Raw genomic sequence first — 123,407 nt, forward strand, 5'->3', positions numbered from 1 at the left:
TCTTATCTTAAAAATTCTTAAATTTTTTTTTTTTTCGCTACGTGGGCCTCTCACTGTTGTGGCCTCTCCCGTTGCGGAGCACAGGCTCCAGACGCGCAGGCTCAGCGGCCATGGCTCACGGGCCCAGCCTCTCCGCGGCATGTGGGATCTTCCCGGACAAGGGCATGAACCCATGTCCCCTGCATTGGCAGGCGGACTCTCAACCACTGCGCCACCAGGGAAGCCCCATAAAAAATTGAGCAGAAGGGAGAGAGGGGAACAGAAGACCAGAGCAAGAGTGACACAGGGGAGGTTCCAAGGGAATGGCTTCTACATGCATGCTCAGAGGATGGGTGAGCCCCAGGTCACTGTTCTCTCTGCTGGCTTCCCAAAGCACCCTGTGACAGGGCATCGAGGAAAGGGCCTGATACAGAACCTAAAGAGCCCTGGGATGTACAGGGGCAGAAAGGAAACTATAATGGGGACTACTGCCTTCGAGGGCATCAGCAATCAGTGTGGGCCACGTTCCTCCATCAGAAGGACTGCCCTGGATCTCCACACACAGTCCACACAAGCAAGAGGAAAGGAAGTTGGCACTTTATCCCAGAACATCTAGCAGGGGCCTCATGCAACGCCACTCTGAACAGTTTGTCTGTCTGAGAGCACTTTTCCCAAACAGCTCCTCGCTTGTTAACTGCACTCGGGTTCAGCGGTGCTGTCCACACGCAACCAGACGGCGACCCGGAACCTTTCTTCTCCTGGTGCTGAAAGCCAGTGGGTAGATAATTATTCAAGGTCAGATTTTTCCGAGGTGGATGCCAGGGGAAAAAGAAGCCAACCTTAAGGGTGAGTCAATACTTTGCAAACACTTGTTTAAGGATTTCCTAATTACTCTAAGTGGTTCCTCCAGCTCTTGCACTTAAAAGGCTGCTGTTTTGTATGATGTCATCCTTTGCCCATTATCTCTGCAGTCAATTTGCAGTATTAGGAGAGGCAGCTAGAAAATATTTGCAAACATCAACATTCTCCGGTCTTAAAAGATAATCCCCCTTTCAACTCCCTATGAGCGTATCAACGGCACAGTTAGGTTTTCAGATGCCTCTAAACGGTAACACCACCAGCTGGATTGTACAGAAAATCTTTCTTCTGAGGAACTCAAAGAAATTTCTAAGTGGTATCACATCAATCACCGAGCAAGTCCTCAGAGGACTGGCCGGCAGGTAGTTAGAGGGTAATTAGAAATGCAAATTGATAAGCCCCTTTAAAATAGCTCCCAGAGGCAGCTCCCACCTGAATAAATCTGGTGTAAGATTTTAGTTTAAGGGTAGCTAGTGCCAGTAGGTTCTGACCCATTGGATGTGGCCTTACTTCACTAATTCTTCACAATAACAATAGTATCATTAGCATCTCCATACTGTAGGTGGGGAAACCGAGGCAGACAGAGGTCAAGCAACTTATGCAAAGCCATGCAGCTGAAATGACAGCCCCAGAGCTGGAACTTAACCAGATCTGTCTGACTTTTAAAGTTGGCCCTCTCACCCACCACCTGGCTACATAATCTCCTTTCCCTTCCGCAGGAGGAGAGGTTGTGGGGGTTTTCACAAACACTGCACAGAGGAGCATTCCTCCATAGGCGGAAACCTTGCTAAAGTAGAGGCTTGCGAGGTGAAGAATGCTTTGAGGCCAGACTGCTTTTAAATCGCCGTTCCTCCACTTATTCGCTGGGTGACCCTGGCCAAATTGCTTAACTTCTCTGAGTCTCTGCTTCTTTATTTGTAAAATGGAGATTGTAGTGGTTCTTACCTTGGAAGGTTGTTTTGGAGATTAAATGAGATAACATGTTAGATACTTAACATAGTGCCTGGACCCAGTAAGTACTCCATAAGTATTTGAATAATAATAATATTATTATTATTACAATATAAATCCTATATATTAGTATAATATATATATTTATTATTATATATTAGTTATATGTAAGTAATAAAGAAAGATTATTATTAAATACTATTACTATTATTAGGAGATGTCTGGCCTGTGAAAAGAAAGAGGTCATTGTCCCTAAACTCACATTATGCTCTCAGAGGTGCCGCCCAATTAACCCCCAAACTGACACAAGAAGGCTTGGTGGGCACACTCCTGTCTGTCTTTGAGATCTGCTCACCTGATCCTTCACCTCTTCAAAGCTGGGAGAGAAACACTTCTGTACCGCACTTCCTTCAGCCTGGTTCTCCCTCTGCAATCTCTGGACAAGTGTTTACTAAGCAAATCCTCAACTGACTCTACTTTTCAAAGCAAGGAAGCTGTGGTTAATTTCATATGCAAAGAAAGAGCCCAGGGCTCCGCATTAGTATCCTAATTTATGAAGAGTGAAATAAACTCCAGACTTGGCCAGCTGGTTCAGGTAAGGGGATAATAGAATAGCAAGCAACACCCAAGCAAAGTAGCTCAAATTGTATAAAGTAAAATTCAGCAATATTTAAAAGCAATTCAGCTCATCTGAAGCTGCTAAACATTCCCAAACTTAGTAATAACTAAAGCACAGAGTGTCATGAATGAAATGAAAATGTGACCCAGGGATCTCACCATTTATTCAGACCTCAGAATCTGAAAATTGCCCTCTAACTGAGAGGCTTAAAGTTATTACTTCATTCACTTAAGCATTTTACATAAGGCAGTTCTCTGATGATAAATCACATTGAAATTGATTTCGGTTTAAAAACGAAAAAATAATTCCACATTAACATGTGAAAGCGTAAAGATCTGCAGATCTGAATTATTGGGGTGCTCGTGCTAAAAATGGATGACAAATTGAAAAATAAGCATGTACTCACTTTTGGAAAATAAATCTGGTCCTCAGAACCACCCATTAAGCAAGGAAAAATAAACTGCCTCTCATTTCATTAAGAAAACTCATTTGCATCAACATTTATACTTACATATGTAATAATGCATGGTCCCAGCCTGAATACAAGGTGGTAATTCAATCAAAAAGCTCCGTTGATATGCTATCATAAACAGCAAAAATGGAAACAGAGCCTTGGGAATAAATCACCCTCTTACTATTCAGCTGGGACCACACTGGCCTATTTTACACTACATGCATTGGTGCAGTATTTCACAAACATAAAAAACTGTCTTTTCCTTTTATTCACTGACATGCGGCTGTTTGAACTGGCAGCTTATGGAACTCCAGCAGGTGCAGGATGGATCCCAGTGGTGGAATCAGACAGCAAACGATGAAGACAATAAGGCAATTAAGATTTTTAAATTCAAATAATCCTAATCAAAATTTAAAACACTTGAAATTTTAATCCGAAGCATAAGGTTTGCACACATACATCTCCGTTTGGACAGAAGAAACCCTACTGAAAATCAGCATCATTTTCAAAGCAGCAATATTTTCAGTTGCTAATTAGACATCTTCTCTTGGCTGATCCGATCATTCAGAAAATGTGTAAGTGGCATTTTCCAAGGCTCTACAAGGTTATTTCTTAGATAGAGTTGAGTAATCTTGGTGATGTACTTGCTGTTCCCTATGCCTGGAATCCCCCTCCCCTCTATCCCCATGTGGCTGGCTCATTGCCATTGAACTTCAGAGAGACTTCCCTGATTTCCCTCTCCATCACTAACCCTGCTCATTCTATTACATTATTCTGTTTATTTTTAAATTTATTATAGAAAATTTCAAGCATATATAGAAGTAGAGAGAATAATCAAATAAGTCTGCTGTTCTCAGCTTTAATGCCTACCAACACCTAGTCATTGTTTCAATCTTCTCTGCCCACTGTCCACCCCTTCTTCACGCCCGGTCACTTCAAAACATATGGAACAACCACAATGCTATGAGATTAGAAATCAATTACAGGAAAAAAACTATAAAAAACACAAACACATGGAGGCTAAACAATATTGCTACTAAATAACCCAGAGATCACTGAAGAAATCAAAGAGGAAACAAAAAAAAATACCTAGAAACAAATGACAATGAACAAAACCTATGGGATGCAGCAAAAGCAGTTCTAAGAGGGAAGTTTATAGCAATACAATCCTACCTCAAGAAACAAGAAAAATCTCAAATAAACAACCTAATCTTATACCTAGAGCAACTAGAGAAAGAAGAACAAACAAAACCCAAAGTTAGTAAAGAAAGCATAAAGATCAGAGCAGAAATAAATGATATAGAAATGAAAAAAAAAAAACAATAGCAAAGATCAATAAAACTAAAAGCTGGTTCTTTGAGAAGATAAACAAAACAGATAAACCTTTAGGCAGACTCATCAAGAAAAAAAGGGAGAGGACTCAAATCAACAAACTTAGAAATGAAAAAGGAGAAGTTACAACTGACACCACAGAAATACAAAGGATCGTAAGAGACTACTACAGACAACTCTATGCCAATAAAATGGACAACCTGGAAGAAATGGACAAATTCTTAGAAGAGTACAAACTTCCAAGACTGAATCAGAAAGAAATAGAAAATATGAACAGACAACTCACAAGTAATGAAACTGAAACTGTGATTAAAAATCTTCCAACAAACAAAAGTCCAGGACCAGATGGCTTCACAGGTGAATTCTATCAAACATTTAGAGAAGAGCTAACACCCATCCTTCTCAAACTCTTCCAAAAAATTGCAGAGGGAGGAACACTCCCAAACTCATTCTATGGGGCCACCATCATCCTGATACCAAAACCAGACAAAGATATCACAAAAAAAGAAAATTACAGACCAATATCACTGATGAACATAGACACAAAAATCCTCAACAAAATACTAGCAAACTCAATCCAACAACACATTAAAAAGATCACACACCTTGATCAAGGGGGATTTATCCCAGGAATGCAAGGATTCTTCAATATATGCAAATCAATCAATGTGATACACCATATTAACAAACTGAAGAATAAAAACCATATGATCATCTTAATAGATGCAGAAAAAGCTTTTGACAAAATTCAACACCCATTTATGATAAAAACTCTCCAGGAAGTGGGCATAGAGGGAACCTACCTTGACATAATAAAGGCAATATCTGACAAACCCACAGCAAACATTATTCTCAATGGTGAAAAACTGAAAGCATTTCCTCTAAAAGCAGGAACAAGACAAGGTTGCCCACTCTCACCACTATTATTCAACATAGTTTTGGAAGTCCTAGCCATAGCAATCAGAGAAGAAAAAGAAATAAAAGGAATCCAAATTGGCAAAGAAGTAAAACTATCACTGTTTGCAGATGACATGATACTATATATAGAAAATCCTAAAGATGTCACCAGAAAACTACTAGAGCTAACTGATGAATTTAGTAAAGTCACAGGATACAAAATTAATACCCAGAAATCTCTTACATTCCTATACTCTAACAACAAAAGATCAGAAAGAGAAATTAATCCCATTTACCATTTCAGCCAAAAGAATAGAATACCTAGGAATAAACCAACCTAAGGAGGCAAAAGACATGTACACAGAAAACTATAAGATACTGATGAAAGAAATCAAAGACAACAAAAACAGATGGAGAGACATACCATGTTCTTGGATTGGAAAAATCAATATTGTGAAAATGGTTATACTACCCAAAGTAAACTACATATTCAATGCAATCCCTATCAAATTACCAATGGCATTTTTCACAGAACTAGAACAAAAAGTTTTACAATTTTTATGGAAACACAAAAGACCTCGAATAGCAAAAGCAATCTTGAGGAAAAATACGGAGCTGGAGGAATCAGGCTCCCTGACTTCAGACTATACTATAAAGCTACAGTAATCAAGACAATATGGTATTGGCACAAAAACAGAAATATAGATCAATGGTACAGGATAGAAAGCCCAGAGATAAACCCATGCACCTATGGTCACCTAATCTATGACAAAGGAGGCCAGAATATATAATAGACTAAAGACAGCTACTTCAATAAGTGGAGCTGGGAAAACTGGACAGCTAAATGTAAAAGAATGAAATTAGAACACTCTCTAACACCATACACAAAAATAAACTCAAAATGGAATAAAGACCTAAATGTAAGGCTAGACACTATAAAACTCTTAGAGGAAAACATAGGCAGAACACTCTTTGAACACATAAATCACAGCAAGATCTTTTTTACCCACCTCCTAGAGTAATGAGAATAAAAACAAAAATAAACAAATGGGACCTAATGAAACTTAAAAGCTTTTGCATAGCAAAGGAAACCATAAACAAGGCAAAAAGACATAAACAAGCCCTCAGAGTGGGAGAAAATATTTGCAAATGAAGCAGCTGATAAAGGATTAATCTCCAAAATATACAAACAGCTCATGCAGCTCAGTATCAAAAAAAGAAACAACCCAATCAAAAAAAGAAACAACCCAATCAAAAAATGGGCGGAAGACCTAAATAAAATGGGCAGAAGACCTAAACATGTCTTCTTTCTCCAAAGAGGACATACAGATGGCCAACAAACTCATGAAAAGATGAGCATTACTAATTATTAGAGAAATGCAAATCAAAACTACAATGAGGTGTCACCTCACACCAGTCAGAATGGCCATCATCAAAAAAACCTACGAACAATAAATGCTGGAGAGGGTGTGGAATAAAGGGAACCCTCTTGCACTGTTGGTGGGAAAGTAAATTGATACAACCACCATGGAGAACAGTAATGGGGATTCCTTAAAAAAACTAAAAACAGAACTATCATATGACCCAGCAATCCCACTACTGGGCATATACCCAGAGAAAACCATAATTCAAAAAGACACATGCGCCCCAATGTTCATTGCAGCATTATTTACAATAGCCAGGACATGGAAGCAACCTAAGTGTCCATCAACAGATGAATGGATAAAGAAGATGTGGCACATATATACAATGGAATATTACTCGGCCATAAAAAGGAACAAAATTGGGTCACCTGTAGAGACATGGATGGACTTAGAGACTGTCATACAGAGTGAAGTAAGTCAGAAAGAGGAAAACAAATATCGTATATTAACGCATATATGTGGAATCTGAAAAAATTGGTATAGACGCTCTTATTTACAAAGCAGAAATAGAGACACAGACGTAGAGAACAAACGTATGGACACCAAGGGGGAAAGGTGGGGGTGGGATGAATTGGGAGATTGGGATTGACACATATACACTATTGATACTATGTATAAAACAGATAACTGATGAGAACCTACTGTATAGCACAGGGAACTGTACACAGTGCACTGTGGTAACCTAAATGGGAAGGAAATACAAAAAAGATATATGATATATGATATATGTATAAGTATATAAGATATATGTATATAAGATATATGTATACGTATAAGATATATGTATATAAGATATATGTATACATATAGCTGATTCACTTTGCTGTACAGTAGAAACTAACACAATATGGTAAATCAACTATACTCCAATAAAAATTAAAAAAAAACAAAAAACACATGGTTGGGCTTCCCTGGTGGCGCAGTGGTTAAGAGTCCGCCTGCCGATGCAGGGGACATGTGTTTGTGCCCCGGTCCGGGAAGATCCCACATGCCGCGGAGCGGCTAGGCCCATGAGCCATGGCCGCTGAGCCTGCGCGTCCGGAGCCTGTGCTCCACAACAGGAGAGGCCACAGCAGTGAGAGGCCCGCGTACCGCAAAAAAAAAAAAAAAAAAAAAAAAAAAACATGGATGACATCATGTCCTCTCATCTGAAAATATTTTGATGTGTTTCCCTACATAAGACTACGGTAAATAAGTTCCACTTTTATGACGACTCAATGTTAGACAGTTCTTTCTTTTACTGATCTGAAATCCATATTGGCTCAGCGGAGCCAAGCAAGGGCGCCAAGTTTAGAAAGTCCTGAGTTTGGTGCCCATTATCATTTAGGCCATGCCCTAGCCATGCTGTCTAGGGAGGTTACTTCCTCTTTCCTTTCCTCATTTCTAAAATGGGTACCCCCCCGATAAAATAAAATAAAATAAAATGGGTACCCCAGTCCAAATTAGCATGCAGAAACTCATCTTGAACCCAGTGGTGACAGACCCTCTCTGAGCCAGGCTCTTGCTAACTTTATACACAGCAGATACTCTTCAAGAAACTTTATAAATATTCCCTCACTTAATCTTCATAAAAGCTGTATGGTCGGGACTATTATTATCCCCATTCTATGGATGGAGAAATAAGGCAGAGAGAGTTTAAGTAATTCATCCAAGGTCACACAGCTGTAGAGCTGGGATTCAAACATGATTAGCTCATACTCTTAACTACTCTGCTATGCTACATTTTAGTAGAAATCTTATGATGTAGTGGGCTCCCAGCCACCAGAAATTTAAGCCAAGGCTGGCCATTTACTAAATGAGACAGGACATGTGAAAACACAAAGTATGGCATTTACTACATACCGGATGCCCAATCCATGGCAACCAACCTTTCAGCGGATTCCAGCATAGATGCTGGGAGCACTTGAAGTCCCCCAAGGCCCACTGAAACTGATGCTGCTCTCAGCCTCCTGGAAAGGGGTGAGTATAGCCTTGCACGCTCGAGGTCTAGTCTTGCCAGGAGAAAGCCAACAGCTTGGACAAATACCACAGCACAGAAATGATAACAGCTTACATCGTGAAGCACCTGCCATGCACCAGGTCCTGGTCTAGGCATGTTGCATATATGAACTCGTTCAATCCTCCAACAACCTGACTCGGGTACTATTATCATTTGTGGTTTACAGATAAGAAGACAGAGACTTAAGAAGATTAAGCAACTTGCCCAAGTGACTAATTGGAGGAACTTGGATGAGACCCAATTTTTTACCCAATGAGACTGAAGTTAACAGACTCAAATCCTAGTGCTGAAGCCACCATCTCATTTCAAATGGAAATAAAGTGGGCCAGGAGGTTACAGGGCTAACAGAGAGAGAAGGCGGAGGAAGTCAGAGACATTCAAGAACGGTGTGTTCTCCTGTCAGTGATGCAGGGAGGGGCCCCCTTGGCCAGGCCCTGAGCCAGAGGTCCTGGGGGCTGCAGCAGCAAAGAGGCCCCGTGCCTATTTTCAAGGAGCTCAGATCCAGACAGGGAGGAAGGAGACATGGCAAACTCTCTCAGAGAGAAGGAGGAAGCAGTTGGTGCGTTTACAGAGTGCAATGGGGCTTTCGTAGGGCACCACCTCTCGGCATTTCAGAGGTCTACTGCACCTCCAATCCACTTTCCTTCTTCTGACTCTATAAGCAGCAAAGAACAAAGTCAATTTTACAAGTGGAGTTCTGAGTGGCCTCAATATTTCGAAGAGGCTCTATTACCGTGGAGAACAAGAAACGCTCAGTTTATTAACTATATCTCCCGTAAACACAGGCACACGCATGCATGTATGCACGTGTGCACACACACACATGCAAGTTTCCATCTCAGGAAAAGGAATCATTAGCACCCATCTTTTTGAGGACCCTTGATGGGATGCTGATGGCCAAGCAGGATGAGCAGAGGTTTATGAGTCTGGACACTTCCACCATCCCCCTGTCTGAGTACCCATTGTGCGTCAAGCACTGGTATTAGGTCTGAAGCTAAAGGTTTAAACTGGAGGCGAGCCCAGGGAGAAGTGAGTGAATGTGTCTATAACCTGCAAGGTCAGTGGAGGCAGAAGTCTGTCCTATTCACTCTTCAGGCCCCCAGGGCCCGCAGTGTCTACTGCCCTGAGTAAGCCAACAGTAAGTGTCTCTTGAACAGATGCATGAAGAGGTAAGTGACCTTGGCCAAGGTCAGTTTCTTCCTTGGTAGCGTGAAGCTCCTACAACCACTGAGAGGGATGCCTTGAAGAAGGATCCAGCATCCAATGTACACGAGAGGCCTCCAGGTTCTCAAGGCGGGATCCATTTCCTAGGGAAAGAATCCGCTTTCTGAAACCGCACATATTCACCAGAGCTTCTGCAGAAATAAAGGAATAAACTTCATGGTACGGTTTTTAATTTTTGTTTGTAATTTCTGTCTTGCTTCTAATAAGCAAAGCAAAGCTTCCTCCTTCTCCGACACCCTCCTCGTGGTCTCCCAGAGCATCCCTGAGTTTGTCCAGGGCTCCCCTCTCGCTGCAGCTCAGCCCATAGGCGCGCAGCACGGCTCTCCTTCCTCCTTTCACCTCTTCAGCAGATGCAATAAAAACCTTTCACTGGCTGACATCGAAAAGGCAGCGCTGCCTCAACTGCTGGGTAATTCAGGAAGCCTCTTTCTCATTTTAATTGGTTCCCTAATTGGAATGTTTATGGGTTGTGCAACAGCCTGGGATAAAAAGGCCGGGTGAGCAATTACGTGCCTGGCATTCCTATCTGGCAGGAGTTAATAGTTTAATAACAAGAAGGAGAAACATCCCGAAGTTCAGTGGAATGCCATGGTTTTGTTCTCAAGAAATACCTCGATGCAAAACAATCCCCCAAGTCAGAAATGATGTCACGCAGTGCTTACCCAGTAGCAAGCTGGTGCTTTGCGAGTCTCCGGGTCCCTTTTTGATTTAGTGGGACCTGCAGAACGGGGGCTCGCTGGGGCCTGTCAGGTTTATAACTGTGCACTCCTTCACTGGCTGGAGATAAGGGGGGAAGCAGGGCCCCTGATGGGCCTGATTGATTCTCTGGAACGAAGGTTTGTCTTTCCTGGCGGGTTGGATGACTTCATTCTGGTAGATGAGGTCACCTGAGTCAAGGCAATAAAGCGTCTGATATTCACATGAAAGCCAGGGTTCAAAGCAACCTCTGAAGGAAAGTCTCGCGATGCCCCCATCCCCTCCACGCCATCAGGAAACAGCATCTGCGCTAAGACCCTTCTTTCCGTGGTACAATTTTTTCTGGAATGAAACTCGCCGCCCCCCGCCCCAAGCAAACTCTGAAGCCTAGTTGGATGGTTCTAATTTATAAAAATTTGGGAGTGGGTGGGTTGTGCAGAAAAATTGTCCGTAACGACTTGGGCATTTGGCTGAAATAAGCTGAGTGCCGTTTTCCCAAAGGAAATCATATTCTAATTGTTGCCACATCGTGGCAACTGGGTCCTTGGTTGTTTTAAACAAGCTCACTGGTCTCTTTCGGCTCGGAAAATCCCTGGTATCAATTTTCTGGTAGAGAAACAGCAGACTGGGAACACAGCTTTCATCTAATCCTGTAGATTACAAGTAACTTTTTCATGATGCTACTGTACTGAGATGGTATTATCTAAAGCAGCAACACTAACGGAAGGTTTGGATTTGGGAAAGGACAGAAGCAAATTTTTTTTTTCAATACAGGAATAAGAAAAGATGACCTCTGCCTACGATCACAAATTAGAAATCTTTCCCCAGAGGGCAAAGTCCATTTTTGATTTGAGTTTTGAACTGATCTAATTTGGCCCAGTTTTATGTGCTTTATACACATTGGTTCAGCACTTGGCACTTGGTGGTGGATTTGGGTAATTAGCTAACTTCCCCAAGCATTGGTTTCCTTAAATGTAACACAACACCAAGACGAACACTAAATAAGGAAATCTTGTATTTTGTAGAAATGGAGATGTCATCAGATGCAACGTTATTTTGTGTCTCTCCAAGAAACGAAAAACACTGGTGATGGAACCATATCCCAAAGCTTTCTTATCATTTGGAATTTTTGTTGAAAAAGTATTTTGAAGATTTATCTTGACGTAGACTTTCACCACGTATCACGCTTGGTATTCATACAAAATGGGAGTGGGATATATTGGTTAAGGTAATGACAACCAGGTCATGACCACTGCTTGGCTGGAAGCAGTTGTATGAAGTCATCAAAGGGAAGATGAAACCTGATTCCTGAGATGTTCAAATGGGAAATGATGTGCGTTAGAACTGAGGAGACCCAGGAGCTTGGCACATAGTAAATAGTCAATAAAACACAGTCATTGTAGTATTAATGATTATTCCGGAGAGGAACCGTAATGTAATTGCAAATTTTCTCTTTCCCCACTTTTTATCAGAACGGAGGTTTCAATGAGTTTGATGTTCCCGGACAAAGGCAGCACTCTCCACGGCTCCACACTCCACACCCCGCGACCAGCCAGGCTCTCTTCCCATGGTTCCACCCAGTCACCTCATTGAACCACTTAGGTCACATGTCCTTTTCTGAAGCAGGGAAATAGGATGTTTTGATTGGCCAGACCTGGGTCATGTGCCCAGTCTGTTGCCAGGGGTTACAGTTGGCCCTACCTAAGCTACAAAGCCAGGGAGTGGGAAGGAGCGGTTCCCCAAAGGAAGATCAAGGTGGTTTATTACCAGAAAAAGGAGACGTAGCTGTGGGACAGTTAAAACCACTTTATTTGACTCAACTCAGGACCCAGGTATCCACAGGTATTTAAGTAGCCACCTTGAGCCCAGACCTCTCCAGGGATTCAGGAAGCCCCGGACACCCTCAAGTCTCTATGAGGAGCTAAACAAAAATTATGAGCAGCTTCGCAGGGGTAAATAAGCAACAGAGCTTCTGTAATCAGGAGCCGGAAGCTCCCTACCAGAGATAGAGGTTCCTGACCGCAAAAGGAGCTTTGCATCTCTTCCTGAACATGCCTGCAAGGATGGCAGAACGAGTGCTGAGTTCTCACGAAAGGACACCCACTAAACTCAGCAAGATCACCACCCACCATGAGAAACAGTAGATTTTTTTCAAACTCATTTGACACAAAACCCTCCTTTTATAGGATCTCATGAAGTGAAGCTTGCATACATCCCATATTGGAAAATGCTAGCCTAAAACAATTGCCCATTTTTCTAAGTTCCTCTGAGCCAACATTTATGGACTATAAATGCCTAGCACATTCCAGGAGCCCTGTTTATGGCTGGGAAAGGGCAGGATTACGGCTCTAGGGGAACCCACCATCCAAAAGACAAGGTGACAGACATTTTGGTGCTGTGATGGACCTGAGAATAACAGACTATGCGCAAGTAGAGAGGCAGGGGTATTCAACAATCCCTGGAAGCGCCCTGAAATACTTCAAAGAGGAGATGTGCTTGAAGTGTGGGCATTAAAGGATGAGTAGAGTCTGTCAAGCACAGAGACACTGCAAGCAGAGGGCACAGCACAGCTACCCCTACTCCTGACATAGAGATGTTCCAGAAAATATTAAATGGCATTTGGAATGCTAGAGGAGGCCTCAGACTTGCTTATGCACTTTTCCCTCAAAGCCCCTATAACCAAAAAAATGTCACTACAGGAGATGCTACAAGTTCCTGTCCAGGTAGGAAGGTGGCTTGCCAAACCCCACTCCCTCGGTTGCTTCCAAAAGATGCTAATTGAGTTTTGAAAGGTCTCAGGCACCACCCAGAGTAGATCTCAACACCCATAGGGGCAAGTTTGCTTCCCACAATGAACCTATGTGGTGGTTTTAAAATAGGTCTGCACGTTCATTGACACTTTCAAACGGTGGAGTCTAATTTCCTTCTGCTTGAATGTGGGTCAGACTTAATCAAGCAACTTTATTTTAATGAACAGGAAGTGACAAGTGATTTTCTATGACTTCCGAGGCTAGGTCATAAAAAGCTTATAGCTTCTGCCTAGTTTTCTCTCTCTCTCTCCCGCTGCCCCTCTTTTTCTCTTTCTGTCTCTTTTTCTCTGTCCCTCTCTCCCTCCCTCTCTTCTCTCTTTCCCTCGCTATTCTTCTGTTTCTTTGTCTCTCTGTGTGTGTGTGTGTGTGTGTGTGTGTGTGTGTGTGTCTGTCCGTCTCTATTTGCCCCTCTCTTCCTATCCTTCTCTCCCACTCTGGACACTCACTTTTGGACCCCGCCAACACGTTGTGAGGACGCCCAGGCTACCTGGTGAGGCCATGTGGTGGTACTTTCCCAGAAAGCCCTAGCTCAGGTCTCAGCCAATGCAGTCGTATGTGGAATCACATTATTTTGTGCATTGAAGCTACCCAGACGCAGCTATACAGCCTGGTAGGTGTGGTGGTCAGAGACGGCGGAGTAGAGTATGCCGGATAATCCCCCTATCTTTTTTTTCAAAGCTTATTTGTGTGTTTCTCTTATTCTCTATGCCTCATGGGAAGAGAAACCACAGTAAATGCAAAGAACAGCACATTTCTTTGGCGGCTTTGGGGCCTAAGAGGACTCAGGTGGTAAAAGTTATAAGGTTTCACTTTACACAGAGATTAGAAAGTTTCTAGCAGGTACCATGCAAATTTCACCCATGCTCCAAACACAGCAGTGATTAAAAGTATTTAAAGAGGAGTTGGACACCTTCATGGTTCTCCCAGGCCCTCATCTGCATATTAAATCTGCTCTGCTGAATCTTCTCAACTGGAGGAAGTTTCTCTCTCTGCCAGCTCAGCCACTGCCTGGGAGGATTAATGACAAGGCAGCTCCAGTCTAGGCTGAAGAAATCCTGACCACGTCATCTGCCAGTTTCAGCACCTGGCTCCACACAATGCCAGGTGCTGGGTGAAGTCTGCACAAGGAGTGGGGAAAGTATTCAAGACCTTCCAACCCAGCTGCCTTTCCACCGAGGGCCGGGTAAACAGTCCTGGAGGCCGCTGCCTGGTGGGGACATGGCAAAGCTGTCAGTTTTCAAGTACAGGTTGGATCTTTCTCCTTGCAGGAGGGTAAACTGGGTATACCTTTTCTGAAGTGCATTACCAGCCAGGGTTGAAATTAGGCCGGTTTTCTTTTTACATATCAGTTAAGCAGAAAGCTGAACTAACTGGAAAGGTGATAGGCTAAAGCATTCTGGGAAAGGGAGGTTTTTGTCTTCATTGACGGAGGATTTCTTGCTTCTCAGGCTCTGTGGAGCTACAGTCGTGAGCCAGGAGATGCAGCCCACTGCTGGACACAGCTTGTAAATAAGTCAACACTGAAATCATTCATTACTGCAGCAATAAGTGTTGCAGAGAAGTATGGGTATTCTAATGAAGGTGGCTAATAGGGGTCGAACCCACGTGGGGAGAGTCACAATTCCCAGCCTTGTCTGAGCTCGGGCCAAAAGTCCCTCCCTGAGCTCCGTGGCATCCGTATGAGACTGCTCACTGCTTGGAAGAAAGAAGGTTGCAGCCAGCCAGCTCCCTTTCTTTAAACCAGCATCCCTATCATTCCCCACAGGGCGTCTTCAGCAAGTGCATGAATCCTCTCTCCCACCCGCACTGTGGTCCACACGAATAAAATCCTAAGAATGGCCAATATATTCTGCGCCAAGTCACAATAGCCTGCAAGAAGAAATGCATAAACTCATAGCTTCGAACCTAGGCTATTTAGCATCCCATTAAAAATATTCAAAATATAAATCAAAATTCATGGGAATAAGTAATATTCAATTTCGAATTTATGGCATTTTAAAATAGGATGATTTCCTCAAATGTGCAATAAATTTGGTTTTGTGGAATTGCACTTGCCACCTTATCATGACAGTTGCTTTATCTACACAGCCCACCAAAGCAGAGTCACTTTATAGAATCTAAATTCACAAATCAACTGTCGTCTTCACTTCACTGATTCATTGCTGATGGGCCTTTCACAAGGTAAAAAAAAAAAAAAAAATCCCTTCTGAGTTGACAAGAGTAATAAATGGGGAGCTGAGCACTGCCCATCCATCCACTGGCCTGCTGACCCGCCTGTAGTGATACATGGCAGAATAGACTCATAAACCAGCCGCATCTTTGACCTCTCAGAATAAATGGAAACAGAAGAGCATTTATGATTATCACTGTGTTTAAGGATCATGGTCCGACCAGAGGATGATACAAACTCAAGGAGCATCTTGAAAACAGGAACCCAGGCCAGGCCATTGAGAGTCAAAAATCCAGAAATTTTAGAGAAGTTTTCCCTTTGTCAGTTTTTATGGCCCCTGCTGTCCTGTTGTTTCATCAGGTGAGAGAGTGCTGGTGGAGGACATGTAACAGGGAAAGGGCATCTTTGAGTCTGCAGAGAAAACATTACAGAAACACTAGGAAGAAGGAAAGAAAATGAAGGAAACTGACCAAATTAGAGGATGTGGTCAGATACACTGCAGATATTTTTAGAGCGGCCTGTGTAACAGCTTTTCTGAATGCCAAATTTTAGCCTCAGATAAGCTAAGGAAAACCCTGACATTGCCAGTGTAAGAAATTAGTATGATTGGCAAATACGCAGTGATTAAGTTCTTTCTTAGAAATGTAAACTTGTTTTTTTGTGTTCTTTTGCGGTACGCGGGCCTCTCACTGTTGTGGCCTCTCCCATTGCGGAGCACAGGCTACGGACGCGCAGGCTCAGCGGCCACGGCTCACGGGCCCAGCCGCTCCGCGGCATGTGGGATCTTCCCGGACCGGGTCACGAACCCCCGTCCCCTGCATCAGCAGGCGAACTCCCAACCACTGCGCCACCAGAGAAGCCCATAAACTTGTTTTTTATGTAGCAAAAGCCAAATCTTTAAAAACATGTCCCCAGTTAATTTAAGCACGGCTCATGCTTTATAAACTGTTTTTTTCAAAAGCACAATTTGTAGAATGGAAATGCATTTTTCAGTTGCTAATTGACAATATTCAAAGCCAAACTCTTAATTGTGTTTGAGAGAAAAGCAAGAAACAGATTCGGGGCATCTCAGTCATGATACAAGCACATGGATTTCAATTTTCTGAACTCAGCTCTGGGACAGAAATAACATGTATAGATTCAAAATGACTAACAAGATTTTGACTATCAGCATCCAGAAATGGATTTCTGCTTGCTAGAAGTATTCAACAGGAGGGACATATTTAAGCAAGTGCTAATTCTGACCTCATATTTAGCATCTGTACTCAGACATTCTATTGAGAAGTTGAATGTGTTTTAAGGGACTATTTTTAATAGTAAAAATAATGCAACATCGTTATAGAAAGGTTGGAAGAGGAAAAGGTCATCTCCAATGAAATCACCCTACTGCAACTATTATTATCTTGTGTATTCACTTTTACCTTTGCATATGTTCACAAGGATAGCATACATATAATTTTATATTTTTTTAATTTTAATAAGTTTTTGTACTGTTTGCTTTCAGGCTTTTTGTAATTATAATTTTAATGGCTACATAATTATCTATCAAATATATGCACTGTGATTTAGTTGATCATCATTTATTTTATAATTGTTGGATATTTAGGCAGCTTCTAAATTATAAATAATTCTCTGATTAATAACTTCTTATTTGTGAATAATATACTCATGGACAGTTAAACTTCAAAGGACTAGTTAAATAGCAAATTAAATACAGCTGAGGAGAGAATTAGTGACTCAGAAGATAGATCTGAGAAAGTTTCTCAGAATGGAGTGTGGAAGCAGAGAAACACGGATCATATGGAAGAGAGATGAAGAGACAGAAAGGAAGGAATCAGAAGATCCAAATACAACTAATTGGAGTTCCAGAGATGAGTATAGGAAGAATTGGAGAAAACATGATGTGTCAGTTGTACATGAAGGCTGAGGGTTTCCTAGAATTAGTCATGAGACTCCAAATAAAAGAAGAACATTAGGGCTTCCCTGGTGGCGCAGTGGTTGAGAGTCCGCCTGCCGATGCAGGGGACACGGGTTTGTGCCCCGGTCCGGGAAGATCCCACATGCTGCGGAGCAGCTGGGCCCGTGAGCCGTGGCCGCTGAGCCTGCACGTCCGGAGCCTGTGCTCTGCAACAGGAGAGGCCACAACAGTGAGAGGCCCACGTACAGCAAAAAAAAAAAAAAAAGAAAGAAAAGATTTCTGATAATAGATATATGGATGTAGTTAGATATAGACAAAAAAAAAATACAAGGATCAATCCCTGTTGATTCATGACTATTTATTGACCTTCTACTATATGCCAGGCACTGCATTAAGACTTCAACATAAATTATCTTATTTAATTCACTAAAACAACTCAGCATGGGAAGGATAAACCAGTCCAATTTTACGGATGGAAAATGAGGACCCAGAGAAAAGAGGTGACTTACTTGTCTCTACATCATTAACTGCTGGAGTTAATATTTAAACTTGACTTGGCTCCAAAGCCACATGCTCCTTTCACCATCCCACACTGTCTTGAATTGGTTGACAGACACCGTTATTTCTGACAGTGGATTCTGGTCGACTTCAGTGGAAGGCTTTTGTGGATGTGAACCTTCTCTGAGCTGTCATCTTGACTCCTCTTTACTCTTAAGCAAATTGTGTGGAACAAGAGTCAGTCAACTTTTTCCTAAAGGATCAGATAGTAAATAATTCAGGCTTTACAGCCATATAGTCTCTGTTGCAACTTCTCAGCTCTGTTTTTGTAGCATGAATGCAGCCCTAGACAATACCCAAACGAATGGGTGGGGCTGTGTTCCAAGGAAAGTTTCTTAATAAAAACAGGCTGGACTTGGCCTCTGGGCCATAGTTTGTGGACCTCTGATGTAGAGGCTGAAAAAATGGCTTTAGGATCTAGGTTGACTGGGTCCAGTCCTGGTTCTACCACCAACTGAATGTGCAACCTTCAGGAAGTTATCTAATTTCACTACGTAAAATTGGGATAGAGTTGTTGTGAGGATCAAATAACTGAATATGGATGTTATTTAGAAACTCATGAAATGAAAAGTATTGTGTGCCTCCACCTTCAAGATTTTTAAAATTAAAACCAACCCAATCAAAAAAATGGGTGGAAGATGTAAATAGACATTTCTCCAAAGAAGACATACAGGTGGCCAAAAAAAGCACATGAAAAGATGCTCAACATCACTAATTATTAGAGAAATGTAAATCAAAACTATAATGAGGTATCACCTCACACTGGTCAGAATGGCCATCATCAAAAAAATCTACAAACAATAAATGCTAGAGAGGGTGTGGAGAAAAGGGAACCCTCCTCCAATGTTTTTGGGAATGTAAATTGGTACAGCCACTATGGAGAACAGTATGGAGGTTTCTTAAAAAACTAAAAATAGAGCTACCATATGATCCAGCAATCCCACTCCTAGGCATCTATCCTAAGAAAACCATAATTTGAAAAGATACATGCACCCCAATGTTCATTGCAGCACTATTTACAATAGCCAGGACATGGAAGCAACATAAATGTCTATCAACAGAGGAATGGATGAAGAAGATGTGGTACAATGGAATATTACTCAGCCTTAAAAAAGAACAAACTAATGCCATCTGCAGCAACATGGATGGACCTAGAGATTGTCATACTGAGTGAAGTAAGTCAGACACAGAAAGACAAATATCATATATTGCTTATATGTGGAATCTAAAAAAAGGGTACAAATGAACTTAGTTACAAAACAGAAGTAGAGGCGCAGATGTAGAAAACAAACTTATGGTTACTGGGGGTAAAGGGGGGGTAGGGGTAAGTTGGGAGACTTGGATTGACATATACACACTACTATATATAAAATAGATAACTAATAAGGACCTACTGTATAGCACAGGGAACTCTACTTAATACTCTGTAGTGGCCTATATCGGAAAAGAATCTAAAAACAGAGTGCGTATACGTATAACTGATTCACTTTGCTGTACACCTGAAACTAACACAACATTGTAAATCAACTCTACTCCAATAAAAATTAAAAATAAAAAACAAACCAAGATTGAGTTTAGCACTGAATGAACTTCAGTCAAGGCAAGCCTGTGGACTTGAAGATCTCAAAGGAAAGAACATATTGCTTTGGATCAGATCATACTGAGTTTCTGAAAACACTCTTTACGTACTTAACACAGTACATTTACTGGGTACCAGCTATGTGCCAGGCACGGGACAAGAATGGAAGATGCGAATACCCTGCCGTGCTCTGTGCTAACGTCTGAGATTGAGGGAGCACCCATTTTGGAGATCACTGAAAAAAAACTTTCAGACAAAACAATTATTTTAATTTAGTGCTTTTGTGTTTCAAAACCAATCCACTAAGAAGTGACTCTGAGGTCCTTAAGTACAATTCACGTCTGAATGTGATGCCAATTGAGTTTGGTCATTATAGTTTAACCACCAGGGTATTAATTGAAGCACTAGAAAATACCTCTGGTCAGTTTCATTATCTAATGGCACTTATGTTTTCTAATGCATCTTAATAAGAGCTGTTGCATATGCATAGACCAGTCTAGATTTTACAAGGAACAGTTTATGCTGATTAAGAAAAATTAAAACTGGCCACGTTCTCCTTAGACTTCAAGTACGGTTATTTTTCCTATTAATTTTTCCAGATATGATGTGTGCTTTAAAATAATGGCTGGATTTCATTGAAAACTATTCATATTGTTTTGTTTATCTATAAAATTAATTGCTATAAAAATTCTCTGCTGGCTTAATTTATATATCTGAATTGAGTTCCCTAGTATTAGTGAGTACAAGAGAGGCATTCCCCTGAATGTTAAATAATTTCTCAAAAAATGGTAGCTTTATACTAGAAATAAGATTTTGTTTTCCTTAACTTGACTTAATTTAAGAATTAAGGGTACCATTTGCTAATTAAATTACTCAGTATTGACTCTAAAACTTTTGGTTTAAAACTTGATTTGATAAAAAGCCATTTGAAACATTAGCTCATGTTGTCCTCAGAGTGTGGGAACACTGATATTCCATGCCCGATATACGATCTGGATTCCACAAGATTTTATTTTTGTTTTAAAACATACTGAAAGCATATTTTTAAATAAAAATACTTTAAGCTGTAATCATATCAATGTATTAACTACTGACTGGGTTTGATTCAAATTTATGGGAGAAAAAAAAAAAGGAAACAAGAAATAACAAAGTCCTAACCTAATAGAAAGGAATTGTGAAAAGACCACTTTTCTCAAAGCTGGCCCTCGTTCAAGGTACATATGGTCACATAATCTTTTAAAAAGCACAGTTCAAGTCTCGATTTAATTTTGTAATAGCATAAATGGAATTACACTGCTGATGAAGTTCAGCGCTTAAGCTGAAGCGCACATCAGGCTGGATGAGTGACCCTGACTCAGTGTACTTGGCCAGCAAGACAGCCAGGGCACCTCTATGGGTTGCCTTCCCTGAACTAAATCGCAGTCACTGGGCTGGATGGGATCCTTCTTATTAATGGCATACCAGTCACCTTGTAAACACAATCATAGTGCAAGGTTAATAACTACTTTACAGGAATGGATTATGTACTCTGTTTCCCCTCTTTGTATTTTTTGGGTACCAGGGATTAGCTAATGGAAAAGCATTGGCTCTCATAGAAGAGTTCCAGGGTGAACTCTGGGTGGAGACGGGGTAAATTTTCTAACGCTCAAATCTGCCTGAGTTCTGTAATTTTCTCAATGTCTATCTTGAAGGCCAGTCTCCCTATGGCTACTAAGGAACATAAGGGACCTCCTGATGACCTTCCTTTCTTTTATAGATGAGGCAACTAAAATATAAGTGCTTACCTTCGGCCATGGCTCATACCCTAGGCAGCTAGAGACTGTTTCTTCTGCTTTCAGCCATGGCCTTTGGGTCAACACCGTCCTTTGGTGTACAGATCACCAACCTAGACTCCCTCCTTCTCTGGCACTGTCAACACATGCTTCAGTAATAGCACGTGTCACAGTGTCTTGGTGTTTCCCCTGTAGACCTGGAACTCTTCAAGGGATTGTGTTTTATTGTCTCTGTATTCTCAACGTCTAGAACAGGGTCGATCACATATTTAAAAATGGAACTACGACCAGAGGACTGTCTACACACAAGGACAGATCCTGATGCTTTACATTTATTAACTCACGGAGACTTGTTTTTCAGATGAGAAAACTGACTCGACAAAGTTAGATAATCTACCCAGGATCTCATAACCCGTAAGTGGCAAAATGGGATTTGGACCCAAATCTGTCTCCCAGACCCAAGCCCTTTGTATCACACCCAGAAATAATGTAACGTAAGGCAGAAAATGACACATTCCTGCAGGATTTATATTTGAAGTACCTTGAGACTTGGAAAAGGGATCAGCATCGGTCAGGAAAATTCCTTGGCGTATCTACCCTCCAGGAATTTCGAATAACAGCCGAGTCCAGGAGCTTTCTCCTTGCTGATTTTCCAGTGGGAGTTGGCCCATGGCAGTGCGCTGCACCTTTTTGCCATTAGACCTGAGAGCCATAGGAGATTAGCCCCGGGAGTTTCAGGGGAGGAGCAAGAGAACATTGTGGTCTGCTTAATCAGCAAGCGTGCCAAAGTCCTTTCAGTAAGCCCCAAATAGCTGCGCTAATGCAGGGCAGGCAGCAGCCCATGAGCCACTTAGTGACCGAGCTTTACCCTCACAGCAGTGGGGAAATCCAACCGTGGCTCATGCAGCAAGCTGACTGCCAGAAAGCCACTCGTTGGTCACAGTGCCGTCCCCTGCCTGCCGCCCTGTGCCCTGCTCTCTCCTCAGAGATCACTGAACTGCCCTTCAAAGTCACGAAGCCAATATTTGATCCTTCAACCCCATTTCGGCCAAGTGCATGCTGACTGGCCATGAGCCACGACACCAACTTACATTGTGAAAAAAACTAGATTTGTGGGGATATTTCTGGCCTTTGCGACTGATATCACAAGACGAATGGACACCTTCTCAAAACTTGCTGATGTGGTTTCATCCAGACAAAAGTCTTCTGGTCCAAATGAAGCAGGGTAATTTACAGAGGAACTATTTTTGTGTTTCTGACACTATTACCTTGCCTTTTTTTTTTTTTACAATCAATGCTTGTGTTCACTTTCTTACTCTTGTTAAAAAAATATCCTCTTAGAAATTAAAAGTCATCTCTTTTCTACTTTAAATAAGATAATAAGAGGCAATCACTCACTATGCTTCCCTTGTTGCTCTGATTGCCAGGAAGCTCCAAATCAAAAAATATTTTTTAGTTGCAAACATTTGCCCTTAGCTTAGATTGAGCCACCGTAATCCTAACTCACCACCCTCTTATTACTCAGCTTTGCTCTTTTTCTGTTCTGTTTACTGTTTCTGTCCTTTTTTTGAGGGGGGGGGGAAGCTACCTATTTCCTTTTTGAAAGGCAGAGGGGTATAAATAATTGAATCATTCTTAACCGCAATACACACTGCAGATAAATGTAGCCTTTCAGAAATTATCCCTCTTTTCACCCTGCTGCTCTCAAATTCCCGATGGCACATGCTTCATCTGAGCAGAGAATCACTGGCTGATTCTGTACCTTGCATTTGGCCTCCAGCCTAGACCTCAGACACACAAGCTGAATTAGGGCCTTTCTTTGAGTACTCAGGAGGATCAATGTCATTGCCACTGGCAGTTCCCTGGCTCCTCCTGCAGCCTCCTTCCAACAGGTTATGGGATCAAGAAACCTTGATGGTTGTTTTTACTTATTATGGTTGACATACAAGCATCTGAGAATAGCATCTATTTTAATGTCTGAATTATTTTTTTCTCAAATTAATGGGTAAGATCCTAAAACTCTCCCTATTACAAAAGACGATTTGATGAATCACAAATAAAACCCCTTTGAGCATAAATGAATAAGGTTTGAGCCACTTCGAGTTATTTTTCTTGTCTGATAAAACCATTATCACGTTTACAGCTTTGACAATGCTGAACCACATTCCTTTGATCATCTTATAAAATTAATTGATCTTGCTTATCTGTTGTTCTATTTTAAATCATTTAATTGAGGATATTAAGAGAAGTAATGGTAACAACTAAGGCATTTATTAAGCACTGATGTTCAAACTTGCAACGTGATTTTCATAATCTGAATTTCTCTATCACCAAATTCTTTTCTTGTGGGAATTTACATATAGAGCACCTCCAGCCACAGATAATTTTCTGTTGCTTAACATTCTAAAGGACAGACATACGCTGTGGCAAATCACTGCAGCTATACCTAATTTTAATTATTCTTTTAAATCAGATAGATACCCTGCAGTGAAATTCTTATAGTTAAATAGAAATTAAAAGTTTCTAAAAACCTTAATTTCAACTTCAAATTTAAATGCAAATGAATGCATGGGTATGGAAAGAATCTCCCTCCAAAATTAGGAGGGAATTCTCTAAAAGCCTAGGTTGATCACAAAACCTTATTTTGGTCCCCAAAAGGCCCTTGGGCCCCAAAGCCACTCCATTTTGCAGTGCCTGGCCAATGACACCAACTAGATAAGCTGGAAGACTCAGTTTTCCCAAGTGACAGGTGTCCAAGAGAATTATTTTAGTGTGGGTTCCCCTGGAAATAGACCCTGAGACAAGAATTCACGTGTAAGTTGTAGGGAAGTGGTCTCAGGAAACAGGGCGGTAGAATGGAGGAGTGAAACAGGGGAAGGAAGGCAGCCAGCCAATAAAGGGTGTGTTACTAAGCCAGTCAAACTGGGGCTCCATCCTGCTGGAGAGTACGGAGAACCAGTATAGAACATCCACGGGTCTCAGAGTTATCCTGTCTGACGGGCGAGGGAGCTGAGGTATTTATCCACCACTCCCATCAGTTATTAACGTGAGCTGCTTCTGAAAAGGGTCAACCCCCTGGCACTGAAATCCTTGTGTGTGAACTGAGTGGATGCTTTGGCCTGAGAAAGACCCCAGGCAAAGGGACATAGGGGCTGAGCATCCCTGAGGGCTCTGAAGTAATAAGCCCCCACAAGCGCCACTAGCATCCACTACAAAGAGCTAGCTTAGAAGTTTCAAACTAGCAGTCCACTGGCTGAACGCAGCCTGCAGGTATGTTTTAGTTGACCCATACTAAGTTTTTTTTAACATTGGAAAGTTTTACCTGAGAATTAGGATTTCTGCATTCTCTTGAAATTTTTGATCTAATTGATCTAGGACAAGAATGGAGACTTTGAAGTGAATTAACTAGCCAATATTTGGTGAGTAAATCATATATACCAAGTATTTACCCTGTGGCAGGCACAAAAGACCCTAAGACTAGGTCCTTATCTTCCAGGAAGTGACAGACCATACCGTGCAACAAAGCTGTATCAAGGCCTTATCTGCAGCTCAAAGAGAAGATGTAGCACAAGCAGGACCAATTCTCAGAGTCTTAGACAACTGCACCAAGCTTCACGCTCCCAGGGACAAGTCTGCCCTCAAGGCCTACCCACATTTTGACAATCGTAGCAAGCATTTATAGAGCACTAGCCGGGCACTCTTTTCAAGTGCAGTGTATGCACTTAGACTCACTGAACTCTCCTATGGGGTAGGAACCGTATTTCACATAAAGAAGTTGATGCTCAGCAAATTTAAGTAACTTGCCCAAGGTAGCACAGCAGGAAGCAATCTGAATGCAGTGGGATTTGAATGCAGAGGTTGGCCCTTAAGAATTCGACTGCACTGCCTCCCAAAGCTTACCAGATGCACTACTAAATTCTCTCTCCTCTCTCAGGTTCCCGTTGCTCCCCGCAACTAGAGCAGTCCTTTGTCATCCTGGCATTCTGGGAACCAGCTTCCTGGCTCCCTTGAAGCCTCCTCTGAAATCCTGGTCCACTCCAATCTCAAAGCTTTCCTGAATTCCTCACAGCACTTTTAGTCTGAACTCTACAACCTGACCCTGAACCCCATGCGGTCACCTCCTGTTGCTGACAGGGGTTACAGTTCTAGGGGGGTAGGAGAAAAATACGTAACAGTTGTACGAAACCACAACTAGCAAGACTAAAGTCTCATCCCAAAATAATAAAATACATTAACATATTTTATAGCACACATCCAAGTCAAAGTTTTAAAAGGCATCTGTTTCTGAAACAAATCAGCTTCTTTGCTATTAAAAACTACCCTGGAAGGAGACATTGGCTGTGACCTCAAAGTGCCCTGAGAAAGATATGCCCTCAATTTTTATGCCATAGATCCATAATGAAGTTTTCAAATTTGCTTTTACTGATTCAAAAAATTTAATGGCATCTGTTCCTGAAATCCTGCTGCTTTGTTTTCCTAATCAACAAAATGTTGCCTTTTCACAAATTATCAAGGTACTCAGGACACACTTTTCTGGACTGTCCTACACCCAAAATTCACAGGGACATAATTCTCTCTGCATAATACCCTAGGGCTCCCTGCAGCAAATTCAAAAGTCTTCAGGGGCAGGTAGGTTATGAGAGCAAGGGAGGTGACCCAGGCACCTTCAGCAAATTGGATGTCACAGGATGGCTCCTCTCATGGGACCATCCACATCTCAGCGCCAGCCAAGTGTTACCCTGCAGGAAGGCGAGTGCCTTTCTACTACTGAGGGAAACCCAGCAATTCATATTGTAATCTAAAAGCTCCCAGATTTTAAACATTGCCAACTAGTTTAATTGCACTTTAAATGCAACACAGGCTGGATTCACACTAGTGTGAGCTGCAGGGACCCAGCCCACAGGCCACCAGAACATGGAGTGTTATCAGCAGACAATCATTATGCGGTTTAAGAGTGTGAACTTGTCGCATACCAGTGATGGCAGAGTTTCCAGTCTTGAAATCTACATGTAAAACAAAGGCTGTGATTGCAGAGGGCCATTATCCTTCTCTTGGGGGATTTCATAATTCGTCCTTGTGCATTGTATTTTTCCTTCTCAATATGTAAACACCCAAAGGAGACTTGAGTCTGTCGATCGAGTGATTCTTTTCTTCAACAAAAATTTACGGGCACCTACCACATGCCAGGTACTGCTCCAGACACTGGGGAAACAACAGTTAACAAAAAGACCGAAATTCTCTGCCTTTGTGGGACTTACCTCTTAATTCAGAAGAGGAAGTCCACCACCCCCGGGGGAAAATAGGAGTCAGGGCAGGTCCTGGATACAGACACATTGAAAGGATTGATGTTCCTTGGTGCTGAGCTCATTGTGACCTGGCGTTACCAGCTGCCCAGTCTGCTATCCACTTCTGCATCAAAATCGGGAACCTCACAGTTATTTCTGGAGCTGCATTTTGCCTACACGTAGCTATAACCCAAGCCAGATTGCATATCAATCCTAGCACTTTCCCTGCTTCGTCCCTGCCTGTACTTTGGAGCTGTACACAGTAGCTTTGATTGTTTCACTGAAAACAATTTAGCAGATGAAATATCTCCCCGCAAAGAATGATGGTCCCTTAACCCGTCCTTTCAGGCTGAAGTCACCGGGAGATGCTAAAGGAGCATGTGTTTTATTGGACAAGAGTCACATCTGCTACCACAGCGGAAACCCAACCTTAAAGCTCACTGCCTGGCGCCACTTTGAACTCGGTGTGCTGGTGAGATGGCACTGGGGGTAATAGTAAACCTGATAGCTCAGAGCTGAAACACAAGGCTGTACACACAGCAAAATAGCAAAGCGGTTATTTGCTGTGATTATGATCATAACCCAAACACGCGACTCAGACCTTCATTTTGCTCCACAGATGGGCGCATACAGTGTGGGAGTTTTTTAGCTGCTTTTTTGGCTGACAGCGCTAAGACATTTCAATGACACATAGCAAATCAAAGTGACTCTCTCCCCCACCCCAGTTACCATCTTTGCAGAAATAACACAGACTCATGGACACTGCAACAGAACAAGGAGTCAAGGAGTAGTGTATCTACTAAAAGGAATTTGAGAAATTGTTGGTTAAGGCATATCTTCTTTCCTCATGGAAAATACTGGATGTGGACATACTAAGATAAAAAAAATCAGAGTTCAATTTTTAGCTCCATCCGTGCTGCATAAACAGAAGGTCGTTTTACTTGTTTTGTGAGGTTGATTTCTTCTCCAGTTGCCATGGGCTGTCCGTGCATCATTCCCACTGCAGAATACACAGCCTTAGCGAGCATCTCCATGGGGGGGTGGCATTTTATGGCACAAGGAAGCTAAGCTATCTCCCCAAAGTCACACATCAAACATCTCCTCTGTGCCAAGCAGTGCCCTAAGTGCTGAAACTGAGACAGGACTAACACACGGGTCTAGTGAGGAAGCATGAAGCATCACTACGCCGTGGAGGAGAGACTGAACAAGGTGAGGGGAAGCCCACAGGTGAGTGACACTAACTTCAGGGATGCTGGTGACACATCCAGTGCCCTCTGTCTGCAGCAACATCCCATTCTCCTTTTAAAATAATTACTTATTTTTATTTAGGAGCCGTTTAGTTTCACTAATCTAACATGGGTACTTGAAAGAATATTGGGTACTTGAAAGAATAGTGTGTATGTTCTGGGGATTTAGGACATATCAGTTAGGAGTTTTTCAGTTGTTGAGTGACAGAAAACACAACTCAATCTACTGAACAAAAAATAATAATTTTTAAATACATTCTTATAGTTAAAAAATTGAGATTACTGCCTTCAGGCATGGCTTGATCCAGTGGTTCAAACAATGTCATTAAGACTCAGTTGATTCCACTTTCCTCTGTGCTGGCTTTATTCTCAGGCAGATTTTCTCATGTGCTGGTCGTGGGCAACTCCAGGCTCACTCTTCAAAGCTCCAAGCCCTGCAGAAAGAGAGAGCTTCTTCTCTCCAAGCAGCTTAAAAAAAATTCCCAGGCCTGACTCTCATTGGCCCAAATTGAGTAACACGCCTATCTCTGAACCAGTCACTGGGGCTAGAGGAATGTGATTATGTGATTGGCCAGATCAAAACACAGGCTGAGGGTGGAGTCAACCCCACCCAGACTACCACTGGCTGAGGATACGGGAGGGACAGTTATCCTGGAGGAAAATTGAGATAGTTTGTCAGAGAGGTGATCCGATGAAAGAAACAAAAGATATCCACCAAACTTGGCTAGCTTTTGGAGAGGAAGCTGAGAATATAAGGAATCCTGGGATGGGTGGTAAGGCTGGGGAAAAGTGGGGAGGAAGTTTCCCTGAATTGTTTGTGGTCCATTCAGGAAAACATGTGGGTCATTTTAATTCAAAAGAATTAACCAGAGTTAGCAATTTCCTGTACTGGTCCTCTGAAAAACGACACCAGCCCAACACCAGGCGCTCGCTAGGCATTCGATTCCTGCTGCTAGCACGCTGACAAATTGCCAATATACATGCAGCGAGTGTTGTTAAGTACTTCGCATATTTATGCTGACTTCACGGGAGCAATAGATTCCGTGGCGGAGACACTCTTGCATATTTATTGGAAAGGTGCTTTGCGTGGCGTGCTGTGCTTTGCCTTCTGACCTCTCCGTCTCTATTTCCAAGCTTCGTTTAAGTATTGATTTGAATAAAGTCATAATTGCAACAGAAGCCTTTGTAACTTAACTGGAAGTGATCCACTCCACAGTGTACAATGTACCATTTTATGCCATTCCAGATTGTTCTTAACTCTCTGTCGTCTCTGGGTAACTGATAATATTCTGGATTGCTTGGCTTTCTCCCTTTGCAGATGCCAGATGGAATGATGCAGATTAAGAGGGCAAGAATAATCAGGGTTTACAGTGGGGGAGACGGTGACCCCACACGCTGCACTGGACCCAGATTCGCCTGTGGAATTGTAAGCCCTTCCAAACAGCTCCCCCAGTTCAGTGAGAATGACCTTGGGATCGTTCTTGTCCTCAGTTTCTCCTGTTGGAGAGAAAAGGGGTGGAGTGGATATAGGAGACAAGCCAGAGTCCAGCTGTGTGAAAACCTATGTCAGTTTCAGAGTTTCCCACAGGGCTTGAAATAAACAGCATTTGGACGTGAGTCACCAGCCAGCAGCCCCAGAGATGGGTCTCCTGATGGATTCATCCTCCACCAAACAAAGATGCACACTGTTCTACGGTTCTAAAGATGACGGGCCATTTGTGGGGCAAGAGTCTGGGCATGTGCCCCCAGGCTGGGAAAACCTGCTCCCCCCCCCCCCGACGTCGGCCCCCTCGTGACCAACCTCACGGGCTGTGAGAAGCTGGGCAGCATGGAATCTCAGTGTGAGGGTCACTGGCGTACAGAGAGACAGAAGCCACAATCCCGGTCCTCTTCAGAGGAATGGGAACCTGGGATCCTTCAGTATTCCCAGTGGGCAGGCGTGGATAGCAGGGGATGGCAGATAGGCCAGGAGTGACAAGCAGGACAATGAAGAAAGAAAAGAGGCTTGCTTACTGCTTGGAAGTATGCAGTGTTTCCTAGATAGTTCAAGCCACTAAAGGAACAAACAAACAAAAAGGTTAGCTACCTAGATGGGTTTCTGTATAAACTTCTCCCCAGCCCCCCAAATGTTCACCTCTGAGGGTGTTTCCTTCTCTGAGCATTTCTGCTCTTCACGGGCTACATACTCATTCTGCCAGCAAACTGGGCTTCCCTGAGACCAGGTACGGATGCTGCTGGAATCTGCACCTCCTTCCTCCTCCCCCTGCCGCAAGATTCAAATTCTGAAGCTTGACAACCAGGAGTCAGGGTTACATGCCCTCCGGGGCGGGAGGGGCTCTTAGACCTGGCCTTGAACAAGAGTAGCAAATAAATATTCATTCAACCTGTTTTCAGGGAGGACACCCTCTTTGTTGGGACCTGGGTTAGGGCAGGGGATGCTCAGGTTTAGATGTCCTCAAAGTGCTCTTGTCTAGTAGAGAAAGTGACAGATGCGTCGAGTGCCATGAGAACTGTACACCTCAGTACTATTAGGGGTGCCATTTGTTCAGAAGAGGACAGTGGCAGCAGGGGTCCAAGGAAGAGGTGGGCCTGAGTCGGAAGTGCTGGCAGAACAGGTATGAACTAAGCCTTGAGCCACTTGACAAATGAAGATGCTGCGCCAGGAACTGGTCCCAGTGGTTTGCATCCATGAAATCATTTCATCTCTGTAAGCCTATGACCCAGGCCCAGTGATTATCCCAGATGAGGACACTGAGAGACAAGGCCAGTGTAACAGATCAGGACCCTATGCGGCCTTCCCAGGACAGGCCCTCCCCCATATTCTCTGCTTTAGCTCCTCTCTGAAGTATCAAGATAATAGTATCCGATCCATATTTCCTGAGTTTTTTACAGACGCTAAAACCCCCACCAACAGGAAGATGTTTATTACTTGATGACCCCCAGGCCCCCAGGCCTCCTGGAGCCTAAGGATTGATAATGTTACCCCCTGTGACACTGCCCTGATACCTCACCATCAACCAATCAGAGAATCATGCAGGAGTTGATCACGTATGCAGCCTCAACTCCCTTCCCTCACCTGGTCTTTAAAAATGTTTTGCTGAAACCCATTGGAGAGTTCAGGTGTTTTGAGCACTAGCTGCCTGGACTCCTTGCTTGGCCCTGCAATAAACGCTGCACTTCCCTTCCCCACAGCCCGGTGTGGGTAGACTGGCTTTACTGCACGCGGGTGAGCAGACCCAAGTTTGGTTCAGCAACACTAGGGCAGGGGGAGGTCCTGCAGTGAGTACCTCTTTACATTTTACACCCCAGGCACCTTTCCCCACTCTAGTCCTAGCCCTGCACCAAGAGGTTAAATAACTTGCTGACATGGCTGGTAGGTGGCTGAGCCAGGATTTGGATCAAGGCAGTCTGACCTGAGTCTGAGCACACAACCAAGTCCCTGCCCCTCCACAAGTGCTTACGAGCTCCTACTAGGAGCAGGCACTGCTGTCAGCACTGGGTACAACGGTGGAAAAACAGATGCTGTTCCTGTCTACAATGTGGTGAGAGAAACTGTGTGTGTAAAACTATAGCTATGACACACACACTGCAAAGGAGAGGTCCATGGTGCTATGAGGATAATAAGGGGTATCTGAATCAGTCCAGGTAAGGGCAGGGGAAAACTGAGCTGAGAGCAAAGCCTGGGTAGGAATTAATTAGATGTAGAAAGGAGAAGAATGTTTCAGGGAAAGGGAATAGCGTGTGCAAAGTCCCTGGGGCAGGATGGAGCATAAGCCACCCCCCCCCCGCCAACCCTGGCTGGAATAAAGAGAGTGACCTAGTGGGTAGTTACCTGAAGAGGTGGGCCATGCAAGGCCTTGGAGTTTGGTGTTTATCCTGAGGGTGATGGGGATAGGCTGGCAGAATTTCCAGGAAACAAACAAACAAACAAATGGACACAGAGCCCATGTATTTGGGAATCTGTAAAGGTAGTTTGTCGTGTGTCTGGAACAGAGCAGGTTCCTGAGATGAGGCCAGAGGTGGAGGTTTTGGAGGGGCAAGGGTGCTAGGGGAGGGCGTACTCTACCTGTAGGCTTGGGGAACTCACCAAGAAAGTGGGACAGGGAGGGATTTGACCAAATTTGCAACAGAGTGAAGAAGAGTGGAAGAAGAGGGACCAGAGTCAGGGAGATGGGTAAGGAAGATGTTCCAAAAGTGAAAGGAAGAGTTGGGGAGAGACTGTCCTAAGGCAGAAACTAAGGCTGTGGATCAGTCACTGGTGACATTAAGGGGGAACAACAGCCAAGATGTGGCCACCAGCTGGAGGTGGAAGATAAGGATGACCACAGAGATAGCTCTCCAAGCTTTTCTAGCTGGGCCATCCTGCTGAGTATTGTTGGTATCCCATTGTGGCTTTAATCTATATTTCCCTGATGAGTAATAATATTGAGCACCTTTTCATATGCTTACTGGTTATTCATATGTCTTCTCTTATGAAGTTCCAGCTCAAGTCTTTTGGCCACTTTTTGGTTTGTTTCTGTTTTGTTTTGCCAATTTAAAATTGTATTGTATTTTTCGTTATTGTTTCATAAGAGTTCTTTATATATTGTGGATATGAATATATGTTTTGTGAATATTTTCTCCCAGTCTGTGTTTGTGTTTTAATTTTCACAACAGTTTCTTTCAATGAGAAGAGGTTTACATTTTGATTCAAGTTCAATTTATCAAATCTTCTGTTTTATGGTTAGTTCTTCTTGCATCCCATCTAACAAATCTTGGCCGACCCCAAGGTCATAAAGATAGTCTCCTATGTTTTCTTTAAGAAGCCTTACGGTTTCAACTTTCATATTGTGCGCATGGCCTGTGCTGATATCCTGGGAGTGGTGAGAGGGTAAGTGATATGAAAGCTTTGGGATGGTTTTTCTCTTGTAGAATGCCAGCTCACGTCCTGGTTCCATCCACCATAGAGCCAAGGACCTGGTTTCCACTTACTTTCAGATTCCTGCCACTAGTAATCCATTCAGCAATGATGTAAGCACCGTGCCCCTCCAGTCCTGACTTCCGGAGGGAAGAAACAGACCCTGCTTCCCAGGGACAAAATGTGCATGCATTTTTGGTTTATGTTTAATCACTTCTGGCTCAGAGTGTGGTGCTGGTGAAATCTTACTTGCTTCATCTTTATAAAATATTTAGTCTTTTAATTATATGAACTGCCAAGATTCGGGGGCAGGCTTTAGTCATTTCCCAACTGAGCTCTCAGCACAATCTCTCTGATGGCCTCTTCCGAGCATCTATCACATGTTTGCAATATCTCCAAACTCATGAATCATATTTAAATGCTTTCCATATCCCATAATTCTCCTTTTACTGCTCTATTCAGTTAATTACACTTGCTCCCTATTCATCTGAGACATGCAGTTTGGGGCTGGGATTTGAAGAGAGAAAAAAAAACGAAAACAAACTTCATCATGAAAGTTCCTTCATATTTGGGAGGTTTAATCCAGGTTTGTGTTTCAGCTTGCACTTTGAATTCCTTCTCTAACTACTTCTAAGTAACTCCATCTGCCGCTGGGTTGGTTCCCATCTTTAAACCCACTGGTTGAAATCCCTTTGTACAAGGATCGCCTTCATATTTAATATGTTTCTCACATATCATCATCCTCTCACCCACTCATGTCAACCACATTCAGGCCATATCGCTCAGTTTCTACAAAGAACTGAGTACATAAAAATGTGCACCAGCACAGCCAACTGGTGAGTAACAATGCTACTTAAAACAACAACAACAACTCAAAATAAAAAGTATTTGCAAATGTGTGTGAATGTGTGTGTAATTGGGGAGAATAAAGGCATGAGTCTAATGCTATTAAAGCTGATGAGACAGAAGCAGAAATATTCACCCAATGCTGGTAATCAGCCCATAAACCTGATATTTCATTAAACAAATAATGAAATATTTAAATGGAGTATAATCTCTAAAAATATTGAATCACTATGTTGTTCGCTCGAAACTAATGAAATATTGTAAATCAACTAAAATAAGCTGAATTTTAAAAATAAATACTAAAATTAAACTAAAGCGAAAGCTTTATCAGTTTATAGAAATTCCGAGTAGGGATAGGAGGCAAAATAATGAAAGCTGATGTCCCTCATAGGGTCTCTGATGCTCAAGTGATCACTCCCTGCTCTCCCTCTGACTCATCTCCCACTACTTTCCCTGCACTCTGCTTTAACCACACTGACCTCCTTTGTTTTCTTCAGATACACTCCAGATACTCCCACCACAGGGCCTTTGCACCTGCAGTTTCCTCTCCTTGGAATGCTCTTCCTGAAGCTAGCTCCCTTACTTCTTTCTGCCTATATTCCAAAAATTGATGAGATCTTCTTGGGCTTTCTTATCTAAAATTTCAACAACCATTACTCCAATGCTTCATTCCCATCCCACTGCCCTAAGGCCTTTCTTTGCCTTAGCACTTGTGACCATTGAGCACAGTATCTTTTTTACATATTTTTTCTTATTTATCATCTTTTCTCTCACTAAAATGAAACTCTGTGAGCAGGGATTTTTGTTTAATTTTGTTCAGTGCCATAGCTACAAATGCGGCCACACAGTTGGTGCTCAATAGATATTAGTTAGACGAACAAGCAAATGAAATCGCAAAAATAGATAATTCTCAACGCAGGGAACAGACTAGTGTGCAGCTGTGGGAGAATCATGAAATGTAAATGTGGAAACCAAAGAATGTCAAAGAAAGCAAAGTTGGTAAGACAAACTGCTGGTTACCAACTCATTGTCCTATCTCTTCTTCCTTTCCGTAGAAAATCTGAGGGGAAAGACAGCATAACAGCCAATGAAAATCTCCATTCCCCAGCCTCCCTTGCAGATAGGATCAGTCTCATGACTAAGTTCTAGAAACAAAAAGTAAGTGGATACTGTTGGGTGGAGTTTCTGAGATACTTCTTGAAAACTTACTGACTCAACTGGTAGGGGCTCTCTTGCCTTCCCCTCTTTCTCCTCCTTCTTTCATAAAACATAGATGTGATGGTTGGAGCAGCAGGGGCCATTATGTGATGCTGAGGCAAACTTGAGCATGGATATAGCATGCTAGAGATGGCCAAAGACATGGGGTAGAGAAGCTTGGGCATGAATTGTCACTGCTGCTTCAACACTGCGCTGTCTTCGTCAGGACTTCATTTTATGGGAGAAAAATGAATGCCTGTCTGGTCCAACTTATTGTATTTGAGGGTCTGTATTACTAGTAGTTGAATGATGTTACTAAGTCAAACTATTGGGCAAAATCAAAATGCTTTGATTTTGTTGAATATTCTGTAGTCATCATGGAAAAATGTCTGTCTATGTTGGCCATGATTTAACAAACCACACTGTTACCTGATTATGAAGCATCTTCTACTCTGATGCCTGACTATAATAACATCCTCTTTCAAAGCCAACCTACTGCAATGGAGTTACACCTAATTCACCCTAGTTTCAAAAACAAGGTATCATACAAACTTGCACTTGTGTTGAAAATGGCAGCACCCTACAATAATCAGAGATGACTCTGAAGTAGCTCTCATTTCCCAAGGCAAGGACTTGATCAAAGGGAGCTTGAATCAAATCATACTAATAGCTCCTTAAGGTGGTTTGAATATTTGAAAGTTAGCCACTTTCTTCCAAATTCAGAAGTTTTGGACTATACTTTTTTAGAGAAAACCAAACTTACTTGTTTAGTATCCACCTTTTACACATATTTCAGGGAACTGCTCTTTCCCCATCCACTACATATGCATTGTTAGGTGAATATCACAGTCTTAGTAAAATGTAACAGATGATTGGTCCAAGCTGGAGCATCTGACCCAGTGCGGGCCAGTCAGAGCTGTTCTCTAGGATTTTGGAAGTGGAACCAAGATTGGCAGAAACTGAACACGTGTAAACCCGGGAGCTCTTGTTAGTCATGTTTCACCACTCAGAATGAGAAACAGAGAAATCCACAATGCAGACAAAGAAGATATTGAAGCAGAAAGACATAAAGTGTGTGTGTGTGTGTGTGTGTGTGTGTGTGTATGTGTGTGTGAGAGAGAGAGAGACAGAGAGACAGAGAGAGATTGGGTGGGGATGGGAGAAAGAAGGGAGGGAGAAAAAAACTAATAAACCAACAAACTTCCTTGGTCCCCCCGCAGGGCAATTTGATGCCCAGTCCCAGCCCATTCCTGGCTCTTGATTTTCTTGACTTTTACTAAATTCCTGAGTCTTCCTCTAATAATTCACTCTTTTTCACATAAACTCGCTGAAGTCCATTTCTGTAACTTGTAACCAAAACTTAACTACCGCATAAAGCTCCAAATACTCTTTCAGAATTTGAGGAACAGTTGGTGATTTGTGTGTAGTTTCTTAAATGACACTTTTAAGACCTGTATGGTTTAACTTTTATATTTAGGTGTTGATCCATTTTGAGTTAATTTTCCTATGTGGAATGAAGTGAGGGTTCAACTTCATTCTTTTGTAGGTAGATATCCAATTGTCTCAGCGTCATTTGTTGAAGAGACTACTCTTTCCCCATTGAATGGTCTTGGCCCCCTTGTCAAAGATCAGTTAGCTGTAGGTGTAATTGAGACCCTTTCTTGCCTTGGCTCTGGTGACTTTAAGCTCACTCTGGTCTCTCTATCTCCTTTGCAGGCTCAACATCTCCCCAGCCATAAAGGCTCAGTCCTATGCATATTTCCCTTATCATGCCATGCTTGCTCCCTGCGTAACGTCTGGCTTTAATTACGATCCGTTTGCAGGTGACTCATAAATGTGGATTTTTTTGCTCAGCCCTTTCCGCCGAGCTTCAAACCTGCACATCTGCTAACCTGCATGTGTCTACTTGGATGTCACAAAGTCATCCCAAAGTTCACACGTCCAGAACCAAAGTATGGATCTTTCTCCCCCAAAGCTGGTTTTCCTCTGACGTTCCTTGTCTTAGTGAATGGCACCATCTGTTCTCCTGTTATGAAAGCCAAGAACCTTCTCCCTAACCTCCCATGACTGATCTACCAGCAAAGCCTGTGAATCTTATCTATCTCCCAAATCCATCTAGTTCTCTCCCTCTCCACAAGCACCACAGAATATTTGAGGCCTATGTGGAAAAAAAAAAAAAAATTATTGAGGAACACAATTTTTTTAAACAAATGAAGTGACAAATCATGTCCATGGATGGGAAAGTTAATATTGCATAGATGTCAATACTTCCCAATTAGAGGTTTAATTCAGTTCCAATCAAATTAATTATTCATTTGCACAATCAAAAATGTTTATTTGTTAAGTACTAAGTGTTTATTGGTAAGCACCAAATGACAGGGGAATTTAAAAATTCATCTGCAAATTAAATGGGCAAGACTATGGAAGAAGTTGTGAAAAAGAAGAATAATAAACTGACAAATATGAAAACATATTATAAAACTACAATTATTAAACCAGTATGTTGTCGATGTAAGAACAGACAAAGAAATCAATGGAACAGGACACAGAATTTTAGAATTTCAAATTTTCAAGAAAAAGGAATGCAATCAGCAGTTTTAGAAAAACTGGTTTTCTAGTTAGAGAAATAAAATGTGTTTCCTATCTTATACTATATAAATTCTGAATCAATACAGAGTTACATAAAAAAATGAAAGGATAAGTATCTGAGTAGGATATGAAATAGGTATATTTTTAGGGTAGAAAAGACATTTCTAAGCATAAATGCAAATGAAAATACCACGAAGGACATGAGTGGTGAGCTTGAATGCATAAAAATGGAAAAAAAAATGATATTTTAAATATAATTAAAATAAAAATGTAGATATCAAATTACATTAGAATACAAAATATATACAAAGGGTTAATATATTTAAACTCTAAAGATGATTTACAAGTCAGTGAGCAAAAATGAAAACCCTAGTAAACAAATGGATAAAAAATCCAAACAGCTGAGTCATAAGAGAAGAAATACCAACAACTGATAAACTAATGATAGCTGTTTAACATCACTAATAATTTTTAAAATACAAATCAAAACAATGACTACTCCCCTCATCAAATTCAAAGAGTCAGGTAAAAGGAAAAATTATAATAGACACATTACTACACTGCTGGTGATAATTTAAATGAAGGCACTGTTACTGGAGTTTAATTTGGCAAAATGTATCAATAGTCTTGAATATGTTCTCTGCTTTGAACTAGTAACTCCACTTCTAGGAATTTTCTCCAGCCTAAGAAAATGATCTGAGATGTACCCAAATGTGTCTAGATAAAGCTGTTTATTGCAGTGGTTCCTTTAATAGAGGCCACAAGTTGAAAACAGCAAGCAGGTTTTAAAATGTCTAAATGCATTAGGTATGCATATATGATGGAATACTCTGAAGGCACTGAATACACTGTTTTAAAAGAATATTTAATGAAATGGAGAAAAAGAGTTAGAAAAGTATACAGGATTAAAGTGTGGGAAGGAATACAACAAAATGTCATCAATATTTTTTCCTGGAAGGTAAGATTACAGGTGACTTGTATTTACTTGCTATCCATTTTAGCATGGTTTTAGTTTTCTAAAAATTTATTTTTGTTTATTAAAAAAACTTTTTTTTAACATAAATGCCTTATCATTGTAAATTACTCAAGTAATGAGTTAATATATGGAGTCCTCTTTTCCCTACAATCCCTACGTGCTTCCCTAGGAGTATTTACTATTAAAGGTTGGTATATATACTTCCAGACATTTTTCTATATATTTACATATATAAAAGTACATGGTAACTAATTTTACAAAGAGAAAAATGAAGTTACTTAATACAAGCAAAACAAAACAAAAAGAACTGGCTGGATATTTTAGTAAATTATCCAATAATTAAAACTTAAAGAATGAAGACTTCCTTGATTTCAGAGTAAAATCATTCACTTCAATTTTTAAATGCCCAGGGGGGGAAAAAACAATGTCGGGGAACAATTTTAAAAGTTGGGGTGGTGGGCAAGTTCCATTAACGAATAAATTAGATTATATAAAACAGAAGCAAACTATCTCCCGTCCCTTCTTTTTTTTTATGTTAGAAAATGTTAAACCAGTCCCTGATCTTTCACTAACATTTTTAAGTGAGTGCATTTTTGGAGAGTAAAAGTCATGTGTGAAATACAAATAAATACAAGGGGAAAGACCCCCAGCACAATAGGAGGGCAGAACAATTCACGTGGAATGTCCCTGTCGCCCAGCCAGCTCCCTTCTGCTCCCTCCATGCTGGCGGTGGGCAGCAAGGTGAGGGTGAGGATATTAAACGGTTCTAATCCCATTCTGCTTTATGACTAGCTCAAGAAATGACCTCTAGCGAGATCTGGCCCTTGTTCTATCCAGCAAGTAGATTTTTCTTACAGAAAATAAATTAAAAAGGTGTGACCTTGCTGAAGGCTGGCTGAGAAAATGAGGTACATCTTGTCACGGCCAGAGGAACCTATTTGTTCAATTTGAAAGGCTGCCGCTTTGCTCCGATTAGAAGTTAAGATAAAGGCTGGGGATGAAAAGAGGAGAAACATTTCTAAGCGAGGAAATTAAAGAGCTACATTGGAGACCCTTTCAGCACTACAGTTGGCTTTTTGTGTGGGGTTTATCAGGTCCTATCAGCCACACCTTGTCCCTGTGCTCCAAGCTGTCTCTCCTCCGAGCACACAAAAGCCTGCCATGTAGGGAGCCCCTGAGAAGCCCTCTCCCCGACAGGTATCCGCAGCACTAACGCCCTCCACTGCACGCCGCAGCAGCAGAAAGTGACCCACCTAAATTTTCTTCACTGAATGTAAAAAGACTCAAAGTCATTTCATTGCTTGCACTGAAGGGACCCAGTCAGGAAGCTTCTTACCTTCCCCGCCAATAAATGTATCACATCTAGGAGAATGTCCCCAGATTTACTCAAATAAATGGGCATTGAAATGCCGTTGTGCCCATAAAAGTTTCAAGCCAACGAAAATTTCCACCCAAAGCCCCTGAAGCGAAGAAACCTTCTTTCAACTTCTCTCTTCGTTTTATAGACGTTTTTTATGCTCCAGAATCTCTTTCAACTTTTAAAGTAATAGCTCATACAGGAAAAGAAGCAAGAAAAAACGCTGGGCTTTTCCACATGCTCTAAATTTACATCCAACATCTATTCCCTGGTTCTCTTGGCCTACTGAGGGTCCAAAGGATATCTGGAGAGGCCAGACTTCTCCACCTAGAATTCACTCACCTTGATCATATGAGACCAATTCACCTTTCTAGCTTTATCACCCTTTATTCCTTCCCACACTCCAGTCTCAAATATATTTTCCTCTTCCTACCTCTATCTTTGCTTGAGCTCTTGGTGTTTCTGGAATTTCTTTCCTCGCTGTATTTTTTTCCAGTGCCAGCTATCTACATGGTCGTGTGTCTTTATTTGCAGACCATCTACCTGTTTGGGGAGTGTGTCAGTTTGCCAAGCTTACCAAAACAAAGTACCACAGATCGGGTGGCTTACACAACAGAAATGTACTTCCTCACAGTTCTGGAGGTTGGAAATCCAAGATCAAGGTATCAGGCCTGACGGGGACACTGGAAAAAACAAACACCAGACTGTCACCTTGATCCAACAAGTGCCCAACATGTTGTAAAAATTCAAAAATGGAACAGTAGGGAGTTCCCGGTGGTCCACTGGTTAGGACTCGCGCTTTCACTGCTGTGGCCCGGGTTCAATCCCTGGTCCAGAGACTGAGGTCCCGCCAGCCGAGTGGTATGGCCAAAAAAAAAAAAAAGAAAAAAAAAAAAAAAAGGAAAACAAAGGAAACCATAGCATAAGAGGCCAGAGAACAAGAAAGGGCATTAAGAAGGATGAGAAGGATGCTACCCACATCAAGAAGCTAGAGGCTCACTCCCTGGTAAAAAGGGGTGCAGGAGTGGCTCACCTACCCAGTCCTTATGATGACAATGTGGTTGGTGGCCGGGGTCCCTTGGGAGACCTCGTCATCGGCTGAAGCTGGCCTCGAGCTCCCATCGAGGCAAACGCACCATGAAGCCCGTGAGTTGCCACGGCTCACTTCTCTACCTCGGTGACCCGTGGCTGCACGCACTGCTTCTCCACATCACCAAGAACAGGAGGCTAAGTCAGAGCCCTCACCAAGCCTTGTGGGAGTTTAGAAGTTCGAGGGGCTCAGGGGCAGAGATAGGGGGGTCAGTCATCACGTCACCCACAGCCTCTCACTAGCTCCACGGCTCTACTTCCCCCCAGCCCTCCTCAGGCTACACTTCGCCCCCCACCAAATCTTACCCAGAGCCCCTCCGCCTCCTTCAAGGGCCCTCCAGAGCCTCAATTTCTAGCCCAAGCACTTCAAGTGTTTTCACTACAAGGAAAATAGAGGTGAGATCTGGTGAACAACTTCTCCATTTCTTTATCTGGGGACTATGTGAGAATGCCTGGTCTACAGAGAACAAAGTGGAGGTGGGACGGGTGTGCGTTATAAGGAATCTCTGAGTCAAGTCCTCTAGCTGGATTTGTCCTTCACTCTGTTTCTTTAGATGCCACCACACAGGAGGGAGACTTTGCTTTTTGGTTTGAGTTGGACCTTTTACTGCTGGGGTTTTGGGGTACCACGACCCAAAATGAGAGGTTCAGAAGGTAGATCCAACACTCTCTTGCCCCCCCCCCCGGCAAAACACCTCACCTATGACCCACTTCTCCCTTCAGGATCACGTCTCTAAGGTGACAGTGGGGCTCACCCTGACCCACCCAGAGCTGACACTCATTCAACACGTGGTTGGGCCTTAAACAGAACATTGCAGGTACTTTCACAGTCTGTCTTGGCCCATCAAAATGTGAACCAGATTTATTCATCTCGGTAATGGAGTCAATACGCTAACACTTCATCAGCTACACTCACACAGAGAACTTCTCTGAGCAAAGGAGGGAGATTTCTTTGCACTGATCTAAAGAGTGATTCAAAGGCAGCTGACTTCTGTTTTCTATTTTCAGTATCCCTTGTTGAAATCACGCTGTAAATGACCAAAAACCTTGTAGAGGGAAGAATGATGAAGTGAAAGAAGGGAAAAGCTAGGGAGACACAGGCAGGAAGCTCCCTCTTTTTGAGGACCTACTATGTGACAGGTACTAAGGTAACTGGTCCCTAGAATGAAAGAAGCTCCTAGAAAATGTGTTGACTGCCTTTTTCCATCTGAGTTTTCATTAAGTGATTTTTTCAGTTCTATAACTTTGGTTTGCTCTAAAAGGACCTTTGCAACAGTTTCTGTCACGCTTCTTCTTTCTTAAGCTTTCTTTTGAGACCTAATTTTGTATGTTCTAATTGCAAACTCCAGTTCAAGTTCCTAAAACACTCTCTTATAATTATCACCTAACAAATGCAGTGATTCCACAAAGCCCAAACGTGTCTCATTAATTCTCACAACTAAAATACTTTCATTTTTCTTGGACTCTAAGCAAAACGGACCATAAGCAAAGTGTTTGCTAAAATGACAGGTGGAATTCCATCCAATTAAGACATAAATATTTTTCCAGAGGCTAAGCTCACTGCAAAATAATAATCTTCACTCAACACATCTTTACATGTCTTTGGCAAAACACCTGTCTAAAACTGTTAACACTAAATATTTTGGGAGCTCTGTACTTCAAAGACGTCCCTGAAAATGTCAAGCATTGTTAAAATGTTGAAGTAATTTTGGTTAAATGCTTCTGTGACAACTGTCTGGCTTGATTTGTTTTAGCTGAATACATTCTGAATATTGCTTGGAAACTGTGAATTGGTCATTTGCCAAAAGATGAGACTTGGGCTGAAGTCAAAAGAATTACATGCATCAAAGAAATGAAAAAAATGGGGGGAATCTTTGGGTATCTTCAAAATGCAATTTATCTTCTGGGCTGGAAGCTTCAAAAGAACATTCTTACCTATTGATAGCATTTGCAGTAAAACTACGTGTATACAGTAGAAGTCATTCTGATTCTTTTTTTAAATTAACTTTTATTGGAGTATAGTTGATTTACAATGTTGTGTTAATTTCTGCTGTACAGCAAAGTGAATCAGATATGCATATACATATATCCATTCTTTTTTAGATTCTTTTCCCATATAGGTCATTAAAGAGTATTGAGTAGAGTTCCCCGTGCTGTACAGTAGGTCCCTTATTAGTTATCTATTTTATATATAGTAGTGTGTATATGATTCTTGACCAAATTCATACATATAGAGTCACACCTATAGCTCCTCATGCAGAGAATAAAAAGCATATTTTAAAGTACCTTGACAAAATCAGTGATTAAGCAATACAAAATTGAGATGTTTGCCTAGGAACTTTTAGTTTGTTGGTTACCATACTTAGAGTTCTTGGAATCACAGAAGAAATATTAAAAGTAGTAAAAACATCAGTGAACATCTAGTCCAACAATCTAGCCCTTCTGCCCCTACTCCCTCCATTTTTGGATAGGTAAATTGAGGCTCAAAGACCTAAAGCCAACCACAGTTGGTTAACAGAAGTGCTTACTGTAAAGAGCTTAAAAGTTTGAACTGATGGGTACGGGTAGTTAGGGAGACATTTATGAAACATATCAACATACGGTAAAAGTGGAATAAAAATGTTGAAAAGGTATACTGAGGTCAGTAAGAAGAACTAAGGTTAACTGGGTAATTATTAATTAATTGGGCCAGGCATTGTGATAAGCACTTTACATACATCATCTCATTTAATTCTTGCATAAGAATGCCCACTTGTCACATGCCACCTCCTAGATGTGTGAAGATGTGGGCTCCTGTCTGGTCATATGAATTAAGAGTAGGAAATGGGTGGTTCCCATTGAGGAAAATCTGAGAGCTGGTACCGGAAGTGGGTGAAAATCAACGCCAAACAGGCAAAATGCACACGTACACACAACCACCTCCGATCTCTTAGACACTGGCCGTCAGGGAGAGAGAGCAGGGACTAGAGGGGGGACTAGAGAGGGTACCTCGAGCAAGTACACAGGAGCTGAAACAGTCAGGGGTGGGAAGCTGAGAGATGTAGTTTTCAAACTTCAGTTACTACAGAATTGCCAAAGGAGTTTTGTTAGAAAAGCAGATTCCTGTACTCCGCTCCCAGAAATTCAGCAGACCTGGGGTATGAGGATTCGCATTTTAAACTGCTCCCCTAAATGTAATGTAGGTCAAGACCTGTGAACTCTATGTCAAGAGACGTTGGTTTAGATCCTAGGAACGTAGACCAATTATTAAGTATTAAACGAGTTTCACTAAATCCAAAATAATCGCCAGAGGGAGTCTTTAAAACAAGCAAAGCAGATCTTGGCAATTGCTCTCTTTTTCTCCTTCAGTAACCGCACCTCTCACTACCTCTTGGGCAGTGCCAGGTGCTTACTAAAGGCTCTGGGAGATGAGGCTCTTCATCAAGGCGACTTGCTGAAGGCTGGTTTGTCTGCCAGTAACACAAAGACAGATGGGATTTACAAACAGCTTTGAATGCCCGATCAGAAAACCCTGTAGCTTATTATCAGATGTATGAGCCTGATAATGGGAATATAGTATTTTAATGAAATAAGAGGGGTTCTAAAATCTTTTTAAAAAGAGAGAGAAGAAAAGGAAAAGAAAGAAAACACCGACACAATTAGGAAAATATTTAAAGAGTAGAAAAGTAGAAACAATGCACTGGAATTTGAATCCTTCCCTCTTCCCCCCTCTCCTCCTTCCCCCTCCCCCCTCCCCTTTCCTCCTCTTCTTTCTTTTCTCTTTTTGTCTTTCCTCTTTGTTAAATGCACCATTGGTAGATATCCAAGCACAGAGCCACAAATCTTTTTAAAGTGTTCCCCACAAGGGTGACAGGGCAGGAATCTCAGGGAAGGTCAACCCAACCTGAGTCCTAGGAGAGCCTACTCCTTGAAACTTGAAACTTGCCAAGTGCTATCACTTCAAGGCACACAGACCTAAGAGGATTAAGGTAAGTATCCCTCCTAAAAGCTTGAAAAAACAAAGATTAGTTTTTAGCATCACAAAGAAACATATATTTATATAGGTTCTGAATGAAAGGAAATATGTTAAGACTTTTGGAGTCGGGGTGGAGGTGAGGAGAAACACTGTGGATGGAAAAGATAAATCATCCCCAAGCAAGAGAGAGAACTTTGCTACATAATTATCCACGGTATATGAAGAAATAGATCGAAATTGAGATTTATGCAAAAGTATTATAATAAGACATGTACTGCAAAACCTTAGTTAGCTTAATTTACTAAGTGAGCATTTGTGATTAGACCAAACTGTGGACTTTTTGTTTCTTTCCACTGTATAAGAAGGGTGGTGAGGGTCATTAGGATAATTAATAGTTACGTCAACAGAGCAAGAAGGACTTGTTCACCTTCGAGAAAAAATACACTTCTTTTCATAACTTCAAAAATACCTTACTATATAATCATGATGGAGTAAATCACTTACATTCTTTTAATCCTCAGTTTCCAAAGTAGTTTGACTCAAACAGTAATTAAAAAAAGTTTTTTGGGGAGGTTGCAAAGCCATTGAAAAGTCTAAAGGAATCCATGAACCTCAGGAAAATGCACATATATGCAAAATTGTGCATATCAGCCTTCCGCATTGGAAATAGGTTCCTCTCATATAGTCATCAATAAGATCAATTTTTGTCAAAATTTTGTCTTTCATTTTTTTCCCAGATGAAAATGAATGGCTGCTTCCCCCTCCTTCAGAAGGAAACAGATACAGATTACACAAATAAAACAAAAAGTAAACTTTAATTTTGCTTGAAAGTAAATTTCCACTGGAAGGTTCTTTTGTTTGGATTGACTGCGAGGGTAAATCTGTGGATGGGTCTTCGACACAGCCATTCATTGACATCTGACTCATTTCATTTCTTGTTCATTCTGTGAGGGACACAGGCTGACAATACAGAGGCACAGTCATGAACAGTGGCAGACAGTGTCAGAATTCCTGTCGCTCCTGTGGCCGGGTAAGGGTGAGGCTAGTCAGAGAAACATCAGAATTCCCCAAGACTTAAAGTGGAATGCGTTTTACATCAGTCCCTTTGTCAAGTCAGAGAGGTCATCTGTGCCAGGACCTTCCTCGTTGACAATAGCTACAGCAGCAGAAGGTTACGTATTTCAATGTTAAGGCTTCCTGAGCATAAGAAAATTTCAAAAAGCCCTTATAGCCTTCCAGGTGTCCATCAATCTCCATCTGCCCCCAAACTGACGAGGATTTGCCACCATCAAGTGTACTCGTGAGGTCATTCCAACTAGCACTGACCAGGTGCTCCCTCGTAAGTCCTCCATTCCCAGATCACATGTTAAAAGTTTCCCTCTTAGAGCTGATGAGTACATTGGATGTGGGCAATGTCCCCGCGCCCACTTGAACTGTGAGTAAAGTAACGGCATATTCTACAGCAGATTTCATCTTAAAATTGAAGAAACGGGTAAATTCTCCACCACCAGTCCTCTCACCCAGAGTAGAAGTATGAAGCCTAAAGGGTTCGGAGCTTTTCTGCAACAGCTTCCATAACAAGAATGGCAAGACCTTGAATTAAGAGATTTATCTTGTTCATTTGATCTTTTAAAAAAATCTGCCAAGGGGCTTCCCTGGTGGCGCAGTGGTTGAGAGTCCGCCTGCCGATGCAGGGGACACGGGTTCGTGCCCCGGTCCGGGAAGATCCCACATGCCGCGGAGCAGCTGGGCCTGTGAGCCACGGCCGCTGAGCCTGCGCGTCCAGAGCCTGTGCTCTGTGACGGGAGAGGTCACAACAGTGAGAGGCCTGCGTACCGCAAAAAAAAAAAAAAAAAAAAATCTGCCAAGAATGCCAAGACTTAAAGAAATTCTTCCAAATTGTTTTGAGAAAGGGCACGTTTCTTCTTCCCAATGGTAATCAAGTGCATGAAGATTTACCCCTGGAAACTAGGGAACTTCAGGATTTTGGAGCAAGCCTTCAGTCTGTTTCCACTTTCTGACAAGCCCCCTGGAAAGGTGGTGAACAGAATCTCGCTCTAATATCACGGAGACTCTTCCCTGTGGTCGACCAGATGCCTGTCAGCATTGTTGGCCGACTGTTTTGACACTAGTGGAATCCTGTGAAAAACAGCAGCAAGTTAGGATAAGGTACAGAACTTCTTTATTCACCAAGTAGCAAAACCAGATGAGACGTCAGCTTTGCAGGTGTACAGTGTCTTAGGTCAGATTTCCCCCTAAACCGTCCCTGGCACGGGGACATGAATGCAAGCAGTTTATTTTGGAGGTGATCCCAGGAAGCACCTGTAGGGGAGTGGGGAAAGGAGTCAGGGAATGGAAAGAAGACATTAAAGGGTGTATCATCAAGCTGGTTACTGCTGCGGGCCACTCGGGTGCGGTCCTGCTGGCAAATCCTGGGAGAGAGTGGAGAACTGCTTCAGAATTGTCCCCAGTGAGGGATATTTAAGCATCAACCCCCATTCATCACTGGTTGGGGGTTGTTCCCCTGGAGACACTAACTTCTCCAGCATTTTGATCCTGCCTGGTGCGTGGGCTGAGCCTACTCCAGCATCCAGAAAATATTTTCAGCTTGAGAGTGGGAGGTGTTTACAGCAAGAAGCCATCAGAATTCAGGAGATGGTGAGTCATGATACGGGCCAAGGAGATATGAGAAGGGCATGGACAGGGTCTGCTACACACAGATACTGTGAGTTTTCTTCCAGGTGACATTTGCACCATTTCCAAGAGGCTGTTGCAATTTCTAGAAACAGGTTCACCAGCAATGAGTTTTCCTTGTTGACACCATCCTCTATATAATGGACAAAAACAAGACTGTAAAGAGGACATTGCTAATCTCCTCCAGTCGTTTGATGAAGGGACACAGAGTAGCTGGGAATTCCTCCATGTTGTGCTTCAAAATAGTGGAAAATGGATCAGTGATTCTGGAATGGGTGATGTCACTTGACTAAGGCAGTTCTACCATTTTATTCTTCCTTCCAAACCATACCCTAGCTCAACCATTTCCAAGACACGTGGCTTCAACAAGGCTGCCGCAACTATGTCGATTATTTCAGTGATGCTGGAATAAGCAATCTCATAGGATGCTTTGAAACAAGGCAGGTTTTGGATGGAAATAATGCAAGTTTAGGTAAAGTTCCAGTATTTTCAGAACAAGTCTACTTTCCACTTCACACCATTCGGCCCAGAGAATTTTCAAGATGGACAGAGGGAAAATACTCCTTTAACTTGTTGGCTTCATGCTTCCAGTGGTCCAAACCTCACTGCACAAGAAGTACGGCTTTTTACTATGTCCTGTCACAACCAGTGCTGCAAGTAAACTGGTCTCATCGTATTTTCTTTTCTTTAACATTTTCCAGTTTAGGTGTGGCCTGACTGCATCAGGCCACACCTAAACTGGAAACAATGTGTATGTATCAAAACGTTGGAAGATCTTAATTCCTATTGATGGGGGAATAATCTCAACCATGATGATCAACACAGGTTACTCTGATCATGTGAATGATTGTTTAGCACACATCTTCCATCTGCCTTATTGCATTCTGGGCAGAGCACACTTCCCTACCCCATTGATCTTGGGCTGGGCCATGTAACTCACTTTGGCAAATAGAAGTTTGGACATGACACTAGCAGAAACCTTATGTGTCTTGTGTATCCTGGTTAGGCTCTTTTGTTTCTGCCATTCTCTGTAAGAGAAACACATTCTGGGTAGCCACTGGCCCAAAGAGGATATATGGAGGACACCTGAGTCTGACCTTGGAACTTGGAGTCATGAGCCTGAAGTCCAGCCTAGTCCAATCAAGTTGCAACCAATGCCCAAAGAATGAAATAATGCTGTTTGCAGCAATACGGATGGACCTGGAGATTACCACGCTAAGTGAAGTAAGTCAGATAAAGACAAATATCATATGATATCACTTATATGCAGAATCTAAAAAAAAAATGATGCAAATGAACTAATTTACAAAACAGAAACAGATTCACAGACTTCGAAAACAAACTTATGGTTACCAAATGGGAAAGGTGGGAGGGGAATGACAAATTAGGAGTTTGGGATTGACATATAAACACTGCTATATTTAAAATAAATAACCAACAAGGACCTACTATATAGCACAGGGAACTCTGCTCAATATTCTGTAATAACCTAAATGGGAAAAGAATCTGAAAAAGAATAGATATGTGTATAACTGAATCACTTTGCTGTATACCTGAAACTAACACAACATTGTCAATGAACCATAGTCCAATATAAAATAAAAATTAAAAAAAATCACAGAGATAATGTCTATAAAAAAAGAAAGGCATCAATACAGCACGTGTGCAAAATCTTTTTACAGATTTGCAAAAAATGCACAGACCAATGGGTGACAAATAAATGCCTGTTATTTTAAGACACCGATTTTGGGAGTGGTTTGTTATGCAGCATTATTGAAGCAATAACTGACTCACAGATTACTGTCTTGTATAAACTAGCATCCTTTAATCCCTCACACTTGCTCAGAGTGAAAAATATCTTGATACAGCTAGATTTAAAACTTTTTTTCCCCAAAAAGTCCATTTTTCAAAAGTAACAAGTGTACTCAAGAAAATATAGTATTTTTAGTGTGTTTTATTCTAACTTCAACCCCAAATTATATGATCTGTGAAAACGGGCCTGTCGTTCTACTCTTCATTTTGGTCATTGGCACTAATTAACAATCCATTACAGTGGCATTCCCCCAGCTGATGCCTTTTGATGTGAACTTTTTCAAGTTCCATTCCCTTGTCGTATAACCTTACAACTCCTCACTCTGCCACAGTTTAATTTGTAATCAAAATTATGAACTAATGAAATAACACGTCTTGTTTTAATAGGATGGTTTCCTTGTTTGTTTTCAAAATTACACCAATTTGCCATTTCACCAAATTCACATCTTTTTTTTTTTTCTAATGAAAGCTACATCTTCACTATCACAATTTGAAATGAGAGGCCTCCTAGACTTGTTGCCTACAATTAAACCACAACAAAAGGAAGCTGAAGTCATTTCACTTTTCATAAGGCTGTAATTATTCTTTAACTATTGGAATATGACATCCCTTAGGAGCTAATTATCGAAAAGCTCTCATCACACATAGGAAATACACAAACAAATCCTTCAAGCACAAAGTAAATGTTCAACATTAAAGAGCTGAATCCAGGAAGTCATACCAATCAGTTGGTCCAGCTAATTACTAATCTGATTTTTGGAGTAGTTGCATTAGATAATTATGACGACTATTCATAACATGAAAAGCGCAGCCTTTGACTGACTTTAATAAAGATCTAGCTAAAAGAAAAAATGTACTTAAGAACCATAACATAAAATTTGCATTGCAACGGAACCAAGTGTGGTAGACATTTTTTAATAGAAAACATTTCACTCATCACATGATAGATATATTTAATATATCTTTTTGTGGATGTCACATTGAAAGGCAAAGCGAGCTATTATATTGATATGATTTCATATGAGCCATGCAGTACTGCTTAAAGCCCAATTCATACTTTAAAATGTGTATTGTAAAATGCTTTTCTGAATCATTTAAGATTCACACTAGATAAATACAGCATATTAAAGGTTATGCTCTGGATCATATTCTAAAGGAATCAAAGTCAGAGTTATATACATAATGTGGTGACTCCTCCAATCAACCTTTTTTTTTTAATTTTGTTTTTATTTTTGGCTGCGTTGGGTCTTTGTTGCTGCGGGCAGGCTTTCTCTAGTTGCGGCGAGCAGGAGCTACTCTTCCATGGTGCGCAGGCTTCTCATTGCGGCAGCTTCTCTTGTTGCGGAGCACTGGCTCTAGGCGTGCGGGCTTCAGTAGTTGCAGCATGCGGGCTCAGTAGTTGTAGCACATAGGCCCTAGAGCACGCAGCCTTCAGTAGTTGCAGCGTGTAGGATCCGTAGTTGCGGCGCACGGGCTCTAGGGTGTGTGGGCTTCAGTAGTTGTGGCTTGCAGGCTCTAGAAGGCAGGCCCAGTAGTTGTGGCACACAAGCTTAGTTGCTCCGCAGCATGTGGGATCTTCCTGGGGCCAGGGACCGAACCTGCGTCCCCTGCATTGGCAGGTGGATTCTTAACCACTGCGCCACCAGGGAAGTCCCACTCTACTCATTCTTAAATGTATTTCTATATCAGGATATACAACTTCTTCTCAATTTTTAAATGGTTATAAAACAAACACTCTCATATGCTGTTGATGGAAATGCTTATTGGTACAACTTTTTCAGACAGCAATTGGTCAATAACTATTAAAACTAAAATGTCGGGGCTTCCCTGGTGGCGCAGTGGTTGAGAGTCCGCCTGCTGATGCGGGGGACACGGGTTCGTGCCCCGGTCTGGGAGGATCCCACATGCCGCGGAGCGGCTGGGTCCGTGAGCCATGGCCGCTGAGCCTGCGCGTCCGGAGCCTGTGCTCCGCAACGGGAGAGGTCACAACAGTGAGAGGCCCGCGTACCGCAAAATAAAAAAAAAAAAACAAAACAACAACAACAAAAAAAACTAAAATGTCTATACCCTTTTGACCTAGCCATGTACCTTCTAAGATTTTTATCTTGTAGACAGACTTGTATTAGCACTCAAAAATAATGTATAAGGATGTTCATTACAGCATTGGAAGAGTAAAAAAAAAGAAAGAATAAATAAAATAATCTAAATGCCAATTAATAGAGGACTGCTTTCTGGTAAATCCATACAACAGGATACTAGGCAGCTACTGAAGACACAGAGAGAGAAGAGACCTATATGCACAGTTATACAAAGATGTTCAAGATCTATTAAAAATGCGTGAAAAGGTATAATATATACGGTATAATCCCATTTTTGTACCCTAACAAGGTAAGCATATACATCCCAGATAAATGTCCATACAAATATTTTCCATCACTATGTTTGTTTATGCATGTGTATGTGTAAGAGTAGATAGATGGAGAGATAGAGAGATCTCTGCTTCCTCTCTATTTCCCCTGTCACTGTCCAGTTCAGGCCATGGTCCCCTCTCCCTGATAAGGTCAACAGTCTCCTCATTGTCATCCTGCTGCCTGCCTTGGGTACCTCAGGTCTCTCATACACCCAAGGGACCCAAATGATCCATCTAAAGTACAAGTGGGTCCATGCCACTCCTTTGTTCAATGCTGCTCGGTGCTTCCCCCTCTCCTGCCAGATGAACCCAACGCCCTCAGGCTCTAAGTTCATTGAGGGCAGGGACTGAGCACAAGACCTGGCACGCAACAGATGGGCACTGATTTGAATTAAATAGAAGAGAGAGGAATGCGAGAGTAACTATACTTGGGCATGTAGAGTGGGGAGGTCTTCATTTGGTTCCTGGTCATGTAAACTTTTTAAATATCATCAAAATATTATATATTAAGGTTAGAAAATTTGTCAAATACACAAGTTAGTCAAATGCATACTGTAATTCACAAAACACTCATTCATGTAATAAGTATTTATTAACCACCTCTTGTGTGCTGGGTACAGTGAATTACAATGGGCTGCAAGGATCAGGTAGACAAGGACTCCTTGCAAAGAAGTCTGCAGGGGGATTTTACAATACAAGGCCCAAACGAAGGGAAACAATTATGGCCTTAAAAAAACCAAAAAACAAAAAAGACCAGGTAACGTATGTCTGAGCCTACCAAAACAGGCTTCAGGGAGGAGGTGAGGGTACATTTGGGTAAGGTTTACACTTGGGTAAGATTTAAGCACAGAGATGAGAAAGGGCTCCCAGTTTGAGAAAAGGCTCTAATCAAAGTTTTCCCTGAGGTAGGAAAACTCACCTGGGTATGGATAGTAGCAAGGATGTGGATGTGGCTTGAGAACGGGGATGTGTTTGTTTTCTACTGCTATGTTAAAAATTACCACCAAGTTACCAGCTTAAAATAACACTCATTTATCACCCCACAGCTTCTGTGGGTCAGAAGTCAGGGCTCAGCCTCGCTGGATTCTCTGCTCAGCATCTCCCAGGGCTGAAACCAAGGGGTTCCTCTGGGGAGCTCTTCTTCCAGCCTCATGTGGTTGTTGGCAGGGCTCAGCTCCTTGCTGTTGTGTGACTGAGGTTCCTGCATCCTTGTTAACTACTGGCCACAGACCCCTGCCAGCTTCTAGAGGCCACCCTCAGGTCCCTTCCTCATGGACCCCTCCATAGCCCCTCTCACAACACAGCAGCTTGCCTCTTCAGGGCCAGCAGGAGAATCTCTCTGTCTTCCAGAAGGATCGGTCCCTCTTTTTAAAGGCTCACGTAATTTGGTGAGGCCCACCTAGGATAACTCTCATTTGATTAACTCCAAGTCAACTGATTAGTAACTTAATCACATTCACAAGTTTCTCCCATACTCAAGGGGAGAGGATTATACAGGGCACATATATCGGGATTGGAGGCAGGAGTAGGAACCTTGGCAGCTGAATTAGAATATTTACTACCACAGGGAATTCCCTGGTGGCCCAGTGGTTAAGAATCCGCCTTACACTGCAGGTGACGTGGGTTCGACCCCTGGTCAGGGAACTAAGATCCCACATGCCGCGGGGCAACTGAGTCCACGCGCCACAACTACTGAGCTCGCATGCCTCAACTAGAGCCCGTGTGCCACAAACTACAGAGCTCACGCGCCCTGGAGGCTGCGTGCCACAACTAGAGAAGAGAAAACCCACACGCCACAACTAGAGAGAAGCCTGCACACCACAACAAAAGATCTCACATGCCTCAACGAAAATCCCGCATGCTGCAACTAAGACCCGACGCAGCCAAAAATAAATAAAATCAATAAATGAATAATAAATAAATCTTAAAAAAAAAAGGAATATTTCCTGACACAAGGGGTGATAAAGGGATTCGAAGAGCATTAGTTCTGGGGAGTGAAAGTGTCAGATGATGAAGGAACTTGATTGCAAGACAAGGAGTTTGGAGACTGAGAATTTTTAAGTTGGATAGTAGCATAATGAGAAGTAGAGCGGAAAAAGGCAGTATTTTTTTTTTATCAGAACTCTGTAAAGAACTTGATAAAGTTATTTTACTGGCATGTTAAAAATGGAAAAGTTTTAGAGCAAGGATGGGAACTCAGTTGCATTAATTCTGATCAAGTGGTAGTGGCTGCCTGGAGGGCTGTGTTGGGAGGGTTGGGGCCATTTCTGGGCTTCGCGGGCAGCAGTGCTGGGATCGATTGGCAATGTCTGTTAGGGTGAGGGTGGAAACGAGCCATAGCTCTGGAGCTGAGGGTTGGCCACCCTGGCACTTGAGAGAGCAGTTTCAGACCTTGTACGTCTGCAAAGGAAAACAGCAAGTCTATTTTCCAGGATTCTGTGGTTTGATCTAGCATCCTACAAAGCAAATGCAAAATAGCAAACATTAGGAAGCTCTTCAAGCCTTCTCCAAATGTCAGGAGCTAGAGCAAAATACGAATAAATTAATCCACTGGGAGCTTTTGCTATTCCTTCCTCTCTCTCAGTGAAAAAAAAAAAACAGCTCCAAAATTTAGGAATTTCTAGCAATCTCTTTAAACACCAGAAAATAGGTCTGCCAGGCAAAGAATTAAAATGCCCTTGCTTTGGACTTTGATGATGCATTCCAAGGCTGCATGGAGACATGTGTAAGGAGAGTGATGAGAAAGTTAATCCTCTAATGATAGGTCTGAGGCCCAGAGGGGAGCTTCATCACAGGGTCATGTGTGGATGCAGAGGGGAGGATGTCAGCTTGGCAGGACACGCACTTACCTGCCCTCCACCGCTCAGGCTCTCCCGCCATCTCTCACATGCCTAGGAGCAGCCTTACGTCTTCCAACTCAGCAGCAAAAATCCCAAGAGACTGATGTTGTTTCCTATAAGTCCAAAAGCTGTACCCTGGGAACTTGCTGCTACTCAAGAGAGTGCTTAAGAAAAAGTGGCTTCAGAGCTGGAAGCCCTGGGGGGCTTCTGGCTCTAATTTTTAGTGGGTATTGTAGATTAGATTACTGTTTGATGGATAGTCTCTCTGGGTCCCATTTCCCTATGTCCTTGGAAGGAGCATTCTGCCCCTCATCCCCATGTTGGGCTTGACCGTGTGCCTTGCATTGGTCAAAGAGACGTTAGTGGTTTTGATAGAGTTAGAGGTTCAAACTGCGTTTGAGACATCGGGTTTGCCCTGCCATCACGATGAGAAAAAACATATCGAGACTAGCCCCTGGTCCAACAGGATGAAAGGCGTATGGAGCGGACCTGAACCCAATGGCAGCTTGGAGTTAAGCCTGTAGTAGCCCAGATGACGTCGTGAAAGCTAACAGATGGGTAAGCAGGAATAACAGATGAGTTTTGGAGTGGCTTGTTACAAAGTTATTGTGACAACAGTTGACGGGTGCAGTAAGTACTGAGGCCTTGGGGAAGTTCCTTTTCCTCTACCTCGGTTTCTTCGCACAGTAAAAGGATACAGTGATGGTGCCTCCTTATAGGGCTGCTGTGAGCATCAACAGAGACAAGGCATTTAAGTGGCTTACTGTAGCGACTAATGCAGAAGAAGCACCTAACAAGAATAGTTTGTCACCATAGTTAAGAGAATGAACTCTGGATCCAATTTTGGGGGTTCAAATCCTGGCACTATGTGTGTACTATAGAATGGGGTGGTGGGGAGAGTCAAGTGTGAGAGTAATTTCAAAACCAAGGCCATGTCTACACTAGCAAAAGTTCTAAATCTGGACCTCCTCGTTCAGTTATATATTCTTGCCACCATACATCACAAAGGCCCTACTATAGGCAAGATCTTGGGATAACTCCCGGGCACACACACTTACATGGTCTCTAATCTTAGAAGTGTTCCAAGACATGGGAGAGGCAGGGGTGAGGTTCCAGGGGCAGAGAAGAGGTGCCTGAGGAGGGGCTACAGACCCAGGGCGCACGCAGCACCAGTTCCGGGGCTGGGCTGCAAGAGGCAAGTTGCTCTTCCTGAGGCTGTGGACTGAGGAGTTGAGGACCACTGAAGTTTGCAAGAAGCTCCAGAAACTCTCATTCCAGGGAGATAAATATCCAGCACCAACTCAATGCTGGTGGCTTAAAGCTCCAAGTCGAGAATTCAGACTCAGAAGGAAACAGGCTCCCCAGGAGAACACTCAGGGACAAGCCAGACGGTAAGTCTGAGCTGGGTGCTAGGTACAACTCCAAGGCTGGACATTCAGACTTAGAAGAAGCCCAGTGAGCAAGTAAGAGCTTTGACTCTGCCAGACTGCCTTAAGTTCAAATCCTGGTTCCAGCACTTGCAAGCTGTGTGACCTGGAGCAAGTTACGTAACATCTCTGAACCTTCGTTTCCTAAGCGATGTTAGGAAAATAGAGTTATTACTAGAACTCATCTTCTTGGGTCCTTATGAGGATTAAAATCATTAAATATATAAAATCCTTAGAATGGACTACAGTACTGCCTATTATTATTATTATTATTACAGGCTCAAAACCCCATGTCTGAATCATGTGAGCCAGAGATATGTGTTTTATAATTCAGAATTTTTCAGATTTTAGAAAAGAAATATGACACACATAAAAATTATAGAAAAGAAATATGGTGCAGATAAAACGATCTTAGAGAAGAAATATGGTACACATAGAAAATCACAGCAGGATCTGGGGCTGTATTCTGTAACCAAATACATGAATATTTATGTAGTGAAATATGTGAATATTTAGATCAAATAAGAACTAGAAATAGCTTCATGGCAGTTCAGGTCAGATTTTGCTACCATGTAAGATTTTTTAAAAAGCAAAACAAACAAATGATACCAAAAGCAAAACTCTTTGAATTTCTAGAGCTCCAAGGATTTGGGAAATGCAGAAAAGAGATTGTGGCTTTTATCACTGGAAGTTACGGAGGCTGCATAAGTGTGTCAGGCCAGGAGGAGGGGGCAGAGAATGGTCTCCACCTGGTCATGAAAGGCTGTATAGGAGGCAGGCTTGGAGCTGAGAGCCTCAAGGATTGGCAGCGTCTCAAAGGCGAGACTGGGCAGCAACACAGGAATCCAAGCCCAGGGTGTATTACTCAGAACTTGTCAAGAGGTAAACTGAGGCTGCATTGTGAATAGCGTTGAATACCAGGACAAGAATATGGGCTTTATGTAGTGAGCAGGAGATGATTTCATTGGGATTGAATCTGGCGTTTCAGACAATTTCTGCCCCTGGTACGGAGCCTGGCAGCTCTTGTAGAGATTGATGGTCTCAAGTTACACCCCTGTTCAGGTGGCGACCATGCTCTAGAATGCCCTTTCGTTCACCTCTGAAGTCTTACTCAGCAATACCACCCACTCTGGGACACACTTTGCCTGTCACCATGGTGACAGACACTGCCAGCTCCCCACCCATATCACCTTGGCACTCATACAGAAGGATGCTCAGTGAGACCACCGGCAAATCTTTACCAAGGGCTCTTTCTGGCTGCTGGTGTACCCTGAGCTTGTGCACAGAGTAAACTAGAAATGCAAAGAGTTAAGACCTTGAGAAGCAGCCCTTAACAGTGATGGACAGGGCACTGAGGATACATACCCCAATTCCCTCACCCTCAGGTCAGGATAACACGGAAGCCTGATTGCCACTGCCTCTTAGAATTCTCCCAGGAAAATGGGGCCCCGATGTCCTTGGCAATAACCTTCAAGGCACCCCGTGTTGGCTTCCTGCCCTTTTTGTCTGACTCCTTACCCTGTATCCACATTTCTTGGCATCACCTTCCAAATAAACTAGTTGCACTTGAGTCTTTGTCTCAGGGTCTGCTTCTGGGGCAACTTAAACCGAGTCACCACGGTTATAGGAGTGGTCTCTATGCTGGACTGACTCATCCATGCCTTGCTTCATGGTTTCCACTAGGAGAGGTTAAGCATCTCAAGGAGAGGAACTTTTCATTTGCCTGTGAATCCCCATGGTGCACTTAGAGGGTAGACATCAAACAATGTTGACTGTGGATTGACTTGGAAAATTAGGTAAGTTCCAATTACTTGCAAGTGGCTAAAGGCCAGCAACGACTTCAAGGGACAAAGTTTAGCTTCTGGGTTTTATTCACTGGTTCTCCCACTCACTAGCTTGGTGATCTGCAGCAAGTCCCTTAATCTCTCTAAGACTTAGTCTCTATCTATGAAATGAAGATGAGAAACTTTGCCCCTTAGAGCTACTGTGAGAATTAAATAAGATCATGTATGAAGCACCAAGCTTATTTCCTGACTTTCCGAGTTAGTCATAGCTTTAGACCCATCCTGTTCCCACACATCTTTCCTATACATAACCAATTCCTCAGAGTCACGGCCTTGAGGTTCTTTTACCTGCATACTGAAGTGGGTTCAAGTCCCCATGCACATGATCTAGTGCATTCTACCCCCTAAACAGAAAATTTCCATCTTTAAATGAAGACTTTGGGGCAGCGTTTCCATCTTTCATCAGCAGCCTCTGATATAGACACATGCATACACATGCATACAAACATGAATGTATTCTTTACAATGCACCTTCTCAGCTGCTTCTGCAATTGCCACAAGGACACCAACTCAACACTCTGCTGTTTAACCAAGATAACATTTATATCACCAAGAGTAAAAAGATTCCTAAGCTTGGACCCTAAGAATTAGATCTTCTCGCTCTATTATCATCATCAAACATTTCGCAAGGTGTCATGACACACACAGCCCTAGGCTAGGTCCTTGGATGCCTGGAATAATCCAAGGAAAGGTGGTACCTGTAAGGCCAGCAGGGCCGGGGAAGGGCCCAGGGAGCCAGACGGAACCCCCACCAAAGTGGCTGATGCAACCGACACCTGACATTGCCACAACACCCGAGAGATTACCAAAAAAGGGCTGTTTCACACAGCAAGCACCTCCCCCGTGTCCACCCCTATAAATTTTGTTCGCGCCCGCATCCGGGCGCGACTTCTCTGGCCCCTTTCCGTCGGATCAGTGAACCTCGCCCGGGAGCGTTCCCAAATAAAGCTTGTTTAAGCTCTCCTCCGTTTTTGGTGCCGTTCCTTACAGTACCCATGAAGCTTACCAATGGAGACTGTAAACACCACTTAAACGACATCCCACAGTCAAGCAACATATAGTATCTACCCGTGTAGTGTGTGTGTGTGCTCGCGCACGTGTGCGTGAGCGCATGCACACATGTGGAGATGCACGCTTGTGCAGGCGCAGGCGTAGATCTTACCTGTCTTGCTTTCCTAGTCCTCCTGCATGCAAATGTGGAGCCAGAAGACAGTTGAGATGAAGTACTAAGAGTCAGCATTCTGGTTTCTAGTCCTAAAAAGAGTAGAGAGCCGGATAGCCCTGAACAGCTCCCTTTCTGGACCTCAGTTTCTCTACCTGTAAGAGAAAGTGAAAGTGAATGTTTTCTAGGACTCTATTTATAAAGACCTTGAGTTTAGAAAGTTAAATTCGAGAAAAATCTGAAGGCAGGAAGATTCCACCACGTGATTCCATATTTTTTTTCCTTTTGAAAACACCCAACTGAAAACTGATTTGTTAAAAAAAAAAAAATAGTCTGTGCTATTACACCCACCATGCCTTCTTTATGAACTGGAGTAAAGAGGAGGGATTTATTTGAAAGTCAATAGACTATTTACAGCTCTACTGTAGGTGCTAGTTTAAATTCAACATTTTGAATGGGGTAGAAACAATCACATCGGAATTTGACCAAGGATACATTCGTATGTCAGTTTAATGCTCCAGCTGTTTAATCAAAATATGAATAAAAGGGCTAAAGCCCAACAAGCAAAAATATCATAGTTGTGGGATTCAGCGATTGCTTCCCCATTGTCAACCAATTACTGTGTAATTTCTCCCTGTGACTGAATAAGTAACTGTTAGCAAATAATGAAAAGGCAATTACAGCGACACTTTGTTCCTATTACTCCCTTCATATTATTCCGGCTATAATTATTGTCAGAGCTGGAGGTTTACTGTACCATGGAAGCAGCACCAGGAAAGGAAATGGAATGGGCTGGTGCATGGAAAATTGCAAATGTCACAGCTACCTTCATCGCCACTGTTGGACTTCTGAGATTAAAAAATCAGAGGAAAAAGCTCTCCATGTGGGTTATACAAATTCTCTACCTCAAGCTGTTGTTGTGACGGGGGAAGTGGAGATGGAGGTGAGGGTGGGGGGCAGGCAGGGAATCAGGCACGATGTTTGTTCTTCTTTCCTGTGTGTAATTCCCAAAGGACAGTGCATTTTCACCACAGTCTGCCTGAATCCAACCCGTGGACTCTTCTTTTAGCCTTTGCTTCTCATTAATTGTTTCCATGCTGGTTCATAATGGGGAGTGGCATATAAATGATGCATTTTATGGGGTTTGATCTTTCTTCAGAGAGGAAATATGCCACATATGGACAGATGTCTGAAAGAAAAGGATGACTGTTCCCTCTTTGTGCAGTTGCTGGGACCAATTTTTAGAAGGTGATTTTCACTGATCAATATACCTTCCATTTTGACTTTATTTTTATTAACCAGAAACTGTAAAAATAAGACCAAAGGGATGGAGGTATGGCCCTCATATTTTTATCTCTTATTTATTTAGTGAACATATCCTGACTACCTACCATGTGCAAGGGACTGGACTAGGATCTGAGGAATCAAAGAAGAGTGAGACACAGTCCCTGACCAGAAAAGACTCCATCCTGAGGTATTTTCACACCCAAATAAATGTCTCTCTGCATGAAAAGCAACTTAGCATAGTTGAAAGTGTGTAGAACTACATGTTTGAAGATCTAGATTCTAATTTCAGCTCTACAACTTACTAGCTGGTTTACCTTGATGTATCAGTTAGCTACTGCTGTGTAACAAACTATCTTCCAAACTATGTGGCTTAAGGCAACAATCATAAATAATTAAACTCATGAATCTGCAGGTCAGTGGGAGGCTCTGCTCCAGGTAGGGCTTGGCCAGGGCATCTTATTTGGGGAAGCTTTGCTCCAGATGTCTCTTACTTTCCTCCTTGGAATAGCTGGCCAGCCTGGATTGTCCTTATTGTAACATCCAAAAAGCAAGAAAGCAAGCAGAAACATGCAGGCAAGCACACCAAGCACTTTCAAACCTCTGCTTTAGCCATGTCTGCTAACATCCTATGAATCAAAGCAAATTACATGGTCAAACACAGAATCAGTGGTTGAGGAAATATATTCTGCCTCTCAATGGGAAGAATTTTAAAGATAGATGGCAAAGAGGATGAATACAGTTAGAGGTGAAGAGCTGGGGGAATTCACACAATCAGCTGGGCTTGGGTAAAACTCCATGCCTCAATTTCTTTGTCTGTAAAATGGGGGCTCAGTTTACCTGCTTTAAAAGACCGTTGGAAGAACCAAAAGAAACAAAGAGCATTAATATGCTCTGACAACTATAAAGAACTATGGCTATATAATTTATCATCGCTCTTATTACTTTCTACTTATTTTTATACCATAAATATTTTATGATTTTTTTTAGATCAAATTAGAGATTCTTTATAAACTTCAAATTTAAGTTCAGCCATCAGATATTCTTTCATTCATCAGAGGTATTAAAAATGGAAAATGGAAATTAGTTATAGAGTCTATTCATTTTTGTTTTACTTGTAGAACAGGTCACTTCTCCAAGACCCTGATCTGATTTGAGGGCAGAAGGAATCTCAAAGCTTTTGTTCTTGCTTCCTGTGGCAGGCAGTCAAGAGATTCCCCTGTGTTTCAGGTAGAAAAAAAAATATATATATATATATATATAGGCTATCAAGCTGCTTTGGCAACTACTACACTTGGGTTATTTTTGTAGCTAAAGGAAAGCAGGTTATGAGGGATTGGTTGGTCATAAATAAATAAGCAAGGATATACATTTACAAGGACAAGAGAAAGGCTGATTAGTAATACTAAAGACAAAGATGCAATAATAATAAAAAAAACCCTCAGAAAGTCAGATCTGGGTTTGAATCCTTGCTCTACCACTCAATAACTGGTTTATTTAGTTTCTTGGAGCTTCTGTTTCCTTCCTTGTAAATTGAGGATAGAAGATCTAACTCACCGTGTTCTTGTGAGGACTAAATGAGCTACAAAAGATGTTAAATCTCCCTAAATAAATATATACAGTTGACCCTTGAACAATATGGGTTTGAACTGTGCCGGTCCACTTATATGTGAATTTTTTTCCACTAAATATGTACTACAGTACAACTGACCTTTGAACAACATGGGTTTCAACTATGCAGGTCCACATACACAACAAAGTACACAGATTTTTTTTCAATAAATACATACTACAGTACCACATGATCCATGGTATCTGTATTGGAGGGCCAATTGTAATGTTATATGTGAATTTTTGAATATGTGTAGGGTTGCCACCCCTAATACCTGTATTGTTCGAGGGTCAACTGTAATTCCAACCAATGTTCTTGTAGGATTTTCTACTTCATTTGTATCTAAGGGAGGGAGCACCACCCATGGATAGGGAAAGTACAGATTATTTGGTAAAAGGAGAAACTGACTCATAGCATAGAGAAAAAGTTGGATTATACATCACACCATAGACAAAAACATAAGCACTAGATAAATTGGATGAATTAAAGACTGAACTGATGAACAGTAAAACTTAAGAAATATAGTAAGCAGATAAGATAAATGTGCTTGTGACCTTGGAGTAGATAATGATTTGTAGTCAAAACCCCAAAGAACAAATGATATAGTGGGGGGAAAAAAAGATGCGAAACTAAAAGGATACGAACAGGTGTTTCCCAGTAGAGAAAACAAGAAGAGCTAACATACTTACAAAGTTCATGTGCACTGATAGTCAGAGAAAGGCAAATTAGAACAAGATTGTGATGTGGCACTTTACACCCTTCAAACTGGAAAAAAGAATTAGACGATCAGATAATATTAAGTGATGGTGAGGATGTTAGGAAACAGGAACTCTCCTTCATGTCCTGCTGGCGGGGGGTTAACTGCTACAGGTATTTTGCAGAGGAATGAATCTGGCAGTAGTTAGTGAGAGTAAAAATGCACAGGTCCTAAGATCCCAGGACACCCTCTGCTCTGGGGTGTCTACCCCAGAGACTTTCTCCCAAAGTTTCACAGGAAGACGCGGATGAGGCCTGCTTTTGAAGCACTGTTCAAACTGGCAGAGTTGGAAATTCAGAGGGGTCCATCAGAGGCGGAACGGAGGAGTAAAATGGTCCACAGTCCCCGATCTGCAATTCTTAAAAGCTCTGAAAATATGAAATTTTTTCAAAACTTTGGCACAAACTTATTTGGAGGCAGAACTTGACCTGAACTGACATGAGGCCCCTTAGAGTCTCTTCATATTCCACTTAGTGTAAAGATTCATACATTTTGATATAGAAATATATTAATGAGTTTGATAACAGCGTGGTGCCCAGGGCTCGCAGAATGAGATTGGTAGGCCAATGCCACCTAATTTTAGCACAGATACAGAATGTGTTCCAGGAGATGCACATATCAGTGTATGGAGGGGCGGATTAGAAGAGCCTCAACTAAATTCACCAGCAAGGATGCATGTACGTGGAGTTAGAGATCTGGAGTCAGGATAGGACACAGAAGGGGAAAATAAAAAATGAAATGAAATAGAAAATAGAATAGAATAGAAAAAATAAAATAAAGGTACACCTAGCGTGAACTGGAGGAAAAAAATAAAATAAGGACAATAGATCATTGTGGACCAACAGTTCAGCTGGGAAGGGGGATTTCTATAGCAGTTTCTATCTATATTATATGCTGTTTCATTTTTGCAAAAGTCCCATTCTCCAACATGATAACTTATGAATTTTTTTAAACCTCTGTCCTCCCCATAGGTTGGGCACTTAGAATTTGGGGCTTGAAAGTTATGTGTTAACTGGAAGTCTGCTGCAGCCAAATAGGGCTGCCTGGAGAGAATCCTGATACTAGGGATGTGTTTTCTCCCCATGGGCAGCCCATGCGAACTATTATCCAGCCAAAAGAGTACTGGGTTTATGAGTAGACTTGCCTTCAACTCCCAGCTCTCTCTGCTGTGCCACCTTGGGCAAGTCATTTTGCCTTTCTGAGCTTCAGAACTCCCTACCTGTTCCTTTCTCTTTCTCTCTCCCGGGGGACCCCCTATAATGGAGCCATTCTGGGTTTCTTGCAGGTGACCAAAAACACAGCACCCCACCCCAATTTCTCTGCTAGGAGAAATCCCCAATTACCTTTCGAATTAGTGCAAACCTCACTTCTGCTATGAAGTCGGTCCCCCTCTGTTCCTACTGCATGCTACTGCATGTAAGACAGACCTCGCTTGGGACATTTTCCAAATATTCTTTTGTTTATCTGAATGCATGACTGTTTTGTTCATAAGAGTATGACATCTGGAGGGCAGGAACCATACCTTACTCATCTCTATAACCCTGAGGTCCAGGACAGTATCTAACACATAGTAGGTTCTCACTTTGGTGAACAAGGCAGACACGTTCTTGCCTTCAGGCAGCCTGAATCTAATGGGAGAAAGCAGATTCTGAGCAGGCAGTTGTGAATGTGATGGGCTTTTCGGAAAGGGAGCTTGGGGTGGGGGGCGGCTTGTAACTGTGGCAAAATGGGACCCAGCTATGAAAATACAGCTATTTACATAGGCATCTAAAATAACACCTCCCTTCCCCAATTTTCTCCTTCCTTGATTCACCATAGACTACAGAGTTTCCATCTTCCAGGTCAAAAATTGACCCAGGGAACTGATCACCCTGGCTTTCCAAGCTACATAAATCTAGAGGTCGAGAGAGGGAGCAGAGCAGGTCACACATGCCCAGGAGAAAGGGAGCCCCAAGTTCCGTTCAGACTAGAAATACCCTGAACCTTCCCTACCCCAAATCAGCTGTCATTAGGCTCTTCCCAACACTTCCTGTAATTTCTCCCTAGTTCCCAAGAGAACATGCCACATAACATAAAATAATAATACTACATCTAAAGGTAAAAGGAAAGACATCATTACCAGATTAATACATCGTGAAAAAATTCACATTTCTGATAGATAAGTTAACAGTGCATTGGTGATTAAATTAATTGCACGTGGCGAACAGAAAGATAGCTCTTTAATGCATGTTAAATATTAACAATTTGAGATAATAGGAGTCTACAGGCCTCCTCTTTACAGCTTCCTTTGTCAATGAGATGTACTTTCGGGCCGAAGGATGAGACAGTTTGGAATGTGCTAGCCTCACCCAACGAAGGCCAGCGCTGCCCCTCACCACACCGGAGCCACCAGCAATCAGCTTAATCATAACTGACCGGAACCAAATGGATTCAGGCAGCCGTGCAGACTACTGAGTTAAAAAGTTTTATATATCAAGAGTCTGAATGCCAACTAAATCAAAACCTTTCAAGGCAAATCAAAGGGCCAGCAGCCTTCTCCCTGCTTCTGTCAAAAGCTTTGTTTCGCCATTTCCTCCCAGGGCTGTCACGAGGTGGCCTCTTCTGTGGTTCAGTTCAGCCTCATCTGGAGGCATCCTTACATGTCCCATTATCCTCAGAAAGTCAGCCCATCACCTTTACGTGAAGAGCACCAAGCGGTGGCTTGTGGGGTAGGCGGGGAACAAGAAGAAGCAAAACAAACTGATTGATTGCAAACCCAGCTATGATGTCAGCATGAATTAATGTTTCCCATAGGCATGCTAATCAGCTCCATGACATAATAACGGCTTCTATTACACCGGTGGGACTTCAAAGTTTTTCCAAAGATAACATAACACAACACTTGAAGCCCCAGGAAACTTCCACCGCACTTTTAGATGTTTTATAAAGTTACCAATCTTTTCATTGCTCGGGAAACAAAAAAAAGCTGAAAGGAAACAGAATATTGAATTTGGGATGAATCAGGGTTGGAAAGTGATTTCATTACAAATTCCAAATGTTCAAAGAGATAGTGGCAATTAAAAAGCTACAAGAGGTCGCTATTCAAAAGCAGCTCTGTGCAAACTTTTCTCAGGCAGGCAGATGGGCACAATTCCCAATTCGGAAAAAAAATTCTAAGTCTGTATGAAAGGTATTTGTTCAAATGAACAAATGAACCCACAAAAAGTGTGTAAGACAGGAAAGCACGGAGATCAAGGTTTGTGTCTCTGTTCTGACCTCTCCTAGATATTTGTCTTTGGGCCAATTATTTAATATTTCTGAGACTCAATTCCTCCTATATAAAATGGAAATAATGATACTTACCTCACAGTAGAGTTGGGAGGTCTAAATCAGGGACTGTATTCACAGCACTGCATCAAGGTGGGCAGCCAGTAAATGCTATTATTATTATGCTTATCAATAAACATTTGATACCTCTCTCATTTACTCAACAATGATATGTGGTTACTACTGCTAATAACTAATATCCAGCATTTACATAAGATTTCATACACACGTCACCCTTCTAAGTGCACACAGGCCGATGAGCTAGATACTATTGTGCCTAATTTACAGATGATGCAGTTGAGGCACAGAGAGGTGTAAGTTACCTGCCTGAGATAGCACAGATGAGACATAACATCTGGATTTCAAACCCATGCCATCTGGCTCCATTCTGTATTCTCAGCTACGACCTTCTCTATACATGTGCACACAAGAGGACACACATGTACACTCACACACATACACACACACACTCGTGCACCGCCTGGAACACATCCTGCAGGTGTCTAACCACCCACCGTAATGATTACAGACCCGGTTTCTGCAGTTTGACCTGCCTGGGTGTGAGGCCCAGCTACTCCACTTACTCAGTGTGACCTTGCGTAAGTCACTTAACCTTTCTGAGACTCAGTCCTCGATCTGTGCAATGGGAATATTCATAGAACCCATGAGAGGATACCTGGGAAGAGCGTAGCATGGTGCCTGAACTTGACAAACACCTTGATAAATTTAGCTATCATCATTTTTTTTGTTGTTGGCTACGCCACTCGGCTTGTGGAATCTTAGTTCCCTGACCAGGGATCGAACCTGGGCCCGGCAGTGGAAGCACGGAGCCCTAACCACCGGACTACTGGGAATTCCCAGCTATCATCATTATTATAAACAAATATTGTTTATAATATTTCTATCTCTCTCTGTGTCTCTCTGTCTCCATCTCTGTCCCTGTCTCTCTCTCTCTCTCTCTCACACACACACACACACACATACACAGACACACAGTCCAGTGTCAATCACAGGGATATCTGGATGGAGCTTCCAGAAAGGGACGCACCAGGCACAGGTATTTGTGCTAACAGGGATCCCCTTGGAGCATCTGAAAGTTACAGAGTGAGGAGGGAGGCAGGAAGAGAGGCTGCTGCTCTGTCTCCCAACCGGAAGTCCCCTCCTCTCTCAGATCCTCTCCCTGGCCCCATCCGGCAGCTGCCTACCCCCTGGAGTGTGAGCACATCCGAGGGATCACCCACCGGCAGATTCCCGCCGTGAGGTACAGCCTGCCACTCAGGCCCTGCTTGGAGGGCAAGGCTTCCATAGCCTAGAGGTCCCCGGAGATATGGAGGGGGGCCAATGCGGGTGCCATGTCACCCCTGCAGGCCCACTAACTTCACATTTTTTTTTTCAGTATTTTACTTTAAATTGTTTTAGTGTTATCAAACGCTACTTTTTTTTTTTGCAGTACGCAGGCCTCTCACTGTTGTGGCCTCTCCCGTTGCGGAGCACAGGCTCCGGACGCGCAGGCTCAGCGGCCATGGCTCACGGGCCCAGCCGCTCCGCGGCATGTGGGATCTTCCTGGACCGGGGCACGAACCCGTGTCCCCTGCATCAGCAGGCGGACTCTTAAACACTGCGCCACCAGGGAAGCCCTCAAACGCTATTATTTTTTATTTGTTTATTTTTACAATATAGCCTCATAGCTTATTTATTTTATACCTAATAGCTTGTACCTCTTAATCTCCTCCCCCATCTTGCCCCTCCCCCCCCACTGTAACCACTAGTTTGTCCTCTATATCTGTTGACTTGACATTTTTGGATGGGTTCCTACTAGATAAGGAAGCCCCAAGGGCTGCTTACTTGCATGGCCTCCGCTCAGCACCCTGGCTGTCAGATCTTCATGTTTATTTGGGGAGGAACAATGAGCACCTGGCTTCTTGTCTTGACAAAATGTGAGTCCGAAGTGAAGGTGGCCCCACCGCCCACTGGTGTTCCTGTCGCCCTGTCGGCTCCATACAGCAGCTGGAGTCCTAGACCTGAGGAAGGACACGAGGGAAGCAGCCGCGTAGCACAGGGAGATCAGCTCGGTGCTTTGTGACCGCCTAGAGGGGTGGGATAGGGCGGGTGGGAGGGAGGCCCGAGAGGGAGGAGATATGGGGATATAGGTATGCATATAGCTGATTCACTTTGTTATACAGCAGGAACTAACACACCACTGTAAAGCAATTATACTCCAATAAAGATGTTAAAAAAAAAAAAGAAAAGAAAAGAAATAAAGGAGAGGAACAGAAACTAAATGAGAGGGCAGGAAGGACAAAGCAAAGAGGTGAGTAGAAAAGATAGAGCTGCTTCTGGGAGAAAACGCCCTAAGTGTCTCTAACTGTGACCTTGGCTGTTACCCATTTAACTTAGTTTATTTGAGCCTATTCCTTTGAATGAAACCAAGTATCAGCTACAATTTTGCCTCAGAATATGCTGGTATCTTCAAGAAAAGAATCCTGATGGACCCAGTTTTCTTTTTGCTCCTGACAGTTTTTTAATGTGTACGTGTATTCCCCTTGATTCATTTACTTTCTTCCAATTTTTTAGAAAGGGCAGAATTGGGGAGGAGAAATGGATAAATTAAAAACAAAAAACTCTTATGACTTTCCTAAGCTTAGAGGTAACCAGTTGCTGAAGCTGAACTAAATTTGGTACCTGAGGCATTTGTGCAACAGATTATTATCAAACACTGTGTCTAGCTGGGGACCCAGTGGTCACACAGCCCCTGTCCTCAGGTTGCTTATGCTCTAGAGGAGAAATGAAATGCAAAACAGAGTGGTGAGTGCAGTGGTAGACACATCTGGGGACACACCTGCTTGGCCTTCCTTCTGATCTCAGCCAGGGCTGGGTGGACAGTGCCTGGCAGATTGCTACCAACCTGAGGGACACACAGCTTCGTTTTCTGGGTGACCCCAACACGGCAGAAGCCCTGGAGAGCTTGGTCATCCCGTGCAGCTGCACAGCTGGGAAGGGCAGGGAAATGAGCAGCTCCCAGGGCAACCCTCAGCCAGTGGCAACTGACCCAGGGGATAAATGCTTCAGTTCCCATCCTCCAGGCACTCATGCTGGAGTCATTCCAAACACTCCCCAGGAGGACCCAGTGGAATCGAGCTCCTATTGCCGACAGCAGCAATTTCAACAATGCCCCCTAATATTGCTTTTCTTCCCTCCCGGTTTCACTCTCCCGGCTCCCTCATCCCTCTATCCTGGGGTCACTTTCCAAATACACTATCTACACCCAAGTCTTTGTCTCAAGGGTTGCTTTCAGGGGAACTCGAGTCAAACAGGGTGATCTAGGAGTTCACTCTAAGGGCATCAAACCTAGTCACAGGGCATGGAGGAAGGCATCCTGGTGATGTGTAAACGGGACACTGGATGTTGAGTACAAATAGAGATTCAGGGAGAGGGAAGAGGTGGGAAAGTAACCCATGCAGAAAACACAGGTAGGAGCCAGAAAAAAGCATGACATGTTTGTGGGACTGCGATTAGTTTAGACAGAAAGTCCACCCGCATTGCATAAATACGTTTATGGAATCAGATGGAAGGATTCTTCCCTGTCCTTGATGGCAAACCCAAGAGCTACCTCTTTGACACCCCAAATAATCATACGAGCTACGGCAAATGATTTTTTTAAACAAAGCATATTTGTCTGTTGTAAAAGATACACGAGAAAGCCTTTTGTATGGCAGGTGGAGGCCTTTGGATTGCTGGGGCAGAGAAAGCAAGCAAAGACCACAGCAAATCAGGGAGAACCTCTCTGAGCCTTAGTTTCTTCATCTGTAAAATGAGCCCATATGTCTCAGGCAGAACTGAGTAACTGGTCTCCAAGGTGTCACAGTACAGATAGTACAACCAATCCAGTCTGAAAGAAGAAATACGTTTGGCCAAACCTTTTTGGACCAATATGATAGACAATCTCCATCCAGCCATCTCTTTGAAACCCATTCGTAAACAGATTCCAACAAGGAAGATATTCTGATTTAACACAGCAGGGCCAGGAAGGGGCATGGGGGTAAAAGGCAGAGGGGTTGGAAGTATAATTGTACATTTTGACATTAAATGAAATACATGGAAATTATATGCAAATCATTATGTAAATGTGGCATATGTTGTTTTCAAGTTAACAGCTTGGACACTTTTAATAATTACAGCATTTTTCAGGGTGAATTAAGAGCCCCAATAAACTATATTTAGAATCCACTTCAAGTGAACAGGATTTAATGGCCTTTGTTTTTCATTTTAAGTGGCTCAGCTTAAGAGAGAAACTTGAAATTCTCTCTCTTCGCTCTATAAAGGCCACTATATATTATGCAATATTCTTTTGATGACAGTGACGATCTATGACAATTAATAAGCACATTACTGCCGAAAGCCTTTGAAAATATGGACTTTTCAAGAGAGCACTGCTTTATCTTATTTTTTCCTTTTATACCTTGTGAATGGACATAAAAGATTAAAATGAAATATCCTTCTCTCTATTGCATTATCCTTCCATAATCTAAGAAAAAGAAACCATCACATCACATCACGTCATGAGATGTCCTGCCAGAGATGCCATTGTTCTCTCAGAGAGTGCAGGTGACTGCAACACCTCTCACTTATTTCTTCACCTAAAAAAGAGATACTAGATTTGCTCATCTTTCTTCTTCACTTTTGCAAAACCTCCTCAAAATGTTTATTTTCTGAGAAAACTCAGCCATGTCTCATGCAGGGTAGGTACAGCTAGTTCAACTTCCTTTGCAGACCTCTATTTCTAGGAATATTTTGGACTAGATAACCTGAAGAATCTCTGATCACAAAATCTCTAGAACTACTGGGTGACATATAATTAACATCCTTTTAAATGCAGCAAAACTGAGCTCACAAAAAGAAAAAAAAATCAGCGAAATTCCCAAAGGCTTAAAACAAAAAAGGATTTGAAGTCTTTTTTTTTTTTTTTGCGGTACGCGGGCCTCTCACTGCTGTGGCCTCTCCCGTTGCGGAGCACAGGCTCCGGACGAGCAGGCTCAGCGGCCATGGCTCACGGGCCCAGCTGCTCCGCAGCATGTGGGATCTACCCGGACCGGGGCACGAACCTGTGTCCCCTGCATCGGCAGGCAGACTCTCAACCACTGCGCCACCAGGGAAGCTCTCTCTCTCTTTTATTGTGTATCAATATTATTAGTCTTTCCATCTTCAGAGGGAAAGTACTTAAGTGACTAGAAAAAAGGAATACCTCTGGGCCTGTGTAATGCCAAACTGAAGGAGTACAAGGGAAGTAAAAAATTCCAAGTATTTGGTCAACAGGACCTCAAAATGATGCATTCGGTTTTCCACTTTCCATCCGTATCCAAAATACTGCATATTTACGCAGATATTTACCATTTACAAAGGAAGAGCTCAGGAAGGAGGTTCTTTTTTTTTTTTTAACTGCTGGAGTCCATCACTAGAAGGAGAACAGGAAAGAAAAATAGAGGAAAAAAATTGGAGAAGGGTTGGGGTCAGAATCTGCCAATTATCTGATTGTATTGTCTATACAATTAATTTCAACATTTTTTCCCCCAAAGTGTCTAAACTGACTGGATGTTTGGGTATCTCACAAGCACTGCCACAGAATATTTTGCAAATAACCTGTACTCTCACACCTGAGCCTTGAGATGCTGGTAATGAAGTGGGTGGGGTATAGTCCCCTATCCTTTCAGAAGTTTATCCTACTTCCTTAGCATCCACGTTCAAGCTAAACTTAAGAGCCAGGTAGACCTGAGTTCAAATTCCTGCCCCACTAATTATAACCGCATACCCTTGGACCAGTCTTTTTAAACTCCCTGGGTCACAATACCCTCATCTATAATACAGATGAGCAAAATAAAAGTTAACTTTGAGTAAGTACTTCTTAAGTGCTAGATATCGTGCTTGGAGGCTTAATCAGTTTCTGCATTATTTACAGAGGTGTCACTACTGTCATCCCTAGGTATTTGCAGGGGACTGGTTCCAGGACCCCACTCGAATACCAAAATTCACGGATGCTCAAGTTCCTTATATAAAATGGCATAATATTTGCATATAGCCTATGCACATCCCTTCAATAGACTTGTTATCTCCAGATTACTTATGATACCTAACACAGTGTAATGCTATGTAGTTGTAAACACATGTAAATGCTATGTAAATAGTTGCTGGTACATGGCAAATTCAAGTTTTGCTTTTTGGAACTTTCTGGAAATTTTTTTTTGTGGCTGCGTTGGGTCTTCTTCACTGTGCATGGGCTTTCTCTAGTTGCGGCGAGCGGGGGCTACTCTTTATTGCGGTGCGCGGGCCTCTCATAGTGGTGGCTTCTCTTGTTGTGGACAATGGGTTCTAGATGCGTGGGCTTCAGTAGTTGTGGCTCACAGGCTCTAGAGCACAGGCTTACTAGTTGTGGTGCACGGGCTTAGTTGCTCCGCGGCATGTGGGATCCTCCCAGACCAGGTCTGGAACCCGTGTCCCCTGCATTAACAGGCGGATTCTTAACCACTGTGCCACTAGGGAAGCCCTTGGAAATTTTTTTAAAAAACAGTTTTGATCCAGGGTTAGTTGAATCCATGGATGAGAAACCTGCAGATACAGAACCTGTGGATACAGGAGAATGGCTGGATTTATAGATGTTCTCTCATTAAGCCTTACAACCCTTTGAACTAAGGAGTGTTATTTCATTTTACAGATGAAGAATCAGGGTCAGAGAGACCTGTTCAGGCCTTAGGGAGGGGCAGCCCTGGGATGCCAGTGTGGTGGTCACATGATCAGCTCATGGCCCCCAGGAGAGGTGACTCTAAAAGCCAGAATGGATGACCCAAACTGATCACCTTTCTGTGCCCTTAGCGGCCAGCTCTGCAGAGCAGAATTTGGTCCTATTTAGAGAGGTGGTAGATTTCTTCACATAAGCTCCCATCTGTAGGACACTGGTACTTTCAATATCTATATTTACAATGGTGTTGAGGATAGGCACCAGGCCTTACATATAGAACACCTACCATTGCCAACAAACCTCCATGCCTACTGAAGAAATGAAGCCAAGAATGAAGCTCCAACACTCTCACAAATACTTGTCCACGAAACGAAGATTAAGTACCCAACTGGTCACCAGGCAAAGAGCAGTGAAGTTCCAACACAGCAGTAAGACCCAGCCAGGCATGTCACTGGCCTCGGTGGTTTTTCTGCACATGGGGTACAGAAAAGTGAAATTCAGGTTCCACTATAACAGCCCCAGGATTATGTGTGGCCCCTGGCAGATTCCCAAGACCAAAGCAAGAAGACAAATGGTAGAATAAGAGATTCCCAGAGCTCGGTGTGCAAATTCCCAGAACATTTTTATGAAACTATCAGAAGAACGCCATATTTTTACAAGAGAGTATCTTGACAAATGAGAACATTCCATTTAGGATTCAACTATTTATCTCCAAAGAGAGAATTTACAGAAGAGTGAATATATGCTCTCCATATTTATGTGTGTTATGTGTATTGAATTTTGTCATAATTTAGCATCAAAGGCCCAATCTTGACAATGGTCCATATAATATCTAGAAAGGCAGCAACCATTTTGTAACCATGAGGACAAAAACTACATATTTAGAATGGGAGAGTGGAGAAGTAGAAAGAACTGGGTCCATGATGGTCACGTAAGCAACTTTATCAACCTTGGATTGCCTATCTTTGGATTCTGGTGTACAGGAAAATAAATTCCTATGTGTTGAAGTCAGTATTAGTTGGGTTACCTGTCATTTGCAACTGAGCACATCCCCAACTGATACACATCTTTATAGTTATAAGGCTTCAGTAGCATTAGACAAATGAGAAGCGTTTTGGGAACAGGAGCAGTCTACGTGAATATTAATTACAGTTATGGTAATGCTAGTGGTAATGCTATGGCTAAGGGGGGACACGGGGAGAAAAAAATGGAGAAACAAGGATTCAGATAATTTCAACTTGGGTTGACTATCTGTGACCACCAAGGTTCTCAATAGCCAATGAAGAAGTGTCTGGAATTAGATTTGCAGGGACTATTCAATTTTCAAATTTACCACATTTGTAAATTAAGGAAGTCTTATTTTACCAGCTTTCCCAATTTTCTTAAAGTCTCTTAAAATCATTTAAGATGAACAGCTTTCTAAAATGTATGCTTAGCCAACAAGGACCTACCATATAGCACAGGGAACTCTGCTCAATACTCTGTAATAACCTAAATGGGAAAAGAATTTGAAAAAGAATAGATACACGTATATGTATAACTGAATCACTCTTCTGTACATCTGAAACTAATACAACATTGTTAATCAACTGTACTTCAATATAAAATTAAAAAATTTTTTAAAGATATTCCCAGATAAACAAACAAACAAAAGGTATGGTTAGCAAAAATCTTTCTTGTGAGTCTATTTCCCTTTTGTTGACTTATTTCTTCCTGAAAAATTTTCCAAAAAATACCATATTCTGCAAGTTAAGAATACTTGTTTTATATATGAATATTTCTAAATAAAATACAACTAGAATGTTCTCTGTTTCATATTCTGTATGTATTAATGTTTATTCCTTTGGTATCAAAAAATGAATAAGTGTAGCAATGGGTCAGAAAAATGGAGAAATTCTGAAAAGGCGGGAGCAGCTGTGGCATAGTTTTTTAATCTCCTCAATTTCCAGGATAAAAATAGAGAAACTAGATGAAAAAATCAAAGACCTATAAACAATATTGGTAATTACACTGTGCATCAAGTATTCCCAAGAACCCCCCCAAAACTAATGCGTGGGGATAAACCACTAAAATTCTAATGTGTGTGTTTTTTCCACACCACCAAGCAATTCTGGGACACCAGCTGGGTGTCCTACGATTCAACTCAGTTCTGACACTGTCTACCTGGAGATACCTGTCAGATGCCACAGCTTAAGGGCTCAGTCCTACAAGACTGACACCGCCGAACTTCAGAAGCCAATCATTAGTCCAGACTGTTACCTGTGCTTTTGACCAACCTGCTATAGATTAGAGGTTCCAATGACCCCCCCTTCTTGGGTTTGATTAATTTGCTAGAGTGGCTCACAGAACTCAGAGAAACATTTTGCTTGCTGGATTGCCAGTTTTTTTATAAAAGGATATAACACAGGAACAAACAGATGGAAGAGATACATAGTGCAAGGTATGCGGGGAGGGAAGCAGAGCTTCCACGCTCCCTCTAAGCATGTCACTCTCCCCAAATCTCCACGCGTTCACCAACCTGAAGCTCTCCGAACCCCATCTTTTTGGCTTTTTATGGAGGCTTTATTATACAGGCAAATTAATAAATCACTGACCCCTCTCCCCTCCCTGGAGGTCAGGGGGAGTGAGATTGAAGGTTCCAACCATCTAATCAAGTGGTTGGTCCCCCTGGCAACAAGCCCCCATCCCTTGGTGCTTTCTAAAAGTCACTTCATTAATGAAAACTCAGGTGTGGTTGAGAGGGATAACTTATGAATATCAAGACACCTTTATCACTTAAGAAATCCCAGGATAGGAGCTTTGTGCTGGAAACAGTGATGAAGACCAAATATACATTTCTCATTTTCAATCACAATATCATAACCACCAATGGCACTAGGCCTGTGCAGGAAGAAACAGAGGGAAGCAACAGAGCATCCGATGAACCTGGAAACAGAAGAATCTCAAAATACCAACAGTGTTCACTAGCAAGCAAGGAAGACCAATATGAGAATAGTAGCTCAAACTGGAAGAGGTTTTGCCCAGTCTAACTGTGGGTGAATAGGAGGGGTTCACACTGAGCAGTGAAGAAACTGCAGAAACTTTGCTCCTTTCAACATCCAAAACTAGTATGCCAGGACTCCCTTTCAGTAGAGGACCCTCATACTGAGGAATAACTGGCAGAAACAGATTCATAAATAAGTAGGAGTCAACACACACAAAGGAAGGAGAAGGTTCAGATAAATGTGAAGGAGGGAAACAGGGTCAAGAAAAGTCATCATACTTAATACTATATAAAAACACCAGGAAAGGGAGTTCTCTGAAGTTATAAAAGCTACCCGAAACTAAACTTCTTTCCAAAAGATCAGAAAAACAATTCTGTATAAAAATGATTGACAGATATGTACCAAAGATAAATCTCATACAAAATTATCTTAAAAAGAGTAAAAGGGGCAGAAAAACATTCCTGCAGACAATAAAAGCTTGCCAGAAATATATGCTCACAAAACCAATCAAAACTATAAACTTCTATTTTAAAATGAGCTAAAAGACAATAAGAAAATATGCACAAAAGAACAGTATTGATCAGAATTTGAAAAACTTGGAGATGAGACAACAGGAATAAGAAGAGAAATTTAAAATTATTTTCAGAAATGAAAATTAAACTAGAAGGGACACAAGTATGAATAAATATGACAGATTATGCCCTAAGATAAATAGATCAAAAGTATTAAAAATATAAATGAAAGGAAGAACTAAAAAGGGTTTGAAATAAAGTGACAAGTATTTAAGATAGGCAAAGACTATCCAACAAAGGAATAATAAGAATACTTTCGAACAAATACTACTATTACATTGTAATTCAGAAAAACTTTACTGAGGAAAAAAAGATTTGAAACTATACGTTGAAAGAATACACTACATAACTGAGACTATTGACCCAAAGCTACCAATATTAAGACATACTCTAGTAAATAATGGAACATAGAAAGAAAAAAGAAAAGATGGAATGAAGGGAGGAAGGAATGGGAAAATCCTTTAGACAATTAGGGAAAAGAACAAGTGATTTATAAGGGAAAGAAAATGAGACAGTTCAATGACAACACTTTATATCAGAAGAAAATGGAGTGAAATATTTAAGAAATTCAAGGAAAGAAAACATGAGTCAAGAATTTTATATTTAATAGTAGTACCTTTAAAGTGCAAAGGACACAGGCAAATGTTATCAACATACAAGATCTCAAAGAATATTGTTTCCATGCGCCCTTCCCATGGAAGTTTCTATAACGTGAGCTTCAGACAACCAGCTTGAGAGGCATAAACACAGGGCTGTTTGTAAGCTTTAACATATAGTTACTTGTGGAACTAAGACTAAATGAGGGTTCAAGGGAAAAAGCGTATAATTTGTAAGGGCTCTCATGCCCGGGCATTGTAGCTATCTATAGTACAACTATAAAACAGGAAGAATGAAAAGACCACATGGAAAAAAATTTTAACTTTTCTCAATAGTTATATTGGTGGTACAGTGTTAGTATTGTCCTGAAACTGTTGTGTAATTTGGGGTAAAGTAAATGAGTAATATGGGATGTTCTGATTTTTATCACTCCCTGTGTCCCTGAGAACCAAGGTTCTCAGTGTGGGGAAAAGGGGGTGTACAGATATATTACAGAAGAGGCTAAGTTAACTTAAAAAATCAATAAAAAATAATAAAAAATAACTGGGGTCTTGAATTTGAAGTGGAATCATTAGTATAAACTCGTGAGCTCCGTTGATGAGTTCTAAAGATGACTGTCCCTAGCACGAAGATTATGATCTTGAAATACATTTCCAACTAACTGAAGAAACCAGGGCTTCTTGGAGAAATGGCTGATTTTATGTCTGGGGCGGGAGTGTAAGAGGTGAGCCAGGAACACCTTGTCATACCAGATACCCAGAAAACTTTCAAGGACTTGGGTCATGTGAAAAGGACTCAAGAGCCAATTTTGAAGAGACCAACAACAGGACAATTTAAGCTGCAAAAACAAACAAACAAATGCAATTGATTGAATCCCATCAAATATGTTTAAATTCTTGAGATCATAATGACATTTTACAAATAAACATTTTAGAAGAGTTTTTAGTTTACAGAGAAATTGTGGAGATAGTCCAGAGAGTTTCCATATGTCCCACACCCACTTTCCCCTATTAACATCTTACATGAGTATATTTGTTAAAATTAATGAACTGATATTGATACATTATTTTAAACTGAAGTCCACTAACATGAACTATCTCTCCATTTATTTGAATGGTCTCTGATTTTTTTTCATTAGTATTTTATAGTTTCCCACATATGGATCCTTCATATGTTTTGTTAGATTTATACCTAAGTATTTCTTTTTCCTTTCCCTTCATTTCCTTTCCCATTTTTTCTTTTCCTTTTCTTTTATTGCCCCTCCCTTCTCTTCCCCTCCACTTCCCTTTCCTTTCTTCCTTCCTTCCCTCCTTTATTTCTTTCTGGTGCTCAATTTGTTTCCTCTTTTTTGATGACAATTCATAATGATATTTTTAAAGACACCGGTTAGTCACCTTTGGAATGTAGGCGGCCAATTCATTATCTTGGAAACTCATAAATACAGGGGGAAAACTAAGCCTTTATCCAACCTTTCGTATATAAACTGTGCCACTGGGCAGCCAAATACAGATGAGAGCAAGCATCTCTTTACATTCATGTTGCTATTAAATGGGAAAAATTATAGAGTTAAAATACTATCATTTTATAAACTCAAATGAATGAAAGGATCCAAGCATTGCATGTCTAAGGCTGCTAATATCATGAAATAGACACACACCCTCATGTGCTTTCCACGGAAAGAACACACCACCAACTATATTCTTTCTAAACAGATCACACGTGAGTCCAAGACAGCCTCTGGGTTCCCTTGCAGGAAAGATAGCAGAAGGGCAACATGCTAAATGGCACCCTGAATTTGCAGTCAGCACAATCCAGACTGTGGGAAACTCTCAAGTTAAATGTCCCAAGTTTTTTCAACAGAAGTAGTTAAAGAATAGAAAAGGATGGACAGAAAACCTATAGATTGAGAGAAACTTTAAAAACATAAAATGTCTTTTAAAATGCGCAAGACTGCAGTGCCTAGGGATGTCCACTTAATAAAACCATAAAGAAATGCAAGGAAGTGACACAAAAGTCAGGGTTGTGGGGAGGAAAGATGCTGTGATTAGAATGGAACACATAAGAGGTCTTCCAGGGTGACTGGCAAAGTCCTATTTCTTGATCTGGGTAGCGACTGCAAGGATGTTTCTCTTATAATAACTCTTTAAAATATACATTTTTTTTAAACTATACATTTTTTGGTGTTTTTTTTTTTTTCCTCTGTCTTATTTTAAAGCAGTTAACCAAAAATAAAGGAAGCAGAAAGAAAATGGAGTATTCTAGTCTTCAAGAAAAGCTCAAGTAGTGATAAGTTACATCCACTTACGAGTCCTGAGTAATGAGTTAAACATTTTCACTTCACATAGGAGCCAACAGTATCGGATTAGGCTCATATAGCCCTCTACAAAGTACACATATGCTGTTGCTATTCTGAAATCCTAAATAGATCCTTTGTGACGCTTCACTGTAATGATTATTCAAAGAAATTAGCAAGTGGAGGGAAAAAGAAAGAGAAAGAAATTAATGCATAGAATAAGCCCAAATTTGGCATTCTCTCCTTTTGTTTTTGCAAAGATGACTCTGAGAGATTTTTTAAAAATCCAGCGAAATTGCAAACATCTCCATTACAGATGATCAAAGCCCTTCCTATGGGATACTTCTTCATAACTGAATCATGCAAACTGCCGGGAAGTTTATACCCAACCTACATTTTCTGTGATGTTAACCTATTATTCCTGGCCCCCTTGTGTACTTATATTATTCTCAAAGATATCTTTAAATAGTCCCTTACCTTCCATCTTACCAGTCAAACAAACATGTACAGGAGAAGAGGAATGCATAAATAGTCTCTGCTCATCTATTTGCAGTTCAAAAGATTGGCCCACAAAGGGGAAAAAAGAGAGTCGAAATTTTCTCTTTAGAAGTGTTTAGACATTCACAGGAGCCAAGACAAAAACATTCATTGCAGAGGGAAGACAGCAGCAGCTTTTTCTATGTTATGGGCAATGACTATACTGCTGGTTTTTTAAGACTGGTCATAATTTTGCAAACTCTTACAGATGCATAATAACTGGCATCTTTTCAGAGATAGGAAAATCCGTATTCTAAATTCTGGTATATGATAATCTCTTTTTTAAAAAACTATTTATTTTATTTATTTATTTTTAATTTTTTTTGGCTGTGTTGGTCTTAGTTGCGGCCCACAGGATCTTCCTTGAGGCATGCAGGATCTTTCACTGCGGCACGCGGGCTTCTCTCTAGTTGTGGTGGTGTGCGGGTTTTCTCTTCTCTAGTTGAGGCGCTCAAGCTTAGTAGTTGTGGTGCGTGGGCTTAGCTGCCCTGCGGCATGTGGGAACCTAGTTCCCTAACCAGGGATCGAAACCGAGTCCCTTGCATTGGGAGGCGGATTCTTTACCACTGGACCACCAGGGAAGTCTCCTCTGGTGTATGATAATCTCTTAAAATGGATTCATCTTTTGGGTTTGGATTTAACTTAGACCTTAGCTAATGCCTCCCATTCTATAGATGGGGAAAACTGAGGGCTTGAGAAATGAATGGACTCTCCCAAGGTCAAACAGCAAGATAGTCAGAATTGGGAATTGAATTCAGAGTTCTTGACTTGACTTGTTTCTATAGTGTCTAAGCAAAGGTGAAATAAGAGATATTTATCAAGTAACCTGGGAATGGGGTAGGAGTTGGGGAGGAGTTTAGAATTTCACTAGTAAGGGCTGCCCTTGGGTCATGTGATCCCCTGGGTATAGGGGACTGAAAAGAGACAGCCCTTTTGGGCTCTCGGAAGGAGTGGGTAAGCCTAGGAAACACATGTTCAGAAAGGACTGAAGGATCTACCTTTTGGTAATTGAGTCCCCTGAAAGTCAGGGACCATAGTACCTGTGGGATACACACACTCAGTGTCACCATGGGACAAATGAAGACAAAGGATGGAGAGGCTCTATCCCCAGGTAAAAGTATAGCCCTGGGACAGAAATAGTGTCACAGCCAATTCCATTTTAAGGACCAACCTGGGAAGAATTGTGAATCCCTTAAGATCTTAGGTGGATGTTGACAGAGCTTGGGGTCAGCCAGCTGCCATTTGGAATTATCTGGACGACTAGAAGAGAGTATTTCACCAGTCTCCTCTGGTGGCTGAAGGAGTTTTGGGTAACATGTACTACATAATTATGTTAGATTCTGAGACCACAAACTGAAAAAATTTCACCTCTGTCAATAGTGTACAATCTTCCTTCCACTCCAGGGCATCCAGAAAGTTAAATGTTATCAGTGGGAAAATTGCACATATTAAAATCTTTCCAACTTTAATGTTGTTCCAAAGGAAACGACATCATTTATTTCCCTGTACTTTGCAAGGAGCCAAAATCCCTCCAGGTTAGAACCAAACAGCTGCAATTAGCCAACTAATCTGGACAAATGAGAGAGGGTCTATGTGCCCACATTACCCAAATAATTGCAACTTTGTAGTCCTGGACCCCCAAATAACATCGATCTACGTATGAATCTTTGTGGTCATTCTACTAAAGAAGACAATGTATTACACTATAATTTGGGGGGATGGTCTCTTTTTTCTTATTTTTTGATGTTAGATCGATTGGAAACCCATGGTGAGAGAATTCCACATGGGTAAGGGAGAAAGAGGTCCAGTTAAATAGGAAATTCTAACAAGCTGCTTGAGTGAGCACTGAGGCATGCCGGGATATTACATGTCCACAAAGAAAATATTAATTTTAAGCTCAAAGAAAAGAAATAAAAATGGGAATTTAATGGATGGGGGAGAATAAGAAAAAAGTGTCAGGATATTTATATAAACTGTCACGCCTGTGTTTTCGTGAAGGCTCTTGCCCTCTAAGCAGTCAATCAACACTCTCTCTGATCACAGACTTCACTCTGATTGAGTGGGGAGATGTCAGCCAGGGAGAAAAACATGTGGAAAATCTGCGAACCATGTGTGTCATTCCTGATGTCAACATGGAAGGAAACATGGGAGAGACCTAACATTTGTGCATTTCCACTCCAGCTCCAAGGATGCTAAAGGGCACTGTTGGCTTTTAAAAGTATGTACTCCTGGGCTTCCCTGGTGGCGCAGTGGTTGAGAGGCCGCCTGCCGATGCAGGGGACATGGGTTCGTGCCCCTGTCTGGGAAGAGCCCACATGCCACGGAGCGGCTGGGCCCGTGAGCCATGGCCGCTGAGCCTGCGCGTCCGGAGCCTGTGCTCCGCAACGGGAGAGGCCACAACAGTGAGAGGCCCGCATACCGCAAAAAAAAAAAAAAAAGTATGTACTCCTCATCACCATTGCTCTTGTTGTTGTTTTTATGATAACGGTAATGATGACGAAAATACACACCATTCCACGTTAGCCCAACATAAATAAAACAAGACCACCTGGGGCCTGGGGACTAATGATCACCAGCAACGTGTGCGCAAGTAACTGTTTGGGAGTTTGTGTTTCTTGGCGATGGAGAGCTGAAGACAGACTCTCTTTTGGAAACACTGGGAATTTTTTTTTCGAGTCTTATCTCAAAACCTCTTTCCTGACAGGGTATAGAATTCAAGACAGCTTCAGACTAAGAGGTCAGGGAGAGCACCCGTCGCAGTTTTGTTTAGGGAATCATGTGTTGGCACGTGTGTTGGGGTACCAGAGAGAACAGCGAGCTGGTTGAAGCAGTATCAGCACTTAATCTGGGTGACACTGGAAAAGCCACTGAAACTTCTGAGCCCTGGTTTCCTGCAGAGTGAGAAGTTTGGCCTAGAGCAGCACTTCTCATAACATAATGTGCATACAAATCACCTGGAGATCATGTCAAACTGCAGATCCTGGTTCGAGAAGTCTGGGAAGGGATCTGTGATTCTGCATTCCTAATAAGCTCCCTGATAATGCTGGCCAGGGACCACTCTTTCAGCGGCAAGGGCTTAGATGATATTTACAGCAGACGTCTGCTGCTTCTGCCTATCCAGCATGCAAGGATTAGAGCATCTTTGTTCTCTAATCAATTACCTGATTTTCTTTTGGAGAACCACACACACTCTCTCCCTCTCAATTAGGGCACACAGATGGGACTAATGTTGACCCCAACCCTAGCTCTTGGCATGGGCCCGTGTCTTAGGCCTAAACAATCAGGGCGCTTCATCTCTGTGACTGGTTCATACATGGGCATATGACCCATGGCAGGTTCATATAACCTGGGCATATACCCATGGCAGAGCTTTTGCTGCTGCAGCTACCGTGAAAGTGATGCTGTCTTACCTGGGGTCACTTAACTATAACTAGGATATTAGTCAGAGACTCCAAGAAGCCACTTTATCACATCGTGGTAAACCCTGCCTGAAAATACTTAATAGAGAAGAGAGCAAAGCTGAGAGACCCAATGGCATCATTTGAACTCCTAGATATAGCCATGACTGCAGACGAGATCCCCGGCTTCTTTAGTTATACAAGCTAGTCATAAATGTAACGGCTATAGACATGATAACACGTACAAATTGCCGCTTCATTATCGGTATTTTCTCCATCACTTTCTTAATACAGACCAGAGCAACATTTCTGTAAAGAGCCAGACAGTAAATATTTTAGGCCTACGGAACATACAGTCTCTGCAGGAACTACCCAATTCTGTGGCTGTAGCACAAAAGCAGCCATAGGTAATATATAAACAAATGAGCGTGCCTATGTTTCAACAAATTTATTTACTAAAATAGACATCCAGCCCACAAGCTCTAGTTTGCCAACCCTGGTCTAAGACAATTAACAAAGCCTTGATTTGTAGTATCTGCCAGTTTCCATGGCATAAATACCTGCACCATGGCTGGTGGCAAGCTACCAATGTAATGTCACTGCATGCAGAGCTGGGAAAGGATGAAGCACCAGGTCACCATTATATAGTCTCTACCATAGAGATACGGTAGAGATAACTTCAATAACAAAGTTAATAGTAAAATGTGGTAACCCTCTATGACCTTTTTGAACAGTTCAAAAGTGAAACAGAGAAATCAGGGTCCAAAGATATCACAACAGTAGATCAAAGTTTGGAAAGGGATTAACGGCATCTTCACGAACTGCAGTTTAAAATTCCAATGTATTAAACAAGTCCTTTTTGAAATGGTAATGCCTTGTACCTGAGTAGAAAAGACAATTAAGATAATGTGTTAATTTTCCCCTTGAATCTGACAGTAATATTTTGATCCTGTTAATTATCCAGAGAACAGTAAATGTATATAATATGATAGCTCTGTGCAGAGCTGACATGCTTTCCCTGGTTAAGTAGGCACACTTATCCTATAATTAGCTGCTTGGAATGCAATTTCCATTCCTCCCTGAATACACCCACTAAAAAATAAACCAGTGTGGCGGTTCAGCGCTGATCCAGCCTGGTTTTCCCCCTGGGAAAGTGGCCAATGATTATTTACTAAAACTTATCCTCCTTTCAAAACTATCAGAAAATAGCAGTCTGGTTGCTAATGATTTCTGGCAGGTGAGGGTTAATCAATGCCTTCAGATCACCAAAAGACCATGTCATTACAGCCCCAGCATGCTTGCTTTCTCCAAGGGATAAACTTATTGATGTCACTCGCTGAGCATTTTAATGAGAGTTCATTTCAAAAGGGCGACCTTTTAAGTGGGCAAGTCAGTCCACGAGGCGGAGAAATATGGACCCCAAATTATTTTCATAAACTGGCAAATAGGGTTTTTTTAGCTAATAGTATGAGGTTCAGAACGATACTTTCTTTGGAAAGGAAATTGTGGCTGGTTTAATCATGCATTTTACAAGATGTTTTATACATGTATTTATTCTTTTAAAACAACACACTCCAACACCTCTCCAGGAAGGCTGATAAAGGAGGTGAGTTCTTCCACTAGGATGGTAGCATGTAGGCTGTTACACAATGGTAATCTACAGCTCCCCATTGTATTTAACATGTTCTGTAAAAGCACAAACCATTTCTATCTTGTTTTAGTCCTATTACATGTCTGTGTATCCAATCTCCTCCAGTATTTTCAACAAGCGTGTTAGGGTGGAAATAACACTGGGTCTGGGGTCAGAACATCCAGGTTCAGGTTCTAGCTCGTTCTATTTCTAATCGCGGGACCTTGAAAAAGACACACAATTTCTCCAGGCGTCAGGTGTCCACATCTGTGAAGAGCATCATTGGGCCATCAAGGAAATACTTTCTAAAACACTGTACAGGGGTAAGGAATTGCTATTTTTGCCTTTGGATCCCTACGGAGAGGGTCTAGTTTATAACAGATGCTTTCAGATCTGCAGAATAAATAAATGCATGAAGGGATGCACGCATCCCTTCGTTTAATAGTCTTCAGACTTCAGATGAGGCTGGGTAGTAGATAGTTTGAGATCATGCACTCGGGGGAGCCTGGCTGCCTGGGTTTGCATCCCAGCTCTGCTACTGACTCAATGGCTGTGTGACCTTGGGTGAAATTACTTCATCTCTCAGGGCCTCAGTTCCTCATCAGCAAAATGGGAGGGTGGTAATAGCTCTTCACTGGATTGTTACAAAGGTAAAATGAGTTCATATAAGTTAGTTTCTTGGAGCAATGCCTATATAAGTATGAACTATTATTACTTTCATCATGATGTAGAAAATTTACCAAACAATATACTATGTTCCAAACTCAGCACTTAATATTTCAGACCTATTTTTCCTGGGAATATGACACTAATAAGAAAATGTAGCTTCTCCTCTGAAGTTTTGCCTGGACAGTCAGGCCTTCATGGATGTATCACCAACCTCTTGGTGGTCATCTGCTCTCCTTTTTCTTCTCTCTGTGGCTTGGATCTGCTCATGGGATCCATTGCAAGGAGCACAGGCAAGCCTGGGGCTTAGCTAAGACCAAGGGATTAGGGTTGCGCTGTCTTGATGAATAATGACAACAGTTGAAGTTCAAGTTAAGCAAGCTTTGTCGAGGTTGGGAATAATAGGATCACTGTTTCACAGACCAAACAGTTTAGCTGTTTGTTTTACTTTAATGCCCAAACATGGGCTTGCCCCATGTTCCTGAAGAAGTCCAGCCACTCTCCTGGGGCCCTTTCTTCAATCAAAGCCAAAGCTCCACCTCTTGGGCCTGTGGTTGATGGCCCACCCTCTCCCCTGAGGAAGCCTTAGGGGTATCTTTAGCCCCTCCTCCAGGGCCCTGTGCCCATAGGGAAGGAACCCATCATTGACACGCCTATGATGTCACGCTCGCGTGTCCATTCATCCAGCATTCATTCATTCCCCCTTCATCTGCAACATGCCTGCATTCAAACAGCCCTTCACTCCAGCTTTTGGTCCTCCCATCGCTCATTCATTCACACGTTCACTGGATACCTTCTGTGTACCTGGCACCACTCCAGGCCATGGGAATACAAGAGTGAACTAGAAAAAGTGCCTGTCCATGTCAAGTACACATTGTAACAAGCTCCCAGATGATGCCCATGTGGCTGGACCACAGACTACGCTTTGGGTAACAAGGCACCAGATAGCAGGGTGCTGAATGCCGCACCCTCAAAATGAAAATGGCTTTTCTCAGACGCATGCATCTCTCAGGTGGTGATCGGTGCAGTAATCGGATCGAAAATTATCAGGCACGGGGAACATTCCCGGTCGCCCGAGTTCACCCTGCCTATTCTTAAACTCACCTCCCAGGGAGGGACTATAGAAGGATGCTTTTTCTTGACCCATATTTCTTACGGTAAAACTAATTTGTGATAGAGGACCCAGATGAGGGCATACTTTTAGGACAGAGGGATGTAGCAAGTACTCCTAAAATCACACCCTTCCAGCAGCTCTTTATTCTGCCTCTCAGTGAATATTTATTTTCTCCCGACCCTGCGCCAGGCATTGTACAATCTAGGAATTTAATGGTGAAGAAGGCAATTCAAACCTCTGTTCCCACAGACCACGGGGAAGCCTGACCTAGCCTGGGGGCTCAGGAAAGCTTTCCTCATGAAAGCAACCCTTGTATTGAGACCTGAATGCTGAGAAGGGTTTAACCAGGCAAAGGGCAGCGTCTGCACAGAGGGCAGAGGATGTGCAAAGGCCCAGTGTGGGAGGAAAGGGAATGTGTTTGAGAAACTGAAAGGCAAGAATGGAGAAGACAGCAGGGATGTGAAGATGGGACTGGAGATGCGACTGGAGAGGGTCAAACCAGGCAGATCTTCTTAGGCCCCATTAACACCTAGGGGTTTCATCCAAAGAGCAATGAGAAGCCCTTAGAAGGTTTAGAATAGGACAGACAAACATAATAAGTCACTCTGGCTGTTGTGATTTCAAAGGCCTGGAGGGGACCAGATTAGCTCTAGGGGGTCACTGGGGGCTCCTGCAGTGGTCTGGGCAAAGAACTATGGAGCTGGGACTAGAGATGACGCCTGGAATCAAGAAAAGACCCGAGGAAGGGCTGCCCTTGCCCTCAGGCCCATCCTGGGCTGCACCTCCCCCGGTACCCTCTGCCCAGATCAGCTATGCTCCATCCCATCTTCTCCCTTTCAAGGCAGAGACCGGCGCCTTTCACCCTAGCAATTCTCCCTGGAGTCTAGGCCAGCACTTGGCTCAGCCCTAAGGAACAAGTGATCCGGATAATGAGATAAAACACAGAAATGAAACTGTTCGAGAAACTGCAAAGCAATGAATGAAATGATTGCTGGGTTAGTATAAATCGAATGTGCAAGGGCTGAAAATGCACAGAGTAAAGATGTGATTCAGAGGTGCTGAATTATTAACTGGAAACACATAGGGACTCTTATATAAGAGGCCCTATAATCCCCAGGAAGCAAACTGGTCTCCCCTAAGCCAAATATGGCCCAGAGGCCTCTTTTGTTAGGCCTGCACCGTGCTCACTAATATAATGATTTTTTTTTTTTTAATTTTTAGAGTTGAAATTAGATGCCAGTGTTTAAGAAGAAAATAAAACATTGAGAGATTTTTATATTAAAAACCTGAATTTCCAAATCCTACTGGGGGTAGCGAGAGCCAAGCTATACCCATCTGGGGCTGCACAACAGGATCTTCCCTCAGCCTGGGCGTGTGTCCTGCTTTCCAGTTGCCACAATCTCCACTGCTCCCTACTGCCTCACAACACAGAGGCTGGTGTCATTTGCTATATGTCATCACACCTGTGCTGTTTTGTTCTTAGAGCAAACAGAACTGTGACCTACTTCTCAGCCCCTTGTCTCTATCCTTGGTTGAAAGATGAAAGCTAGACAGAGACGGTAATGTGTTTCAGCAAAAAAAATCAAAGCAAGTAGGTTTTGATGGGAAAGGGAAGAATTTTTTAAGTATCATTTCATATGCAAAGAAAGTATATCAGTCTTATTTTCTCGTTTTGGAACCCTGCCTGCACTTGGGTTTGGAACTGCTGATCCAATCCAACTCTCTTATTGTATAGATGCACACATGGAGTCCAGAGAGGTGCAGCAACCTGCCAAGGATCACACAGCATTAGAGAGCAGGTTGGGACTAGAACCAGTAGGTGGAGGGTACAAATCAGCAGATGGGAGGAGGGGGGGAAAAGGAAAGGGAAAGTGACTGACAGGTGGGAATAACTGAAGGACTACCTGGGCAGAGGGGGGTTAAGTGCCTGAGTTAGTGAGTGGAGGGGCAGGAAAAGCTGGAAAAGAGGGATGGGAGAGAGGAGGGTTCTCAAAAGTCCTGAATCCAAGGTTCTCTCTGGGGAATTAAGACAAAGGTGATGGAGAATGACCAGTGTTACTTTGGCAGCAGCAGGAAATACAGTAAGTCCAGCAAGGGTGCCCCTGCACTAACCATGGTAAAAAAACAAGGAGAACCTGCCCAAAATGGTATTTACCAGCACAGACCCCCGTAAGTAAGTGGATGGGGATGATGAGGAAACTTGATCTAGCTCAAGTCTAACGGGCATGGCCTGGGAAGCCCAGACTCTCTGCCTTTTGCCTCTTTGGGGGTCAGCACTGTCTGTTCACCCTGGGACTCGGGTTGGAACGGACAGAACTGCTGGGACCTCAGTTAAGTTTGTTCTCTCTTGTTCTTGGTCAGGCAGACTCCTAAAGGGACACTTAAGACATCTAAAGGCCAATACTCCTTTTAAAGCAGCTAACTGGTTGGAACAGCCTCCAATGTCATGCAAAACGTGACTTTCTTCACTACCTGGTTAATTTTTAAGTCGAGACATGATCATAAATAATGGAGACAGAGGACCATCTGTCACTCATGAGTTTCTCAATTGAGTTATTATGTTTGAAATTTCAGTTTGACAGAGACTAAAACACACAAGCTAAGGGCAACAAACAAAAGGACCTATAAGAGGTATATGCACCCAAATGTTTACTGCAGCATTATTCACAATAGGAGACAGGGAAGCAACCTAAATATCCATGGAAGGATGAACGGACAAAGAAAATGTGGTGTATACATGCAATGGAATATTATTCAGTCTTAAAAAGGACGGAAATCTTGCCATTTGCAGCAATGTGGATGAACCTGAAGGACATTATGCTAAGTGAGCCCAGACCACCCATAACAGTTAACTAACCCTCTCAACTTGTCTTCATAATCCTAACAGCCTATCAAAATGCAAGCGTGGTATTTGTATTCAAACTACTGCATGATTCTCAAATTATATCATCCTGCTTATAGTTTAAGTTCTAAAGGCGTCAAATAATTTAAGGGATGCTTTCATTACAAAGTGGCATTTGTTTGCAAGTCTCAAATCCCAAAAGATCATTTTTCCCAGAGCCTCCAACTAGGGTACATAGTATATTATTCATGATTACGACCATAGCTCTGGGTTATCAAGAAAGGTTAAAACCCAAGAAAAACAAACAGAAAGAAAACAAAAAGAAAAGAAAGGAATGTGTGACTATCAAAACCTATTGAGAAAAAAATTCCCAGCTCTTAAATCTAAGAGCTAAGGTCATCTCGTCTAAGGTCGAGGTATCTGGAAATTTCACTCATGTGAAACATCTTACTCCCACTGATGCCAGATTAAGGAGGTCTTCTTTACATTATTGCAGATGAATTAAGCACTGTTTCATTGTTTCTCAAAGCATTTGTAAGAGTGTGGTGACAGAGGAAATGTCTGCATTTGAAAGGAAGTCTTAAGGGGTTGTGAAATCTCAGGAAGGTTCTTAAATGACCTAACCAGATGTTTTGAAGTCTGATACACCCTTAACCCAAACTGAAATTCATAAAAAAGTCAAAAGCAATAGAGTCAAATTGATTCCAAAATGCCTTTTCTAACAAATTTAACTGTTTACACCAAATGACTTTACTAGGGCCTCATTCCAACTGGGAGAGAGTATACAGTCATGGAAACAATGGGATTCATCATAAAGTTTGAAAAGGAAATGAAATTAAAAATTCGGGTAAGTCCTTAGTGCTGGCTAAATTAAGAATCCACATTTCTGAGGCTGTATGGAATCATGGTTAAGAGCCAGAGCCTATAGCCAGACTGCATTTTGATAAGCTGTTAGGACTATGACTAGCTCAACCACTAGACTCCTAGCTCGGTCACTTGCTAGCTGGGTGACTTTGAGAAAGTTACTTGACCCCTCTGAGCCTCAGTTTTCTCAACTGTAAAATGGGAATAAAAATGGTACCCACTTCACTGGGATGTTGTATGGATTAGATGAGATAGTAACGTGCCCAGAGCATAGTAAATGATCAGTAAATTTTACCTATTGGAATTATTTTATTTTTTTAATATTAGCAATATTATGTAGACAATGAAATGACAGGGAAACTGGGTTTTTTAATATTTAAATGTAAGACATTTAAATTTTAAAAAATATTATTTCAAGGAGGAGGAAGAGAAATAAGGTTATCTACACCTCTCCACCCAAGAAATAAAAATCCTGAGGTAAAATGTGGTTCCTTTAGTTGGTTTGTTTATTTTGTGGATGGGGAGTTACTTAAATTTGAACGGGTTTGGTTTGGTACACAGCATTTGAGACATGCACCAAAAATGTATACGCAGAGTCACACAAAATAGTACTGAGTTGCATCCACTCCAGGTCTAGCCCAGGGTTAAGAGGACCGTACAAAGTCTAAAGAACACCAGGCTGGGGTCTGGAGAACTGACTTGCCAGGTTAGTGTGATACTAACAAGACTGCTATCTTGAAGGGTGACCCTGAAGAATCAAGTCAATTCTGCTCTCTGGATTTCAACTTCCTAGTCCACAAAATGAGTGGGTTGAACTAAATGACCAATAAGGTTTCTTTAGGCTGTAACTGCTTACATGAAGCTGTGGTCTCTGTTCCAGGGAGAGACTTGGCTCTGGACTTGACCTCTGGCAGCACTACGGTTCTGGTCCAAAGCCAGCCACACACTCCATCTACACTGGATGCCTCCTCAATTCCCGGTGTGGTCTTGAGGGACCCAGGCAAGAGGATGTGAATGGACAGTCCAAACCCATGGCCCCTCTGGGAGAAATCACTCAAGTACGTGCCCTGCTGCTTCCAACTCAAGTCACAATCCCCGGCACACGCAAAGCCCTGCTTATCCCACTGGAGAGGAGGGTGGGAACCACTTTAAAGCAGAGCTGAAGACATAAATATTCGAGAAGCAATAGCTCCTTATTTTGGAGGACTCTGGAATGAAAGTCCAAGGTAGAAAAACAACACAACAACTGCTAGCATTTCCATTCTGAATAGACAATATATGCCAGGAGCTCTGAAATAAAGATAGTGTGATTCGTTTATTATTCCTTCTCTTTAAAACCTGCATTAATTCTGATTTCTATTTAAATAAGAATGATTAAATTTTATCAGCTGAGATGGAAATATTGTGATAAACACTGGCTCGTGGCCAAACTAATCTCCCAAGCCCACAGCTTACGGCCATTGTCTTGTATAGATATTTGAATGGCAATGGGCTTTTATCAGTATTTCTAAAGGCACTCATTTAATTATGTGGTTGTAAGGATTTTCAAAACCCAAAAGAATACCATCAATACATATTCATTTCTTGGATTAATTCAACATTAACATCAGAAAATATTGTTATTTAAAGGATGCTAGTACTTGGTTTTGCTTTTGCAAAAACTGAGGCACCCAGTTCTGGTTGCAATGCTGTCTTTTAAAACGTTCCCTCGAACTGAAACTAGGAAAATGCAATGCACAGTGAGGTAAGGCTGGAATTTAGAATTATAGGGATTAGAAGGAGGACTCCACAAAGTATTCTTTAACAAAGAATACTTCACAGAGGTTGGACTGTAGCAAGGAAAAAAAACAATCCCTGAACTAGGAAATTTGTACACATGTGCGGATCTTGTCAATCAAATGTAATATATTTGAAAGCCTCAGGAAAAAAAGATTCAAGGGCAGGGGCTGTCTAGGTGTTTCCTGCCCCAAACCATACCCAGAAACTTGAGCGATCTAGATTTCATCACCATAGGGGATACTGCGTTTCTTCAAGAACTGATTAAAAGATACAAAAATACACCTGCCATGTTTAGCATTCATGTTTCCTCCAAAGTACGTCTTTATTTTTCAACATTATGATGAATCTGTTTGGGAAGCAAAGACTCACACTCTACCTTAAGCTTGGGATATCTTCTTGTATCAGGTTGGCTGAACGGGACAACTCCATTCATTGGAACTGCGACCCACATGGTTTGTGTCTGCAAACTCAACACCTACTACCCTTTTTCTCGTGTGTCTTTCAATCTGACCAAACCACCAGGCAACTCCTCCCGTGCTGATCATTTGAGGGGAGCCAGGTAGAGACGGGGACTAGATAGGGAGGGGAGGAGAGAGAAGGGGAATGGAAAACGAGCCAGTTGTCAATCTTGTTAAGACGGATCTATTTTTTGGGTTACCAACTGCCCTGGTCTGAGGGGTTTCCTGGGATGAAGAACTTTGAGTGCTAAAACCAGGACAGTCTAGGGAAAGCGGTTGGTCCCCCTATACTATTTATCTTTTGGCTTAAGCTTCCAGGTCAAGCATTCTAAAGGTTCAAACAAGCTGGGAAAGAGGAGATATTTAGATTTGGTTGAAGATTACTGAGAGGACCACCTGTCACAACACAAATGCTGACTAAAACTCGTAGAGGACATGTATTTTATAGAATCGGGGAGGTAAAGAGGACTTTTAAAAACAATTTCCCTGGGCTTCCCTGGTGGTGCAGTGGTTGAGAGTCTGCCTGCCGATGCAGGGACACGGGTTCGTGCCCCGGTCCGGGAAGATCCCACATGCCGCGGAGCGGCTGGGCCCGTGAGCCATGGCCGCTGAGCCCGCGCGTCCGGAGCCTGTGCTCCGCAACGGGAGAGGCCACAACAGTGAGAGGCCCACGTACTGCAAAAAAAAAAAACCAAAACAATTTCCCTCAGAGCATGCTCAGTAGAACACTAATTCCATGGGATGGAATTTTAGCGAAAAATGGTTTAGAGATCAAATAATGCTACTTAAAAAGGTTCCTTTATTGCAGGACTTATCAGAGCCTTGAATAAGCTAACAATCATTGTTCATTAACATGTTTGACCACAGAATCCTCTTTCCCAAGGAGCATCTTAGGATAGCAGTATTTGGAAGATCCTACTTTAGGAAGCACCACTCTAGGCCAAAGTCCTCATTTTAAAGATGGAGAATAATACTCCGGTTTGTCTAGTTACAGGCAAGGCTGGTGCTACAGCAGTTTTTCAGAGTTTAATGTGCACAAGAATCACCTGGGCCTCTTGTTAACCTGCACGTTCTGATTCCACAGGTCTAAGGTGGGGCCTGAGATTCTGCATCTTTCACAAGCTCTCAGGTGATGTTCACGCTGCTGGTCCATGGACCACACTTTCAATAGAGAAGCAAGTCTCCTAAGTTTATGCTTGTCCCACTGCCTTGTAGCCCCTTTGTGAGTGGAACTAACTAATTCTCCTATCAAAGCAGCACCCTTGCCTTATTCTGGTTTCATTTGCTGAGTTGATATCTCCACTTCTTCAAAGCTACTCCCTGTAGTGATAGGACACATCGAGATTAAGGAAGTATTTCCCGGACCCTAAAATAAATTTTCTTTTTGCTCTATTATAAATTAGAAACAGATAAAGCTTGTCACTAAGTGGTTTATTTGGAGGCTCTATACAGAAATTTAGATCAAAAGTTATTTGAAATCATTGTTTAACTGAGTCAAATCAACAAAGGACACTTTCCATGACCATTTCCAGGTATTTTTTAATTGTTTTGGAAAAACATGGTATGCATCTAATGAAAATGTGCCCAGTAATTGTGCAACTAACTGGCTATTGCCATAATATGAATAGACAGTGACTAGCAGATGCTCACTCAGCATGCGGATTTTATGCTACAAGGAAAACGTACCCACCCCGATACTTCAAAAGCTTTTGTACCTGCACGTGTACAATCCTCACATTATCGCATCATATTGTTGATGTTGCCAGGAAAAGTCAGCTTATTGAGATGGTATCTATGTAACAGCCATATGACTTGTCAATTTAGGGCAGGGGAGGGATGGGTAAGGAGGAATGATCCAAAAGGAAGAAAAATGACTTGCTTATTGACGAAATTTTTACTTTGCAACAAATAGTTGTGACATAGTTCAAAGGACAGATGATGTCTGTATCTTCATGACACTGAAGCCAACCACAGGTAAACAGAGCATGCTGGGTGGTAAGCGGTTAGAATACTATTCCTGTTTACAGGCCAGCCTCTCCCCACAAAAAGCTGATCTCAGACATTTCACCCAACCTGGCCAGTCACCCCAGAGATCTCAGCCAGAAGGGACTGAACTTCCCAGGATCCAGATGACTGAAGGGAGAAGGGAAGGCAGATTCTACTGCCTGGAGACTCAGCCCCTGGACACAAGAAGCAGATTCTAAGTCCAGACTGAAGGCTGGGGAGCCTTCACCTAACTTTTAGTTCCCATGCAGAGCGGGACCTCAAAGTCCCCACATTCAAGCTCTATCTTTGCTGCCCACTAGCTAATGCATCATTTTTCGTCTCCTCCCTGTGAAGTGGGAAATAGCAGTCACTGTCTCACAGAGTTAGGAAGGTTAACTGAGAAAACTGCATATATTACTTTGCATGTATTACAGGGCAGATGTTGACAAAGCTGAGCTATAGTTTTTTGGTTTAGGTTTTTTTTTTTCTTTAATTACAGTAAGAAACTTGAGATCTACCTTCTTAAAAAATTTTTTTAGATTTATTTTATTTATTTATTTATTTTTGGCTGCGTTGGGTCTTCGTTGTTGCGCACGGGTTTTCTCTAGTTGCGGTGAGCGGGGGCTACTCTTTGTTGCGGTGCGTGGGCTTCTCATTGCGGTGGCTTCTCTTGTTGAGGAGCATGGGCTCTAGGTGCGTGGGCTTCAGTAGTTGTGGCCCACGGGCTTCGTTGCTCCGCGGCATGTGGGATCTTCCCGGACCAGGGCTCGAACCCGTGTCCCCTGCATTGGCAGGCGGATTCTTAACCACTGCGCCACCAGGGAAGCCCCCTTCTTAAGGTTTTAATACAGAATTGTTCACTGAGTTATGTTTTAACAGTCAAACTTACATCCCATTTTGCTGGTTGCATACATTCTGATCATACATTTGTTCACACATTACATGGGTTCCTACTGAGCACCAGCCTTGTGAAACACTGGGAAGTCAAGGCGAAGAAGACACTAGCCCTGCCCTCAAGGATCTCTTGTGGGTTCTTAGGGAGGCTGACACTGAAATCAACAATTATGATACAGCCGAATGACTTGCATTGGGAGGAAACGGGGTGGTGGGTGTGGGGGAGCATCTCACCAACCCCTGCAGGGGAGCAGTGGGGAGGAGTCACGGAAGAATGAGGAAAGATGTCCCAGAGAAGGAAGCTCTCTGATCCCTCCTCTGTCTCCTTGGCTGGCTCTTATTCCAATGCCTGAAGCTATGCACAGATCCCAACCCGATCCCTTCTCTTCTCAACCTCGCGCTCCGAAATGATATCATCTCTTGTTCCACGTCTATGCTGCTGACCATCAGGTCTGCATTTCCTACCTTGACTTCTCTCCCAAGGCTCAGATGTGATGATCAGATGTGATGAGCTGGGTTCTCCAGAAAGGAGTAATGCCTATGAAAGATAAAAGTGGATGCGTTATTTAGTCATTGCTGTGTAACAAATTACCCCATAGTTACTGTGGGTCAAGAATATGGCTCAAGTTAACTAGGTACTTCTGACTCAAGGTCTCTCACGAGGCTGCAATCAGTGTCAGCTGAAACTCTGCTCTTATCTAAAGGCTCAAATGGAGAAGGATTTGCTTCCAAGGTCACTTATATGGTTATTGACAGAATTCAGTTCCTTGAAGGCTATTGATCTGAGGCCCTCAGGTGACTATTGGCTGGAGTCTACCCTAAATTTCTTGCCTTTCCATAGGGCAACTCACAATATGGCAGCCTGCTTCATCAGAGTGAGCAACTGGGGGAGAGAGCAAGAGAGCCCTAGGGAGACCGAAGTCACAGAAATGACTTCCCATCGTTTTTTGGCTGATTTCCATTTATTAAAAGTGAGTCATTAGGTCCAGCCAATAGCCAAGGAGAGGAGATTACACAAGGGCGTGAATGCTGGGAGACTGGGAATCATTGGGAACCATCTTAGAAGGGAGACTGGTACAAAGGAGGAAGCAAGATTGGACCACAATGCAGAGCTGATACCAGTGAAAGGAAAAGTGGGGAGGAAGCAGGATTAGGAAGAAAGAGCCTCAGAACATAATGTTCATCCGATAAACTCTTAACCAATTCAACAGGAAGCTCCAGAACAATGGTTGCCGTTGGTGGAGTTCTGCATGGGGCAAAAATGGCCAAGACCTAGAGACTGCCTAGGAGGAGCATGGTCTTGGCTGAAAGCTGAGGTGGATTCTGAAGGCCAACAAACAGAGGCTTGAGGTAACTGCCTTCTTTGTAGCTGAATGGCAAGTTCTTTCTGGAAGGGAGATGTGAGTGGCACACCTTCCAGGCCCCCATCTCCACCGCATGTAGATCAATGTTTTGTACAATCTAGGCACTCATCAAATGCTTCCACCAAATTATCAAGTGCATAACTTACTAATGATGCTTATTTAAAATATCAATTATTTATTATTTGTGCAAGAGGAATATTCATAATCACACTGAGACAGTAGCCAACTGATGAACCAGTTATGCAGTCAACTAACAGGGCTGTCTAACCCTTTGCTGCATCTTCAAAAGTTGAGTTCTTTCCTGCTTCCTCCAAATGACCTTGGCTTTGTGCATACAGCCTTAGAAAAGAGGCCTATGTGGACCAAGGTAGTTCTAGATCAATGGGTTTCTCTGACTCTTGGTTTTACAAGCTTTCCACTGAGAACAGAAGTGCCCCAAAGTGCTGATGGTTGGATTGTGATCATGCATCCCACCTGTGGGAAGGACTTCACACACCATTAAACACCAGGAGAACATATATTATTAAATCTGTCCTCCTCCATCAGGTCTTCTCCACTAAAGGTTTGCTAAATAAAGGTACCATTTAGCCAAACCAATCTTCACATGCCATATCCTGGGGCACCCTCTCTAGTGAAGTGTAACTACGTTGTAATATCTCGTGAATATCTGTTTAATGTTAGTTGCTCTTCTAGACTATAAGCTCCACGAGGGTAAGCACAATGCTTTGGATGTGCAGCATTTAGTACGGGTCTGGCAAAAATGCAGGGACTCGACGAATGAATGAATAGTGAGATGCATGGCTCTTTGATCTGTTTTGGGAATCTAGATTTTCGTGCATCAAACTTGGTCTGGGAAGGAGGTGCCCTTGTATTCCCGTGCTCCTTGTGAGGCCAGACAGAAGAAAGCTCATCTAACTCCAGGGCTCTGGAACAATGTGCTCAGTTTGGTCAAGTTGATGGTCAGGTTACATTCTGTTGCAATTTTGCATGTTGAAAAGCTTTCTAAAATATATTAATCTAGCTATCCTGTCAACCGATATTCATTAAGCACCTACTGTATACCCATCTAAGCAATTTATGGCTGTTGGCTGACCGTCTCTTTTTACCTACTTATCCATTTATTCTCCTTCTCACTTTTATGTACTTTATCCATCCATATATCAATTCATTTATTATTTTTTTTTATTTTTTTATTTTTTTTGCGTTACGCGGGCCTCTCACTGTTGTGGCCTCTCCCGTTGCGGAGCACAGGCTCCGGACGCGCAGGCCCAGCGGCCATGGCTCACGGGCCCAGCCGCTCCGCGGCATGTGGGATCCTCCCGGACCGGGGCACGAACCCGCGTCCCCTGCATCGGCAGGCGGACTCCCAACCACTGCGCCACCAGGGAAGCCCTATCAATTCATTTATTTATGCACACTTTACCTTATTCCAATATGTATTGGAGGTGGTTTATAGAGATCCATATAATATACCACTATAATATAAATTATGAGTAGGTGAAAAGGAAAAGGAAAAAGCATAAACTCATTATGTATGGACTGAATCACTAATCATTCAAACTCTTACTGGCAAAAAAAGTGATGGACTGGACTCTACGGATCACAGCAGGTGCTCAGGTGTAAGATACTGGGGCAGATCTACCATAAAAAATTCTTTGTGGAGCGTTTTCTTCATTTAACCATTGGAATAAATCTTTCTCATGCTTGTGTGTGTTTTAAAGGGCTTTGAAGATTTCAGGTAGCTCATTCATTCATTCTTTTTTGTTGTTCTTATGTTTACTAAGCACTTACTAAGTGCTGGGCACCGTGCTAAGTATCATGGTCTAAGAAAAAGGGTGCTGAGCGCATGTGTTTTTACTGTTAGGCTCCAGGTCTGAGAGTTATAAGTCCTGAGTTCTCTCATGGCTCTGGGGTTGCTTTATTGTGTGACTTGGCTGAGTCTATCCCAGTCTCTGGACCTTGAGGTCTTCATGTGAAAATGATGGACTAAGTGAATATTCTTAACTAGATCTAAAATTAACTAATATAGGACAGGCTGGATTGAAGCAAATCAATTCAGCAATTCTTTTGGTCCCATCCCATTCCTCAGCATAGCTCGAGAAAACTGACTCCTGATCAATGATTCCTGGAAGCTGTATTTTTAGCATTTTATCCTCAGCTGGCATGCACATCACATGGAAGTGTTCCAAAACCCCAAAGTGATGTTACCTAATGAACCCTTTCAAAATATTGTGACCTAAAGAATAGGTGCTTCTATCATGGAAGTGAACTCTCAGAATACACAAGGATTTAAATGCCAACATCCTATTTAAAAAAAAAAAAAAAATAACCAGCGCTAACTGAGCTTTGCCGACCGGCACTCATCTAAACGTGTGATAATGCATCATCTCATTTAGTTCTGGCAAAGCCCTATGAGACAAGTTTTCATTATTGTCCCCATTTTACTGATAAGGAAACTATGGAGCAAGAAGGTTAAGCATTGGGCTTCCCTGGGGGTGCAGTGGTTGAGAGTCTGCCTGCCGATGCAGGGGACACGGGTTCGTGCCCTGGTCCGGGAAGATCCCACATGCCGCGGAGCGGCTGGGCCCGTGAGCCATGGCCGCTGAGCCTGCGCGTCTGGAGCCTGTGCTCCGCAACGGGAGAGGCCACAACAGTGAGAGGCCCGCGTACCACAAAAAAAAAAAAAAAAAAAAAAAAAGAAGGTTAAGCATGATAACTTATGTCGCAGACCGGAGATGTGAGCCCAGGGAGTTGGACTCCAGATCCAGGCTCTTCCCTCTCACTTGACCACACATCTTTCCATCCAAAGACTCATACCTGTAGCCCGTAGGTGCTCTGTTAGCTTGTGGCTTACTTTTTAAAAATGCCTTATTACCTATAATCTGTTTCTGATGCTTCTAGCTAAGAAAATAATCTCAATGTAAACAAATATGAGAGATTCTTTTCAGAACGGATTTCCAGCTCCAATAACGTGATTTTGATTCGCAACAATAAAGTGCATAAAGATACTTTTACTCTAAACCTAGAGCTGGCAAACTTTTTCTGTGAAAGGCAAATGGTAAATCTTTTAGGCCCTAGAGGCCATAAGCTCCTCAAATCTGCTATTGGAGTGAGAAAGCGGCCAATATTTAAACACGTGATCATGGCCATATTCCAATAAAACTTTATTTATGGATACTAAGTTTTGAATTTAACGTAATTTTTATGTGTCACGAAGTACTCTTTTTCTGATTTTTTTACAACCATTGAAAAACGTGAAAACCATTCCTACCTTGGAGGATGAACAAAAACAGGCAGGGAGCTGGATCCAGCCCATTGGCTACTGTTTGCCAATCCCTGCTCTGAACTGCTCACTGACATCTGATTCAACCTTTGGGAACAAACAAGGCTTTTCTTAAAAGAAAAATAAAACCACTAGACACTCGGTTTTCTAATTTCTTTGCAATATGAATCTCTGTTTTCTTGGTCAAAATGTGTCCTATTTTCCTAGAGATTTAAAATTCTACATCAATAAATATTTAACCGTCAAGAAAGTTAAATTCCCCTTCTACTTTGGCTGTCAATAAGTGGAGCTCAGGACCGTTGTCTATACTTGTTACAAAATTCAAGACAAAGTAAAATATATATTCCCAAATATCTACAAATGCACACATGAAATATAGGTGTATTTTAAAGAATAACCTAACAGAAAGTACTTTAAATTTCACAGCCGCTGCTAATGCAGGCAGCTAATCCTATTTACATTCATATTAGCCTTGGTATCTTTTTCCCTAAGATTTACCTATTTGTATGCCTGCATGAGTTAAACTGCCTTTTGCATGATATCAGTACTTTTGTAATTTAAATCTATAAAAGGCAATTTCTTTTAAATATACTTCCTAACAGTGGGTGAAAGAGGCACCAAAGTTATTTGAGGGCTGTACACCTCGGTGAACATGTGTGCTGAACTCCAGGCAATATGCAGAATGTGGGAATTAATCTTATACTGTAGGAACGGAATAGAAAATGAAATCAAAGCTGAGAAAGAAACAGCCTTTGAAAAGGACCACTTTGCCGTTATCGAAGGAAATGGTGTGTTTTAGAATTGGTATTTAGACAGGTGAAACTTTCTCCCTTTCTGTAAGAGTGGTGAAGACTGTTTGCTTTCTTCATTGTGATATTTTTACATCCCAAATAACTTTAGCCACCTGGTAAGCAAGTTTTACGATTTAATGTTGGTGTTGGCTGATAAACAGAACGCGGTTGACAATTTGGTGACCAGGGTCAATTTTAAGGTGTCCACTGTGACTCCCCATGGAACATGGAAGCAGTGTAAGCGGGTACGTATTGAGGGGCTAGGGGTGAGACTCCAAAGATACAGAACAAAGTGTATCCAGCTGGAGCTACATTTTTTTCTTCATATAATTCCTATGAAATGTTCACCCTCACCATCTCCAGTTGACATAAATGAGATGCAAGTAGGTTAATGTATAATCTTGCCCCAAAGAAATAGTTTCTTCCAATATGTAGGGCACACACATCAACATGCTTCTTTTCTAAGCAGGGCTGGGATTTTTTTAGCAAAATTCACTGGGGTTGGGAGGGCGGGAGGTGAAATCCGAGGGGAGGGACTTCCAGATGCATGCCCTCACTTCTGGTTACACTGAGCACGTCCTCCCAGGAGAACTGGCCCTCGGGTTCACTTCCTCTGACGCTGGTCAGGGCATGTCTCCCAGAGCTCACCAGGTCATGGGCTTGAAGGAACCCATACCAAATTTCAGTCTCATGTAGAAAGTCTTCCCACAATGAAGCCAGGAAAAGACACAGTTCCAAACTGCGCATCCAAGGTAGTGGGGCTGGTCAGACTTGGGGCCTGAGACCTGCACAGAATTAGCCCCAAGCTTCAGATGCACCTCGGGAACGGAATGTCCCTCCATTTTATCCTAAACTTCGTGCTATTCGCCCTTCTCCAACTGTAATGTCTACAGAACACCATGTATCTGGATGGAAATGGGGCATTTTGTTCACTACCCAGATAATTACACAAAGCTTCAGCCACTGGTTCATGACTCCTGAAGAACCCTCACGCACACAAGTACACACACACACACACACACACACTCAACCAAAATCCACCACCCTGAAAGGAGCCATTATAAATGTTTCATGTGAAACTTTCAAAACCCATCAGACTCACCAGAGTTTTCAAATTAACTCCCTTATTGCCCAAGGGATCGCTCTGAAAGAGATTTCTCCAGCCTCAAATCTCCTGAAGAAAATTCTGAATTTGAAACAGAATGCAAATAATGCGTTTTGACTCCCTAATCAACAAATGGGATCAACTTGAATTGATTAAGAACCTTTGAAATTAGCTGTCTTTAATTCTCTCCATGGCCTGCTGCTGGTACTCTGAAGATAGGAGGGGAGTGTGTGTTGGAAAGTTTGGTCTCATTTTTTTTCAGAGCTCATATAATGGTCTTTTCTTAAAAAAAGAAAACACGTTTTAAAAATTTTAATGGTGACACAACTCTAAGAAAGCAAGCATTCACCTGGTGCAAATATATGGCTTTTCATGAAGTACATTTCCAATAGTTGGCTGCATGAAACCTGCACAACTTTACTGAAACAAACAAAAATCATAAAATCTGAAATGAATGTATAAATAATATGCAACTGTCTAGACAGTATAGGTCACTTGCAAAGAGAGCAGGTAGGGAAAAAATTGTCCATCAGTCAGACAACCATAACTGATTCTGATGCTAAATAATGGTGGAGATATTCAGCATTCTCTCTATGCGAAAGGCTTCGCTGAGCATTCTCCTCTTCCCAAGCCAGTGGCCTTCTGCTTATCTAGTGCTTTATGCAGTCTGGAAAACGCACTTACTATTTAAACATTAAAATTAATGCCCAAAGAACAGCAGTTGAGCAAGGCGGGGGGAGGGGTTGCCACTGACCTGTGTGATTGGCCTTTGGTAAAGCAAAAATAGCCCTTCTAGATCAACAATATGAGATTTCCATACCCACAGAATCTTAAACAGATGTAGTTATGGAAACTTTAGGCTAGCAAAAGACCCAAACACACACACTCAAATTTCATGGAACTTTTTTACTCTCCAGTAATAATGTGTAAGAATAGATTCAGGTCCTTAAATAGTGTACTTTTAAAAAATTTATAATAATCTGTGTACATAGCAAAAAAAAAAAGGCTTGGAACTCAACCAAATGCGTTAAATAATGATTGCGGTTTTTAGCACCCTGGAATGTGATAATCTCAGCAGTCACAGAGCAGGGCGATGGCTGCTACCATCACTGCCCTCCCAAACTATGAACACAGGTGAGGTTCATCAGCTTGTGCCTGGGGGTGGGCGTTACCAACCAGCTGGCTTGGCAGCCCCATGGGCCCACACTCTCTTTGCGAGAGGAACCCAAAGTGAGGCTACCATGAATTAGGCCTAATGCCTGCAGGAGGAAAGATCCCTGCTCACCTTGCCAGGGAGAAAGTGGGTGGGCAGACAGGTGTCAGCCCTGCTCTGAGCTGAGCAACCATACTGGCCAAATGGGTCAAACCCTTAGGGAAGACGATGATAATAAAATAAGAAAAGTAACAGCCGCCATTTATGGAGCGCTTACTACATGTCAGACACTGAGCAATCGTAAAGGCCTGAGTCTGGAGGACTGTCTCATTCAACCCTCACCGCAATCCTAGGGAGCTGCTCTGATTTACTATCCTCATTTGACGTTGGAGAAACTTGAGGCTCAGAGCAAATAACTTGCCTGAAGCCAAACAGGAATAAGTGGCTGAGTGCAAGTTTGATTCCAGGTTCCTTTTTTTTTGCGATACGCGGGCCTCTCACCGCTGTGGCCTCTCCCGCCGCGGAGCACAGGCTCCGGACGCGCAGGCTCAGCGGCCATGGCTCACGGGCCCAGCCGCTCCACGCCATGTGGGATCTTCCCGGACCGGGGCACGAACCCGTGTCCCCTGCATCGGCAGGCGGACTCTCAACCACTGCGCCACCACGGAAGCCCTCCAGGTTCCTTTAAAGCGAAGCTCACCTCTTTCCCCGCGTGACCTTTTGCCTCTCCGGCTGCCCCTCCTCGGGGCCGACTTTGCCAGGAGATGCTGCGGGCACCGCGCCCCTGGGGCCCACAGCACAAGAACGTCCGCTTCTTGCAAGAAGCAAGATGCATACTTGCACTATGTTGGCATAAAGGCAAATATTTCTATTCTACGCAAGCAGTCGTAAAATCTCATTTTCTTTTCTTTTTTTTAATTAAAAAGGGGCCACGAACCGCAATGTTGGCGCTTGAGCAGAAGAGACTCCCCCGGCCTTCCGCTTCGCATACCTGGCCAAGCTGAAGAGAAGGGCGGTGGCCGCTCCGGAGGGATTCTGGTCCCGAGGCCGCGGAAGGGAGGGCGACGCTGTGTCTGCAAAGCCCGGCAAGTGGGCGCGGTTGGGCTCCGGTGCCCTCGCTCCGCTCTGGGACTCCTCCGAGGCCTGCAGGGACGCGGCGGCCTGCTGCGCCCTGGCCTGGAGCGATCTCTCGAAGCGTCGGGGACCCTCCTTCCGCTGGCGGCCGCCTCACGCAACGCGACTCGGAAGCGTCCTTGCAGCAGCCGCTCTGACTTCCGGGTCGCGGCCACCGGCGCCCCGTGAGCCCGGGCCTCTGCTCGCTGGTGTATGAGACGCCCTTCAACGCCCAGGTCAGCCCCCACCAGGCCCGCTGCTGCTACCTGCTGCCCTGCTGGGCCGACTTCCTTGACCGGATCGCAGATGTGGGCTTCGTGGGCCGCTGGTGGCTGCCGGGGTACCAGATGCGCGACTGCGACCTCAAGGCCCACGAGTTCCTGCACCTGCCGGCACATGTGCGCGCAGTCGGGCCCCACCAGCTGTACCCGGAGGCCAACGAGCGGCTCTTCGATGAGGAGAAGCCCAAGCCCGTGGTGCTCACCGCCTATCACGTGGTCCAGGCACTGTGGGAGGAGCAGGTCTTAAAGCAGGAGAAGAAGGACCAGGTGGCCCTGAGCCAGGCCGACCCGCTGGTGCCATCGGAGGTCGCGAGATGAAACCCAGTCCGGCCTGGGTCCGGACCGGGCTCTGAACCCCGGCAGACGGCTGGCCTGGGACTGTGCAGTTGGTGTGTGCAAGCCTCAGATGCAGAGTGATAGAAATAAATTACGTGTAGTGTTCTCTCCCTGGGATTTCACAAAATCGGGGGCCTCTGTCTGACCTGTTCCTTGTGAGCTGAAGCTAATTCATAGAGCCTTCTTGGTCTGGGGGTTGGGGAGAGCAGAGCGACATGCCATGTCATGTTTATCACTGCCAGAGTTGGTAAGGAGCCTCCGACAGAAATAAGCCTTTTTCACTGGGCTTCACGGTTCCCCTGACTGAGGTAGCACAGTTGTTAGGTGACTCCCAGACTCTCCTAAGAAACTTCAACTTTTCATTTTAGATTTTGAACTGAGGGCTTTCCTGGTGGCGCAGTGTTTGAGAGCCCACCTGCCGAAGCAGGGGACGGGGATTCGTGCCCCGGTCCAGGAAGATCCCACATGCCGCGGAGCGGCTGGGCCCGTGAGCCATGGCCGCCGAGCCTGCGCGTCCGGAGCCTGTGCTCCGCAGCGGGAGAGGCCACAACAGTGAGAGGCCCGCGTACCGCAAAAAAAAAAAGAATCCGCCTGCTAATGCAGGGGGCACGGGTTTGATCCCTGGTCTGGGAAGATCCCACATGCCGCGGAGCAACTAAGTCTGTGCGCCACAACTACTGAGCTTGTGCTCTAGAGCCCTCGAGCCACAACTACTGAGCCCGCGTGCCTAGAACCTGTGCTCCTCAACAAGAGAAGCCACCGCAATGAGAAGCCTGTGCACCGCAAAGAAGCCCCCGCTCGCCTCAACTAGAGAAAGCCGCACACAGCAACGAAGACCCAACACAGCCAAAAATAAAAACAAATAAATACATTTTAAAAAAACCAACAACAACAAAAGAACTGCCAGCGGACATTCTGGAACACCGATCTCAGTCATCTACCTTTTGGTTTTAAATTTGTCAGACGCCCTTGCTCAGCCCTTCTCACTAGGAGCAGTGGCGGCTGGCCCTGGTCACCTGAGGCCTCCCTCTGCCATCTCTCTCTTCCAGCAGGTCGGTCCTGAGACCAGGGCCATTTCATCCTCCCATCCCTTCCTCCTGGGCTACCAGTGTTATTTATTTTCAATGCCTTTGATACATTTCCCTCTTGTTTTGACCAAGCAAACAGCACACATCTGCTGCCACCAGGAGGTGTCAATAGTTCATACTGCTCAATTTGTACGCCCCAAATCCACTGTAGGGATGATTTTTGCCATGCCTGTATCTCAAGTTTCAATTTCAAAGTATTATGCTGCGTTCTTGGCATTAAAAATTCATAGGTTGAATTAAAGATTTATTTTTAAGGGGGGGTACCTTATTATAAGGCAAATCACGTTCTTTTCATTTTAGACATATTGGCTATTACGATTTCATCTTTTTTGCTAAAAGCTCAATTATATCAATATCGCTCGAGACCCTCCAAACACTGAGCTGAAAGCCAGGCTTCTTCAGCAGCCAAGTGCCTATTGCCCTGGAAGGATTAACTTTTCTAAGAACGAATCCCATCCGCCTGATGCAGAGTTATCTCCCTAATAAAAAGCTGATCGAGTTACACCTCTGCTTAAAATCTCTGCCAGCTTCCTGTTGCTTACAGAATGCCGTTTAAACTCCTTCTTCTGTCTTACAAAGGCTTCCACAAGATTGGGCCCAGCCTGCCTTTCACTGTTCCTGCGGCACATTCCACTCTTCTTCACACGGAAGGAGACCAGGACATGCCAAAATGTCCTGGTCTCCCTCACCCTTCAACCTTCAACCAAGACCTCGGTTCAATGTGCTTCTATAATTCAGTTTACCTGGCCATATGGTAAAATATCTATTACGTCCATCCCTCCCCCCAGACTGATTTCCCAAAGATAGGAACTGAGCATTATTCCTATCTGTAACCCCAGGTTCAGCACAGGGCCAAGCACACTGCAGAAACATTAGTAGGTGAATGAATAAATGATTGCGTTGAATGAATGAATTCAACGGCCCAAGAACTCATACGCAACAGAACATGACAACAAAATCAACAACATCAATGTTTCCAGTCTTACATTTAGTAAGTATAGAGAAAACTAGTATATACAGGGAATCCATTCCCTACCTTTACTAAGTCTTCTAAGACAGGCTGTGACTACAGTAAGTGCTCAGGAAATAATCCAAATGGTCCAAGGCTTTGGTGGAGATCAGAGCTTCCGAGTTGTGTGTGCTGGGTAGAGGGCAGGTGCTTGGGAGAGGGAGAAAAATGTCTCGAAATGGGTGAGAGCCACCTGGGCTGGTGTGAGACAACACAAGAGGCCCTTCTTAGCAAGAAAGGGCCGCAGACTTTCAGTTGTTAAGGATGAAGAAAGTGACAAGGACAGGAACCTCTGGTGAAGGGGTAGGCATGATGGAAAGGGGGATTTCTAGAAAAAGCCAACCATGGCTCTCCTGACTTAAAAGCAATGGGAGGGCTCCCCTGGTGGCGCAGTGGTTGAAAGTCCGCCTGCCGGTGCAGGGGACACGGGTTCGTGCCCCGATCTGGGAAGATCCCACATGCCGCGGAGCGGCTGGGCCCATGAGCCATGGCTACTGAGCCTGCGCATCCGGAGCCTGTGCTCCGCCACGGGAGAGGCCACAACAGTGAGAGGCCCGCGTACCGCAAAAAAAAAAAAAAGCAATGGGAGTGGCTCCTTTGAAGGATGAAAATGCTTTTACTCAGGGACTCAATTCTGAAGAAAGTTTTCAAAGTGCTGTTTTGAACTGTGAGACGAAAGGGCAAGGATAAAATACGTGGAAAGTGGACAGCTATTCCCTAATGCTGCTGGTCCCTTTCTCCCCTTCACTCGCTCCCCAGAGGAGAAGGAGCTACCTGCCTAGTTGGCCTGAGCTTGGCTCGGCTGGTCCTGGCTCTGTCTCAGGGCTGTCTGCCTGGAGGGGGCATCTCCTCTTGCTTCTGCACGCACAGGATGAGTTACCTTGGGCCTGGCATCTCCTTTCTGGAGGCAGGTAGGAAGGCCATTTCTACCGGTCTGAACTCATGAGATTTCTCAGATGGGAGACAGTGACCCTACCTGCCGTTGACCAAGGAAGTGTCTGCTTTACAAAGGGGCCGTCCTAATACCTTGTCTTGGAGGAGGGAGTGAGAAGCAAGATGTGGAAACCCAATTACTGGGCCACGGATTCCAGCCACATGTTCTAATTGAGTGAGGCCAGCAATAAAGACGACATTTTGATCTTCATCTATCTGATGCTTGTAGATATTTCCTGATTAATTCTGAAATTTGAGGGGAAAGGATTTCAGTTCGCCACTTCTGAAAACCCAGCATGCTGCTTATGTTCTTTTAGCTCTGAATTAAGTGATGGGCCCCTGGACCGCTCTCTGCAGGAACCCAGGGAAAGAGCTCTTTCTTCAGCTGACACTTCTGATTTAAGGCGTCTGCCTCATTTGATCTCATTTGGGGTCTCCATTTACAGTTCCAGGGGAGACCCCTGAGTTTCACAATAGCTGGAGGTGTCAGCCAGACCGAGGGGTGACAACAACCACCTAACCAGAAGGAAACACACAACCTTTGTGAGCTATAAGCTGAACCGAATCCAATTGCTCATCATACTCAACCTGAAATACCTCGGAGACATTGTAGGTTTGGTTCCAGGCCACAGCAATAAATCAAATATCGCAATAAAGTGAGTCACACGAACGTTTTGGTTTCCTAGGGCCTGTAAAAGTTATGTTTACGCTATACTGCAGTCTATTAAGTGCTCAATAGTGTTCTGTACAAAAACAATGTAGATACCTTAATTAAAAAACACTATCGTGGGCTTCCCTGGTGGCGCAGTGGTTGAGAGTCCACCTGCCGATGCAGGGGACGCGGGTTCGTGCCCCGGTCCGGGAGGATCCCACATACCGCAGAGCGGCTGGGCCTGTGAGCCATGGCCACTGAGCCCGTGCGTCCGGAGCCTGTGCTCCGCAACGGGAGAGGCCACAAAAAAACAAAAACAAAAAAACCCCACTATCGATAAAAAAAACGCTCACCATCATCTGAGCCTTTAGAGAGTTGTAATCTTTTTGCAATAGTAACATCAAACATCACTGATCACTGATCACCATAACAAATATGATAATGAAAAAGTGAAACATTGTGAGAATTACCAAATGTGACACAGAGACCCAAAGTGAGCAAATGCTATTGGAAAAATGGCGCCCATAGACTTGCCTGATAGGGGTTGCCACGAACCATCAATTTGTAAAAAACACAACATCTGCAAAGGTCAATAAAGCGAAGTGCAATAAAACAAGTTATGTCTGCAGAGAGATACTGAAGGATCATTCCAACAGAACTGAACTAGATACTTTCTTAAAAAAATAAAAGACCTCACCTACTGCATCAAAAGAAAATCAAAGCTTCAAAATACTTTCTGAATCGAACTATTTCATTCTCTTCAAGTATCAAATACCTATCAGGTAATATTTTTTTCCCAGCATAGAAAAATATTCAGCAAATTCAACCATGTTTATTGCTTCCCTCTCATCCTTTAAATTTCTCTAAATTAACTTACCTTCCCTTTTGGTTACCACCTTTCAATTCTGTTTCAACTTTAACAGTATATATGCATGAATGATCAATAAAAGTAGTCAAAAGATTTTATCTGTGTTGGTATAATATTTCATGTTTTTTCAAAGAAGAAATGTTGAAATTCATGGCTGAAGCACATGTGATGATGGAATTTCCTCTTCTTAAGACACTTTAAAGAATTTTTGAAGGATGATCTTTTAATAGATTGCAAGTAGATAAAACCTGTCCCATTGCTCTCCAGGTAGTTGGCCTCTGGGGCTTCTAGTCCTGACTTGTACACTGCTCAGTAGAGTACTATTTATATAAGAGGGTTGGAGAGTTGTATGCCTGTTCGGTTATTTGTTCATTAGCTGATTCATTCATTCATTCATTCAACAAATATTCAGTGAGCCCCTCTGTGATAGGCCCATAGTGGGTCGAGGAAATTAATAGTAAATAAATCATAGCCATCCTTTGAATTCACAGATTAGTAGAGAAAACAGAAACCTCAGTGGATAAATCATCATAGAATAAGGACTACAGAGAGGTAACAAGGAATTCTGAGAACTTTTTATGTTTCTGATTAATGGTAGTGTTCATTTCTTTTATCCATAGTTGAAACATCTATTTCCAGAGAATTCTAGTTCAAGGAAGTAAGCTTCTCAACTCTATTCAACTGCATTCTGTCATGCAGGAGGTACGTCTTAACCTCCCAAGGACTTCTGAACTGTGTCAGCTACATAACTGTCGGTAGGATGGGCTATGGTTAGAAATGACATGAATAATAGGCATAGCCAACTGCTCTGCACTTACTTTGGGCCAGGCACTTTTCAAAGCACTTTAACTCATTGCACCCTTAAAACCACCCTGTGAGGTAGATCCTATTGTAATCCCTGTTCAAAAATGATGAATCTGAGACACAGAGAAGGTGAATAACGCCTCCGAGCACACATAAAGGGTTAAGCATATACTTTTATTTACTCAGTGAAATATAAACTTGAGAGGGTCTCTGAATTAACTCCCTGCCATTGGTTCCTTCTCTTTCATAAAAATAATGTGCAAAATTTAAAAGCAAACAAACAAAAAATCAAAATAATCATGCTTCCTGAGTTTCAAGGTTCTAAGTTAATAGAAATGTTCTGTTTTCTCAAAAATTGAACTTTTTATCTTCTATGAATACTCTCATTTAGGCCTAAAATATACAGCCTGTATGTTTTTTAAAAAGCAGCAACTTGAAATCTAATAGATAAAAATTTATATTTATAAAAAACATATAAATTATATAAAAGTAATAATCTAATCTTTCTTGCAATGAGACAAACTAAATTTGAAAAAAAAATCAGTGAAGTTCAGGGCCCTAAATTCATTTAAGAAATATGCACATAAAATAACTGCAAAATCACAGGTTATTCAAGAAAAACCAAAAGAACAAGGCCTTCCCTTGCTTGTCAAAGATACAAGAAGAAAGATTTATTGAATGCTAGTGAAATAAAGATTTGAGCATTCATTCTGCCTGAGGGACTGTATCTTAGTTTTCATGCCTAAAATCCTCACAACCGAGACAATCCTTTGATTAAAACATTGTCTGTAGGAAGCCCCTGCACTCTATGGGTTACCTAAGAGGAGAGGAAGCTCATTATAACATATTAGCATCTTGTGATAAATTATAACAGCTTAATTTGTCAAAGTAGCCAACTACAACCTTGGAAAGCATTCAGCAGAGATAATAAAAGAATAGGACTAAGGAAATGTGAAATTTAATTAATGATGAATCATTATGGCTTTTCATGGATTTTTGACCATACTATTTCTTATTGATTTGTGAGAGCTCTTTATATATGTTAGTGAAAATCTGCTGTTTTTTTTCCCCTTAGCATTCCTTCTCCCTTATTCTGATAACAGAATCTCTCTGTATGATGAAAAATTCATCCCAAGTAGTGTGTTTTGCACTGACCTACCCCTTTCCCTGCCACAAGGGTAGCACATGATCCATGCCTGGGCAGAATCATCAGTGGGTAACACATTAGAATCCCAGAACAAAAGAGAAACAGGAGCAAAAGAGAAAGAAACCTTCCTTCAGCTACAGGGGTTATTCAGTGATGGACCTGTGACCCAAACTGGGTTAGAATCCTTCCAAAAGCTTCTGTGCTGGAGCGATCAGAGAAGCAGCACTCTTTCCTGGAGGAGTGTTAGGTTGGTAGGATAGGAGAGACCGGGCTACAGGCAACCAACATGGCTTCCTTATGATGGAAGCTTCAGGCCTCTCCATCCCTGGGCTCTCCAGTTACAGAAACTAGCAAATCCCCGTGCATGTTTCAGCAAGTTTGAGCAGGACTCTTCAGTTGAAAGCAACCATAAAAAAGCACATATTGAAGGTATTAACGTTTGGTCTGTCACATAAGCAGTAAGTGTTTTCTCCAATTGTTTGTTTTTTAATTTTGTTTAAGGAGGTTTCTGTCATATGGAAGTTTTTTGTTTTTAAGGAGTCAATCCTTTTCCTCTTTAGTGTCTGGCTTTGATGATATACTTCAAACATCCTCCTTAAACTCCTTCTCTAACCAAAATTAACAAATGCAATAGTTATCTATTGTTTTCCTTGTACTTTTCTGGTTTTGTCTTTACATTTAACCTTTAATCCATCGTGAATTTGTGGTATGGTAAGGTGTGTAATAGGTAGTCATTTTTATTTGCACATAAACATCAGTTGTCCTAACGTTATTTGGTAAACAATCCAATCTTTTTCTCGTTATTTCAACGCTGCCTTTACTTTGTCCCAATCCATACTCATGCTTTGGTTTTTGTCTTGGCTCTCTATTATCTTCCATCAAGGTACCCCTCTTCCTGTACTAGTTCTGCACCAATGTTAATTAGTGGATTCTTGGGGAACTCCCTGGTGGTTCAGTGGTTAGGGCTCTGCGCTTCCACTGCAGGGGACACGGGTTTGATCCCTGGTCGGGGAACTAATATCCTGCATGCCACACAGCACGGCCAAAAAAACAGGATTCTTATACCTGGCAGAAGAAAGTTCACTCTTCTTGCTATTCTTACACATTTAATTCCATATTAGTTTTGAATCATTTTTTTTAAATATCATAAAAACCTTGCTGCGGTTTGCTTGGGACTGTACATGTGCATGAATTGAGAAAAGCAGTATCTTTATTATTTTGAGTCCATCCATGCAAAGATGAGAGGCACTCTTGAATTATTAAAGTGATTTTCATGTCCATCAGTAGAGTTTAATAACTTTGCTTATATTGGTCTTGGGCATTTCCTATTTTTGTTAATTTTAAAAATGGTATTGTTTTAACCATTATATTTTAAAAATAGTGTTTAATATTATGTAGGAAAGCTATTGGCTTTACCATTAGGACGGTAAACCCTCTTGGTTCCAACAATTCTCATTATTTCTTGGGTTTTTCAAGTGGACAATTCCAATAACTGTAAATAACAATATTTGGGGCCACCTCCTTTCTAATACAGAAACCTTATTTTTTTTATTTTCACTAATTATTTTGGTGAACACTTGCAGAATCTTGTTAAAACATTTCACCCATAACGGGACATGATGGTCTTGTTTCCAACTGTAATGATAGATTCTAGAGGGTTTCAATACTAAGATATTGATTTACTGGTTTGAGATTTATATATATGATAAAATTGTCATACCTAGGTTAAAGAAGTATTCTATTCCAATTTAACTAAGTCTTTTTTCTTTTTTGCCTTTAATTTGTTTATCATTGAGGCAAAAATCTACATGTAAATGCACAGATCTTACTTTTTATAGTTTGATAATTTTTGAAAAATTTGCATACAGCCATTTCTATTAGCCATTTCTAACTCACACTTCTAAAGAAATACAGAACATTTCCATCCTCCCAGAAAGTTCCTTCCTATTTTCCTTTTGATCGCCATCCACACCCTGATTTCAAGGCAACCATTGCTCAAATTTCTGTCACTATAGTTTTTTTCATTGAGATATAATTCATATACTATAAAATTAATCCTTTTAAAGTATACAGTTCAATGATATATTCACAAAGTTGTACTATCATTACCACTATCTAATTTTAGAATATTTTCATCACCCCCAAAAGACACTACATACCTATCAGCAGTCACTCCCCACTGCCCCTTCCTGCCAGCCCCTGGCAACTACTGAACTACTTTCTGTCTGTATGGATTTGCCAGTTCTAGTGCTTTCATATAAATGGAGTCATACAACACATGGCGTTTTGTGTCTAGCTTTCAGTTACCGTAACGTTTTTAAGGTTTGCCTGCATTGTGGCATGCATCAGTACTTTCTTTTTATTGCTAAGTAATATTTTATTGTATGGATATACCACAGTTTGTTTACCCACTCATCAATTGGTGGGTATTTGGGTGGTTCCCACTTTTTTTCTACTATGAATAATTCTGCTGTGAGCACTCGTGTACGAGATTTTTTTGTAAACCTATGTTTTCAATTCTCCTATGTATCTTGGAATATAGGTTAGTTTTGCCTGTTATAAAACTTGATATAAATGGAATCGTGGTTCTCGTGTCTGACTTCTTTTTGCCCAGCATAATGTTTTTGAGATTCATTCATGTAGGTTGTTTCTTTTTGTGCTGTGTAGTATTTTATTCTATGAATATACCACAGTTTGTTGATCCAGTCTCCCAAGGATGGACTTTTGATCTGTTTTCAGTTTGGGGCTATTATGAATAAAGCTGTTATGAACACTCTTATACATATCTTTTTATGAACTTATGTTTCAGTTTCTTTAAGTATGTAGCTAGGCGTTGAATTACTAGATCATAGAGTAAATGTATGTTTAGCTTATAAAAAATTTCAGTGTCTTCCAAGTGGTTATACCATTTTAAATTCCTACCAGAGATAGATTCAAATTCTGATCACTCCACATTCTCATTAACATTTGGTATGGTCAGCATTTTAAAATTTTATCTATTTTGTGGGTGTGAAGTAGTATACCATTATGGTTTTAATTAATATTTTTCTGATGACTAATGAATTTTTGGTGTGCTTTTTAATTACTGGTATCTGTTCTATTGTAATTGCCTGTTCAGGTCTTTTGCAAATTTAAGAAATTGTGTTGTCCTTTTAGTAATGAGTTATAAAAGATTCAAGTCCTTGATACTAGATACAAGTTCTTTGCCACATATATTTTCTGTGAATATTTTCTCCCAGTCTGTAGCTTGTCTATTCCTGTACTTAATGATACGATTTGATAAGCAGAAATTTTTAATTTTGATGAAATCTGATTTTTGTAAATATTATGGTTATTTCTACCAGTGTTCTTTCTAGGAAGTCTTTATTTACTTCACGGTCATAAAAATTTTCTCCTATGTTTTCTTCTAGGAACTTTATAGTTTTGGTTCTTACAATTAGGTCTATTACCCATCCCAAATGAACTTTTTTATACGGACTGAAGTAAGGGTCAAGGTTCATTTTTTTTCCATCTGGGTATTCAGTTCCTCCAGCATCACTTGTTGAAGGGTTTTCTTTATTGAATTCTTTCAATGCCATTGTCAAAAATCAATTTATTGTGATAATACAGGCTTATTTCTGGAATCTCTATTGTGTCTCATTGACCAGACTATTCTTACACTATTCTTACACTAATAACATACTATATTGATTTTTCTAAATTAAATATAGTTGATGTACAATGTTTTGTTAGATTCAGGTATACTACGTAATGATTTGACATTTGCTTATATTATGAAATGATCATGATCAGTCCCATAGAAAGTTACCACAATATTATTGACCATATTTCTAATAATGTATACTACATCCCTGTGGCTTATTACATAAACGGAATTTTACACCTCTTAATCCTCTTTATCTATTTCATTCACTCCTCCTACCCTCCCTCCCTTATGGCAACCACCCATTTGTTTTCTGTATCTATGAGTCTGTTTTCATTTTGTTTTGTTCCTTGATTTTGTTTTTTAGAATGCCATACGTAAGTGAGATCATGTGGTATTTGTCTCTCTCTGTCTGACTTACTTCACTTAGCATAATACCCTCTAGATCCATCCATGTTGTTGCACATGACAAGATTTCATTTTTTATGAACGATAAACATATATACTACATCTTCTTTATTCGTTCATCTACTGACAGACAATTAAGTTGCTTTTGTATCTCGGCTATAATGCTGCAATGAACACTGGAGTGCGTATATCTTTTTGAATTAATGTTTTTGTTTTCTTCTGGTAAACACCCAGAACTGAAACTGCTGGATCATATGGCAGCTCTATTTTTAACTTTTTGAGGCACCTCCATAATGTTTTCCAAAGCGGCTGCACCAATGAACGGTCCAAACAACAGTGTGCAGGGATTCCCTTTTTCCCACATTCTCTCCAACACATGTTATTTGTTGTCTTTTTGATAATAACCACTCTGAAAGGTTTGAGGTGGTATCTCGTGGTTTTGATTTGCCTTTCCCTGATGATTAGTGATGCTGAGCACCATTTCATGTACCTGTTGGCCATCTGTATGCCTTCTTTGGAAAAAATGTCTATTCAGGTGCTCTTTCCTATTTTGTAATCCAGTTGTTTTTTTTTTTTAATGTTGAGTTGTATGAATGCTTTGTATATTTTGGATATTAACCCCTTATTAGATATATTGTTTGCAAATATCTACTCTCATTTGGTAGGCTGCCTTTTTGTTTTGTTGATAGTTTCCTTCACTGTGCAATGCTTTTTAGTTTGATATAGCCCCATTTGCTTATTTTTGCTTTTGCTTCCCTTGCCTGAGAAGACATAGGCAAAAAGTATATATGTATTGCTAAGACTGATTCTAAGAGTGTACTGTCTATGTTTTCTTCTAGGAGTTTTATGGTTTCAGGTCTTATATTAAAGTCTTTAAGCATTTTGAGGTGTCTTTGTCTTTGTTTTTTGGTTTTTTGGTATATGGTGTGATTTTTTTTGCATGTAGCTGGCCAGGTTTCCCAATTGAAGAGGCTGTCTTTTCTCCATTGTATATTCTTGCCTCCTTTGTTGTAAATTAATCAGCCATATAAATGTGGGTTCATTTCTGGGTTCTCTATTCTGTTTCATTGATCTATATGTCTGATTTTGTGCCAGTACCATGCTGTTTTGATTACTGTACCTTTGTAGCATAAGGAATAAGGAAGTGTGATGCCTCCAGCTTTGTTCTTTGTTCTTCTTTCTCAAGATTGTTTTGGCTACTCAGGGTCTTTTCTGTTTCCATACAAATTTTAGAATTATTTATTCTAGTTCTGTGAAAAATTCCATTGGTATTTTGATAGGGATTGCATTGAATCTGTACATTGCCTTGGGTAGTATGGTCATTTTAACAACATTAATTCTTTCAGTCCATAAGAACACAATATCTTTCCAATTGCTTATATTGTCTTCAATTTCTTTCATCAATGTCATAACTTCTGAGTTACCTCCTTGGTTAGATTTATTCCTAAGTATTTTATTCTCTTTGATGCAACTGTGAATGTTTTCTTAATTTCTCTTTCTGATAGTTTTGTCTTAGTATATGGAAATGCAACAGATTTCTGTATATTAATTTTGTATCCTGAACATTTACTGAGTTTATTTATTAGTTCTAATAGTTTTTTGGTGGTGTCTTTAGGATTTTCCATATAGGTGACCTTTGAACAATATGAGTTTGAGCTGCACAAATCCACTGATATGTATATTTTTTCAATAAATGTACAAAAATATACGTGCAAGAGTTGTATTGAAGTGGATAGCGTATTCTTACACAGGCATAGGTGAGTGACATTCCATATAGAATTAATAATGTGCTAGTTTTCTTACTGTTTTATATCTTCGTTTTCAAAGGATTACCTTACTGTACAGTGTGCTTCTCTCTCTCTCATAATTGGAGAAACTGCATATCAGCCTCTCATCACAGGTAAGTGGTTTTCTAAATAATGTAACAATGTTTCCAATACTGTATTATGAATATGACTGTAATATTGTGTGTCATAAAGAAAATTTATAACAATTCATTCATTAGCCTATAGGCTAGGCTACCATGAAGCAATTGTATCAGTTACACTAGGCTAACATAAAGCAATCATATTGCTGCTTCTTTGTTATCAATGCATGAATCGTTATACTTGTAAAGCAATATGGATTTCTTTTTCACATTATCTTTTCATTTTTGCTGTCTGCTATTAGTAATATGTATAATATCTACTGTGCTTTGTATCATATAAGCCAATATTGATGTAGGTGCTGACAGATAGACAATTCATCTTGTAAATGGATGACATAAACTTAACAGTACTGAAAAATATAGTACAATACTGTAAATGTATTTTCTCTTCGTTAATTTTCTTAATAACATTTTCTTTTCTCTGGCTCACTTAATTGTAAGAATACAGTATATAGTACATATAACATACAAAATATGTGTTAATTGACTGTGTTATTAGTAAGGCTTCCAGTCATAAGTAGGCTATTGATAGTTAAGTTTTTGGAGAGTCAAAAGTCATACACAGATTTTCAACCATGCAGGGGGTCGGCTCCCCTGGCCCTTGTGTTGTTCAAGGGTCAACTATGTATAGTATCATGTCATCTGCCAATGGTGGTAATTTTACAGCCTTCTATCCAATTTGGATTCCTTTGATTTCTTGTCTGATTGCTGTGGCAATCCACATTTGCTCTGATACCTCACTTTTGCAGCATACGAAGTTCTGACTTTTCACCAAGGCAAAAACTACCTGTACTATTTTTCTTTTTGACCCTCCTCTTCCCTAACCCCTGGATTCATGTGTTCCTAAGTCTATCCAGGCCTCAGCACAACAAACTTCTTAGGTCTACTTGGAATTTTAGTTAAACACCTATTTTATCCTGTATTTCTTGAGATTATATACAGAGAAAAAAAAAAGAAAAGTGATATTTAGTGGGTAGAGTGACAGCAAAATTATTAAAACAGATGATTTGGTTTTTAATTTCAAGTTTAACATACACACATATAATCATTGGTCAAAAAACTGAAACAGGTGATATAATAATGACAGGGTATAGAAAAAGGTACAATGATGATTTTTTTAATGTAAGTATGGTAAAGTTAATGCTACAGAGTCTGGTGAAAGCCCTCCTACAGTCTTACCACCTCAGTGTAAAGTCTTCTGAAATCAGCTTTCTTATCTTTGTCTCATTTCATTTTTTCTTCCCTTCTCAGAAATATTAAATTTTTGGTCAGTTTGCCCAAGATGGCCTCTTAGCTTTGTGATAAATATTGTCAACTCATGTGACACTTAATTGCATTGTTACAAATTTTGTAATCTCTACGTACTCTCTGATCTTACCTGTAATGGGGTTCTTCGTAGACCTAAGTTTTAAATTTTCAAAGTTGGAAACCCATCATTGAGAGTCACAAATGTTGCTGAACTCTAGGGTAGGATTTGGAATTGGTGTTGGAAAAGAACTTTCCTTTTTTTCAGGGAGGTCCAATTTAAAGGTGTTTTAGTCAACAGCGTATATAGGACATATACCTACCCATTGTTCTTGTCTAAAGTCCTGAATTCACAGAGTAACCAAAATTCAGACACTTCACCTCAAGGGGCTGAGTGCTCTTCTTGGTAACATCTGTGGTGTGTTTGAACAGAACTGTGCTGCTTAGGGGTTATAAATCTCTTTTCTCATGATGTGCCAGAGATGTGTCTGTGTTCTAAACTAAACATTTCTCACAAGAGATTCCAAATTATGGGGATGACCCAACTTCCCATTCCTCTATCAGGCCAAGAGATTGTGACAAGAAACTGCATGGGTTTGATACAGAACAACCCATATTAGACTCTTGGGGTCCCATACATGATGTCATTTAAGACCAAATGACTTTTGAGTCTGGGAACAGTCTTGTGGACTTCTGGGTTTGTCTTGTCCAGGCCATGAGGATTTAATGACATGCTAATGGAGGAGCACAGGTCTTTCCCAGCAAGGTAAGAGGTCTTCCTGTTAGTAATGAGGCTGGGCAGGGAAGGAGGCTGGTCTTAAACTAGAGGAAAGAGGTCTTCCTCTCTCTGAGGCCAAGAAAAGTTGGGTCTGGGATCTAAGGAAAGAGCATTCTTGGAGGTGACAGGGATGGGAAGAACCAGCTTAGCCAAGTGGAGATAGACCAATAGCCAAGATGAAGCCCTAAGTGAGGTAAGTCAGGGCTGTGGGTTCAAGATGAGACATCTGTAGGGTGAACAACTTGTCCAGGTTTGCCCAGGACTGACACAGTTTTCAAACTAAAATTTCCCAAGAACTCCTTTAGTTCTGGGCAAATTAGGATGCTTGGTCGACCTAGGTATTCGTCGAGCATTCCCCTTCATGTTGTATTACCAATGCCCCCAAGACTTCAGTAAAAACTGGTTGGAAGTCCCAGCTCTCTCTTAGCTGTGCTCTGGGGAATAAAGACAGGGGCACGCACCAACGTGTGAAGAGAGAGCTGTGACCACTTGCCCCAAAAATGACGCCCCAAATGCGGTGAGAAGCAGTCTGCTGAGACGTTGAGTATTAACCAGGACTGGTTAGAGGAACACATAAGTGGTCTTCACAGGTCCCAAGAGAAAGATGGGAAGATAATAGTGATAGGACAAAGGCCGGACTTCCCTGTGGGTGCGTAAACTATAATTTGAGCATTGAAAAGAAGTATTGACCTTGAAGCTGGTAAACTTGGGGACATCTGGGTTACATATATTTTTAGACATCTTCCTATATTGTATGGAAAAATACATGCCAACCTCAGAACTGATTTTCCATTCATTTCTTTGGTACCAAATATATGTGACATTTTTCGTTCCTAATGCCAGGTGTTCCAATGTAGAATTACCTATACATTAAGCTCTTCTTCAGTGGAAAGAATTAGACAATAGTCTTAAGACCTGCCTCTACCACTTGCTAGCTTTAGGACCTTAGGAAAACTTCTTAAGTCTCTGAAATGTCACTTTCCAGTCTTTCAGATTTACTCAGGAGAATTAAACGTGATAATTTCTACCAAGCAGGGCCACCACATTATGGAATCCGTGGGCCCTTGCCACATTGCCTTTGGGGGCCCCTTCTTCCATAAAGAAAGGATTAAAAGACAAATATAATCCAGGTGCGATTCATTGTTATATTCATTATTATTATAATAAATTTTAACTTTATTATATGAATTGATAATGGATTATTATTATATCATTGTTTTCTTCTGACTTTAAAAGAAACCAAAACATTCCTGTGGCCCCTAGGCACTGTGCCCTACTGTGGCTTGTGAGTCAGCCCTGATGTCAAGTGCCTGGTACGGGATAAGCACGTAGTAGGTGCTCCACAATTTTTATTCCCTTTCTCTTCCATTGCACGTCAAAAGAAAAAAAATTTCGAAAACTTCAAGTGGCAAATTAAAATTCAAGAAATAAAGTCAAAAGAAAATGTTCCCCAAGCCAGTGGATATCTATAACAGCAGGTTTCACTTATAGTGAATATCACTTTACTGCTTTTAACAAACTTCAAAGAAAATGTTGTAAGGCCATTCATTCTACATGTCTGTTTCACATCAGTCACAATTATATCCCAGCTTCACTTCTCTCCCCTTGTTATACCTCATAAATTGTATAACTAGAATGTATGTGTAGTGTATGGATTACATTAGGAATTGTCAGAAGTAGCCTGATAGTAAGCATTTGCAATCACCCCCCTTCTGGCATCTCTGAACCCCTCTGAAGGTATGTGAACACGCTGCACCCCCAGTAACGGGGGACAAAAACACAGATCAGGGAAGGGACCCTACGTGCTTAATAGCTCCTCCAGAGAACTGAAATTGTCACTGTGATGTTTAAACAATAGTGCTACGTTTCTACGACAAATATGTTGCTTACCTGTTGAACGGTCATACAAAAATACAAACAAAAATCAAATTTCCACTGAGAGTGAAACCTTGTTTGTGGTAAGTAGGGACAATGCAGGTTTCCAGAGCAGGGTAGTTGAGCCCCAGAGAGGTCCTTCTGGCAGCGAGGAGTGAGATGCTGTTATCCTATAAGAAACGCTGTCTGCCAAATGTCTCTCAATGCAGGAAACTTCTCTGGGCTTCTAGTTTGGTTGTCCTCTGCTCTTTTCATTTATGGCGAAGACCCCTGGGTGTCAGCCGCCATCCTTCGCATAAGGAAACAACTACAGAGATGAAATGGCAAACTGGGGCCTCTTTGGCAACCATTTGGACAGCAGCAGAGAAATTCACCTTCTCCCCAACTTCCCCACCCCCAACCACGGGTCCTTTCTCTTCACATTGTAAAGAACCAAGGAAGTGACTCATCCGTGGCCAGCAACTTTTTCTGTTTGAAAGTTGCAGTAAAGAAAAAAGTTCTATGGGCAAAGAATACAGATTCCTTGTTCTAAATGAAAGCGCTTTAATAGATTTATATTTATCATTCCTGTTGCATTTATAAGATCATTGAAATTCAAGACTGTCTCATTTATCTCACACTGTTAGAGAGAGAGCTGCTTCCCACATGTGCGTTTCCTGATAACCCAAGCTTTCTAGCCTTTGAAGCACCAGCACTTGTTAAAGTTGAATCTTTTTTTTTTTTATAGAAAAATGTCCAAAATGTTACACATGTCTCCCAGCCTTTTAAAACAGACTTTCCTGAAACATAATTTAGCCTTTGTTGAGGGTTATCCTACGGTGTTATGCTAATGCCTGAGAGGCATGATGGTGAAAGGACTCTGAAATCAGACAGGCTGGGTTCACGTGAAACTGATGCTGCCATAGTGACCAAGAAACCTCGGGCGCTTACAAATCTCTGAGTGCTGCCACAGAGATGGGATAAAACCTGCCGCTTCTGAGAGAGGCTGAGAGTGTTAAGTGACCTGCTACACATTCAAAGTGTTCAGCATGATGCTTGGGAGATAGTAAGCATTAAAAAAAAAAAAAGTGTAGTAAAAACTAAATGTATGATAAAATAAAGAAAACGAATAAGCAAAATAAAAATGTAATTAAACTGTAATAAACTGAAAAAGCGTTGCTGCGATACAGAGATGGCTTCAAACGCTTTTTAGTAAGCATCATTAATTCCACCTATCCAAAATGGCCCCAGATCATAATGCTTTTTGAGTTCCTTACCTTCTTATCACAGTTTTCCCTTCTCGTTGGGGTGAGTGCCTACCTTTGGTGACATCGCCTCTAATATTTTGCTCTAAACATCCTGTGAGATGGGAAACGACATAAACAAGTTGGAAAGAAGTGCTTTAAATAAGAGCAAATGAATTCTAAAGTATGGCTTTAGGTAGGTTTTTTTTTGGGGGGGATGGTGGGAAACTACAACTTTTAATGCATTATATTAATCAGGATGGGCTAGGTTTTGCTGCAGGAACAAAAAAACTCCAAAATCTCAGGGAGTTTAACACATCAAAAGCTTGTTTCTCATTCATTTTATGTGTCCACTTGGGTTGCAGCAGAGCTCTCCTCAACATGGTCATTCAGGGACCCAGGCTGGCAGAGGCTCCATCTCAACATGTGCTTCCCCATATAGGGGAAGGTGAAGTGATGAATTGTTCAGTAGGTCTTACAAATTCTGTAGGAAACGAAATATGTCTTTATGATTACATTTTATTGGCAAACATAAATAGCATGGCCACACTTAACTTCTAGAGGGCAGACAAATGCAATTCTATTGTGGGCTGGCAGCGGGATGGGAGAGAACTGAGTTATCTCATGCGTGGCTTTGGGTTTACATATTTTAGATAATAATAATCCCAGGTCACATTTACTGAGTGCTTTAACTACGTTCCACGTGCTGAGCTAGGTGATTTCCAGGCAAGAACTATTTTCCCTTTCTACCCATGAAGAAATTAAGACTCAAACTAGTTAGGTTGCCTATTCATAGTCATAAAGATAGTAATCGCATGGTTAAACTGATCTGTCTGACACCAAAGCACACGTTTTTAACCAACTTTTTCTGAATCTCAAATATATTCCAGATCACTGAGATTAATCAATAACTTTGAAATAAGTGACTTTTATTATTGCTTAGTCAGTGCAATTTATCCACCAAAGAATGATCAAAACTTGCTTGTTCATTTTCTTTTCTTATTGCTTTTCCATCAGAGGGACTGCTTTCAATTTAACAAATACATTCTTTACAACGTGTTTAGCTGTAGAACACGCCATGAGGGATTTCAGGGCAGGGTATCATAAACACCACAGTTCTTGACCTCTGAGATTCTATAATCTTTTACGTTAAATACTGAATAAAAGAAAGCAATTAAAAGGAAATAGAAAACATAAATGTAAGATAGTTA

General features: G+C 42.0%; 1 pseudogene across 1 annotated transcript; it reads left to right on the forward strand.

The window, feature by feature from the left end:
- The first annotated feature begins 9,670 nt into the window (after nt 1-9,670).
- On the forward strand, nt 9,671-104,578 carry LOC309837337 (mitochondrial import inner membrane translocase subunit Tim29-like; annotated as a pseudogene). Its single transcript has 3 exons — nt 9,671-9,682; nt 9,945-10,146; nt 103,826-104,578. The product of its transcript is annotated as a mitochondrial import inner membrane translocase subunit Tim29-like (transcript).
- Nucleotides 104,579-123,407: the final 18,829 nt, after the last annotated feature.

The sequence above is a fragment of the Grampus griseus genome (assembly GCF_964374135.1).
Source record: "Grampus griseus genome assembly, chromosome: 19".
Classification (NCBI taxonomy): Eukaryota; Metazoa; Chordata; class Mammalia; order Artiodactyla; family Delphinidae; genus Grampus; species Grampus griseus.